The sequence below is a fragment of the Corvus kubaryi genome, unplaced genomic scaffold (genome assembly GCF_017639235.1).
Source record: "Corvus kubaryi isolate FWS band 111438036 unplaced genomic scaffold, C.kubaryi_AGA036_p1.0 37394, whole genome shotgun sequence".
In the NCBI taxonomy this organism is placed as follows: domain Eukaryota; kingdom Metazoa; phylum Chordata; class Aves; order Passeriformes; family Corvidae; genus Corvus; species Corvus kubaryi.
The window spans coordinates 6,462,097-6,606,275 of NW_024581133.1; the positions used below are offsets into that span (position 1 = coordinate 6,462,097).

At 44.2% G+C, this 144,179-nt stretch overlaps 1 protein-coding gene across 3 annotated transcripts; it reads left to right on the forward strand.

Annotated features, from left to right (window-relative positions):
* Nucleotides 1-4,285: 4,285 nt before the first annotated feature.
* SV2B (synaptic vesicle glycoprotein 2B) lies at nt 4,286-69,172 on the forward strand. 3 transcript variants are annotated; one of them, XM_042039352.1, is made up of 13 exons: nt 4,286-4,563; nt 38,088-38,937; nt 49,052-49,232; nt 49,851-50,002; nt 51,797-51,930; nt 52,693-52,782; nt 54,870-54,980; nt 56,041-56,129; nt 56,851-57,015; nt 59,567-59,700; nt 60,440-60,640; nt 62,893-63,052; nt 64,079-69,172. In XM_042039352.1, exons 2-13 carry the CDS (start codon nt 38,454-38,456, stop codon nt 64,260-64,262), a joined length of 2,085 nt encoding a protein of 694 aa, XP_041895286.1. In that variant the 5' UTR covers nt 4,286-4,563; nt 38,088-38,453; the 3' UTR covers nt 64,263-69,172. The 3 variants fall into 3 exon arrangements, with proteins under 3 accessions (XP_041895286.1, XP_041895284.1, XP_041895287.1); XM_042039350.1 differs by lacking the exon at nt 4,286-4,563 and adding an exon at nt 9,860-10,127; XM_042039353.1 differs by lacking the exon at nt 4,286-4,563 and adding an exon at nt 21,275-21,390.
* The last annotated feature ends 75,007 nt before the right edge of the window (nt 69,173-144,179 follow it).

Below are 144,179 nucleotides of genomic sequence, written 5' to 3' on the forward strand. Positions count from 1 at the left end.
CCAAAGTGTTTGGCATGATGTTAATTTCCTATTTTTCTAGTGTGGTACAGCCTCTCCAGCTCAGCTTTCCAGCTCAGGTAAGTTGATATCACCATGGTGACTGCACCTTTGTCCTGAAATCTCAGCATCACTGGTGTCATGCGGGTTTTAGGTTGTTTAGGAGCCCTTTTGGCTTGGAGGGCACAAATACAGATTGTGTTTTGCAGCCTGTACAGTCTCTGAGAAGGCAACAAGACCAACATTCAGGAGCTCAGTTGGTGCTGGGATTTCTTGGTCTTCCATGAGCTGTGCAGCCCTTTGGGTTGCCATGATAATCAGGAGCTCATGTCAAGCTGAAAGTAACAGGCTAATTTAAGGAAAAGATGTACTATTGTGCTTTGTGAAAACAGAGCCTTACTCAGAAAAACTCAGAATTTTGGAGGAAAATATGAAATGCATTGAGGTGTTTTCCCCCATTTCTCCTACGTTTGGTAATTCATCTCTCCTTTTATGCAGCACGTTGGTAATGTGGGTGGCAAGGCTGGTGCTGCAGGGGTTACAGCACCCAGCAAGGGTCTGCTGCTCCCGAGCAGCACTGAGCAGCAGGGCCCATCCAGTGGGTGTCTGGGTGTGTATATCCACACACCCCATCCGAACTGTGGGCGTGGAAAGCTTTCACAGACCCAAACCCAGACTTCTGCAGGATTTCACATTGCAGTGTATTCAGTGTAAAACCCTTTTCCCCCCACTTTAAGCTGGCCTTTTCCCCAGACCAGGCAGCAGCCCTGTCCCTTTCTGGCAGGAGGCAATGTGGCATGGTGTGGCTCTGGCCCTTTGCCGTGTGCTCTCCCCTCCTAATTTGTTTTTGGGTCTTGGCAACACAACCCCTTCACAGCAAACCCACAGCACAGAGGACTGACAGCTATTTTATTGATATCCAGATTGATTCCATGTGCATTTTATCTATATCTGCCAGCGATCAGGCAGCAATACCAACAATTAGACTTAATATCTGTATAGCTCTTCACATTGTATTTGTTATCTGCATTACTAGTCCCGCTCATCAGGTGTAATAGCAGGTGCAATCAAATATTGCCTGGGACCTCTCCCTTCTATTAAGGCTAGATTCTGGCTTCTGTAAGCAAATTTCAGTAGCAGAAGTGGTGGAGGAAGGGGGAGGTAAGGGCTGTTTCTGGCTGGACAGCTGTCACCAGTGGAGAGCAGCAGCCACCAGCCTGCTGTCGATGCACACCTTGGAGAGGTGACAATGCCCAGCTCCTGCTGCCATCACCCTGCAGCCCCTAGCCTCAAATCCTGACCCCTCAGACTTGTTCAACCCCTGACAGACATTAAATCTGGTTTCCCCTGGCTCCTGTTTGGACAAGGACACCTCCAGGGACAGGTCTGCTGGGGCTGCTCGTGCAGACTGTGTGGGAGGGCTCAGGGCAGGACAGAGGGACACTCGAGTGTGCGTGTGAGTGGTGTGAGTGTGTGCACCCCCACACGTATGTGAGTGTCTGTGTGCAGAGGGGGGCCCTGAAAACCACCTTAAAAGCCCTGAGCTGAGCATCCCCTGCTCGCTCAGCACCCCGTGGTACCGAGTGCCTCTCACAGCAAGTGCCCGGGCATGTAAGCCACGGCTCTGGCAGAGCCATGAAATATGCATTGTCTGTGTATTTTTAGAGCCGTGCTTTCCCTCTAATTACCTTCCTTTCACTCCAAAGCCTGTGAGCCATCCCAGAGGCTGCTCTTTCACCACTTGACTTCTTATTTTGACTTTGTACACCTTCCCCACAGCATCTGAGCAGTGCTGAAGGAGGGTACCCTGCTCTGCCCAGCTCTGCACCTCAGTACAAGGGTCCCTGGCATCTGGTTCATGCAAGGAAGCAAAAGAGAAACCTCTGAGGTGGGATAAAAGAGGAAAATGGCTTGATTTTGATGGTGGAACTCTGCTCCATTCACATGGATTGGCCAGATCTCCCATACCACCCTGCTTCACAGTAGGTCTGTGAGCTTTCCACTGTGCTCAGTGAGCTTATAGGGTTAGATCAAGCTTATGGGGTTAGATCAAGCCCTCTTTGCCTGTGTAATCATGTTGATAAGTACACCTTCATGATCAGCCTTTACAGAGTCTCCTATTTCCCTGGGATATAAAAGCTTATGTAATTTTATCCATCTCCATGCCAGGTACTTATTCATTGCAGCTCTGCTTTGTTTTCCATTTGCTCCTAGCAGCTCTGAGACAGTTGGATTGTTGCAGATTTCATTAGTGTGCTCTTTTGAACAGAAAGATGTTAGGCCTCCCTGTCCTGCTGCCTTGGATCTCAGGCAGCCCATGAGGTTCCCTGCTGGCACCATATGGCACCACGGAAAATGGCTCTGTCTGGCTGAGGTACCTGGATACGGGCAGCAGTGATTAACAGGGAGAGCACAGGAGGGTGCAGAGGTAATTAGAAGCTCTGATAATCACAATGCACTGGCAAAGAACACCTCCCAGATTTATTGCCTCCCTCTCTGTTCATTCTGCAGTGAGGTTTAATACAGGCTTACCCAAACTCAATCTCTGCTGCATGGGAAACAGTAAGTGGATGCAGGGAATTTTCTGGGAATGGAGACAAGCCCAGCAGGGATTCTGGGGTGCCAGCCTGCCAGGTCTCTCCTCTCTTTCAATCCATCCTGTAAGTGGAAGGCGACATGAGGCAGAGCATCCCCCTTCCAACAGCTGCTGGAGTGGAGCTGGGACTGTCCCAAGCCCTTTCCAGGAGAACACAGCATGAAGGGTGCTGTGCTTCCTGAGCATGACCCACACATGGATGTGACACCTGCAAACAGAGCTCCTGTGATTAGAGGAATTTGAAGTATTAATGAGCTGGAGGACTCAGAGGAGCAGCACCAGGCAAATAAGCAGTGCTCAGTGGCATGGTGATAGACTGGCTCTTTTTAGCTTTGCCAAGGCCTTGATACTTGGCCTGTAATGTGCAGGAGTTCTGGTAATAATTTGACTTCTGAAGTGCTCCCACATCAAAGTGATCAGTGCACTGTACCAAACACAAAATGCAATTAAGCTAATGTACTGTGCAACGGAGAATAAAGCTGAACCTCAGATTCGAGTTCCAATTTTTATGAGTGGGTGTAAAAAAAAAAAGATCTGAATTAATCACCTAGTGCGTTTTCCGTATGGCAGTGATGCCACCAGTGCAGTCACAGGAACTGTATCGGCAAGCCATCGGATAAACAGAGAATTTACAGGCCCAATTTGGAATGCTGTCAATTGTTACCAGCACACCTGAGCTGGAGATTCAAATCAGGTAAGCTGAGGGGGAGCAGTAACATACAGGACAGGGAAGAAAGGCGGAGTATGTGTCTGGAGGAACCCTGGAAACAGCCAAAAAAGTGACATCTCTAGTGCTTATACAGCCTGGAGGGGCCAGCAGTGCCAGTGCTGGCTTACACGTGGGGAAACTGAGGCACAGGATGGGAAAGTGGCTTTCCAGATGTCACCTGCTGACAGAGAAAGGGTGGGTGGCCAGGTTTTCACTTCCACTTCTTTGCTCAAGTACAAGAAATTCACACTGCCCTGTAAATCTGCCCCTGTTTCATTTCTGGGAAGCCTGTGGATCCATGCTGCCCTTCAGTTTTAGGTTAGCAGAAGCAGCAATGAAAATCTGTCAGTGAAAATATTGCTCTCTTATCTGGACTAATCTGGGCACCTCTGCATGGAGGTATGTTGCCGGGTGTGGACATGCCCCCCATGTGCACTGGGAAGGCTTTCCTAGGAGCTGCACGCTTTGTTCCTCAGTAAGACACCTCCTCATGTTACTGCTTATCTCTTTTAATAACACAGAATGATGGGGATGGATTTCCAGGGCAGGCTATGTTCCATGCTGCTGTGTCTGCATGGTCTCTTTCCAGCACCAAATTGCATGGACAGTAGGATATTTCCTGCTACTCTTCTGGCAATGAACTCGCAAATTATAAACACAAGGGATTTTTAAACAGAACAGGCTTTTCCCAGGATTATGTCTGAAACATGCCCCTTCCCTAGCCATCCCAGGGAGAGGGGTCTCAAATGTAGCAGTGGTCTAACATATGAGGGGGAGAGATGAAGGATGTCCAGTCATGGTGGGATTCCCCTCTGCTTCCAGCTAGAAACATTTCTGTATGTCAGCAATTACAAAAAAAAAAAAAAAAAAAAAAAATCCCCCATGTAATGAAGAACTCTTCTAGAGAGCTGCAACACTTAGACTCTGGGTTGGATTTTATTACCGTGATGAAATTACACAAGCATTGCCTCTCTCCCCCTGCCTACTGTGCAGCTTCCCGCTCTCTCCCCTGCTCCTCGGCTGCCTCCGCACGCTCCCTCCCCGCTGGCTCCGCAGCCGGGCTGGGGGCGGCAGGGAAGCAGGTAGGACACTCTGGGCTCCCTCCCAGCGCTGGGGTTCCTGGGCTGGGATCCCCGGGGCTGCATCATTGGCATGCGGCGCCTGGCAGGACTGCATCAGTGCTAGAGGAGATGCGAGCGCAGAGCCGCGCTGCGCCGCACCGCCCCGGCCGCCGCACCGCCCGCGCCGCGGGCTGCACAAGGTAAGAGCCAGGCTCCCTCTGCTCCACGGAACGGGGGGGACAGCTGGCAGCCCGGGGGGCTCCGTGCCGGGGAGGGAAAAGAAACTAAAGCAAAAGATGCCGCTGAAAAAGAAGATGCTCGAGGGTGCAGAGTTGGGATGGATCGGTGGGAACTGTAGGGACGGGGTCGGTGTCATGAGGCTGGAGGGGTCAGGGCAGTTGTGAATAATTTAAACCAGCCCCGTTATGCTGCCTTCGCTCCCTGCTGCGAGCCCGGGAGATGCTGCGCTGTAGAGTTTTAACTTGGGCTGGAGCAATTTGGAGCAGAGTGCTCCTGGTGGGTGTTCCGTCCGCGGTGGACCGGCAGGGAGAAGGAGAAGGTGCTCGCTTAGGGGGCAGGGGCTGTTGTGTCCGCATGGAGCTGTGTGGGACTGCGGGGGTGGTGGCACCCCAGGGCTGTGTGTGGGTGTGCCGGTGCCTGTGCGCACCGCCCCGATCTGTCCTGCACAGCCAGCACTCACGGCCATCGTCCTCCCTTCCCCATCCTCTCCACGGGAGCTTAACTGCACCTAAAGATAAAGCTGCAGTTAGTCTCCTCTCTTAGGTAGGGTTAAAGGAAGCCACAGAGGAAAGCAGTGATGTGGGAGCTGGCGGAGCTGGCAGATCTGGCTCTCTGAGCAGCGGCCGTGGCGGGTGCAGGTGCTGTGGTGACAGGTTCCCGTGCGTGTGTGCATGCCCACAGCACATCCTGTAGCACAGCCAGGCACACATCGCTGCAGGGACTATTTTTCTTTTAGAGGACAAGTGTTGTTCAAGGGAAAATTTTATTACATGTGTCAAACTGCAGCATTATGATCCATGACACCAAGATCCCATTAAAAATAATGGGTAAAAAGTGGCTCTGCAAGGATATTACTTGTTAGGGATGACCTCGTCTCTAGAAAAAAAGGAAAAGAGTAACAGCCTGATGGTGATAATGTGCAGGGGAGAAGCATGCAGGGCTCCAAGTGTGCCGAGGGGGATCCCTGACTGTTTAGGTCGGACACTTGTAAGCACACACTAGAGCTTACGGGGAACTACTGCCATGAGAGTAGAAATTTCTGGTAGGATGGGAGGAAGTTACGTGTCTGAAATGTCATGAAAATTGCTGTTTCATGTCTCCTCTGTGTCCCTGGTGCTATCACCTGGGGGAAGGGAGAGGAAAAGGCTTAATTCTCTGGTTTACTTAGCCAGATATTGAACATACAACAGTGCCCACTGATCATCCCAGGCACTGAGCCCAATGTCTGCTGCTCTTTTGGGAATACACTTCAGTGCTTCTGCCCTAAATAACACGGGGCCCTAACACTTCATGCAGTGGGATGTCCGTGGTCAGACTCCTGCAGGACAACCTGGAGGAAGGAGTGGGAGCAGAGCCAGCATCCATGGCTTCTTCTGGTTCTTCTTCCCAATAGAAAAGCCCTCTTCCACCCTCCAGCAGAAAGAGGAGGGGAGCATCTCCCTTCACTGAAAGAAAGCTACCACAGGGGCCCTGGGTCTCAAGAGTTCCAAGAGGTCCCACTTAGTTCCTGATGCTTCTCCTCCTCATGGCACTGCTGTGAAAGGCATGTCCTCCACTGTTAGATGAACTCAGCTGGAGATCAGATCTGCGAGGACACCTTAGGTTTTCCTAACACAATTTTGCAGTTGCGTAATGTGGGTGCTGGGGAACCCTTTGGGAGCATCAAAGCCAGAACCAGAAAGCAGCTGACAGGAGACAGCCTTCCACTTCAGCTTGCCAAATTCTGTCCCATGAAGCAGCTTTTTGTACCTATTTATGTTCTGGAACATCTTTATGTGAAAGTCTCTGGTACCTGACAACTTCTGGTTGAAGGAGCTGAGCTGGAGGTGGAAGCCCACTCAGGTTCTGAGGCAGCCCCCAACCTGGAAGCACAGAGCTGGGTGCTTCCCAAAAGTCAGCCTTGCACCTGCAGATGATTTCTGCCAATCTGGCCGTGTGCCTGTAGGCAGGGCGAGGGCCCCAGCTTCTGACAGCACAAAGTGTGAAAAATTCCATGAGGAGAGGAAGAGCACATGGGCTGGTGCTTGGTACAGGGGGTGCAAGAGTTTAGTTTAGCCTGTACCTGCAGGGAAAAGGCAGGATGCTTAAGATGCATCCCTTCATGCTCACCATAATCTCTGAGCTGGGAGCACTGCCTTGGTGAAATGAAGTATGAGAGATGAAAAAGGCAGGAAAATTCCCCGTGGTCCATGGTGATGCTGTCCCGCCTGTTCAGCACACTGTTGGGCAAAACCTGGTGAGACAGGTCTGGTTTTGAGGCTCATCCTGCAACTGCCACAGCTCACTTTGTTGCCTGAGCCAAATGGGAGCTCCCAAGGTCCTGCCTTGTCCCCCCAGAGCTGTTGTGGGTGGCCTCTTCCTGGCCACCAGGTCCCAGGGTTGATAACAGTCCTGATGGGGAAGCCAAAGCCAGCCTTGAAAATCCTCTCCCTGCATCGTCAAGCCAGAAAATTGATTTTCCAGATCATGAGCTGAACCTCTGAAATTGTTCTCTTCTGAAGAGATTATGGAATTACTCCTGTGCTAATGAATGCTTTAGTGTTACGGTGACTAAAGTCCCATAAGGACTTTAACTGCCAAAAAAAAAAGGCGCTGTAGGAAAGGGGAGCCTGTGGTGGCTGTGTCAGACCTCATTTCACCATCTGGGGAAGAGGAGAGGAGGAAAACAAGAGGAGGGTGAGGAGAGAGGCTCAGGAAAACGAGGAGAGAGAAAATGAGGAGAGAGGTGAGGTTTGTCATGGTCTCCCAGAAAGCTGCTGAATCCATCAGGAATCCCTCCTGCAGCTCCCCACTTTATCCATCCATCTCTGAGTGCAAGCAGGGAAGGTAACATTAACTATTATTAGTTAGCTATTCCCTTTTCACCATCTCTCTGGCTGTACCCTCTGGCAGCAGGGATAACCCAGCTCCTAGTGACCCAGGGCCCAGGGTGGACAGCAGAGACAGGTCTTGGGGCAGGCTGCTGTAACTCCCATGGGATTATCCAAGTTTTGCACTTCCCTCTGCCCTCCTGATGTGTTGCTGTCAGGCTCTGATGGCACCATGACACTGGTTTCCAAACATACAGTAAGAAAGTATATTCCCTGACACCCTCCACAAAGGAGTTTGCCATCTATTAGGGAGGAAATGTGCTTCTGGGGATGAGTCTGCATTCTGCTGCTGGTGTTCACAGAATACAGTCTCACCTCTGCTTTACAAACCCTGGTTTTATTGCACTGTAGCTCCATGGCTTAGAACCAGGTTGTCCCAGACTTGAGCAAGAGTGGAGTTAACCCCTAAGATGGGATGCGGAAGCAGTGCCAGGAAAATGCCTCTGTGCCACAGGAGCTGCAATGCAAGGGGAAGGCTGGTCTATATTTAGGTTAAGGGCTCTGCACAGAATGGGTAATCCTCTTTTCATGAATTATCCAGGGGATTAGACAGCTTTAAACTCCCCCAGGCCTCCCTGGCTGCAGCCAGGCTTGGTGGGAGTCAGGGGGGAAATGGCTGGAGGAAGGGAGGTGCCAGCAGGTTGCTGATGACTCATTTGGCTGCTGCCAGCCTTGCCAAGCGCTCCAAGAGGTCACCAGGGGCCCAGACGCAGAGTGACACATGAGTGACGTGCAAGGCGAAAGGGAACATCCCAATTAGGAAAGAACATGGAGCTTTATAAATAATTGCAGAAATGAGGAGCGTGGCAGCAGGTAGGAGGAGGGACAAGAGACCCAAGGCAGCAGTTTTCCAAAGTGTAATATCCTTGCTAGACTTTTCCAAGCTGCTTCTCTAACCAGAAAAAGAGATGCTTTAGGAACTGCAGCTGATACACGCAAGGAGATGCTCCAAACCCACCTGCTTGGGCTGGCTCTGCAAATGCGATTTTGGGGATGTGAGTCAGGTTCATCTATTTGGAGTGCGAATGGATCACTGTCAATACTCCATTCAAATGTTGAAGGGAGGCCAACAGCACAGCTCAGGGTCAGTGAGGGGGTGGGGAAGGATGGGATGCAAGCAGGGAGGCAGGCTAGATTGCACCAAAACCTGAATATTTCACTCCGTTATGGAGCAAATGCCCATAGCAGATTTCTGCTCTTTATCTAATGCACAGCTGCTAGAAACAAAAGGAGTCCTGTCACTAATCTCACCTTGGGAGCCTGTACATGCCACAGAAGAGACATTCTTGTCACCTCTACGTGTGGGTCTTGGGACAAAGCTTTGGTGGGGAGATGAATGAGAAAGGCTCACCTGTGCCCGCTGGGCTGTGACTGACATCCAGCTCCGCAAGGGTGACCAGGGGGCTTTTCCTCCTTTTGCCAAAGGCAGCGGAAAAAGCCAGCAGGGAGGACCAGTTTGTGAAACAGAAGCAGAGTCCCTGTGTCCCAGCTGATTTTCTCTCCATGGGTTTGTGGTGGGGCCACTCTCTTCCTCCCCTAATCTCTAGAAGCTGGGGTCTATCTCTAAGCTGGTATGGTTTGCCTTCACTCGGTTTTCAAGGCTGTAACTAAGAAATCAGTGCAGGGCTTTGATTTCCCCAATTTTCTTCACATTTTAATGCTGCCTAGACATCTAGCCACCTTGCCCTGGAGTTACATCCCCCCGAACCTGTGGACCCTCACAGTACAGCTCTTATCCCCCAGAGTCACCTTGGCCACCCTTATCTGGACTGTGGAAAAACCAGGTTTATTCATGGGAAAGTTGAGTGCACCAAGGCACTTTATTTTCCCTGCATTTAAATCAATTTATACCATTCTCTGCTGCTTATCCCACATAACCTAAATCAGGATTCGACCCTGCTGTGCTTTCCCCTGCCCAGAACTGGGACAAATTGAAAGCCTTGTTCTACTGTTCAGCACTCCTTCTTTTACTCACATCATCTAGAGGATGCTGTTTAAATAATGTCAGGGGAGTCTGAGTTGAAGAGGGAATAAAAGAACAGTCTCCCAACTCACTGCTAGGATGGGGAAATCTGTGGCTGGCCCTGCAGCTCCTGCCTTGCCCAGGCACACAAGCAGAGTCAGTATCAACCCTGGCTTGTTTCTGCCTGTGAAGGCAGAGCTAGAAATCACTGGAGAAAGCCTGGGTGGAAGAGGGAAAGCAAAGAAGGAAAAGACCAGGGAAAGTCTTTGCCTTTAATGTGAGCTAATGTCTTTCCTCCCTGCGTCGAACATCCTCAATTTCCTGTTTAACTTAAAGTCAACACATCTGTCATGTTAGCATCGCCCGCTGCCTGGTTTCCCCAAGCCACCCCCCTCCCATCTGCTCTCCTTCCTGCCTCCAGCCTCCCTCCACTCCCATTGCTCCGTGGCTGGGGGGTGTGTGCATGCGATGGTGTTTTCTGCTGGCTGATGGACTTTTCCATAGCTCGTGCTTCAGTACCTGGATGTGGTCGCAGTGGGATGATCGGCTTGGCTTGCAGAGCATTTACTTCTAATCTCCGGCTTGTGACATCCTAGCAGAAAGGGGCAAGCCTTTCAGGAGCAGCTCCACGGGCTAGAAAAAGGGGGAAAATGGCTGGTGAATGGCTGTGATGAGATATTTCCTAGTTCTGGTAAGCAATGATGCTTTTCTCTTTGGTCCCTTTCTGGGCAATCAGTCCAGATACAAAAGTAATAGGGCTTAACGGGGTAGAAAAGCAAAAGGAAGGAGCTGAAAAAGAGACAGAAAAAAAACAGTGAAGCTAATTTGGTTTGTACTGAAGCTTTTCCAGGGATCAGTGCTTATCAAAGCAATTTAATTACTGTTATGTGAGAGGCTGGGAATCAAGCAGATCAATGTGTGTGCCTGGGCAGTCGGACCAGCTCTCACTCACAGGCAGATCCATTGCCCACCCTGCATCTTTTTTTCCTTTGTGTTGTCCAGCTTGGTCTGATGTTTTCCATGTCCTATGTGAGCTCCTACCTGAATGCTGCTTTTTCTGCCCTGTGCTTGTTACTGCAGGAGTTGTGGGAAGTAATTCATAAATTCCTGCCCCTAAGTTGATGCATAAAGCCTCTCAGCTTTCCTAACTGATAAACTATCTCCGTCCTGAAGTCTAACTGCATTTTTCACTGAAACCAGTCCCCTCAGTTCTGCCAGTGGCTGATATAGAGAGAGGTGCAGATAAAGATGTTTGGAGGGAAGAGGGTGTCACAGGACACTATTAGGACCATGAGCTGTCTGGTGTCCTGGACATTGGATTACTCCAAATGAGAGGTTTGCAAGTCAGTGTCTCACAGGATTCTCAAAATAGGTGTCCTGCATCTTAGCTGAGTGACAGCAGAGCTCTTATACCAGAGATGAATTTAGGGCCCTTGTTTAAAGAGGATCAGGGAATAATGAACCTAAGAGCAGCCTTTGCAATCTGGCTGTGTTGAATCTGTAAAGGTCTGTACATAACAGAAAAAACAAAGGAGAAATGTAGTGATGAAGCTCTGGCAATTTTTCTAACAGGTTCAAAGATATGGCCTTCTTGACAGACCTGAGTTTCACCTAAAAACTGGTGCAGAATTTGGTTTGGGGATACCAAACCAATTATTTTTCCTAGATTTATTTATGACAAGCAGAATTAAAACTAGCTCTGGAGAACATTTCAGAGATGTCTTGTTTATAAAAATATTCCTCTCATGATGTATTCATGTAGAAACCTCCACTTGCTAAAAACTCACACATTTCCTACTCTTTGATGTTAGATACTGTAACACTGAGAGTAGGGCACTTCGGGGTTTGTGATTATTCTAGAGAAACCTAGAAGCACCAGCTATACTAAATTCTAAAGAAAAAGATCCTCCTCTCTTCAGCAGCAGGTTTTGACTTGGAGTTTTGTTTCAAATGCATTTCAGGGGGACAATCTTTTGTACCAAATCTGTGTGGTAAAGAGGGGGTGAAGAGAATATGGGGAACTGGAAGGGGCTTTGCGTGGCTTAATCCCAGCACTGGGCAAGAAGGAGAGAGTGCAAGTGCAGGAACTGCCCAATTTGTTGTCTTTGGGGGGTTGATAATATGAGGAAATCATCTTAGAGAGGACAGCTTTTGCATCCTTTAACCAAAACACCATGGTTTGTTTCAAAAGGTTGAGAATCCTTCATTCCACATTTCCTGGAATATTGCTTCTGAGCACCAGAAATGTCTATAATTTATTTTTCTTGTTGAATTATCTCCTAAAACCTGCAGTAATGTTGATTGCAGAGTATCTCTGCTGTCAGTTTGATGTGTGCGCTTCTCCCACATTCAGTCTGAGATGCTGGCCAGTGGTGACTGTGCTTTCCTGTCCCTCTGCAGTGCTGAGACAGGCAGTTAATTTTCCCTGTTTAATTAATGGCTCTGTAATATTTATAAAGAGAAAAATCTCATACCCATCTGTGATAACTTTGGTGCTTCTGCCAAGATGAAATTCTAGGGCCAAATGAATATTACAATATGCTGGATGTAGGGATGTTCATAATGTCCCAAATTTCCTGAGCCACCCTGATTTGATAATGGGGAATTGAAGGACTGATCCTAAACTCTTTGTTTCTGGATAGAAACAGAATCGAATGTGCTAGAGAATTAATGAATGTTATTACTTTAATTGAATTTTAGTCTTTTCTTATGGATATTTGGGTTATAAAGGATGGATTTCCCTTGTGAAAACAAAATCCATTTGGTGAGGGCAGGGAGTCATATGGGATCTTGAATGAAGAATAGTCCAGATCATTCCTGTGAAGGCACTTCGCATCAATCATCTCTTCAAGACAAGGTAATCAAGAAGATGGAAGATGAAACCTTTCCTTGCCAGGGAGACTTCCACATTATTTGATTGAAATTGGAATCCTGTCACCTCACGCTTGTCTCTCCAGATTTTTCTTACCACATCTGCTAAATTACCACCAGCTATTTGCGTTTTAAATGAGGGTTTCCTCCCGCACACCCCATCTGCTCAGCCTGTTTGTTCTTCCCGTGCAGTCACGACTTGGTGATCACGGTTACAGCAGAGGAAACTCACTGGTGTTGGGGGGAGAAGGAAGTGATGTGGCCTGGCAGATTCCCTTGGCTTTGTTGGATCAAAAGAGGAGCTGGGTTAAAACTGAGGGGAGAACCTCTTATGAATGAGATTTAAGTCAGGGCAAGGGAGCTGGGTAGCTCAGGCCACTTTGAGGACAATTCTTCTCTTTTTCTAGTACCACCCCAGGGAATCTTTACAAACAGATGTCAGAGAGTCTCCAATATCTAAGCTCTCCTGGGCATGTTCTCAGCTGCCCTAATGCCAGGGTGGCAGAAGAAATTACAGCTTCTCTTACTCAGAGGTGGTTGAAATGTGAGAGTATTTTAAGTATTCTAATCTCCCTCATTAAAGTTGGAGGGGCTGCAGGTTTTCAGAGGTGTTTTCTGCTCACCTTAATGTCAAACCTGGAGATATGGCTACAGATAGAGAGGGATGTGGTAGAGACTTGCCAAGTTGTGATGTGGAGGAGATAGTCAGTAGGGCTGCTGACTTATCTTTTCAAATCCAAGACCCAGGCAACATCAGAACTGACCAAGAGAAGCCAGGTACAGCTCCAAGACGCCTCTTGGCATGAGGACTGTGTCAAGCCTGGTGCTGGGCAGGCTCCTCCAGGAGATGCTGCAGGACTGTGAGGGCTCAGTTCTCACAGATTCAGTGTTTCCAGTCAAACTTGGTGTTTCTCTCTGCTTCACAGCAGCTCTTGTGGAAGGTGAGTTTGCAGAGAGCTGGAATTCAGCAGCTCCCCACTGGGTGATGGATGGATTTGTTCAAGCCCGTGTTCCCACCGTGCTGCCAGCACAGCAGCTGCCTCCTTGGCCTCCCACCCTCCCAGGCTGGGAGTAAGAAGTGTGGTGTCCTCTGAGCACCACTGCAGTGTGGAGGCTTTCCCAGTCCTGGCCTGGAGATAATCCCTGCGGGGTGCTCTGTAAAATGTGAGAGGCTGAATAGATCCCTTTTGACCGTGGGGAAAGTGCTATGGGTGACAATCTGCTCCTGCACATGACATGCTCCACACCCCTCCTACTGTTGAGGTACTGCAGTGGTAAACTGAAGACAGGTCCTCTGTCAGGACACAAGTGGTGTCTCAGGGATTGCTCCCACCATATCCCTCTAGGCATCAGGGAAAAACCTGCCTCCTCCAGGGGACATTTCTCTTGCCCTTTGTGGCAGATGGTCAGGCTGCTGCAGATTAACTGCTGTAGTTATTGCATCTTACAGTTTCCTGGCCTCCTGAAGTTATATCCAAGCCCTTCTCAGGCACGCAGGACTCTCCTGGTGCCCCCCTCTGCCTTGATATTTGGAGGAGACTGCCATGGAGGAGGTGGTGGTGACCTCTTTGAGGAACCTCATTTATGTTGCAGTCCTACAAGTAGTGATGGCCCTCCATCAAGCCCAGTTACACCTTGTTCTGCAGCTCCTGTGAGTCACACTCCCTGGGAGAGGAGCACATCTAGGGTATCAGGTTAGAGGCAGATTAAATTGGATGCCTCCCTGAGGATGACGGAGGGTTTGGGGGACAAGAATGGTAGTATGCAAAATTCTTCTCCAGCTGTACTTGGCACAGAGGCTGTGTTGCACTGGACACTCCTACTGATGGATAAAAGTTCTTTTAGATTTACAAACTGTCCTGGGTGGGTGGATCCTGATGTTATTCTCAGGGCTGTAAATCCAGTAAAATAAGTAAAATTTCTCTGGATTTATACCAGAATAAGTGATGGATGGGCTGTTATGAGAGATATGGTACCTCATAATGTAATAAATGCAAAAAGTGGTAATTCTGCTCTGTACACAAAGTCCTGGGCTCTCTCTGCCCTGATAGATGGGAAGTAGGAGAAGAGGAGATTATTTGGGCTCATGCTGCTTGGGGCCACAAGAAGTGTGGGCTTTTTACAAAATGGCAACGGATTCTCAAATGCTTTCAGCCCACTTCAAAGGAGGAAACCTGACCCAAATTCCTCTCATCTGCTTCCACTGAAAGTGAGAGTACTGGTGGGATCAGCCATTTCTTGGGGGGTTCATTTGTCCTTCTGCACCCCTAAACCAATGCACTTGCAGCCCAGTGCATTTCAGATGTTTTGTCAGGACTGTTTCATTGCAGCAATCTAGTGTGCGTTAATTATAAGCACGCGTAAATGAGGTGTTAAATGATTTATAGGCAGACCCAGATCGAGAAATCCCAGTGGTTTCTTCTCCTGATATGTAGCTGCTGTTGAAAAAGTCAGACTTCCTGGCACTGAGGAGGAGATGAGGAGTCTTTTCACTTGCAATTCAGACCCGAGATTGCTGGGCTTGGTGCAGGCTGAGCCTCCCTGGTGAGCCCAGGCAGGCTGTGACCAGCATGAAAGGAGCAGGGAGCCCATCTCCAGTGGGGCCAGCACATGCATGACAAATCCTGCTGCCACCACTGCCAGTCACTGGCCCTCTGGGCACTGTGGTGGGACACCCTTGGGAAGATGGGGAATGCCTTTTGCATTCTCAGAGCCAGAGGATGGGAATTAGGAACAGAGTAATTTTAATTAATCTTGTACTTATTATTTATCACTAATTGGATATGCTTTTGGTGCTTTTTTCCCCCTTCTTTTAGATAAGGGTGTTTAGGGTTGGTTATTAGTATCCATTTAAAATTCTAGCAGGGGAGGATCCTTTGTTCTTAGGAGCTCAGACACTGCAAAACTGTCAGGTTGCAGGGCTCGGGGGCTCTGGTAGGAAACATTCATAGACCATTTTTGACCAGAAAGCATTTGGTGCTTTGACATGATTTTAGAAAGTCAAGCATGACTAAAGCGGGTCACTTTGGGGTCTCTCCTTAAGGCTCTATTTCCAAGCAACCCTCCTTAAGTGTGCTGGCTACCAACAGAGTCTGTGCTGAATGCTGCAGAGCCACCAGATGATGTCCTTTAAACTCCTGCAGTCCCTCTGACACACATGGAACAGGCACTAAGGGAATGAGGAAAGATTAGGAAAAGCCTAATTTTGCCCCAACACACACCCTGCAAGTTCTGCAAAGCCTTGTCTGTAGCCAAAGCTTACACCCTGCCTGCTTTAAAACCAGAAAGAAATGGGAGGGAGCTCAAGTCCTGCTGACTCACAATTACAGGGCACTGAGCACAGCAATTTCCCAGCCATCAGTAGGAAAGGAAGTAAGATTTAAACCTGGAAAGCATCAGGGAATTTGGAAGGGAGGAATGAAAAATAAGTTGCTTCAAAGCCATGATGTTTGAAAGCTGTCACAGCTCAAGCAGAAGGCTGAAACAGGGCTCCCATTTGGCTTTCTCCACAGCAAATCCGGAGAGGAGGCAAGTTCTCAGGACGGAGAGAGGCTTGGTGAGGACGAGAGCCCCCATCCCCCCTCGCCCGCTCTGTGCCAGGCAGCTGCTGCTGGTCCCTGCAGTTCCAGGCCACGCAGCTGATTAAATATTGAAAGGGTTTCATTGCTGTTGCTTGAAAAGCTTCTGTCTGGATGAAAATGAAGTTATGTGAGGACAAGTTTGTGCTGGTGAAATTAGTCTCTGTTTGAATACATCTGGCCATACCATACAAACAGACCCAAAATAGCTTTGTGGGTTTTAACAAAAAGGCACCATCAGGACGTGGGTTTGGGTTCCTCAGTTTCGGAGCCAAGGTGTGGGAGTGCTCAGGGGGGTGGGGTTTGCAAATGGGGGTCAGGATGAGTTGTCAGAGACCCTGTGGCATTCAGAGGCTGTTGCAGGTGTTCAAAGACTGGTTGTGAGGAGAGCCAACACCTGAGGTCTGTGTGTTCACAGAACAGCTCCAGGCTCACCTCCTACACACCCCCAAAACCCTGGGAGAGACAGTGATGGATGGAGGTGCAGGCAGAGAGAAGAGAGGGGAAAGGGATTTGTGATGAGTTATAGGATAAAGGCAGAGGCAGGAGGAGAGTTGGGGTTAGAGGCAGGGGCCAAAAGCGTGAGAGATTGAGAGGGTTGATCTGTGGGCTGCGACTGTAGGGAGTGTCACAGCAGCACAGCTTGGCCTGAGACATTTAGTCACTTTTTGCTGTCAGAAAAGACATGTTTGAGCAGGAGAAGGAAGTTCCCTTCATTGTCTGAGTGTCCAAAACAGACATGCAAATCTGTCCTGTGATCAAAGCAAAACTTTGGAAAAATGTCTCTCAACTCATTAGTGTAAGTATAAACAGAGAAAAGATATCAACTTGATTAAAATGCTGCTGTAATCTGCAGAGATGCTGGATAATCTGTCCTGAAAGCACCAGGCCACGTAGCAGGCAGGGAGGCCATCCAGCCTGGATGAACAGGACAGGCTGGGTAAAGTGGTGCTGGTCTCTCTGGGTCACACGGAGGTTCAGACAGAGGAAGGAGAGACAGGATTTCCATCCTTCCTGCAAGGGGAATTTAGTCCTTGCATTGGACTGCATTTATTTTAATCATCACTGAGAATTGGTTTCTGGTTGTTTTATCTATAAATTAGGTCCAATTTTGCCATAATTTTATGAAATATTTTTAGAATTTGATGGTAGCATCCTATGAGAGAGAAGTCAGTAGAAATGCCTGTGACTGAATATGCAAGCAAAGCTTTGCTTACTCACAGCCTGAGCGAACTGGCCAACATTTGCTAAACAAAACAAGGCATTTTTTCCCAATGGTAAGGAAAAAATGGATCAGATTTATCTTCCTTGCTCAGGCTAAGGTGATATGTCTGCAGCAGAATTTGTGTTTTCATTATTCTTTGGACCTAATTGAAACTCGATTTCAAAAATGACATGAATCAGTTCAGTTTATGGGAGTCAATAAGCGGTTTGTAAATGGTTTTTTTAGTGTTTCATGACAATTGTTAATTGCATTTGATTAGAAGAACATAGTCACAGCAGGGCCGATGGATGGATTCTCATCTGAGCAAATCTGAATTAATCTATAGCCCTAAGGTTGTGATCCATAACATATTTGAAATCAAATTAAAAATCAAGACTGCTATTAAAATGGGATGTGTGTTCATGGTGAAAGTCATTTGCTATCATTTTGGCATCTTTTTCATTCTTTCAGAGCATCTAGTGTAGCTCTTCAATTTCAATTATTTTTTCATAATTATAAAACAAGTTTTTACACTGGGAAATATTCCATCTGGAAGATTTCCAAAAGAAAATATTTCTTTTGACATTTAAAAATCAAATTCTGAAACGGTTTTTAATTCCTACTAGACTTAGATAAGCCATTTGATTAAAAAACAATCCAGAGTTTCCATCTCCCAGCAGTGTACTGAAAAATGCAGGACCTCATTATAATTATTAAATTAATTATTGTTGAGGATTTTTTTCCCTCATATGTGCTATGAAATAATGCTGTGATTTTGGCAGGCTTCCAGCATCTGAGCCTGTGTGGCTCAGCAGAAATGCACGGCAAGGAAGGAAGCAAATGAAGGCTTCACATCCGTGCTACACAGGTTTTCCCTCAAATGGGAAGGAATGCCCAGCCTGCCAACCCCACAGGTTGGAATTAAATCCCCCAATCAAATAGGTCAGCTTGGAACAGACCCTCCCCAGCGGTCTTGATCTCCTGCACATCTTCCTGAATGAGAGGATTTTCCCCTTTTAATGTTTTGGAAACGCAGCAGCCCGAGGGCTGTGGGATGGAGGCTCAGGGCCCCATTAGAGTCTGTGGCACCTGAATTGTAGGAGACAGCCTTTGTCTTTTCCCAATTAATAAGTGTAGCTCTTGTTCAGCTTCTTCCTTTAATCCCTACTTTCCATCAGAGCAAAGTGTCTGGGAGGAACTCTCTGTGGAGGGATCTCCCCTGGATGGGAAAAGCTGTTTGGCTGCAGGAGTGGTGGTGCAGGGCTTGGGGCCATCCACCCACAGGCAATCATAGGCACCCACAGACACCCACAGACACCCACTTTCCCATGGGGAGCTGGTAGGGGCTTCAGTGGCCTTTCAACAGCAACAAAACCAGCAGCTCCTTGCCCTGCCTGTGCAGCACGTGGGAGGTGGCAGCTGGTGGATCCCTGCCCTGTGGGGATGCTGGGGATAATGAGGCTGCTTCCCTGATTAACTCTGGCAGTGGCTGCTGAGTTAATTAGTGGGCAGATATAGGATACCAGGCATTACTAATTTGTCCACAAATGCAGCTTGGAGCTGAGTGGGTTTGGGGTGAAATTCACCCCTGCTGTTAGCAAAAATAATTTTCAATATCTGTTTCAAAATGTTTCAAATTCCTATTTGAGCAGGAGATGCTTCTGCTGTTTCCACTGTGAGATTCCATCATGAGGTTCAATCTGCATGGGATTTCAGTTCAATTCAGAATCTACATGGCTTCATTTCACATCCATCTGGCCCTGTTTGCCCATGTCTGGACTTGTGCCTTGCCCTTGACAGGTGTGGTCATTCAGGTTTCGTCTTCTCACCAGGAAGGGGAATCTTGCTTGCTCCAAGTGAGGGAGATCCAGTTAAGCATGGGAGGCTCCTGAGAAGTGCGTAGAAATAATTAATTTACTGTGGTTGCAGAAGCAGAGGCTTGTTCTGACCAGTCGTGTGTGGTTAAAGCACATAAAGACAGAGCTCTCCCAGGATCCAGCTCATATAGAAAGGACATGCAGGACCCTCAAAGCCTTCAGCAATTTCACAGGGAGCAACTGTTCAGGTTTGCATGAACTTGGAGCACCCCAGTGAGAATTCCTGTCCTTGCAGCTGGAAAAGAGCTGTTACCAAATGTTCATTATGATAGTAACCACTTTGCCATTGGCTTGTCGCCATGGCATGATCTGTGCATCAGCAACTCCATTTCCTGCCAGATCCAGGTAGGCAGATGTTTTCTTTGGGAGTGTTGTGGAGACTGCAAGTGCTTTGGATTGGGATACTATGCCCGTGCTGCATCTGCTTTCATCAGATGCTCCTTCCATAGGACATCAGAGATAGCATCTGAGTGAGTGATGGAAAATAGGTGGAGTAAAAAGGGTGAAAGGTTGAAAATGGAGTTACCTGTTAGCCACTACTCAGTTACTCATCACACAGGAGGGGTTTTCTTTCTTTTTGTTGCTGAGTCAATTGTGCATATCACACTTTACCAAACGAGCCTGTTCTGCATCCTTATGCAGAGCATTTCTTGCTTGAAGATGGAGTCAATTACAGTGCATGTATCTACCCGGCCCGAGGAGCCTGCCTGGCTCCCATCTATATTTCATCAGCCCAGTGCTCCCCGAGGCTTGCAGCACTTTGCTCTGCCTGCAGTGAAGGGCTCCTCCACTGCAAAAGCAACGACTCAAGAGAAACGCACAGACAGATGAAGTTCTCTGGATTTAACATCTCCTGGCAGCCTTGGCCTTATCCCCTTAATTCTGGGTGGCATTTGGATGCTCTTTTCAGCAGCCAGACACCAGCTGATGTTTAATCTACCTGCCACTGGGCTGATGTAGAGAACAAGCTGCTCCTCACACCCTGTGCAAGTTGGAAACCAACAGCAGCACTGACCCCCTCCTGCCATGCGGTGGTGTCTTTTCCATCTTTAACTCATAGAAGGGTTAAAGCAAGGTCTCCAAAAACTTCTGGCTCGGCGGTACAGTCAGCGCAGGCTAACACAAGTTACTGACAGCAGTTTGTCTTTGATTTTCAGCAACCCCACAGATGAGGTTTCTGTCTATCCCCTCGAGATCCTGTCCTTCAGCCCCAGAAATGCTGTTGTCAGGAAGCTTTGTCTAAATTTCAGCATCAGTTTGAATTTCAGGCTTTTACATCTGCTGCAAATGTCCCAACACCCCTGGACAGCTCTACTGGAGCTGGACAGTCCCTTTACAACATCCAATGAAGCCAATGGGTTCATGGAAAAGAGAAACTCCCCATCTATCTTTGAAGAACATGTTCATTCCCTCTGGTCAAAGAATGTTCATCCAAAAATTTTATTCTCAAAAGAAAAGGCATCTCTTCTGGACAAATTAGAAATGTTTGAGAAGCAAATGTTTCCTTTTGTCCATTTACACTGAAAATTACTAAACCTGCTGCAGAACTTTGAATCCTCAGGGAAAACCAGCCAAATTTTCAAGAAAAATATTACTTATGTGAAGAAAAAACATTTTTAGCACCTCTTTTTTTTCATAGAAAACCTGTCTATTTTTTGATGCTTTTTCTTGCTTTATCAGCCTGATGAGACAGACAAGCAAGGAGTAGAAAACACTTCAGATTGATTTTTTTTAACCTTCAGAGTTATTCCCCTGATTTCTAGTAGATTCCCCATTTTCTGGGCTCTCAGTCAGAATCATGTGGAAGAAACAATGTCTGTTTCTCTCAGCAGGACTGTATTTTTAGAAGGGATGCAGAAAGGAGACGTAAGGTGTTTTTTCTCCACGTAACATATGAGCTTTCCAATAGTAATCCCATTTTTTTATTATTTTGATTTTACTTTAGGATTGAAATACTGTGGGTCTTGATGGTATTTGAACCCATCTTTGCCCATGTGTGATTTCTTCATAGTGTTTTTATCGTGGAAAGAATAAATGACACATTAGAGTTAAATCTTCAGTCACTGATAGTGCACCTTGCTTTTCTTGCAGCTGGGATCAAGCCAAAGGAATAATTGTGTGTATCTATGCAATGCATATCTCTGAAATCTCCGGCTCACATTGCTCTGGGATCCAAACACAGGTGATTTTATGACAGTTAATACCTGCTGTAATTAGGAACCTAATTAAATATTCTCTGATCTTACCCTTCTCAAAGTCGATCAGCTCAGGAGGCTGATTCAGATTTTCCAACTCTTTCTTCACACAGTCTCCTACAGCAAGTAAAGCACGGTGATTTCTAGCACCCTTTGAAGTACAGACACTGCTCCTCAGCATCCCAGAGCTCAGGGGTGAATAGACCAGCAGCATGAGCCAATGTCGCTGGTAAGTTCCTAAAAAGTATGTCAAATATGTTAAAAAAAAGAAATCACACAGAATGACTGAGCTAGAAAGGAGCCAGGGAGGGCAGGAAAGCTGGAAATCTTGGCCACTTTTGAGCAGAGAAAGTCAGCAGTGCCTCAGCCATCTGTAGCAGCACAGCGGGCGATTTGTCAGGTTAGGGTGGAAATGAGTCTGAGAAGGAGCTGGTCTGTGGCTGGGGGCAGGTGCTGAGGGTGCTGTGCCGAAGGATCAGCAGCTTTGCCTTCGCTTGGCAGCCAGGGTTACTCTACCAGAAGAAATCAGCCCTGTCCATGAGCCAAGGGAGCTCTCTGCATGATGTCATGCTGCAGGGGAACCCCTTGCTGCAGGTGCTTCCCTCCTGCAAAGTGCTGGAAATGGGAGAAGTAGACAGAAAAGTCAGGCAAAACTTCCCTGCCTGTACCAGGGGCTCTGTGAGCACAGACTGGCTTTTAGTCTGGCTGGGAGAGGTGGGTGCTCTGAGTGAGAAGGGCAGAAGTGGCTGTTGTTTGTAGGAACAGCACTGAGGCAGCCCTGGGGTTATACAGGCAAATATCAGGGATGAATTTGGGTTCACAAAGCCTTGCTATGCTTGCAATCCACTGTAGTGAGTGGCACAACTGTGCTGGTCACCCAGCTCTGACCACAGGGGAGTTCCCCCAGAATTTGCAACAGTCAAAGACAGCAACAGATTGGGAACCCTCAGGGAGAGAGATTTTCCTTGTTTTCAACAAATTAGGAGAGTAATTTCTAAATGATTAGGGAGAGTTACTTCCCAGAGAAAATCCTGCTCATCTCACAGTGAAATTCCGAGGTACATTGCTTGCAGACAGGAAACCTCTGCAATCTTCTCAACTCTGCATCAAACTCTGCTACCCCAAATTCAGGCACCGTGCAGCTGGTGTTGAACAGAGACCTCCTGCAGAACCTTGGAAGGAGAGTCTAGATGAGGACAGCTGGGCAGGGGGCACTTAGGAAGCAGGTAAAGCTGTTCCCTACACTCTGTAGAGGACGGACACACCTTTTAGACACCAAATTTTATGAGATAAGGTCTTACTAAAAATTAAAAAAACCATGAAGGACCAAACGCCTCACCTGGAGGCTGTTGTGGAGCCTGGCTCAGATTAGTTCAGAGGTATAGTGTAGCTTTTTCTTGCTCTCTAATTGTGTGGAAAAAAGGCTTTACCTGGATCCTACAGGTGTGAGCAGCCCTGCACAGCAGCGCGTGGCCATGGGAAGCAGTGAGCAGGGAATATCCTTGTGTCATGTCCAGGCAGCTGTGTGATGTGGCCCATGACTGCCTCCACTAAAGGCCATAGGCCAGTCCTGGAGCAATCTCTGGGCACCAGCACCTCAAAGCATGGGGCTCTGGCCAGGACCCAGCCCCAGTCATGGGTTATTGGTAACTATGGAAGCTGCCACCGTGTCCAATCCCCAGCTTCCCTACAGGGAATTGAGAAACTTGTTTTATGTGGAAATAACAGACCCTTCCACAGACCAGTTTTAGAACACATCTCGTCCCAATCCCAGCAGTAAACCCATTTACTGTGGAAAAGAGGCAGGCGGTGCTTGGCCCTCTTCCAGCACTGAGCTTAAAACACAGCAGGCACGTCAATGCCTTCAGCTGTCAGCTCTGTGCCCATCTCTAGATCTGTTTGAGGTTTCCATGTGTGCAGGGGCTATAGAGACTCGGCAGTGTCCTCATTCCATATTCATTACCTGGATTCCTCATATCTGCACCTCGCTGGAAAAGCTGATGAGGGAATTCAGTGCTCAGGCAAAGCACCAACTCCACAGGCCTGAAAACCAACCTCTTCTACAGCACAAACACACCAGTTTTACCAAGCAACAGCAGTTTGGATGCCCTTATCCAGCAGAGATGTAACATTGCCTACCTCTGTTCCCAAGTATCTCGCAGCATATTTGGAAGGTAGAAAGCACTCAATCCCATCCCCAAAACAGGAAATAGAGACAGAGATGGCAGTCACACAGAGCCCTATAAAATATCTGTTTCAGAGAAAGAACTTTCTATATAAAATGTCCAAAATTGAGATGTTAATCATGGGTCCATGATGGTCTCCTACCATCACTTCCCTGCAGGGATCTCATACAAGCAAGAGGGGAACTGGTCACCTCTTTCCCCTCCTGCCTGGCTTGCAGTGACGGGATCTGTTCCTGCAGGTTTGGCACTGTGGGTTTCTGTGCTCTGGCTGTTTATTCCTGGGCAACCAGAAAGATTTTGCAGCCACCAGACTTTACATTCATCACTGAAGTGCCATCAGAAAGCAGCTTTTTGCCTATTCAGTCTGTGTTAGCTGAAAGGCTTGATATCCACCCTGTCTGTCGGCTATTCCCTGGCTCCCTGACAAGGGAGTGTGAGGTTACACTTTGATAAATAACTTCTGATCATCACCCTCTTGCCACTTTCTTCACCTGGGATATTCTATCCTTTTTCCCCTGAAGAGGCATTAGTGTGATCTGCCTTGATTTGTTATCCCCTTGAAATTTGCCAGCTAATCCCCCCAGGCTTGTCATCTGGAGGACACCTGCTCTCACACTCCACTTCTTCCTGCCTTCTCCCATACATCATCCAAGATTCCTGCTTCTAGCAAAAGTCTTGAATTTATCTTGTTTTAGCTTTGCTCCAGGTGTGATAGACTGTAATTCTCTCTTCCCCGTGGGGAGCAGAAGCCACTTGCTGAGATATCACTTTATCTTCTGGTGTCATTTCTGTGTCAAAAGTCCCAGTGCAGCAGGTGAAGGGAAAGACATTCCACAGCCTTCCTATTACTGCTACCCAGGATTGACAGCCCAGGGAAACATCTAGCTTGGGATCCCCTCTCTGACAGTTGGCACCAGCAAAATATGTCCAAGAAAACTTCTTGGTGGACAGTTACAGATCAGCCCACACCAGAGAGTTCTCTTGATATTTGCCTCATGTCTTGAAGAACTTATTTCTCCCAGTAGAAAAAACATGTTGTAGAAAAAGAAACTCAAATGAAACTGACTTTTTTTCCTCAAATATATCCAATCCCTTCTTTTTAATGCTGCCAAGACGTTGCCTTTTATTCCCAGGGCCCCCACAGGTTAGTGTGTAAACAGGAATTTCCTTGTGCAAGATTTTAATCTCTTGCCTTTCAAATTTCTTAAATATCCCTTTGTTCCCTATTATGAGACTGCAAGTCCATCTCATTTACATTTTGACGACAAAGAGACTGTTTTGTTTTTTTTTTTTTCCCCCATTGCAAGAGATATTTCCCATGTCCCAACATATGCTTGAAAACAGAGCCTACATTGGGGGTGAGGAAGGCAGATACTGCATGGAGACCTTTTAAAAGCTGCTATCTTGTCATGCCTTCCCTTCCTCCCAACACAGGTCTTTGGTGTGTGCTAATCTGGCAGCCACTTGGCCACCAGAGCCGTCTTCCAGTGGGTGACTCCACTCAGTCCTGACAGCATTGCCAGCTGACTTGGGGCTGAAGGGAGGAGAGAAAACAGAGCTCTGTGCCGGGGCGCAGGACACAACCTCTGCAGCTCAGTGGGGAGGAACAGCATCAGCAGTAGGAGTAAGTGTGACGACACATTTCAGGCTGCACCACCTGCAGATGCTGCCAAATTCAGGGGCTCCCCTGTGAGTCCTGGGAAAGCAGGAGCTAGAGGAAAGCCCATGCTCCCTGATCCCATGCATCTGGTCATCGGAGGCCACCTGGAGGAACACTGCTGTGGGGAGGGTTGGCAATAGGGGGGCACTTGAAACCCAAATCCTGGCAGCCAGTCCCTGACATGCTTTTCAAGAGCAGCTCTTTGGGGCCCGTTGTGCCTGGCTGTGCAGCACACAGAGCATGGCCAGCTCTCCTGGAGCTCTGGACTATCAGAATGACAGTCAAAAGGACGGGCAGCCAAAACGTCCCCGAGGAGCCTGGCGAGGTTTGATCTCAGCGTGTCGGGATGAGGACTGGAACTGGGTAATAACACACTGACAGATGAAACCCTCAGAAGGGGCCACGTGCAGCTGTCCACCTCAGTCCCTCAATTTGCCTGCTGACACAAAGAGCTGGGTTCCAGATGAGGTGTGGAGAGGGCTGAGGCAAAGGGTGCCTGGATACCAAACATGATTTTGCAAACAAGCTCAGGGCAAGTGGAGACCAGCCAATATGTACATGAGGCAAGTCCCAGACTCCTAGCAGGAAGGAAGATGATGAAGTTCCTTGCTGCTTAAATTTTACTGAGAGCCATATTCCTCCACTAAACTCACTGCCAGGGAGCTGGCATTTCTGCTGTAAAACTCCTTGAGCTGGGTCGAAGGGGCTGGGCTTTGGGAGCAGGTAGAGGGATTCCTCTTACTTCAGTATCTGCAGAAAGGAGAACACTTGGACCAGGGACAATGGGGATCGTCAAAAGATACCTGCCCTCCCCCTCTGAAAGTCAGAGCATCTCCTTTGCATGGGAATGCTTGAGTTTCAAGATCTCTCTCACCTGCCTTCTCATTTTCAGGGAGTCTGTGTCCTTACATGTCTTCCTTGGCAAGGGCTGAAATGAGAGGAACAGAAGGAGAGCTATGAAACATGCTGGAAATATTCTTGATTCTGATCAGAAACAGCACATTGGAAGTTATTCACAGTAGACTCTGTCCTTGCAAGCATAATTTCGACATCACAGTAGTCTTGGCAAGGACAATCTGAAGTCCAGAAAGGTGAACTTTGGAGCTCTCCATCAGCGGTTACAAGATTCTCTTTTCAGTTATGCCTGTGTTTTCCCTACACAATCTCTGACAGGTAGAGAAAACAAGTTATTACAGCTATTTTGCAGACAAAGAACCAAACCTAAGAGTAACTAAATGTCTTGCCTTAGGTTAACCGAGCCATCTGTGGAATTAGAGGAAATGTACAGAGTTCTTGATGTTGCCCAAGTCACTAAACCTTCTCTCCTCTAATCAAACCTGCCTGAGTCCTGACAAATGTCTGCACAGGCACGTATTTTTCAAAATGTTTTTTTACTCTGTTCAAATTTATAGAGAAATTCCAGGTAAAACATAAGCAGAAGTTGCCTGAATTCAACTCTCCTGGCATAAATTCCCCCGATGGCAGTCTGATTTTAACTCCCATCTGTACTGTCGCGCCCCTACCCACAGGCATGAGTCACACTGAGCAATAATTAACAGCTAAATCCTTCTTCTGCCTCGACAGGTGATGCTGAGGATTTTCTCTCTGCGTACACATGGGGTAGGTATAGTGCTACAGCCTGATGATGTATTGTGGCTATTAATTTGGGGAGATGAAGCTTTTTCATCATTAATGTCCAACCTGAATGCAGGAATTTATTAGTGTGTTTGGGAAGGAAATGCAGAACCTTCTCACTGCTATGAAGTGCTGAGTCTAATTGGGGTTTTTTTGTTTGTTTGTTTTTCTTCTTTTTACTGGCTCAAGGCAACATTTCTCAACTTTCTGAGACCAGTACTGTTATGCCTTTTTCTCCCCCTACCTTTCTGACCTTCACCATCCCCTGCCTTGTCCTGCCTCCTTTCCTGTATCTCAAGCTCTGCTGTTGCTTTCTTTCATTCTTTGGCTCCTACAGCATCTTCTCTTTGTTTCAGTCTTTTCCTCCTTTCCTTCTCTATTCCACAGAGGCACAAACATCATTTCAGAAGACTGTGAGACAGCAAATGCCCCATGGCACAGCTGAAAGCCACATGACTTTGGGTTGTCAGGATACTGGCCAACTTAAGGCTCTGTGTAAATGAGCTGCTCTTGCAGAGACCTATCCTAAAGTCTCCTGCAGGGACACAAAACGAATGAGGGAGGCTTAGGAAAAACCACTGCCAGGCAACCCAACTTTCCATAATGTTAAGGGGCTGATTACATGTGCTCAAATTATCCATTCCTCTCTGCTGCAGGTGCAAAAATACTGCTGGGTGCTCTTCTGAGTCTAAATCCTTCATGAGTATAAAACAAAAGTGTAAATGTAGAGTTGTTGTCTGTAAGGTTGCTGTTAAGTCGACACCAACATATTCCAGGCCCTATGGCAATTTTTTATGACTTTCCTCAAGATGCTGGTTTCAAAAGTAGGTTGTTCAAAGATCTGAGAATCTGGGATATTTAAGGTACAGCTAAGACAGGCTTTGCAAATTGCCTCCTTACAGAAGAAGACATCACTTTATGGGTAGGTTTGGTGATATATGTGGGGCACATAGTGAATTTGATAGCTGGACAATGGAATCTGTTGAATGATCATGGTTGCTACAAGGTTCAGGTCTCCTCAGTAGAATTTCATATTAAAAAAAAAAAGGTTAAACTAATCAAAATGCTGTGAACATGAATGGAGCAAAAGCAATTGCTCCAGTATTTTCCCTGCCACTTAACCTTGAAAGGAGTCTCTTTAAATCTGCTTCTGCTTGCACTTGTATTTCTCCACAGGCAAGGTGATAATGAACAGTGCATTTGCAATTTTGAAAGCCCTTGAGGCCACAATACAATTGTATTGGAGGTCTTATGCAGAAAGGAAAGAGGCTGGATTTGGTTTGAGAACCAGCCCTTTTATCTGATCTCATAATAACTGTGCCCCTTTAGGCTTATCATTGGGCAGCCCCGAAGGGAAGCACAGGGATCAATCTTATTAAAGGGCATGATGGAAGCATAAGGTTGGCTGTGTCTGTGACAGGCTGTAGGGGATTTCTGGGAACGAGAGAGAATTCTGGCATGGTCAGTGCATTTGTACACTTCCCTGGAGCTGGCGAGCAGCTGTCTCAAGAGACTGATGCCTGAGCATCCTGGGCTGGGAAAGAGCTGTTCCTGATGGCAGGAGTGGTTTCCAGCCTGTGGAAATGTCTCTACTAGAGTTCTTTCTCAACACACTCCAATACCATGGAAAACAGGAGATAACAATCCTGCAAAGGCTGCTGTGAGGTGCAGTAAATTGTTTTGTAAATTAGTGGGGAGGCTGGTTGGTCCCCCAGTGATGGGAAGGTGATCATGGGCAATAATGGATGGGCTTTTATCAGTACCACAGCCACCTTCCATCTGAGATTGGGGATTATGAGACTTCTGGCCACAGCAGCGTGGGAGCACTGGGCAAGGGGTCATTCTGTGGCACAACACTCTGAAGACACTGGCTGCATGGATCCAGAGGGAGCAAGGCAAAAAAGAGGAAAGGACAAGAGCAGGGAGAGCTGGGGGAAAACAGAGCAGACCTTGAGGCTGCTCTGTTAGGTAGAGGCAGGAAAAAGAAGGAAAGAAGTAATTAATAGGATACTTGCTCAAATAAAATCCCTCCTGAAAGAAAGCAGTACTTAGAAATCAGGGGGTTTTTCTGCTTTCATGACTCTGTCACTGGAGCAAATCTATTCATCACAGCCATGTATTAACGAATTAGTTAATTAAGCAGCTCATTATTTAATAACTCAGGTTGCAAGTGTGATGAAATAAAAATCCCCTTTGTAGCCAGAGGCACGTCTTTGCCAATAAGCTAAGCAGTTTATAGTTAATCAGGGATGTTTGCTGTCTGACACAGGCAGAATCTGCTGAATTGCAAGCAGTTTATTTCCAAGGTTATTCCTTACACTCCTCTCTGGGAGCTTGTCAGGGCCTCAAGTAAGGTTAAACCTAATAAGCTGTCCAAGGGCAAACACACGTAGAAATGCTCAAATTCATGAAAGGGCACCAGGGCACTGTTGTTTCTGAATAAACATCCAATTTCCTACTGGTTTATGCTGCCAGGTGCAATGCTGATAGTGAGACTGGCTTATTAATAAGCAGTAAAGCCTCAAAGATTCTAGCTCGTTATGATATTTAAAAAGACAAACAAATAGCAAAAACATGTGCTGGTTGTTTGGCTCTGATATGGCTCCCCCAGGTGATTTTGGGAAAACTCCTTTATTTCCATCTGCACTGGGACACCTCTAAGTATTACTTGATGTCCAGGCCGGGGTTTGTGCCTCAGCTCCACATTAAGGAAAATGTTTGTGGGGCAGCAAAGCTCACCTTTATCTTGGTCATCATGTGGAGGATAGCTGGGTTTGAAGATGGGAATAAATCCTTACCTTGCTGGTCCACAGGGGCCCCTGGAATGTGGGGGACAGCACACAGCATTTCCATTTCAGTGCTCAGATACATTTCTAGCCCCTCTCTGCCTCAAGCCTTGATGTGCAAAACAAACCTGAGAACCTTTCCCAGCCTTTGATGGGACTTGTGATCACTGTATGCTGCTTAGGTACTGTGGTAATGGGAGAGGAGGAGCAGAGGAAACAGATATCTAGAAGATGTTTAGAGACCATGAGTGATTTCTCAGCTAGAAAATTGTTAATCTCAGTAAGATGGCCAAATTCCAGTTCAAGCATATGCATTTCTAAGTTTTCTTTGGGTGAATTATCATTTCCACAAAACTCTGGCACATAAGAGCAGACACTCCTCTCCCACCAGCCCTCCTGCTGTGATTCTCCTCCATCCTCCATGGTTTTGTTCTTTTCCCCTTCACCACCTCCCTTCTGACTAAGCTCGCGGCTGCAACTTCTCCCCGCGTTTGCTCCTTGAAGCAAGTCTGTTCATTATTTATTAGCTACCGTACTCTTACACCATCTGTCTCAATTCATTATCCATATTCAGCTTGTCAAATTGACCTTTTATGGCCTTTCTCTGGAATCCGAATGTGTAGTCTGTCCCTCCTTACATAGATACGTGTTGCTAAGCTGTTGCTTTCCAACTCCTACAGTTAAGCATTCCTCTCTGTATCTATCTCATGAACACCCAACTTGCTAGTCTGTGCCCCTAACTTCAGAAAAGCTGTTTATTCGGCTTGGCTGATGCTTGTTCCCTGTTTCATCTGCTGCATGTTTGCTGTGCCAGCTTGCTTTAGCACTTACTGTCTTAGATATGACCTTTAAAGCGTCTGCACCAACAGAGTATCAGACTTTAAGATATAATCTCTCTCTAACAATCTGGGAGACTTTCTGTCCCTCAGTTCATAACATAACATAGTGGATTACAAGGTGAATTCAGCCCACAGCCACTTTGCTGTGAGGGTCACCACCACCACCACACAAGGCAATGGCATTGGAGTGTACAATGTGCTGGAAACATGAAATCTCCCCCAGTGGGATGGGTGAGAATGAAAAAATGTAAAGGCATTGGAGCAGTGCAGGCAGATTCTTACTCAGCATAAATCAGGACAGTTCAATCAAACAACTGGACTATTTGTGTTCATACCCTGTCCATCTCTGCTTCCAAATCCAAGGGCTGCTGTAAATGCTTCAGCTTCAAGCACAATAGTTTCTCCTCACAGAACGTTGTGTAACACAGGACTGTGGGATCAAATAATGCAGTAAGTATTTTCTCCCAGTGGAACAAACATACACCATGTGCACCTGCCCAGAAATGTGTAAAACCCACCACAGATCAATAGAGATTATCCAGAAACGGTGGGAGGACTTCAGTTCAATTGACTTTGTAGCAGAGAATTTTGAACTAAAATGCTTTCTCTAAATAATTAATCAGGTCTGCTGGTAACACACTAAATTACTCCAGCCCTGGTTTCCCTGCATTTCTTGATATATCAGGACTGCATCAGCACTATCTTTTCCAACCTACAGTGTGGGAACAGTGAATAAATGGGTCCTGTCCCAGAGACCCCGGCAGCATCTCTGAGCAAATCAATGTTTTTCACACTGCACAGAGGACTTTTACCCTATATGTCCTACCTGTGCTGTGGGGGAGCAATCAGTAGGTGCCATCTGTACTGCTGAAATTCAGTTCTTTGAACCAGATGATTTCAAGTCAATGACTTTCAAATAGCTTTCTCTTCTTCCCAGAATCTGTGGCACACATAGCTTGCTTAAAAAGCTCCGTGGAGAGTTTTTGAACTTGTGTTACATATCTATCAAATAATTTCTTAATAATAAAAAAGGTTTCAGGAGAACTTTTTTCTTAGTTTTCACTTAATACAGTGCTCTCCTCTGAAGCTACAACAAAAGACACCTCTTTTTCCATGGTTCAGAGGAAATTCTTTTTAAAGGTAGGCTCTGCTACAGACTTTGATTTTTAAATCCGTTGTTGCCTAGACCCAGTTAGCCTCCTGTGTTTGCAGCCACAGTTGATTGTTGCAGCCATTAACACATAATTTTACACCTGAGAAATATATATTGGCATGCTCTTCCATGTAATCTTGTTGTCTTTGATGGCAGAGTAGCTCCTTTTTGCTTCCAGCTACCATGTCACTGAGTAAGAGAACCAGAAAACTCCTATACTCTCCTTGATTTTTCTGAACAAGAGAAGAAAGGAGACCTCGGAAATTATACTGGATCTAATACTGCTCCAGTTGCAATGGGTTTTCAGCCTGGGACTGTGATATAGTCCTCCTTCAAGATTGCTTGATGACCATGGTTTCTTTTGGACATTAATTGCAAGGACAAATTTTGCATCTAGTCCTGTGACACTGAGAGGAATCAGATGGAAATTTTTTTCCTAATGATATATATAGTGTTCCTTTACCTGTCTAAAATCCTGTAAAAAATTACATCCTGAGGGCTGATCTGTATTTCAAAGAAAAGAGACCAGGTCTTCAGCTGATTAAATCTCACTGATTCTCTGCCAGATCTGAGAACATCCTCCTGGAAACTCCCCAGGGACTCACTGCTCTTCACCACCATTGACTAGGATATTTGATGGAAAGGCACTGTAAGGAAAGGGGCTGCTGAAGACCTGCAAGAGATGCAGTCTATTTTGATAAAATCACCCCCCTAAAATAATGGTCAATCATTGGTTTGGTTTGGGTTTTTTTTGACTGAGTGATGTCCTCCACAGCCAAATTACTCTGCAAGTGTTTCAGAGTCCTATGCTCTGAGACTTTTCTGCTGTTATTTTGGCAGTGAAAGAGAGAAGCAAAAAGTCAAGCAAGAATTAATAAGGCTTAGGGCTGAGCTCTAACAGAGATGGCCCCAGATGCGTTTATAATCCTTGGATATGAAGGCAGGAGCAACTGTTACTACAAAGCATTTTTTTTCCACAGTTTGTGGATCAATAATATGTCAGGACTTCCATCTTTCCCTGGCCATTCCCCCTTTATTCTGACCATAGTTTGAACCATTAATGCCTGTTCTTACTCCCTGACTTATGATTTCACTTGGTTTCTACCTTTTTGCATTTGAAGCCCCCTCATTTCCTTTTTCTACCTTCCCTCACATATAGATTCTCTTCAGATCCTGCTGCTTTTCCCTGTGCAGGATCCTTGCCAAGAGCCCAGCCTCGCCATCTGTCCAGGAGAATGATGATATTGCTCCGCTCTCTTCTGGATGTTGAATTGTGTGGCTGCAGAAGCAATTTCAATGTTACCAAAAAACCCCAAAAGACCCCCCAACAATAATCAGAACCCTGTGGAAGAAAAACCCTTTTCTGCCGCTCAGAGGTCAGATACTTTTAGTCATGTGCATATAAATAGCAGGATTTCTTTTCCTATATTGTATTTCTCTATATTATCTTATTAAAGGTGCACCTGAGACAATTTTACATTCATGAGAGCATAATCAGAATTCCTGTTAAAATTTTTGTTGGTAAAAACATGCCATTTTTCCAAACCTGAGTTATTTAGGGGGAAAAAAATCAGTTTCAATGAATATTTCTAATAAAAAATGGATCAAGCAGCTGACAGGATGGAGTTTCTTAAATGAAATATTTTGTTTCAGTTTGAAACAAATCTCCATGCACCTCCTTTTATTTTTTTTTCTTTAGATGCCAATGAAAAGGGCAACTTTGTACAGTATAAGATGAAGAATTTATAATGGACCTGATCTGAAAGCATTTTTTTTTGTGAAATATGGCATTGCAGTCTAATTTTTTAGATTTAAAAATAAATGTTATTATTATTTATACTAGTTGGAAAGAGGGAAATTTTCGAAGTTCTCCTGAGGTAAAATAGCATTTTTCTTAGTTAAAAAAAAAAAAGCTAGACTTCAAGTCTTTGTTGAAAACCTGAAGACCCAGGAGCACTTTTCCTGGTCCTCAGCTGTGAAGCTGGGAGCACAGAGACCTTTTTTCCCCAAATTCTGGTTTATTTAAGGTTTAAGCTTTTGGGGACACAAGTTGCCATCCATTCATATATTCATATAACCACAGCTTCAAGGGGTCTGCAATTCCCACCAGAAGAAAGCTGTGCTGTCCTAATGTGGAGCCTGGAGGGACACAGAGATGCCAAGAGGCCAAGGGACAGAGCCCAGGATGCTCAGCCTGCAGCACTTCCCTCTAGCAGCACAGTAATCACTCCTTGCCACAGTGCTCAGCCTGTCTGATAACGCTGGTGTCATTGCTGGCTGCCTGAAATCCGGGATGCTGCTCCCCTGGGAGCTGTGATTTGTTAGGCACCTCAAAAATCGGTCCTTTCGTGTGTACAAACAGATCAATTACTTGCAACCTCATTAGGAATCTGAGATTGGAACTTCACAGAACCCTATCTACATAATCATCTTTCTCCTGTCAGTGAGGAAAATTTATTCTCAGGAATTTTTTTACCATCAGCTTTGTGAGTGCAGAATGTCCTTATGGTCACTGTAGGATCTGGGCACCTTCCCATTGCTGTCAGCAGAAAGCAGCTCTGGGGGTGAGGATGTTTTGCAGGAGGAGTTGTCCTTCAGGCAGAATATTAAACTGCTCTGCCATCTGTTTTACAGGGATTATGCTGGTGAATGCTAAAGATCCCTTGAAAGCATTTTTATGGTGTCCCGTCCTTCTCCTTCTCCTTAGTGTTCAAATAACCTCTCCTTCCTGCTGTTGATTTTGAGTGTTGTCCCTTCCTGAGCATGCAGAGAGAAAGGCCCTGGGCAGCAGCTCCCAGCCTTGGCTCTGTCCCTGCTGGATCCACATCACGGATGTGCATTATCCATTTACGTGTGTGCACCCACGGCTCGTGTTCCCACGAAGCAACAACCTCGCTCTCTTTGCTCTTCCAGAAACTCCATCATGCCCCCAGGTGCAATATTTCACAAGAAAACCCTTCTCATAGCTGCCCTGCTCACTAATTCCACATGATTTCTGTTCTCTGCTAGAACTCAGCTCTCTGACAAGCCCTGGCTTCTCTTCATTTAGTACCAGGCACAAGAAACTCACCCTTCTCTGTACCCCCTCCAAGCTCTGCTACCCTCCAGCCCCCAGTTTATGACCTCAGCATGCCAGACTTACCTATACACCCTCTCATAGATGCAAATGCAGGTGTTAATCTGCTTTTTTTAAACATCCCATTTCCTAGAGAAGATACTGTTTCTATTATGAGGATATGTAAGATTTTAAGTTACTATTTTAAATTGCAGAGCTCAAATGACTGAATTCCTGCTAAGTATGCAATCTCTAACTAAAGAGCTAAAGAGTACAAGAGAATAGCAAGGTGTATTTTAAATAAAGGAGGAAAGGAACTGAATTCCAACATATTCCCAGTTTCTGTGTCCAACACTCAGTTTATTGGGCTGGGGAGTTTTGGGGAGACTCAGAATGAGGATTTCCTGCTTCGCCTTCCTGCCCCTGAAGACTCTGCCTTATGGAGCCTGACGTTTGCTATGGGTTTAAACCTCACTTGTTTGTCTCAGAAAGGGAACTGGCAGTTTAAAAGGGTCGAGGGTTGCAATTGGAATAATTTAGATTGGAAAAGGACTCTAAGATCATTAAGTCCAACCACTGATGCAGCAGCGCCAAGCCCACTGCTAAACCATGTCCCCAAGTGTCACATCTAGATGTCTTCTAAATACCTCCAGGGATGGTGACTCCACCACTGCCCTGGGCAGCCTGTTCCAATGCTTGACAACACTTTTGATGATGCAATTTTCCAAATATCCTGTCTGAAACTTCCCTGGCACAACTTGAGGCCGTTTCCTGCTGTGCTGTTGCTTGTTATCTGGGAGAAGAGACTGACACCCACCCTGCTACAATAGGCTTGGTGTGATGTGTATATTTGTCTCAAGCTCTCATGCATCACTGTGAAGGGTAATTATAGCAATCCAAGCCTGCCGTCTTTATTACACATCATGATTTCTCATCTAAATGCTAAATGGGGCTGTTAATGAGTGAGTGCAGCTCAGCTTGAGTGAAAGGGTGTTAAAGAATCAGGTCTGGAGTGAATCAGCCTGTGCATATGTGGCAACGAAAGAAAACAAGTGGTGTGAAATATGAAAAGTGTAGCATTCTGAATATATAGCCTGCCTCTCTGCACTGCCCCTTCTCCTAGGGTGATCCCAGAAAACATCCATCCTACAAACTGAATGGGAACCCAGTCACTGTTTTTTGCCATGACCTTTTCTCTGAATTACGTGTTCTTCCCCACGCAGGTGACGGTCACCACTCTGTGAGACTCATCAGCTCATGTCATTATTTCTTAGGCTGCCCAAGATGTGATTCCATCTTGTAAATGCCAATCTCTGTGTGTCAGTGAAAGAGCACGGATGCTTCAATAGGTCTTTTCTAAGTTTGTGATCTTTGATCCTGTTGTTTTGGGAGGCAAAGAGCCCAGCTTTAAGCCTCAGCAGCTTTCAAATAGAGAACAAAAAGATTTCCAGCACTTGGTCTTCAAGAACATACTTTTACCTTTTGAAAAGAGAGATAGGGTCTGTGGAGACTCAGAGTCTGATCACTTCTGCTATTGATCATTAGTGTTATTGTTACTTCGTTTCCTAAAATGAGTTTTCAATCCAGTTCTGTAGCAACCCGAAAGGGACAAACACAGTGAGGTCACTGCTCTTCCTGCTCCAACATTTGAGGTTGCTTTGAAGCATGACCTGCCAGCAGATGATTCTTAAAGACTTCCAAAGCAAAGCCTAATGTTCTTTTGCACATATTGTTCTTCTGTTTTTTCTCTTTAAAGAAAAGGCTCTTTCCCCTACTTTTCAAAAGAAAATATGTCTCTGTGGAACTACATTTTACTGCCTTGGAGAACATGATGTTCAGTCATGACACAAATCTTTGTGTAATCAAGAAAGTTGCTTCAGGACTGGGAGGTTCTGAGACTCTAAAGTACTTTTGGACTTTTTTTAACCATTAAAGGTATCATTCCAGCATTGAAGCAAGAGCGGTAGAACTCACTTAAGTGCTTCTGATGGCTGTCAGAGGTATTAACTCCCCTGCACATTATCAGCTCTCGTGCCAATGCAAATACTTCTCTTTACTGCTCCCTGCACTGTAGACTCCTGATCATTATAACCTGATCAGAATGCCTTTGGGATTTTTTGGATTTTTTTTGCTATTACTTTATCGATCACTCTTTTTTGAGCCCTGGAACAATGCCCTGTTTCCTTTTTCACTTGATGCAAAATGTATGGTGTGATTCAGCATGAAGAAAGGGAAGAGGAAAACACGTTGAATGTAGTGACAAATAGCAGAGGGACAGAGAAAAGGAAGAAGTTCTGGCAGGCTCTGCAGAGGCTGTGTTGCAATTGTGGGCCACAAATATACAGGTAGATAAGCAGAAATGCAGAGGAAGCTTGTATAAAGTTCCTTGGAGCAGCTCCATGAACAGAACAGGCAAGGCATGGCCAATAATCTGTGCAGAGAAGTCAAAGCCTCTACTCCTTCCTTACCCTGAGCACTTGGGCTGCCAGAAAAATCACAGTGTTTGCAGCAGGAGTGAAGCCCTTCTGAGCATTTTATTACAGAGTGCTACTGAATGTCTTCTCTGAAGTCATTTTAGCTGCATATAGCACTGTTATTTACAGTGTGTGCTTTTGCGTGTGCTTCTATAGGTCAACTGACTGTGTAGGTAACAACGCCCACGTAGCCACAGGCTTGTGCCTGCCCATGTCAATCCATAGCTCATTTACACTTTATTTAGGCAAGTAGCTCAAAGCTTAAAGCAAAATCCACGTTCTGTGCATGCCTACGCTGTGCTGGCTGCTCTGGCGTGACTCCACTCCCTTTCCCATGTGCTTCTCCTTCCAAACTCTGTGTCTGCAGCTGTGTGAGGCAGGGGAACGCTGGAGAGCCAGCTGGCTGGAAACTGCCTGGAAAATAATGGAAATCAGGTGTCCAGAAGGAGTATATGTTTAAATGTGTCTTGACTTTCCTTGGTTTTCCCTACAGACAGCAGTGATTCTGTATTAGCTTTGTTTTTTTGCTCTCTGTAAAAATTATCCCCTTTTGACGTTTAGATATGGGGAGAACAGAGCTTGGTGTGACTTTTGGTGACTTTATCTTGGCAGACGCTGTGTGCCAGTTGTACATCTGGCATACAGATGGAGAGACACTAGGGAAAAAAAGAAGCCAATAAATAAAATTAATTTTGGGATTTGGATGAAAAAGAAAACCAAGGTCATATTTTGTCTCATTATGATGTTAGCCAGTTGTAGGGACCAGGGAGGAGTGTGCTCTGTGGAGATGGATGGAAACATATTTAGCAACCTGAGAGCTCTGTTGGATCAACGCAGCCCAGTGCTGTTCTGCTCTCTGCGGAAAGCAGGACCACATATGGGAGGCAGGACTTCCAGGAATGACAGAAATTAGGACCACATGGTACTTTACATTCTACTTTGGGTTCCCACTGAACTTGGTACATTTTAATGCTCTGTTTTTTTCTGAGGCTTTGGGTTTTGATGATGCAAAAACATTCCTCTGTTGCCATATTTTTTCAGAGGAAAAGCATGTATTCAAAATGCTGGGCATTAAACTCAGCGCATGTGTACTTGCAAGCTTACTGCTGTTTCATTGCTATTGTTTCCTCCTTCTCAGGACATGACCTTCAGCACCACAATGAATCAGGAAAAACCTGTCAAATCGTCCTAGCTCCCCGGCTGTGCAATTTGCTGTTCCCTCGCCGTTCCCCAGACAGCAGCTTTTCTCACCCAAAGCACAGAAGCCAGCAAGTCACAAATGACAGCTGAAAAGTGAAGCATTACCAAAAGCTGCATGAGACTCTGTCAAAGAGAACCTTTATATATAATTCTCCTTCTGAGCCTGGGAAGCTTTGCATCCCATCAGTTCCAGAGAACGGAGAGAAGATATGTTCAAGTAACCAACACCAGAAATTGCGCAAATCCATACACGTTTTAGCATATCTACACAGTGACCTACAGCATTTAGAATTCTCCATTCAGAATGGATGATGGATATAGAAACACAAACCAGGTCTCAGATGACTACAGGTACCAGGATGGCAACTATGATGCACACAATGACGGCTACTACCGGGGCAGGGATGAGCCCGTGCAGGAAGAGGATGCCCAGAGTGATGTTACAGAAGGCCACGATGAGGATGATGAGGTCTATGAGGGGGAGTACCAAGGGATCCCACACCCAGATGACATTAAAGAAAAGCAGAAGAAGCGAGCCCCTGCTGTGGATGATGAGTACAGAGACCGTGCTGACCTTATGGCCGAGAGGATGGAGGACGAGGAGCAACTCGCCCACCAGTATGAGAACATCATTGAGGAGTGTGGCCACGGACGCTTCCAGTGGACTCTCTTCTTTGTTTTAGGGTTGGCACTGATGGCAGATGGGGTGGAGGTGTTTGTGGTTGGATTTGTTCTTCCCAGTGCTGAGAAGGATATGTGCTTGTCCAGTTCCAACAAAGGGATGTTGGGTAAGTGCCGCTGGCAAACAGCTCTTCTAATGCAGTGAGCAGCAGCTGGGACACCTTTTCCTAGTGACCAGCTGATATCAGGATCTTCTGATGACTTTCTTCTTGTGTTGTATGTCATGTATAGTCATGCCTGGGTGGCTCTGACTCAGGAGGTGTTCACATGCTGATGAGAGGCAGCTCCCCAAAAGCAGCAGAATTTTACCAGAATGTGCTGTGGCCCCAGTGCTGGTCACTGTGGGCTGGATCTGGGCAAGGCAGCTCACAATCTTCAGGTCCACAGGGCAAAAATCAAAGGGGTGTTCAAGGATAAATAAGTGAAAATTTAAAGGTGGATCTAGTGACTCAAAATTCAAAGCTGTTAGAAACTCCAGGTTTCAAAGCTGTTAGAAACTCCCTTTTCTTCAGCCCAAAGTCCCAACCGACAAATCAGCTGTGCAGTCAGTTCCTTCTGCCTGCTAACTTCTCAGTTTGCTCGTATGTCCTGGATCAGATGTAGTCAATGGAGGTTTTCTTTCAAGGTCTGTGGAATGCAATTAAAGTGCAGCATGCAGATTTAAGCTGAGGCTACTGGGCAACATCCCTTTTGCATCACTATCTACATGTCCCTGAGGTCAAAATACAAGGCTTAGTTATTGGGAGTGAGACTGGGAAGAAAGGTTTGGATGAACAATTTTTTCCCTTGAACAATAGGCAAGCCAAATTCCATCAGCCAAAGACAGCAAAGCCTCCCAGATCTCCAAGAATCAGGACAGGATCCAGCATGGCCCACAGTGAGAGCCAGCCATGCAATAGGACAGAGCATCTGGAAGGGAAATAAAGCAGCTCTTGGAATAACTGCTAGAGGAGGAAGAGCGTGTGTCTTGATGGACACGTACTGGGATTGCAGGGAGTCATCAGGGGCTGTAGGTCATACCAGTTATGCTGGCCCAGAAGCCCTGCTTGATGCAATGTAAGTGCAGATTTGGGATTAAACCCCAGCCCTTGACTTCATTCTATTTCCATTATTTTCATGTGGCAAACACAAAAGATAGTTATCCCTATATAAACCTCTACTCTTGGTGTACTAAGGTCATATTCATTTTTCTGTTTCTCCCTTTTTTCTTTGAACTTGAGGATTGGGATGTTTCTTTCTACAGTTAGCCAGCTTTGTACTTACTTTTGTGCCTTAAAGAGTTTAGTAACATTTTTGCTTCACAAACCCCTCGAAAATTCTAGCTCGAAATATCTCCAGTCAGATATCTAAAAGCAAACCCCTCACAATGAGATCTTGATTTCAAAGGGACTTTGGAATTCACCAACTCCCTGTGGGACACAAGGCTTGGTGTCTTTTCAGTGATGAGACCTTTTTTGAAAAGCAGGTCATTTATTTTGGTGACTCTATGAAAGCTGAGATTTTCTGAAACTCTGACCCCATAAATATCTGCCTCTGTAGAGCTCAAGCTCTGGCAGGCTCCTGAATGAGAAAACTTCAAATGTCACAAGGAAATCTATCTTTGAAGTATTTCTGACCCAACCACAGGTAAAAATGAACATGAATTCTCCCCAGAGAGCTCGCTCTGCTTTTTCCAGCTCAGTATTTGCAAGGCTGAAAGTTCAGGGTGTTCTGATAAGCTCTGAATAAGCAAGGAGACATTTGGGTCCATATCCAATCCCAGCTCCAGCCTCCTGCGCACTAACAGAACTAATCTGGGACTGCTAATGAGGGGAAGAGAGCTCTTCTTGCTGCCTTTCCTGCCCACTTTCAAACACAGCTTGTGAGAACCTGGCTTTGCAGAACAATTTCTCCTGTCCTTAGCTTGTTTGTTTGGGGGATCTGCTGTCAAATCTTATATTCACACTATTTCATGACTTCATTATGAGGGGAAGAACAGAATTTTCCTAAAAACAATAAAAGCTGGTTCATCTTAGTTTGGGGCAGGGAGGAGAATGTGTATTTATGGTAGCATTCAGTTGTTAGTGACTGGTAGTGTACATGGGGCAGGTCTCTGATTCAGTCTGTCTTACTTGTCAAACACCCTTTCTTGTCTGCTGGGCATTTCTCTGCTGATCTGAGGTTCGGGAGATGACTCTTTGTGAACATGAATGAAGCATGTCTTGGAAAGCCTTACATTGCACAGCAGTGCTCTGATGTGGGTAATGAGTACCCAAGGCATCAAGAAGAGAGAGTGTAACGAGCCTGGAGTGGGTAGGGGACTGCTGGAGGGCATAGGAAGGGAACAGTGGAAGTCTCTGAGGCTGGAGAGGGGAAGGAGACCTTTCTGCCAAATGAAGGGTGGCAGCTGCAGGGACGAGGGTATTGTAGGTTTGCTAGGCAGCAAGGCAGTGCAGGGACATGAGGTGTGCGTGCAGCCCTGCCTCCAGCACAGCAAGAAGATTTCACCTCTTTTCTGAGCAGCTGTGGCATAAGGACAGCAGATATCAGCTTCTCGAGAGGAAAGCTGAAGAAGTGCTGCTGATGGAGACAAGAACATAATCATCAAAATCTCTCTTAGAATAGCTTCACCATCCACCTGCAACTAGGAAGAAAGGTATCTTCCACAAAGCTCAGAGCCTCCAAGACAAGCTCATGTCCCCCTGTGAATCCATTCCCTCAGTGATCTATGGCAGTGCACATTGATCAGGGTTCAGTTACTTTTAGGGGTTGATTTGGTGGCAATCAAAGAGCCTTCACCTCAATTTCTACTGTGCAGTGACAGTCTTGCACGAGTGTGTCTGCACAGGATGAACAGGGGGGTGATTAGAGCAGGCACAGCTTTCCCTCAAGTTATCACAAAGTTTTAGGGAAGTGGGGATATTATCCACACGAGTTACTGCCCCTTGCCTTATCCCCATGTACCAATAAAGATCTACAGATAAGCTCGTGTTTATTCCCAAGGAACCCATTATCTCCCCACGTTTTTGCTAAGGAAACATAACCAGGTTTTCCCAGGTGCAGTTAAGGTCACTTCCAGGCAGCTGCTAACATTTAAACACACAAGGTCTCAGCCATAACAAGAGAGGCCAGGAGGGAAAGACTGGGAAATAAGTCAGGTGAGTAATCAAACTCCAGCAGAAATAGGAAGGGACAAATAAGAGAGATAAAGCAAATGCCTCCTAAAGACCAATTTAATGAAGTTCAGCTTCTGTTAAAAGGACATTTTGCATTAAACACTCTGCATATTGCATATTTTTCCTCCCTTGGAAAGCAGTCATGGTAAAATATCAAGCAAACCATGGCCAAATTATGCAAAAATTGCAAATAAACAGATGCCCACAGTGTTTCATGAAATGTGTGAAATGGATATGACACATCTTAGAAAACGTTTACATTTCGTTCTGAAAATAAACATCTCACCATCAGATACAAATTAACAGCTATTTTAGCCCTAAATATCCCGAGTGGGACAAAATGCGTATTTGGAGTTTTTCAGTTATGAGAAATGCTATTTTAAAGATGATTTCAGTGGTATTACAAAAATAAAACCCAACGAAAAAAAGAAACAACGGTATACATATTTTAGCAGTTTGATTGAATCAACTTATAATACAAGTTGTTAAGAATAAGTTTGGCAACATGAAACAACATTATTTTTACATATTCATTTGATAGATCTGCTCTGCTGAGTTTTCATCGGCAGTAGTCAAAATAATAATTCAGTTCTTAAATTTACTGGAACAGAATATTCCTTGTCAGTATGATACAGCCTATTTGAAACGTTTTTTTTTTTTTTAATTTGCTAAGGATAATCAAAAGAGTAATGAAATTTGTATTTTTATATTTGCTGAAAGGCACACAGTATCATTATTTGGAGAAATATCTTATAAATATATACCTTTACATGCTATAAATCACTTCTTAGAGGACTAAATATTACATTTGCAAGCACAGAGCAGTAAGTACACAACAAGTGTAAAAGATAATGACGTAGTAATGTTTTAAACTTCTTCACATCCTGCATATAAAAAACTCAAGGCATGGTTAAAGCACCAGCCCTCCCAGATCCCAGAGCTGCAGTTGTGTTATTGTCATTTCACAGTTCACTAAACTGAGACTAGGAAATTTTTAAGAGCTTTGCCTGTAACTGTAAAACAGCTACACCAAGGCTGAGAATAAAATTGCTTTTTCAGGCTCCCTTTTCCTTTTTATGATTTAATAATAATTTTTTTAAGGAGAATATCTTAATACAGACTCTTAACCTCACAATGTTGGATTAAAAAACTATAAAAAAAAAGTTCTATAAGTAATTACGCTTTTATGTAGCAATTCAAGCTTGGCTGTGTGAGACAGGTTAAATAGGATGTGTAACATCCCTGCTTTTAGTTGTGTGAAGAGGATATTTTATTATCAGCTGAGATAAAATCTGGTCACAGCTTCTCATTGACCCGAATTCACCTGATATGACAGTAAATCCTAATCCCCTCTGCAGAGCTCAATGGCTTTTCTCCACTTCTTTTTTTTTTCTCTGCCTGAGCATGGACAAGCCCAGCCACGGCTCCCTTGCTCTGCCATGGGTATTTGCTGCCTCTTTTACTCCTCCACAGCCATGGACCCCCAACACAGCAGCCGCTACACGCTGATGAGACCTACCCACGTCAGGCACGGATTCCTGGCTGCAAGTTTGCTCTTGGGCAGAAATGCTCAGCCCAAGTTGCAGCCCAAGGAGCATCAATACCTCGAGCAGTAGGGAAAAAAAAAAGGTGTTTTTGTGATTTGAGAACACCCCACGTTTTGTGCAGGTCTGATATGGGGATGAATGGCTGTGTCTCCATCGGTAAACACCGTGGGAATTTCATCTGGCGCGTTCCAGCACGAGGAGGTTTTCGTTGGACAGCAAAGGATTTGTTTGGCTTCCTCTGTTGAAATCTTTGCTTTAGCAGAGGGGTTGGGTGGGGAGAAACAGATGGTCCCACGAATATTGTGGTGCTGGACAAGTCCCATGGGGAGATGTGAAGCTGGCTGAGCGTAAACACCACCCACGCCCCGCTGGCAGCGCTGAGCCCGGCTGTGCATCACCTCACCCGTGCTGTGCCACAGCCCCATGGGCTCACCCACCCACCCCAGCTCCAGCTGCACACCCCCCTCCATCCCTGCAGCCAGATTTGCCCAATATCCACACACAGATCTCCCAAAATGGAAAGCTGTCTTTCCTGAGACATTCCCTTCTCAGTGCCAGAGCCATTGGCTGTGGAAGAAGTCTCACTGCTTGTATTAATCAACAAGGAGAGTGCAACAGGACGAGCCTTTCCTTTGACTTCCATTTAAAAGGTCGAGTTGATTCATGGGGAAAGCACTGATAAGCCTACAAGGAAGAGCAGATTGAAAATTTCAGGAAGAAAGGAAAAAATGGCCACTGGCCCTCAGCTCATCCTCTGTCAAGACCCTCCCCTGTTCTGGGACATCACTATGGCTCAAGAGAGTCAGGACTATCACTACTTTATTCCTCTCTTTCAATTACTTACAATTGGATCCTGTGCCTTGCCCCATCCATCTCTCAAATTGTCCAGACCTGACTCACGACATTTTGTTTGTGTCCATAAGGTGAACCCCTAACAGTTCCTACATCAGTAATAGTATTTGAATTTTGGTTTTATTACAGCTTGAATGCAAGATATATAAGGTCCTAATAATTTTCTGTTGTCCAAATGCTTTCCCTTTTCAAGAGCCTCTCTTTTTACCATAGGGCTGTGCTGGTAGTGGCCTGGGATTTGAAGGCAGGTAGGTGGTTTCCCATTCCTGTGGTTACTGGCTCCATGCAAACCATAGATAACCCTGGACCCAGGCAGCCTCCTCACCTCCCTGACAGCCCCAAGGACTCTGAGACTAATTCTTCTCAGTGAGATGTTTGGTTTTTATCTGCTCAAATTTTCTATTTATTCCACAAGTCTTTGTCCTGTCTCTAAAGGGATTATTTTTAAATGTGCCTCTTTATAAAGACCTTTAATCCCATTAACTAACAAAGAGAAAAATTCATGCTTGTGATTCAGATTTAGGTAAACCTTGAATTTTCTGGGGTTTTTTTTTTCTGAAACCCTTAGAAGTCTACTTTTAACTATATTGAAGGAGTAAAAATACAGTTTAGCACACACAGAGCCATATGCTGTATCTGCAGTATATTCCTTCCCTTATTCCTAGAACTTCAGCTTTTAACTTCAAATTCCTGTCTAACACAGAGCACACAACTTCAGTAAAGGCTAATAAATTTCTTAGTGTGAAAATGCTAAATATGTTACCTCTTTTCTAGTGGGAATAAGTCCAGTCAGTGGTCACATATTTTCCTTATAACTTCAGCAATGGATGATTCATAACCCAAAATTTATTCATAGAATTTCAGCTCTTTGGTTTTTCCACCACTTTTATGGGAGGCTATTGCAGACTTTCCCACAGGCATTCATTATACTCCAGGACTTGTGGAATAGTCTGCAAATAATGGCTTATTCAGAGTTGCCCTTAGCATTTCATCTGAGCACCTTATGTGTCAATTGGGAAGCTGATCCCTCCTAGCACAGTCTAAGTCTGTGTGGTTTGAAGCCAAGTTTAGAAGTCAAGATTCTGGTGCAGATCATTGTAATGTTGTACTGTAGAATATTTGATGGACAGAACTAACCCAGCAAAAGAAACACCATTTTGTGGTCACTTTTCTTGGTCCAATTCTCCTTAAAATTTGAGTTTCCTTGATATGAGCTGGATCTTTTTCAGAGGTAGCCACCATGACTGTGTTCTCTGGAAGATGGTCTCCCTGCAAAGAGGCTGTTTGAGTAACTATTTCACTCCTCTCTGGGTCCCTGGCACCTTGTTGTCAATCCAGGACACAGCAATATCTGCAACACAGACGTTGTTCTGCACCCTGGGTCCCAAGATCCATCAGCTGACAGAGTGTTCTACAGCAGCTACCCCAAAATTTTAATTACATTGGCCAGAACATGCAGTCTTCACCAAAAAAAGACTTCTCCATGATAATGAAGTGTTCTGTTGATTTTGTTTCAACCCTGAAGCACATATTTTCATAACCAGGATCCTTTCCCTCAGAACCTGGCCAAGTAAACAGCCTCTGGTTGTCCCTGATACTTTCTTTACTACAGATTTTTATTGTTTTATATTTCTGGGGGAACACACATCAATTGATTTATCTGTAAAATGTATTTATCATATACAATAACTAATTAAAGCAACATCCTCTAGGTGAGCTTGTGACATTAGCAGCTCTGCTGTGATTTATGCTGCTCACTGTTTGATGGATCTTGTGTTGCAGAGCTACAATATACCCTTCCATCACAAGTTTGGGCTCCTTAGTCAGAATCTGCAGGGGTTTGCTTACAAAAGCAGCTCCACTTCTTGATGTTGAGTTTCAAGCACTGACACATTCCCTGGTGAGCCCACTCCTCTCCTGGCCAGAGAACAGGCTGCCCCTCATCAGTCACTGCACTAAAATACCAGCTACAAGACAGTGACAATCTCCTCCACCTCCTCCTGACCTGGGATGTTTTCTGTTACTAAGAGGATTTGGATGAACATCTGCCATCCAGGGATTTTCTCTGGGGGGGGGAAAAAAAAAAAAAAAAAGATAAAAAAATTAAGTTTGGCAGATCATTTTTCCTTCCTCATCAGGGTCTGGCATGCTGGCAGGGCTTGCTGTCAGATGGGTGTCTGTGATGCACCAGTGAGTAGATGCACGGCTCATCATCACTTCCTTCCACTGGCTGCCATCAGATTTGCTCCATTACATGTGGCTCAGGAGCCAGGGGAAAAGCATTAAGCCATCCAGCACTGCGTTAAGGTCCTTCCTTCAGAAAGGTTTTGGACTGAAACTGTTTTTGCTTTGGCTCAGCCTTGTAATTTGTACTTCAGTGAACAAGCTGGAGGTCAAAGTTAATAGAAATAGAGACCCCAGACTCTGAGATGTGTTTGTATCTTCTCTTCAGATCAGAACCTGGAACCTTTGCACACCTTCAGATCCCCTCACCAGGACAGCTCAGATCAGGAGGGTAGGGCAGGGAGTGAAAGGATAGGCTGCACAGAGCCACATGCTCATGGTTGAGGTACAATTGGCAAAATCCTACTCCACAGTTCTGGTACAAAGGCTTTTAATAGACAAGAACAGATTTTTTACCTTTGACACAAAAATCCTGCCCATCAGACATCATGTGGATAGAAAAGAATCACTCACAGAGAGGTGACCCTACTGTGGAATAGGGAGATTTAAGAAATCCAAACTTTTCCACATCTGATCAATGTGAGACAGGTGTCCTTCAAATGCTGCAATGGATCTCTGCTGCATAGCTTTTAATTTAGTAATGCATTTTAAATCAAGTGCGGGCATTTGTAATCAAAAGGAAGACGGGATCAGCTGCCAGATAACTCTGCATTAGCCCTTAGCTGGCTTTGCTGGATGGCACAGAGCTGCCTTCAGCCACCAGACTGATTGTTTTGTTTAAACATTAATGAATTACAAAAACATTCATCTCCACCTTGTTTTCCAAGTGATGTGTTTGACAGAACAGATCCTGGGGAAGGCATTGGCTCTCAAGAGAAGACAAGCTTGGTTCAAGGTGAGGAATGAACCTCCAAAGAGTCAACCATGCCTGAAAAATGTTTCTTTTAGCTGTATTTCTTCAGCCAGTGAATAGGAGTGTTTCCTATTAAGAGAGTATATTTACTTGCTCAGCATCCAATGCCTTCACCCGGAGCCAGGGATGCAGGGAGCACTGCTGCTTTCCTTCAACCTCTGCTCAGCTGGGTCTTGAACCTGACATGTCCCCAGACTCCAAACATCCTCAAGCATCATTCTTTTCCTTCGAGAACTCCCTGAACTGCAAGTTCTGCTTTCCAGCAAGCAGATGTTCTCCATCTGGAAATAGCTCAGCTCATCTGGATTGCATCCAGCCATGGTCAGGCCCCATCAGGATCTCCACAGCAGGACCGTGCAGCCTATAGACACAGACTATAACCCTAATAATCAAATGGGGTTTGATACGAGGCAGGAGGTGTTCTTGGGAGCAGCCCTCCTGTGCCTCTGTGCTCCCTAGGAAAAACTGTGGTTGCAACCAATTTCTTCTGAACTACATCTGGAAAGTAGACAAAATAAACGAAAAAATATATTCCTGAACCTTTGAGCATTATCAACTAGTGCTATTTACACTGTTACCTACATAAAGGAAAAGGCAGAAAAATCTGTGGCCCTTCTGCAGCAGTGGCCTAGAAGAGCCAAGGACAGCTGTGTGTTCTCCAGGAGAGTAGCAGGCGCAAACTGAGCAGGGTACAGGGAGACTTCCTGGAGTGGAAACCCATTGTTGCCTATTCAGCCTGGCACTAAATGAGTCACTGAGACTGTCTTTTGAGGATCCCATAGTAGAAGATCTAGTGAAGTCAGGTTAAAAAGAAGAATCCATCTTTCTTAAGAATGTCAGAGAGATAACTCTACAGAGCAAACTGTCCAGACAAGCCTTAGATTCTCCCTTCTCAGATTTTCAGATCAAGACTGCACTCTTGAGTGAGCTGTCCTTTAGTTAGAGGCCAGATCTTGGCTCAGTAATGAAGGAAGTAGCTAAGCTACACGAGGTGAGTCTGGGTAACAGACTGATCCTTTCAGATACGGCCAGGAAAAGCAGGGAGTGAAAGAGATGAAACACTGCAAAGAGCTTTAGCTATGCTCCATCAGTCTCTCTGCTCTCACTGCTTTCCAAGCATAAACAGCAGCCTGACAGAGCCTCTCCCTACACATCCTCCATCCTGCTGCACTCAGGGGGGTAAGAGGAGTTAAGACATCAGACTTCTGTTGTATTGTTGGTGGCACACAGCTGGGACACGTGCATCCTAAGCTGCTTATGCCTGGCCATTGCCTACGTGCAGGGGATATGTGAGCAGCGAGGTTGGGAAGGAAAGATGTGGCTGGTCAAAGGAGGGTATGCCCATATTGTCTGAAGTGATGCAAGCTCTCAGGCACAAGATGGGAAAATCACTATCCTGCCAATGGACAGAGTTTCTGGTGTCTGAGATTTGGGGTGGGTAGGAGTATCTCTACTTTATTGCACGCTATGCCAGGACAACATCAGCTGCCATATGGGCACTTTAAATCTGCTCCTACAGTGCACACTATCTCCACGCTGTTAACAAGCTGACTGTCTCTCTCACTTCCAGGCTTGATAGTCTACTTAGGAATGATGGTGGGGGCTGTCTTGCTGGGCGGCCTTGCTGATAAACTGGGAAGAAAGCAATGCCTCATCATATCACTTGCAATCAATGCTGCCTTTGCGTTCCTCTCCTCCTTCGTCCAGGGATACGGATTCTTCCTCTTCTGCCGCCTTATCTCAGGCCTCGGGTGGGTACCTGCTGAACCTGCCCCCTGGCTTGGAGGAGCCCCAGCACAGCTGGGCAGTTTAGGCATGTGGGGTGGGACAAGGAAGGCTGCTCAGGAGATGCATCCCTGGTACCCAGCCAGGATGGCATTGCCATTTAGGACGTGTGGCTGTGTTACCTCACTCTTGACCCTTAGAGCTGTAGTGGTGGGAGAGTTTGGTCATTGATGTTCTTCTGGTACTGCCCAAATTGTGCAGAAATGTGGCTGAGACTGAAAAATGCCCACCTCCAGGGCCTCCAGCGAGACTGTCAACAGTTTCCATTGCCTGCCTGTATTTTGCCTCCCTAAAATGAGTGATCATGAAATAACAAGAGAAGATGTTTAAGTGAAGAGCAGGGTATTACTCAGGCTTTGTACAAACTGTACAGGAAATTCAGCTTTTAGAGCATGAGAAGGATCTTGTTCATCTTTGATGTCGAAGGCCAGTCCAGCCAAAGAGAGATTTGCATTTTTCCTCTAAGTCTCACCTCTGAGCAGCCCATCTGTGAGTGTGACCTTCCCTCATTAAAAATGCAATCCTAACCATAAAGACATTGAAGAAGACTCTCATTTTTCCTATGTGCTGTTTTTTCTCCTCAGTATTGGAGGCACGCTCCCCATCGTGTTTGCCTATTTCTCTGAATTTCTGTCTCGTGAGAAGAGGGGGGAACACCTGAGCTGGCTTTGCATGTTCTGGATGATTGGTGGCATTTATGCTTCAGCAATGGCTTGGAGCATCATCCCACATTACGGTAATTTGTGCTTTTGACTTTCTGCACCACCACATTCCTGCACCACTATACCGCCCCAAACCCCTGCATAGGTAGTGACATTTCTTACACAGCCCAGCATAAACACCACTGAAAAGAATAGATACCTGAAGTGCTCACAGGTCTCACAAACTGACTGCATGATTGACTGGCTGATGCTGCAGGTAGGACTGGATGGGGCTGCTTTCCATCCAAAGCCTCAAATACATGCCTTGAATTACACTGTTGGAGCCTGAGCTCTTAATCTAAATGTCAGCTCATTTGAGGAAAAATGGACTGAGATCATATTGCAAAAATTGACCCAGTTATCAAAAACAAGCGACTTTAATCAGGGAATTACTGGATGCTGTGAATGATAGCAGTGAGGGCAGCACATGTACTTTCCCTCAGCCAAGTGTCCACACTGTCAGGGCTGTGTACCTGGTGACACATCTGCTCAGCATGGGAAGGGCTGAAGTCCCTTCTGACTTCACCTAAATGGATGCAGGAGTGGAATGGGTTCCCTGCCCTCAGCTGGAAGTGGGAATGAAAACGTAGATGGCCGTAAACTGAAATGTACTCTGCTCTGAGGAGCAGAAGTCTGCATGTCACGTGTTCCTTGTAACTCACGTATATAACCTAGGAAAACACCAAAAGCAAATATCTACTGGAAAAGATTAACTCCCCCAGTATGCAGTGACAGCAGCTGTTTGCAAAATCCTGTTTGAGGAAAGTAGGACAGTCCACAAAACCCATGAAGAAAACCACTAACATTAACCTGTCAATCCATTTTTAGCACATTTAAAGCACATTCACTATGAAGAAATATTCATGCTTTTGATTGATGTGACAGAGATTGTTGGAAGGAAAAGGCAAACTTACTGCAGGGGTGTCAGGTAGAAATAATTCTATTATCTACAACAACATTTGCTTTAAAAAGCCCTTAGATATTTACATTATAATTATTTTTCAGATGACTTTTTGATGTTGTATTTTTGTAGCTTCTTTTTTGGTTTCCAAATTTCCACCTACTATTTTGGAACTTTGTGAAATCATCAGAACACCATGAATGGCTCAGATGAGACCTCTGCAAAACCCATTTCTCAATGATTTCCTTATTATGTGAATAAAAAATGTATAAAGAAAAAAAATGAATTAAACAGTCCTTATGAGATTTGAACCTAGGGAGAGTAAATGGAGCAATGTAAGAGAATGAGGTTGCACTTTCCAGTTCTTAGCAGGGCAATACCAGACTTGGTCAAACACCAGGAAAAAAGCAGGAGAGGGGGGACCTCAAATGCAGCATTAGGATTTTGATATTTCTAAATTTGAACCCCAGCTGAGGTTTTGTAGGTGTGGAAAAAAAATAAACTTGCTTTTCTTGCTCACTTCCGTGAAATACATATGTGATGTAGGAGATGGAAAGAAGCCCTCCCTAATGTTCGTCTCAGATCAGAGATTTAACCTTTCTAAACTTTTGGTAACATCACTGAGAAACAATCAATTATGGCCCTTATTCCTGTACCATTTTCCAGCCTTACTTGCCTACAGCTGCACGGAGCTGTTCCTATCGCTGGGTGATTTCTAAACTCAAAGATAAAAGAAGGTTTTTTTAAAGGCAGAACCTGAGCATGTTCCAATTTCTGTAATGAACATCATGAACTCGCTTGCTATCTACTGAGCATGCTATCGAGCCATCAGTACTAAGAATAGCAAACTTTCAACCTGCCCTTATGAGAGAGGAAAATTCAGAATGCTTGGTCAGTATTTTCACTTGTTGGCTCTTGCTGTTTCCAGGCTGGGGGTTCAGTATGGGAACCAAGTACCACTTCCACAGCTGGAGAGTCTTTGTACTCGTGTGTGCTCTGCCCTGCATCGCCTCCCTGGTGGCACTGAAATTCATGCCTGAAAGCCCACGGTTTTTGCTGGAGGTAAGATGATTCATCTCAAAGGTTGCAGTCTGATATCAGCAGAGGATGGCAGGTCCTCAATGTATCACTGTCTTTCTTTGTCTCATCAAACACACAGAGCACAAGCTCAGAGGCAAAGCCACTCCTACATGTCTACACCAGCTCCACAGACTGCTTAAACCCCAAAGATTACAGACTATGGGGTCAGTCACTGACAATTAGTGTGTCACTGCCAGATGGGGTACAGATGGAAGATAGTGAGAGATGGGAATTTTATATGTCCAACAAAGACACTTTGAAAATTTGTCCCAGAGTTTGGGCATGGAACTACTAAATCCTGGTGGTAGAGCAAAGGTCAAAGTACATTTTACTGAGAAAAATACTTAAACCTTGGAAATCTTAAGCAAGTATTCTGTATTTCTACTTCACAGGTGGGAAACGTAGCAATACCTAGCTCAAGTTAAGCCTGCAAGTCTTTAGCAGAGTTGGGATGAGAGTCCAGTTCTCCTCATCCATCTCCTCTTCTTTCATTTGTTTTTAAATAGCTATCTCTGACCCCTTTTCTGCCTCAGGCAGTTTTAGGACAACTCCTTTCTCCAGCACAGAGATGCTGCACTCTGTGAATACCAACCATGCTTTCAGCTCTTCAGGTCTCATGCAGCCCATGTTGTCTGTGTGCTTCTCCACTATGCTGGACCTCTAGAATTGCTTTCTCTCTGAGCTTTGATAAATTACAGAGCTGGAAGCTTGAACACTTGCTTTCCTTTTCTTTGGTGTTTTCAGATTGGTAAACATGATGAAGCCTGGATGATCCTCAAGCAAGTTCATGACACCAACATGAGGGCCAAGGGTGAGCCAGAGAGGGTTTTTACGGTGAGTTGAGCAAAGCCATCAGTTAAGAAAAGCTGGACTTACCTTCCTTAGTGCAGCACAGCAGCACTTTATTCCTCCTCGGGACTCTTTCAATGTAATCTCTCCGCCAGTAATCAGAAAAAAAGGACTGTGAGAAACATTTTGTGCATTTAAACTTAAGATGCCAGTCTGTTTTTTCAAGAATTAGTCAAGTCTGTCAATTGCAGTGAGTACTCTTCATTCCTGGTGTTACTCTATGTCCTTTAGACCAGTGATTTTAATTATACACATGCTTAATTGGTTTGCTCTAAGAGACTAAAACAAAATAAGAGAGATATTGGCCATGTGGGACACCTGAGTCACCCCTTTCTCCATTCTGCCTTCTAATCAAAGTCTGATTAAACTTCACGTACTTTCTAATGAGCTTTCCAAACTCCACCTGCCTCATACCCAGTCTTTAATCTCTCCAAGGGAAAGTGGGATGAGTGGCTATTACTCATTGATCTGCTACTTGTTGTGAAAAAGGTCACACAGAGCAGAGTCGTTAATAGTAAAATCAGAGAAAAGGTTTATGCTGGGGTTAGCTGCAAATTACTGTAATTCAGTTGTAAAATCCTGGTGAGCCAGCCAGGGAAGGACTCTTGATTTATGCTTTTAAAGATGAGAGCACACATGCTTTTAAAGGATGGAAAAAAAAGGAGATACACTTGTGTGTGAAACATGTATTTGCAATCAAGAAGGAGAGCAAGGCTCCATGTTCAGAAGGGTTGTCAGGAAACTGCGCCCCTTGGGAGTGATCCTTCAAGGAAATTAAAATTTCATATCTGAGCATGACAATTGTGTGCGTGTTCATGTAGGAACTTAATGAGCACGTTATTTTTAGGCTACCAACCATTTGAGTGATGCAAGCCCTGACAGCAAAGGTGAGAGAGATGTTATCTTTAAATCCATCGCTGGCTTTGCTGTAATGCTGAGCTGGAAATGAAGCTCAAATATAAATATATATATACATATATATCTCTCAAAAAAGTAGGGCATTATGAGAGTCTGAGTAGGAGAATGAAGGAGCAGCTGTACAGCCTCCATTAGTGCTCGTTACTCCATCCAACAGAGTCATGACTGCAGTGGAGGAGCTGAGCTCGGTATCGCACCTCAAGGTGCGTCGCGCCGGCTGAGCCGAGATGTACTGACTGATGATCAGTGCTCCTGGTGTGGCACAAACTGTCAGGTTTTGTGTTTTTCTGATAGGCCAGAAGTCAGTTTGTGGTGAGTCAGCTGGTATCAGGACAGTTTCCAGATCTGACATTTAATCGGTGCCAGGAAGAGGAAAGCAGAGACTGCACAGCTGAGCCAAGGCGCTTGCTCACACTCAGAAATTTATTCAGCAAATTTTCGCCTCCTCCATGTGTTTACAAACAGTTCTGTTTTCCTTGAATACGTCCTTTAATTAAAGTTACTAAGCAAATATTTGCTGGGACCCTTTTGTAAGTTTTCCTGAGCAGTGCAGTTCAGGTATTCAGCGCTGAAAATTCAGACTGTTTTGGTGAAGCAAACTGATTGCATGGTGTGGGCTCACTTGATGGCAGGATGCATTTTCAGCTGCAAAGATTCCCATCTACACATTTGAAGTTCTGTCAGTGGTATTTAAAAGATGTGGAATGAGAAATATTCCTGCTAGTGGTCTTTGAAGAAAGAGATCCTGAGGACACAGTTTGGGTACAAGTGGCTGATCTTGGAGGTAATTTTTACTATAATTTCCTAGTCCTAATTTGTAGTGGAATTCTAAAGATAGAGAAAAAAGGTAGTATACAGGCCCCTTAGCCAATAAATGAGAAAATGAAGTGGACATGATGCACTTAAAGTATTTCATGGAAGAAGAGAGAGAGAGAGAGAAGACGAAGGGATGGATGAAAAGAAGAAAGGAAGGCTTATTTCTGTTAATAGCTTCTTGCTGTAATTAAATCACTTATCTTAATTGCTAATACTAACTATCAAGGAAAAAATAATAAGGGTTATTAGGTGGAAACGTTGCCCAGAAGACAGTGGAATTTAAAACCATCCAGGAAATTTCAGTCCAATTTTTTTTCTACTTTTTTTCCTTCCTTCAGGTTTCCTATATCAAAACTCCAAAGCAAGTAGATGAATTTATTGAAATCCAGAGCTCAACAGGGACCTGGTACCAGCGGTGGCTGGTCAGAATCACGACTACTTTAAAACAGGTAAAGAGAAGAAAAAACTTCACACAGGGGTTTTTGGGCTTTGGGCTCCAGTGCCTCATTGCTCCAGGTCATTGTACCTTGAAACCCTGATTCTCTCCTCAGAAAATCTGCTGCTTTTTGCAAAGGGCTGTAACCTGACTGCACTTTCTGTGCAGATGTGTGCACCTGCAAGCTGCCACGTTACCAGCCAGGCCCCAAAATGCCCCTGTGAGCATCACTGTCATCCAGCAGTGCAGAACTTCTGGGACCAGCCACAGCCCCAAGCGCTTGGCCCTCCTCCTGAGCAGATAAATACTGATTCTCTCTCCCCAAGCCTAAGTGAAATTACCACCTGTAGTGGGGGCAGAAAGGGTTTGTTCTTTGTTCCTGCTGAGACCGAGTTTCTAAGAATGTTATACTGTCTCCTAGGCTCATTTAACCTTTCACACCTGCTGTGCTGCTCACCTAATGCCCATGTAGGACTGTGGAAAACCTTGCTAGAACTTCTAGTCTTGAAGGATGAGCTGAAAGTTAAGGAAAGTTCTTCTTAACTAATAGCAATGCAGGTGCTATACTATTACTATACTTAAGTGGCGATTAATAGCTTGAGTCAACAGCAGATCTTGGTCTGCCTCCTGCTTGGATTCATCCCTACCTGATTTCATCTTATACCTCCTAAAGTGCCAGCTGTGTTTGGGCTTTTACTCTTCAGAGAGCTTTGGAGCTCGGTTTGAAAGCACTCCTGGCACCATACATAATTTTGAAAAGATAAAGTTGTCAGAGGGTCTGAGAACTGATATAACCTGGGAGAGACACTGCATGATACCCAGCCCTAGTCATGCACTCCAGCTCATTACAGAGGGCTCAGATCAAGTACCCTAGCACAGAGATGAATAAGTGATTTTTTGTAAGCCATTTACTATAGAAATACAATTTTTAAAAAACACTGAATATAAGCCACACATTTGACCTTCCCCTAATGAACCCATTTTTCTGACATGTTTATGATGCACTCAGAAATTAAGCTGTCGAGTGTCTGCTGGGGTGTTCTGGCAGCTAATTCCTTCTTGTGGCTTTGTAGGTCTGGGACAATGTGCTATACTGTTTAACAGCCCAGTACAGGATGAACACACTGATGCTGGCTGTGGTTTGGTTTACAATGGCCTTAAGGTAAGGAAGGGACTTCTTTATATTTTTTGGGAGACTAAAGGGCTATTCAGAGTCTGAATAGTTATTTACACATGTAAATAAACTATTACAAAATTAATCCTGGTCTTATATTAAAGAGTCTTTGTGAACTAAGCCTTGCTCTCCTACAGATATTGATCAATCTGATTGCTTTATATGAGGTAAAAGGTGCTTTGAACAAACCAGGACTTGAAAAGTTGTCGGTAGCACGGTAATGTATTGTCTCTCTCACTTTTAGATCTTTCATTTGAACTTGTCCACACACACACAAAAATAGACACAATCCTACCAGATTCTCAGCTGTTCCTTAGTCTAAATCAAAACCACTTGGGCAAGCCTAAATCTAAACTACAGGTAAATTTTGTCTAATTCTCACCTGAACAGCACACTTGCAGAAATCAGCCAAATTTGTTTCTGTTCTGCTAATCTCTTGGGCAGCAAAGTTAGCACATTTCTTTATTCCCTGGCCAAGCGGAACTGAAATGAGTGGTCCTGCTTCAAGTGAAGGGGAAAGGACCAACATGCTTCTGAGATCAGCAGGGTGCTTAGACTGCAGAAACATTTTGCTCAGTCCTGTGTCAGTAGTGAGCAAGAATTTGTGTCAGACATGCATTCACATTTGGAGTTTAACAAGTTTACAAGTTGTGAAGCAGATCGTGGGAAGAATCTTGTATCCCTGATGTGTCTCCCAATCCTGCTCCAGTTACTATGGCCTTATTGTCTGGTTCCCTGACATGATCCGGTATCTCCAAGACGAGGCATATGAATCACGAGTGAAGATCTTTGATGAGGAAGAAGTGTCCCATTTCACCTTTAATTTCACCCTGGAAAACCAGATCCATAGAAATGGGGAATACAGGAACGACAAGTAAGTGAACAGAATTTGCTTTGATGTATTCAAACAGAAATAAATTCCTAGAAATCCTTTCTTTCTTTTCCATTTTCCACCAACTCGAACCTCTCTGTTGTTCTTTTGGACACTCAATCTAAATTTCTCAAATCCCAAAGGCAGTTTTTGACAGACAAAATATCATTTTAATCCCATTTTTCCGCATACTCTGCCTCAGTCACTGACTTCTTCAGAACCCAAGGGGTGCCTGTGAGGAGTCCTGCTTCCAGCAACCCTGTGTTGGGATCACCTGGCTGTGCTGGATGCAGAAGTGACTTCTTTTTCCTTTGCCCACACTGACATCTACTGGGCTTGGGTCGCCACTGGTAATGAAATTGTTCTGCTGCTGTATTTCCAACATAAAGAGCTCTTTCTCTTGAAGTCCTCAGTATGAATTACCCCAGTCTCCATCCTGCAGCCCATGCTGTGCCATTAAAGCCTTGAGAGGCCATATGATGGCCATACTGAGGTGCTTCTCCCACTGCAGTCACTATCTCCCCAGTGATGAGTGTGTCACTTTCTCTTTTAGTATTTCACTCAGTGAATTTGCTCCAGCAGAACATCATTGCTTTCCTTCCTTTCTTTCTCCTATTTGTTCTGAACTTGGTGTTTTTTCTTCTGTATTCATCCTGGATCCCAATCACTCTGTGTTCCGCAGCAATGTAAACCCTAAGCATTCCATTACTACTTTTCAAAATTCCAATAAAAAGGAAAAATACCCCCATGTAATTTCTGTGGAGATCTCATTGCCCCAGGTAGACCTAACAGGATGATGCTCCAGCTGCCTTGCACCATGTGGGGAGGTCCCAGTGGATATTCAGTGTTACACAAAACACTCACAGTTTTACTCTTCACAGCTGAAACCACATCTCATTGCCCAGCCAGGTTGTTCCAGTCCCCTCAGAAACTATTTGTCTCCATTTCCTTTTTATATATCTGATAGACTTTGGTGGGAGACCCCAACGTGTGTCCTCATGTCCTTCCATAGACCTTCCCTGCAGCAGGGAGCTGTGCTTGATGATGCAAACCTAGCCCCACAGTTCCTGTTCCCCAAAAGAAAGTGGTGAGAAGTGGGTGTTGGTCAAATTTAGGGATTGGGGACATTTTTCTCATGCCTAGAGGAGGTGCTGAATTTTCACTAATTTCATTGAGAATTAAGGATCCTCAGCACCTTAAGACATAAAACTCTGATGTAAATCACTATTCTCCTGACTTGGCCCTCTCCATTTCAAATACCCAAAACCTGATCAAGCTAAACTCCAGTAATGCCCAGACCTTATCTCAGTATGGTTTACAGCTGTGTTTTCCTTCCAGCCCTTGGCTGTGAGCTAAAACTCCATGGATCACCAGGCCATTGCTATCTAACTCTTTTAAATTTGGGTGTTAAGAAAGCAACCTGCAGAGGGAAAAAAGGCTTTGAACAGCCTTTGGGACTAAATACATCACAGGCAAATACATCACGGAGCAAATGCAGAACAGCTTAAGTTTTGCTGTAACCTGTGAGACCCTCTACATGGAGCAAGACACTGGAATAGTCTTCTTGTGGTATTTTGTGCATTAATAATTTCTGTTAGTAGGCTCAGTCAAGAAGCCCTGCAGTGCTCATTTAAAGGTGTAAACAACCATCATGTCACACTGTGTTAAAAGGGCTCAAGTCAATTAAGCTGCAGAGTATATGTTAGAAGGTTTTTTTTATCTGGTGACAGTCATGGTCTCTTTAACTAGAGCAATAATGCTTGTTCTTAACAGCTCCTTACATCTTCTAAACATGCCTGTGCATTACCTAATACATCTTCTCCGTGTCCCTGCAAAATCTCACAGGTAAATCAATATTGTGTCATCCTTCAGGCAGCCAGGTCACACATGTCACGCTTCCCATCAGAGGAGAAATCAATCACCTGACACAGTTTATTATTTTTAGTGAAATCTGTTTTCATTACATGATAAGCAATAAACCTCGAACAGAGATGGTTACAAGCAGAACTCAGATAATCTCCCCACTCTCTCCAGAAACCCCACTGCGTTTTCACTTAAAAAATCACTTTGAGTTTAAACAACTGTCAGAAACCTTTCACCAAATGGCTCAATAGGCTCCTGATAATGTCTGGTTTTATTTATGATGGAGGAGGGGGGAGAATAAGGAAGGCAGCAAGGTCAGCTCACGAAGGAAATGCCCTGCATTGAGTGAAATTCTGTCTTCTTCAGACAGACTAGGACTGAACATGAGAGGATTTGTGTTGCCTCAGCTTTAGAAGCTCATTTTCTTAGATATGATTATTTTAAGGAATAGAAAAACTGCCAAAATCCTAAAATATCTATGTCTCTTAAAAAAACCCAAACCTTTTCAAACCCTTTTCTCTACTAAAACACAGAAGGAGTTGGAGGAGAAGCTACCCATTCGAACAACACCTTTTCTGTAAATGACCCTAGAAATTGCCATTAGTACTCTGTGTCTTGAAACAGCCACTGCGCCCTACACAGTGTAGAAAATATCTTAAAGCACAGTGAAGTTCTCTTTCCTGCCCCACAGATTTATTGGCATGAAATTCAAGGAAGTGAGATTTGAGGATTCATTATTTGAGGATTGCTACTTTGAAGATGTGCGATCCAGTGAGACCTTCTTTGAAAACTGCACCGTCATCTCTACTGTCTTTTATAACACTGGTAATGGGATTCCTGCTATGGTTTCATCTCCGTAACTAGGAACTATTTTATCAGAAAACTGTTCTGTTAGAACTATTTTATCTACTTGCTGGGAGAAAGGATGGTAGGGATCTGTGTGTTTGAGCACATGCTGGGTAATGAAAGTGTTGCTGGAGAAAAAAGAGGGTGATGCATTTGGAAGGAGACCTCAGGTTGCTCCATCAGTGGTTTTAACCCCATGGCTTCTGATGTCTCTGGGTGCTGTGTGGGAAATGCAAAATTCTGTGCTCAGGCCCTGACAGGTTAAAGTAATGGCAAAATTCTCAGCACTTTACAGCTCTACCAAGTAAAATTGGCGTAAAATATAATTTCAAGCCACTGGTGGTTGAAGATCATAAGCAGTAAAATAGTCACTAATTTATGCCGAAAAAGCTTTTAATTTCTACTCTAATAAAGAACAAAGTATAATGCTACGAAAATCAAAGCCTGCATTGCCCTGTCCTTGTGGCATGGGGATGATACCAGTCCAGGTGGCTCCACAAATAAAAGAAGTGTGTGAGATTGCACACACCAGGAGCCACGGACTCAGCTAGAGTTGGCCACTCTAATAAATTTCCACTGAAATAAATACTCCCTGGCCATTTCCATTGGATGAGAAACTCCTCTTGGGCCTTTGGTTTGGTTAGATCCTGGCTGCTGTTGCTGCTGTATGAGGGGCATTCAGCCAAGTAGGGTAAACCTTTGCCTCTTTCCCTCACAGATCTCTACGAACACAAATTCATCAACTGCAGGCTCATCAACAGCACATTCATGAAGGAGAAGGAAGGCTGCCACATTGACTTTGAGGAGGACAATGATTTTCTCATCTACCTGGTCAGCTTCCTGGGCAGCCTGTCCGTGCTGCCAGGCAACATCATCTCTGCATTGCTCATGGACAAAATCGGGAGGATAAAGATGATCGGTGAGTGGGGCCACCAGGTGATGGGGCAGGACGTGGTGGGAGTACAGCCCTGCAAAGAGCCCTGGTCGGTGTGAAGGGCTCACTGTGCCTGCACACTGGCATGGCTCTGGTGGGAATGAGTCATCCCCCTAACAAAAGGAGCAGAAGGATAAAGACTAGAGGGTGAGGCAGGTGACCTACTCCATGTCGTGGGCGAGTGACCTACTCCCTGCCTCCTCACGCAGCTTTTCCGTGTGTCTGTAACATCCTTTTTTTTTTTATTATTCTGCCTTTTGTGTCAAATCCTGCATGTTTTTCCGGTGTTCAACACATCAGGGTCAGAGCTAAAAAACGACCTCTTGGTACTGTTGCTGCTGAAGTCCAAGGCCTCTGTATAAATAAATGAACATTTTGCTTGTAGCAATGAATATTCACAGAGGTTATTTGATGTGGCAGCTTGACAGCACAGGAGTTCCCTCTTTTGGTTTTTTATCTGATTTTCAAATGATTGCACAAACAGCTTCGGAGACCATATGGTAAGTTAACTGACCACATCACAGCCAAGGAAAGTGCCACCCTTTAGCACCATGAGAATGAGTTATCACCTTATCAGCTTTATGAATACTTCAGGAATTTCTGGTGTTGGTGCCTCCAGCGTTCAGACCTTGCTCTCCAGGTACTATGGGAATCATGCCCTGAGGGACAGTCAAAGGAAGTTGATAAAATCAGGACCGATGAATCGCTCTCTTGAGCTCACCTCTCTCTCTTCTGAGAATAGAAGGAAGGTTTAGCTCAGCCTCACCTTCAGACTGAATAAAGTAGAGCAAGATGACCCCACTGATGTGTCAGGAATGTAAACTGAGGGAAAATGAGCATTCAGGTGGTGAATTTGGAAAAGACCCAAACAAACCAGAGGGTCTGTGGGAAATAAATTAGGGGAAGATGAATGAGAATCAGATTGTCCATCCTGCAAACATGTCAGCATTTCAGCATTTTCATCTGGAATTGAGATGACAGCTGGAGCCCTGAATGCTTATTTCTCCTGCAAAATGAAGAGTACAGGACAAAAATTACTAACGACATGCTGAAATGTTTCACTATGGAATTTCCAATTGAAAGAGCCTTCTGGCGTCCCACCTGTATCACTCTGTTGAACATATTATTTCTGGTCAGCTTAACAGGAGCACTGAATTTCTCTTTTGTGTTATGTGCCTCGCTGGGGCTTCAGTTCATTTTTATCACATCCTGCCAAACCTTCTCTTGTACAAAACAGCAGATCTCTTGGTGCCCTCACTGTGACCAAAGCTGGGCTGTGCTTTTGCAGCAGGGAGAATATCATCCAGACTACACTGTGGGGATGTAGTTTGGCCTTGTACCATGGAGGAGAAGTGGACATGGAGTCCTGCACAGCAGCTTTTTATACTCAGGCCACTGCAGTGGCAAGATGCAACATCATGTCCAAAGTAAAGCATTTTAGTTCCACTTCAGCATCCAAATTATTTTGGATGGTACCAAATTGACTCCAAAAACACCAGAGTTTGCTTTTCTGGCAATAAATGGAGGTATTTCAGTGATAACAGAACATTCTGGTGAAAAATAGTTTGATTTTTCACAAATTTCAGCTTTCAGATGAAAACTCCCAGTGGGGCAGAAAGCAGTGATGTAGCTATTAATATTTCTGAATCTGAACTGTGCCTAACTGAGCATGAATGCTCTCACTTTCTCCCTCGGTGATGTTCATAAAATAATGGCTCCTGTGCAAATGTGCCATGAAATCTAATGATGTTCTTATAATTAAAAGAGACCTCAAGTGCTTCATACAAGTGACTGTAAATTATCCTAATTGGGACTAGAAATGTGTCGAGTGACTTCAATAAGATATGAAATGCACAAGCTTATGACTTGACACTCAAGTTGAAAAACCTTCACAATGATGCTTCCTCCTCATTGACTTCCATGTTTACTTGCCTCTTCTCTTCTTGGGTCCATCTGGAAGTCTGAGATGCTGGAAATTTGCCTGGAAAAGCCTGTCTTCACAGTCTTTGTAGAGCAGGACTATCAGCAAGATCAGGTGGCTGAGAACATTTTCAGGCTGGTTTCCAGCATCAGAGAATGACAGATAGTCAACATCAAGGTGTTTTCGGATTCTCGCAGATTTAATTCTTATTGGGATGAAATGCCATCACTTGAAAGCCATTTTAACAACAAATGTGTTTGCTCAGCTGTGGACAGGGGAAGCTGATGCCAGGGTTTCTGTTGGTTTCTGCCCACAGGCGGCTCGATGCTGATCTCCGCCGTGTGCTGCTTCTTCTTGTTCTTCGGGAACAGCGAGTCGGCAATGATCGGCTGGCAGTGCCTCTTCTGCGGGGCCAGCATCGCCGCCTGGAACGCCCTGGATGTCATCACCGTGGAGCTCTACCCCACAGACAAAAGGTGCTCAGAATATTTCTCTTCTCAGTCTCACCCTCTGACTTTGTCTTCTTAGCTCCCGATGGAAAAAGCTGCCCTAGAGATGTGTAGGTGGGGGAGCTATATATTTTTATTTATTTTATTTTCACCAGTCCTTCAGGGCTGTGTAATCCTGGATCAGCACAGACATTTGCAAGCATAATTCTGCATGCATGGCAGATTGAACACATGGATCACATGGACATATGGAAATTATGGGCTGATAAATCAAAGAATCATAGAATTGTGATCTCACAGAACGGTTTGGGTTGGAAAGGACATTAAGGATCAGCTAGTTCTAAACCTCATGCCATTTGCAGGGACATCAAATGAGAATGTACTCTCTCATTTCCATGGATGTGCATGGAAGTCAGGCCTTTCACACTGAATCCCCCAGCCTCTCATCATGGCTCATCACTGGGACAGCCTTCCCCTCCAAAACCTGGAGACAACCATGTGCACTGAGTGATTTGGGACATAGGGAAGCACAGGAGACTTTGGGACAATGTCCTGAAGATTAAACCTTTCCTTACAACATCATTTTAAGCCCCTTTTTGCCTTTTTCAGACTGTTGTGGGAAGCCAGAAAGGAAGGAGAGGGACTGTGCATTGAAAGCAGTGTGCTTTTAGCTTCTGGGTGAAACATGATTTAGAGGAGAGCTGTGGTTGTGTCTCTGGTGACAACCCACTCGAGGCAGCCCTTGGAAGGGCTTTGAGGAGATTTTGTCCTGCTGTCTTTGGGGAGGGCAAAGGCAGACAGAGTGGGCCATTCTAGGGCTAGGGAGAAGGTGAGATGAAAAGGAGAAAGGAGTACTCACAGACATTCTCCTCATTCACACAGACACGCAAAACAGTTGCATCTATTTATCTATGTATTTATTCTGCCCAGTTTTACTTGCTAGAAGCATAGCCTGGGTGACATAAGAGCATTCACAAAATTACCCATCCAAACCTTCTGTAGTTGTTCCAGAACCTCCCTCCTAACAATTGCTTTCTGCTTTCCTCTCCACAGGGCAACAGCCTTTGGCATCCTCAATGGGCTTTGCAAGTTTGGTGCCATTCTGGGGAACTCCATCTTTTCCTCCTTTGTAGGGATAACCAAGGTGGTTCCCATCCTTCTGGCCTCCTCCGCTCTGGTTGGAGGTGGCCTGCTCGCTTTGCGCCTGCCAGAGACTCGAGAACAAGTCCTGATGTGAGCAACACAGGCCAGGGGGCTTGGGGTGGGGGGCAGATGTAGAAGAAGAACAAAAAAGAGCCATGTCTGAAACACTCAAATGTTCATTCTATACTGTTCTGTCAACACCTCAAAGAGAGACGGCAGAGGAAAAGAAGAACCCGCAGGGATATAAACAAAACCACCGTGTCTGACCCTTTTACAACCACGACTGGTGCATGCAGCCCCCACACACCTCTTGCAGAGCTTGGGTTCCACTCTGCCTACGCTGGGAGCCCCCATCCCTGTCCATCCCACTGCAAGGACACCAGATGCAGGCAGTGGCTCTGTGCACGTGTGTGCCCACGTGGCTGTGACACGGGGGGACAGACCCTGAGCCCTCCTGCCTTTGCCCAGCTGGGAGACCCTGCCCTTCCTGCCCAGCACTCCTTGGCCATCCACATCAGCTGTGCTCAGACACGCAGAGCACCCAGGGGGAGGCAGGTAACAAACCAGCTGTAAGTGAGCTCCAGCAATAGGGGTGAGAGTTGCAGATGTGGCCAGCGGCCTCAGCTGTCTTTTTCGGATTACCACTCCAACCTCCTGGAAGAGTGAGAGTCCTGATTTCTCGAGGATTTGAGGGTGGGTGCTCAGCTCTCTGAGAAGACTCAGAGCTTCAAACCCTTTACTGTCTTCATTTGGGCACAGGGAATCACTAGGCACCTTCTTGCTGTGGAAGAGAAATATCTAAATAATTATATATATATGTATATGTATTTACTCCTACTTGCAAACGTACATAAACCCATTGAAGTGATCAGCTATTAAAATTTAGGATTTTTAATTACTGCACCCTTAAGAGGATTTTAAGAGTGACACTTAAAACAAATCCCACTAGTTCAAGATTATCAGGAGTAATGACCAACTTAGTGACACTTTACATCAAGATACCAAATATTTAAATGTGTTAGTGGCTGGGAATATATATTTCTATAATGATTAAGAGGGATTTTTTCCTACAACTTTCACAGATGAGAAATTGATATGATATTGGAGCATTCCACAAACCAAATGTGTACATACTATCCAGTGTAAATAGGGGATTTTTCCTAATACCTAGAGTATGGTAGCTGTGAATTTACCAGCATTTTAGCCATATTATTTGAAGAATATGATGCTTGATTTTCTAATATACTTGGGTCTCATTGAAACACTGTAAGCACAGTTACTTAAAGCCATTTAACTTGTTACACAGGGAATGCACACAGCAAGCTTTCACTGTACAGAACATTAAATTCCCCATTAAGTGGCACAGTTTAGTTTGATATCCTGTGGAGAATATTTCTGAAATTTGTGTGCTCTTTTTATCATACGAGTTAAGTCCTGTTGCACCTAGAGGCAAAGTGAGTTGTGTATTTTGGGGTGTGTTTTCTTGGGAAACTAGAATGAAAAGCAACCTGTTCAATAACACACCAGTGCTCACAATGGATGTGATAACACTAATTATATCCTTTCAACAAGCTCAGCAATAGACCAGAATTGATCTGAAACCATCACACAGTACAGGGAATTTGTCAAAACAGGATATTTTGTGACATAAAAGGTTATTTTGTATTTTTGCTGACGATCTTCTCATTTACCTTTTGTTGTATCTTCTTTCTTGGTTTTGATTTTTGCTTTTTCGGTGTTTTTTTGGTTTTTTTGTTTGTTTTTTTAAGAAAACCAAATAAGGCTAGGCTGAAATCCTGCAGGACTGATGTCTCACACCTCTGCCTTGGCTGCACAGGGACAGTCCCTTGTTCTCAGGCTGGCTGGCCCCAGGGCCAGCCCAGGCTGCAGCTGTGGGAGTCAGCGTGGTGCTGCTGCAGGGGCAGCTGAAGGACACACAGCGGGGTTAGATCACAAGCAACAAATCCTTGCCAGTGAGGCAAAAGCCTCTAATGAGCATCACTTTTATCATTGTGTCAATCAGGGATAAACACTCATGGATCAGCTAGGCTACAACGGACTCTTTGGGATTTTTGACCTTTATTCTGAGGTTTATGAAATTGATAAAGTCACAAGCTGCTGTAATAATCGAGCTTATTATATCTCATTTCTTCATTTTATGGGTATCTTAGGGCTTTTTTTCTATTATTAATTTGATTTATTTGTCTTCAAAACAGCAAGGTTCCTTCTCTAAGGTAGGGGTGAATGTAATTATGTCCTTTGGCAGCAGTTCACAGCTTCCGTTCAGAATCACAGCCCAGAATGTGGTTTTTTTTCTCTAAGAATATCTGGTCCTTTTGCATGATGAGGAGCAGTTTAAATATGTATTTTAGCACAAAAGATCACCATGACCTTTAGGTTTCATTCATTCTGTTGGGCTGTTTGCCAATTACCACATTGCCACTGGGCAGGGAGGCGAAATTTTGTTTCATTTTCTGGACTATTCACTTGTGCTGCTCTGAGGAGCCAGAACCTATTTGTTTGAATATTTATTTTGCATAGCATTCTTATTTACATATCACCCAGTGCTCACAGCAAACCTGGCTATTTGTGCTCTCCATTGACATTTTGCAATGACATTAATGACATTTATTTTGCAAAACTTCCCTGTTAATTTTCAGAGAAGGAAGAAACTGAACTCTCGAGGAGATAGAAATGGCAATGTAATATTAGGAAGTATTATCCAATCTTAGAAACCTTTCTTCCTTACAGAACAGCTCGTTCACAGGCTGCTAAACCTCACCTCACAGAATAGCTGGGACAAGGTAAAGAGCAATAGGATCTCATTGTCAATGTCACCTGGAAATTCTTTTCACCCCTAAATCCATGGGTCAGTCACTTGAGAGCTAAGGGATATTGCACATTTTGGGACAAGGATCCTTCCCCTGGCTTGACCAGAGAGTTTGTGACCTAACAGGAGAGAGCAAACATACCACAGCTGGCATATGAGAGCCTGAGATAAAGGGCAGCAATGAGCAGAGAAGGAAGAAAGGAAAAGTTATGGAGAGCTCACATCACCTAGCTGAGATGCCTAGGACTGGATTGAATGGATTCCCATTATTCTCAGCTGAAAGGTAGAGGCAATGCATAGGACCTGTGCTGAGCTGAAGATGACTTGCCCTGGATAGCCCTGCTTCTTCAGGGACAGAGAGATCCAGGGCAACAGCTCCAGCTCAGGCACTGCCTTTGTGACACCTGGGCTGATGTTTCCCACCCGGTTCAGTGGGGACAGGCTTAGTCAATATTCCCAATGTGTTTGTTTGTTGTCCTTGCCATGGTGTAAATCAGCGTAGGTATCACACTGCTGCTCTCCAGAGCAAAACAGCTGCTTGGTGCAGACCCCTCTGCATTGGCTGTGGCTTGATTTGGGCTCAGCTTCAAGCCTTGGCCACCTGTTAGGCTGAGCCTCAGCCACAGATCCTTGAGCCCCAATCAGGGGAAGATTTCTCTGATAGCTCAGCTTAATTTCTGCTGTAAAAGCAGCATTGCCCCCGCTGTGCAAGGCCCAGCATTTCTCCTCCCTCACTTCCCCTGCCCACATCTGCCACAGTGAACTGTCTCTGTCTTGGATACACTGGACCATCCACGGAGAAAACTGCTGACCATAGGTCCCCTGATGATCTCTGCACAGCACTATTTCCACGGATTCATGAACTTCACTGCAACAGGGACACAGACAAGACAGGGGACTTGCCTTAAATCCCAAAGATCTCTTCTAGAGGACAGCTGGATCCCCTCACGCATGTGTGGCACACCAGTGCAGCCACTTAGCCAGAGACATTGTGGCATGGGAAAGGTGGGGCTAGGGAACCCAAACTGGCCTGCTGTGACTTTGTGTCTTTGGCTCTACAGCACTGTAATGGGGGGAGTCCACTGCTGAATTTCTGAGCATGCAGACACAGACATTTATAGGAACACCAAGCACTGTTGATACAATTATTAAAGACCAGTGGTATTACAGTAAGAGTTCTGCCTCCTTATATTCCCTGTTAAATCAACAGGTTGTTGTAAAGTGATTTATTTACTCCAGTTGTGCAGGACAGCTCCTGTTACTGCCTTTGGCTCTGCTATGTCTTAGTGGTGGTGGCTGCAGCTTGTGCTGCGTGGGGTAATCCCCTCCTCGCCCATAGGAACATCGCTCTTTGAAATTCCTTGAAATGCTATGGGACTTACAAATGGTGGGATATGGATCTTTTGGACTATGAACAGGGTCAGTCTTGGAAAACCCACATCCAGTGTCAGAGGTTCTGCACACTGGGCAGTGCTCAGGCATCCTGATGTCCTTCAGTGATACTGGAGAGGCACTGAGGGATGTTCCCTGAGCCTGGGAATGCTCCAGCCCCAAGGCTGGGTCCACACATGGGCATAGAGCAGGACTGCATGGAGCTGAGCTTTCTGCAGATGTCCAGGTCCCTTCCAGGTCCTGCTTTGAGACCTCCAACAGCAGAGTACAAGCTGATGCTCTCAAGGAGGCCCTAGGTCCATTTATACTCCCTGCTTTCGTCCTTTGACTTTCCAAAGGACACACAAAACCTGAGAGAGAATTTTTAGGTTTATGTAGATTTGAACCCTATGCATTTTATTTTGCATTAAGTTTCTCCCTCAGTTTCTCACCATTATATTAGCAAATGCTGCTTTTAGGAAGAATCAAGCCTGGGAACTGTGAAGGAAACAAAATGAAATAAATTTCTTTGCTGTATGTGATGCTAGTGCTGTATAAATGTACACACCCTGCAAGTCCCACTGTAAATAACACCTGGTGTCGTGCTTTAATGGAAAGTTTCATTTAGATGGTCTGTCGACTCTGTGTGTGAAATAGCCAATTCCAGTCCCTTGGTTCCTTTTCTTCATTTAAAACCTTCTTTTTTTTTATTATTTGATCTGTGTCTGGTCGTGACTGGAAATTGCAGCTGTTCCAATGGACTTTGTTCTCTCTGTTACATTAAAAGGCAGGAAGAAAAAGAATGGCTCTTGTAGTGTTTGTGTTTAATGTACATTTTGAGCCTTTTTACAAGGGCTGTACTGGGTAACTTTGTACCCTGACACTGTGGGGGCTTTCTCTGATATTTGCTACTTGTTCATCCTTCCTCTCTCAAAAAATCCCAACTCAATTAAGTCTCCCTTCTATCACAATCCTTTCACACCGTGGACTTCCAAACACAGGACATGAGAAAATCTTTACCCTTAAAAATTTTCTGGTCGTAGGAAGCATGAAAAAATCTTTAAATGCTGTGCAAGACCAAAAAGCTAAACTCTGCTTTGTGACAAGAATACGTCCCCAAAAAAGCACTGATTTTGAGGCTTGGCACACCATTTGACCACAGCATAGTCCCTTCTTGGATATATTTCTAAGGATGTGAGCTCTTTCTTTTTTATTTGCAGCTCTCTGTATGTATCTAACTGTCCAGGCCATGCTTTCAGAGCAATGAAACTGACAGCAGCAACTGCATGGGAGAAGAGCTCATGGCACAAGCAGTGGAGGCTGGCTGCCAGACTGTGGGGTTTAAGCATGAATTTCTTTATGTATAACATAAAATGCAGTGATCCCACTTGTCCTAGATCCACTGAAGGGTTTAGATTTGAGTCAACTCTGGCTTGTTAAGAAATTTAAGTGCTGAAAAGTTGTTGGGTAAGTAAGTGATTAGTCTTCTCACCACATACACTGCAACATGCTAAAGGTAATATTAAAGGGAGAGATAAAGAGCCAGAGAGATTGGAAATGTAGTAAAGAAACCATAAAGGTACTTCCATCATCAGGGGACTAAATCAGCATTTTCCCTCAGCTCAGGTTCAGCTGAGTCCCATAGGAGCTGTCTGAGCTGGGGTCCCCCTGGGTGAACCAGAGGCAGCAGCAGTTTGGGATTGGTAAGGACTGGTCTCAGGTGTGAATCAGTAAGGACTGGTCTCAGATGGGAGCTGGTAAGGATTGGTCTCAGGTGGGAGCTGCCAGCTGGGAATTTTGCAGTGCTCATGTCCAGCTGCAGAGAGCAGAGCTATGGAGCCACCCTTCTGTGAGTTCTGCCTGTAGGAAAACGTGCATCAGCAAACACCATCAGAAAGCATTTTCTACAAAGTTAGTTTTTAGATAAAGGTCAGAGATTTGCACTGAAAGCCTTGGAGGTGCTTTCGAGTTGTCCTCACTCCAGGCTAGTTGACATTCTGCATAAGGCTGAAGTCTCAGTAAGCAGAAAAATCCCATATTTGAATGTTCAAACAGGGTTGCTGATAAAAACAGTGCATAAAAACCCCTGACTAATTTTAAAGTAGGACGCAGGGAATTTAAAAACAGGATTATGTGACACGGCTGCCTGAGATCACATAGGATGGACTGACTGGTAAGAAAACCTTTGAAAATCTGTGTTCCTGTTTTTCCATATTGATGTTTCTGCCATGACCATCTCATTTTCGCTATGTGGATTTTCTGGCACGGCTTCTCGTAGCTACTAATAAATGACCCAGATTCCCTGGATGTGCAGGTTCATCCAAGCTGTCGCAGAAGGTTACCTGGTGGAGGAAGAAGCCTGGAGATGATGGCATACCTAGCAGCCACAAAATCCAGCAATAGGTCTGAGCGATGCTTCTGAATTCTGAATAGGTGACTCCATATAAGGAATATGATTTCAGTCAGATTATGGTAAAACAGAAAATCCTTTTGCCAGTGCTCCTGTGTCTCACATCCTTGTTTGGGGACTTTTAAAGTAGAGACCAAACTTGGCAATTCAAGTTCACATTTGTTGGAAAGACAAGGGAAGAGTAACAACTTGGCCAGGCCCTTGTGGATTGGAAATGGAGCCCTGTTATTCCAGCTTGGGGCAGAAATTGCTGGAGACTGAGCACCCTGCCAATGCACAAACACTGGTATGATTATGGGGCTGATATTAAATGTGTTTGTCCTTTTCAGACAAGTTTTTTGTAAGCAGATGATTATAAATCAGAAAAAACTATCAGAAGATTTTTTCTTACCGTTCTCAGTGAGCAAGGAGAATTAGCTGAAGAACTTTCAGCTACCTTGGCCCATGATAAAGCAAATAGTTGGGATTATATATAATTTTTAACATTTTAAGTGCTCAGAGTTATTACTGCACTGACCCATAAAGTACTATTTGCAAACACTGAAAGTCAGATTTAAATTTATCGTTCAGGACTTCTTTTTTCATCTATAAAAATATATGTTTATGTATGCATTTATGTGTAAAACTACGTGACTGCACTTGACCTTACTGATGCTGCCCCAGCTTTTTTGGGGATTGAAAGACCAGGAGATGGCAGCAGTTGCCCACAACATTGACTGGTCCCTGCTCGCCTGTAAATGCTGGACCCCCATCAGGCAGAGACCAGGTGCTGCAGCAGTGCCATCAGACACAGCTCACAGGCGAAGTCAGGGAAAAGGGGGTAAAAAAAAAAGCAATGATTAGGAAGTTTAGGGAACACACAGCCCTGACTAATGCCAAAGCTTTTGGAATGTGAGTTGTGCAAACCTGAAGCAAAGCAAATGTAATTATGGGGGAGAAAATAAGGATTTCTGCTTCAGTAGGCTAGTGCAATGGTTTTCAAGCTTTCTCAGCCCGCAGATCCTGAGTGTTTTCCAGGGGAGATGTAGATTCCTTGTAATAATATGATGAGACTGCAGTTAGAGGAGAAAAGCTGTGGACTGGGCAATGCCTCACCCGCAGGGCTCTGAGCAGGGCTGCACAGGCGGTGCCTCCTGGGGCAGCCCGAGGAGATGCTGTAGGGAACGGGCTTTGTAGGCAAGGTGCCCAGCCCAGCTAATCACGGCAAAATGTTGCCAACATTGTCTCATGAGTTCCTCCTTCTCCAGCAGGCAGAACCTTCTGCAGTTAAAATCTGGGCTATTAAAAGGAGAAGTCTCACCACAGAGTGGTTTGGTGAACCCCTCCCACACCTCTGTATGAGGAATGCAAGTCGGGGGACAACACAGGTATTTCTAAGTGCTTTGCTTATCACCTCAAAACAACCTGAGGCCACAAACCCTCAATGCTTTCCCTGTATGGGTGATTCAGACCAGAATCCTCATCCTGCTGGGAATTAACCAACATAAACCAACATTGCAGCTGTCCTGCCCAGAACCCACAGAGCCCAGCCTGAGGCTAGTGACCTTCTTAAGCAGAGCTTTACCCCAGCCTAAGGAGCTCGCTCCCACCACGGCTGGATAGAGCTGAGGTCCACCATGGATTTTGTGTTGATGGTTTCTCTCTGAGAACCACGAGTTTAGAATTCCCTGGAAAGCTTTTTCTTCACTATGCACAATAAATAGAAGAGCTATTCAGTAAATACAAACAGAGCTAATTGTGAGGAGACCAAGCCCAGGCCTCAAGTGGTTCATTCCTCACTTTTTTTACCCTGGCAAAGTAAAGACACACTGCAGGGAGGACAGAACTTCCCAGGGCTTCCACCCGTCCAGCAGTGGAGTGCCATGGGCAGGACAGGAGCAGGATCCACCCCAGTCCTGGGTTTCAGAAGAGGTCAGTAAGATTTCTCCAGAGGGAGCCCTTTCTTAGCCTTGAAGTCTTCTGCTTCAGAGTGGGAAAAGAATATTGTACTCAGCCCTTCAAAATACATCTTTGAAAGATAAACACAGCTCTTCTATCCTTTCTTTTTTAGGGTAAGGATAAGAGTTTTGAAATCTTCCCAGCAATCCTGTTCCTCCCCTTAGACCCCTGAACAACAAACTGCTCTGCAGAAACCAGCCTCGTACTGAGCCCTTAGGCCTATAAATATTTCAGAACAACTATTTACAGCCCTCTTTTGACCCCGTCCAAAGAGACCATAAAGAGTTCTGAGCAGCCCTGGCTCGGCACAGCTGTGGGACCCTGCATAGTTACTTTGTCCCCTTTTGCATCCCACCTGGAAGAGGACAGCAACAGTGTCACCTTCGTGTTGGTCTCTGGGGCAGATCTCTTGCTCTGTGTGGGGTCACCTGTACATTAGGGGCTCAAGAGACGTTTTCTGGCAGATTTTCTGAGGTTTTACGGTTTGGGGTGCCAGTTATGATTCGATGTCCTGAAGCTCTGCTGCTTTGCTGACATTTTTCTCCGGTATTGCAGAATTGCCTTTCCTCCAGGTCAGTTAAAGCAGCTTTTCCTTTTAAATGTTACACATTTAACTCCAAATAACAGTTTCCTTGCCTCCTCAGGTCAAGATTCAGTATAAAATTTGTGGGAAGAAATACTGGTTAAAGGGGAAAAAAAGAGGTAACCCTGGGTGAATGCCACATCAACCACAGAAGAGTTCAAGGCTGGAATGTAACCCTAAATCATGAACAGGATTATTGCAACCTTCCCATGTCCACTGGGGATGAAAACTGCCTTGATAGGCTTTAGAGACAGGATTTCATGAAGAAGAGGGAATCCAGATGGGAAAATTAAGCAAGGAAATGTTTAAAACCAACCAACCAAAACTCCCAAACCCTTTTCTGACCATTATCTCATCTTAAACAGGGGTGCCTCCCACTAGAGCAGGTTGCTCAGAGCCCCATCCAGCCCTCTCCCTCTACCACACTGGTCATGGTGCAAAGGTAGAGGCTCAGCCTGGATCTCTGCTGTGTGTGCAAGCCCCAGGCTTGTGGAGGTGTGGGTGGCAGGTTCTCTGAATGAAAATTAGAGTGGTGGTGTGGCTCACTGGAAAGCTGACAGTTTCTTCTCACTTCAGAAGGAGACTTTCTGAACTAGATCTCTGAGGAGTCTCATGGCACAGCAAAATCTGGGAAAATCACCTTCTGTCTCCTTTTCTCTCTGTTTTTTTTTTTTTTCTCTTCATCTTCAGGTGTGACTTCCCCAAGTATCCTCCCCTGCTTGATGCAGTTGGAATCTGGTGACACGATGCAAATGAAAAGCTGACTTTTAAGCAAGATTATGTAAATCAAATATGTTCAGTCACTGTAGTCCTGGGAATTCCCTTATCAGCAACATAATCATTGAGAATGAATTCCCCCAGTCTGTGAGATAATGGCAGGGAAGGAGTGAGGGCTGAGCTAATCACCAGGCATAACTCAGCCAGGGCTTCCTCCTACATGACAAGAAATGAGCTCAAGGTGAAATGTTCGTGCCACAGAGATTTCCAGTGCAATGACCCTACTCTCAATAGGCCTCTTGAATAACTGCACAAAGCATTAAAGCTAATGTGGAGAACAATCTAGATCCTTCTGTTTGCCACATAGGGATCCTGGTCTATTCTGATGTCTGCCCTTGAGCTGATTGAGGGATGAAACACTAAAATTTTCTGTCCTGAGCTGCTCAGTGGTCATAGCCCTGCTATTAGTTCTTGTCTTCCCCTTTCACTCTGTAAGAGAACCTGTTGCTTGGCATTACATTTATGAATAAAGTCCTTGGGTGGTGGCCTGATTAATTTTATTTCAAAATGAGACATGAGGGATAATGCTGCCTACTTATTTTATGTCCTTGCTACCTTCTTACTACCAATCTTTTCAAGCACAACTCACAAGTGACTACTTTGTTTTCCTCTGGGCATGATTTAGCTTTATTTATTGACATCGTTGTTATTACTATTCATAAAAGAAATTATCAAGGTAACCTGGCTGATGGACTTCCAAGCATTTGGTAATGACTTCTGCAAATCATGAAGAAAAATGTACCTTTGAAACTGAAGGCATAAGCAAAAGCAGGGCAAGGGGATGATGAGCTTTAAAGAGCAAGTGTCCTTTCAAGTCAAAGATTAATTCCAGATTGAAATTATCAAGCCGTAAATAATACGCCTGAGTCTTTGTCAATAGGAAGCAAATTTGCCCTGTTGCAAATATACTAATCACTAGCCTAGCAACCCACATTATTAGCTGAGAATAATTATTTTCTCCAAGGAAAGTATAGACCTTCAAAGGAGATAACATCTTAAATCACAGCAAATTTTAATTTAAAGTGTAGGAATGCACACAACACCCCATCTCTCTGTTATCCATCCAGGATGGTGTCATTACAGTGTTTTAAAGACAGCCCCAATCATTGAACTAAATACCTGCAGCCTAACACTTTGCAATTTCCTTTTCTCCTTGTCAGACTGTGTAATTGATATTTGTACTGGAGGTAACAAAACAGAAAATGTGAAGGTGTTGGTAACTGTGCTGTTACTGTCTCTTAAAATGCCTGAGAGGTGGGGAGGACTGGGTGGCAGTGAGGATCTGGTGCCTTTGTAACTGGGCACAAAACCATTCACGTGGCCTAAGCCTGTGGTCAGTGCCTGCTTGGACTGGGAGAGGTGTGAGGTCTGATGCTGGCTTGTCACCTTGTGTGGTCATTTCTGCTGGAAGCCAAGTCCTGCAAAGAACCAAGTCCATTGATTTTAGCAAGATCTCAGCTTGCTGCAGGACATGCCTGGGGATGTGGAGAGTCAGGCCCTGGGAGGTGGCAGGAGATGGGGCTCTCCAGTGCATCTGCAGGGACTGATGGAGGGAACAGGAATGTTCACTGTTGACTTTGCTGTCTGTCTTTTACGATTGATGCTGTCTCGAGGACTGACAGTTCCCAAGTACAGTCACATCCAGAGAAGTGACCAATTCTGTTCTCCTTGTTCCGAACTCAAGGACAGGGTAATGGGATCTGTTTCATGGGCTTTTTGTTCAGAGCAATTCACCAAGTGAATTACAGCAATTTTTCTGCCTGTGTGGGAGTTTGTTTTCTCCTCCAAATGCCTTGGGTTTAGTAAGAGCACTTCTTCTACAGAAGATTGCCCAGAAGTGTCGAGCTATGATGAGGCCCAGGCAATGGCAAAACCTTTTTCTGAAGAAGGCTCACACACTCTTGTCTTTCCAGGTGCCTCAGCAAGCTTTTCCTTGGCCATCACAGCTCTGAAGCAACGTAAATACCCAAGCCTTCTCCATTGTTTTCTAATTCTTTTCATGTTTTGCTTTCAAGTTTGTGCAACACAAAGTGCAACAGGCCTGATGGGTTGGGGAGATGCAAATGCCCTGCAGAAGTGACCCTGAGTCTGAAGCCTTTAAAAAAAAAGGACTCTTGGGTTGAAATTGCTCATCAGGAAAACAAAACAAAAGAAAACACCATCCCAACCCCCTTCAAATGTGAATAATTTGTTGAGACTATCTTCCGGGGTGATAGATAATTGTATCTGTTCCGCCCCCAAAGCAGCTCAAGTCAGCCCAGTGACATTTGTCACAAGTGGAGGCAGTTATTAATAGGCTGCATACTTATAAAACTTCTTTACAATGCAAATTGCTTCTTACTGCCTTTATCCCAGCTTTGTAGATGTTTTATCCCTGTATTCCTGACTTCTGACTCCTGAGTAGTATCTAAATATCCTTAAAGGAAAAGAGAGTGAAAGCCCAGTTGACTCCGTAGCTTGGGGCAGCACCAGGAGTTCTGGAGATGTGTCCAGGGGGGATGTAGGACACTGGTCCAACACGAATAAAAGACTTTGATGCCTCCCTCACTAGCAAAAACCCTACCAGAATAAATCCCAGAATATGGCCAATTTACTTACTCATTGCTGGAGCTGCTTGTACCCATCCACTTGGCAACACTGATTGAATAAGAAGTTTAATTTATTTGGATTTCAGAGATGTTTTGGCAAACGTAGAGCGGGGATCACCCTGTCTTCTTTCCAGCATTACATGAAATGTATATTTTTAGCACTTGAGCTCAGAACTAATTTTTCAGGAATTTCACAGCTTAAGCCTCTCGGTTTGGAAAATAATCAGTGAAACATTGAGAAAGGCTGAAGGTAATGGGGATGGGGCCAGCTGTGAGCCCTTGCTGATGTCCCCTGTTGATTGCTGTTTTTATCTTCAGTGTCAGGAAGAAAAACGGAGAAAGCAAATACAATGCAACCTCCAAGCAGAATATGTAAATGAGCATATAATAGTAGCAGTGACCCAGGGGCAAGAAGTTGCTGGAGAGGAGAGGTTTTCAGACTCCCAGGTGAGATTTAAAATCAAAGTCCTGAGATCTTCTTGTCAGTAATGGATTAATGAAATGAACAGACACAATGTGCATACTATGGGAAGATGTCAGAGAATTAAGGGCTGAAACCCTAGCTGTATTTTTGTGTGCAGCACAGCAGACTGAGGTGCTCTAAGAACTGAATTTTTGCTTCTTTGAAAATGTGCCCCCACACTGAAAAGATGCCCCTATATTTATACACAGATGAAATTAGACTTACTGCAATGTGTATATTATATAAACAGACTCTGGTAGCTCTTGGGGTTGTGATTTAGAAATGCAGATTACTGCTATTATTAATAATTACGGTCATGACCAGCTGGAGTTTATAACTCAGGACATACTAATCATGGCAGTCTATTACTAATGTATGCATCCTGATCATTGTCTTATAAAACAGCCAACCAAAGTGCTATACTGTGTATAGGAAATCATCCCCTCTGCACTGCTAAGTGAGCTAAACACATAGGTACCATTAGTCCTCCATTATATACTCTTCCTAGTACAATTAAGTGCAGACAGGGTCTGAAACTGGGGCCTGTTGTTTTTCCCCTGTGCATCATGTAGGTGGAGTTGGTTTATGATGCCCATTTCAGTTCTTGTTTTTTTAAAAAAAGAAAAAAAGCTAAATGGTCTCATTGAAACCTCACAGAGGAAATTTATTCATCCTATTGAAATATTTTTGGGCTCTTCCAAAACCAGTAATCAGTGTCTGAAGACAGTCATCTGCCTTGCTAATGGACCACAGTTACATGTGTAATTGATTAATTAAGGAACGAAAATCACTGCTGAGACTAAGGGAGACATCCACAGCTTCAGCAGGCTTTGAAGTGAAATAGCAGCTCCTGGGCAAAGCAGATGAGATTGTTCCAGGTATTTTTGTCCATTTTAAACTGCTCTATCTTCTCTATATAGGTTATTGTTTGGTATCCCAGACTTTTCTGTGAGGGTAAGAAACAGAGAAAACAAGAAGCACTCCCGCCCTCCTTTTCCAGCTGGCAGAAGGAACACAGTGTGGTTGGGTTTGAGCATGTGTGTGTTTATCCCTGTGCAGTCGCTCATTGGCTTTGTGAGCGTGAGCAATCATGTGCATGGAAAAAGGCAATGGAGGGAACTAACAAACAAGCTCTTTGGCAAGCTCTGGGTGAGCATGGTGGTGTCTGCTACTCTTTGCAAGCTGCGTTGTCATGATTCCCCTCCTGTGGAGGTTGTGCCTCCTGTCTCACCAGTTTGGGGCTTCACCGATGTCTTGCAGCAAAGCTTTTTACAGGGTCCTGACTGAGGAGAAGCTTCATGCACAGGCAGAGACAAAAACAAACATCTCAGCAGGTATTTTGAACAGGGGAAATGGTGAAGAGTCACCTCTGGTGAGCTTACGGTGAGTGTACTGCGAGGCAGAGGAATTGTGCTCCATTGGAGTTCTTTCAAAGCATAAGGCTTCCTCAAGAGCAGGCAGAACTGGGACACTGAGGGATGCTGCCTGCAGACAGCATGGCTGGTGCTGAGGTCTTGCTCCTTCCATTTAATATCTGACCTGAGAGATTCCTTGCACTTTGAAAGAACTTGCAGATGTTTCCAGTGATATCAGTACTAAGGGCTGCATCTAAGAGAGAATAAAAGATAGGCTTAAATACTTCCCATTACCAAATCTATTGGGTTTTTGTGGTTCTCGTTGTCTTCGTTTGATCTTCACAGAGCTCCAAGCAGATCCAAAGATCAGGCAGATTTTATAGAGGGTTAGAAAGAACCGTAGTGTTGAAATTTGACAAAAAGCCCTAAACCTATTTATAGATACGCATCTTCAGCTCCCTAATAGCTGAACCATTGGCAGTTCAGTCAGGCAGCCCAACCAAAACCAGTTTTTAATAGTCAGAGGCTGAGCTGTTCAGCTTGCTCTCTTCATCTGCCCATTAGACACCTCCCATTAGGCATTGCCACTCCAGTTGTGCACTGGTCAACAAACTCTTGGAGAACAGATGGCTCAGACAGATTTTCTGTAGACCAGAATCAGGCAGTTTAATGCCTTTATGTTCTTGAGGATATGGATGGTGTAGGTACAGCTTTGGACTCCTCACTCCCTGTACTCTGGCACAGACCTTCCCAAAACCAGCCCACTGAACATCCTCCAGGGGCTGTTTCTGCTGCTGTTGACGTGCACATGGACTATTTGTGTTACTGATGAGTTATCACAGTTGGTCATGACAAGTCAGGAGCATAACTGAGATGCTGAATGGTTTCCACTCAAATCATTTTATTAGATGATGAATTTTCAAGTGTTGGAAATTGTAGGTAGGCAGCTACAGGCAAATATCCCTAAGTTACCTTCAGATTTTGTAACATCTAAGTTTAGTTTTTAGGCAGCTAAAATGAAATATATGGAAGTTGTCTGGCTTTTGTGGCAGCTGGGAATGATTGCTGACCTCAAAACTTAAAGCAGCTTTTTTGTGCATTTATTCCTCAGAGCCTATCTGAAATTTGGAGACCAAATTGAATCTTCTCCTCTCATCTTCCTTGAGCTTTTGCTTGTGAGTGGCAAAGATCTGAAGGTGGGTACATTTCCTTAAGTGTACCTTAAGGTATTTGCCCCTAACTGCTATGAACAACTGTAATGAGCAGCTTTTTGGAGGTCACTTAGGCCTGCATTGCTATCCAGTGCTGAATAATGATTTGGCAAAGCACTGCACAACTGGGCTGAATTTTAAGCATGGCATTAACTGTGTTTAACTCTGCTTGAGTTAAGTGAGCTTACAATGAGTTTTGAATGTTTCATTGAATAAGGATGGATTCAAGCAGGTGCTTATTGTTCAGCATACACAAAAGCACCTGACTGATTCAGGATCTAAGAGGGATAAATGGGAGAGAGTTACAGAGCAGCTGGTGTCCCTGCCTTCCCAGCAGTACAATTTCCATTCAGGGACCAGGTGAAAAGGAATGGAAAGAGGAAAAACTATTTTAAATTAAAGAAAGAAGGGAGAAAAACACGTGTTGGGTCACTGTGCATATGTTTAGTGACACATTGACTCTGTCTGACGGACTCCTGGGTATGGATCTGTCCGTTCTTTGTGAGGGGCAGTCTGTCTGATGGTTATGAATGATGGCCAAATGGAACGATCATCAGGACAAGTGCAATCTTATTCATAGTCCATCAAATAGCAGAAGAGAAGCTCCCAGTCTTCTCATTTCCATCAGCTTTGAGACTGAGCCAGGAAACTTGTTATTATGGAACAATTTTGTATGCCGGTGCATGCACATTGTGTGTCTGTGCATGCAAAACCTGTCATTGTCAGACACAATAATGGCTTTTTACTGGACAGAAATTGAACTTTCCTTGTCTTTTTGGGTTTTGATTTTGAGAGGAAAAACAGAGACCTGCTGCCCCCTCAGCTTCACTGACTTATGATTGAAGCTTATTTTATCGTTGATTTTGTTTTCTTACACATCCACATGATAACATGGTTCAAAAGGGAGACCATAAGAGTGACATCCAGAATTCCTCAATTTTATTAAACATTATGTAGTTTGTCTGTTGTTTGATCTCTCTCAAACAATTTAACTTCTGTCATGGATTTCCACTTTATTTATAAAATAGAGACTTCTGTACCTACATAAGAGGCCCCATATAATCACAGGCTGGTTTGGGTTGAAGAAGACATTCAAAGATCATCTAGTCTAAACCCTCTGCCATGGGCAGGGACATCCAGCCTGACTTTTAACAATTCCAATGATAGGGCAGCCACAGCTTCTCTGAGCAACCTGTTCCCATGTTGCATATACGGCAATTTTGTGGTTTTCCTGTGTCTCCAGGATTATAACAGCAGCTCTGTATTGAATTCTGACTTCTCCCTTATCTAGATGGAAATCTATTTTGCACATACACACCACTCAGTTCATGTTTTCATCTCTTGGGAATATTTAGTCTTCTTATGAAACCCAACCCAATACAAAGAAATCAATTAATTCTGACTCGTGAAGACAATGATACTGCAGAAGGAAAACAGATAAGTAGAGGATGTTTAGTCTAATGGATGATGAAAAGCTACAGTGTTTTAAACACTGATTTATTACCACTGAGACCAACAATAGGATTTAGAGAGAAGAAGAACTGCAGCTCCTCATTTTGCTGGCACCTCTATTTCTCAGGTTGGAGCCAAAGTTTTATCCCAGCTGGTTAACGGGGACAGTGTCTGTGAGGCACAGCAGGTATCCTGTGGGGTAGGGTGGCTATTTAAAACTGAGGGCCACACTCTACCACCATCCTAGGACAAGAAAGGTGGCCTGAAAGTGCTCATGACTGAAGACTAAGTCAAGAGAAAACAGAATGGAGGATAAGAAAACAATGAAGTCATAGCAGTGAACAGGACAGGCAGGGACATCTGCAGAGCAACTTCTCAGTCCTGATCTGCAGAGGGTAATCATGGCAAACTCTTAGTTCCTCCTCATGCAATTCAAATCTGCTACAACAGGAGCAGTCTGTAGTATCTTTGGAGCTGTTCCAGCTGTCAGAGACCAGCCTGGTAGCATCTCACATGAGTTTGATCCAACATGGAACTGTCTGAGTTCCAGGAAAAAGAGAAGGTGAATCCTAGGTTGAAGTTGAGGGAAGAGCTCTTTGCTAGCACAGACACAGCTGCTGCAGCTTCCCCTGGTAAACTGCACTTTTAGGAGCATGTCTCCTTCCACTTCCTCTGCAGTGGTAAATGCAGAGGCTTTCTGGCATCACTCTGTCTCCTGTAGAGGGTTATAAAAGCGCAGTTAAGCACTGAACCATTTTACGGCCCCAACCACCCCAGCCACAATGAAATAGATTAGCAATGCTCCTTGTGGATCCCTTCCAACCCAGGACATTCTATGATTCTATTATTCTTCCAGCCTTCATTTAGCTCCTAAAAGAGCAGAGAACAGTCTGCTTTGTGGCCCTGACTCTGCTCAGTGGATTTAGGGAAGAGATCCACACAAACTTGAGCTCCACAAAGGAATTTGACAAAAGAAGCAGGGACACAGATGACGAAGTTGATGGCTCCAATCACCATTTGACTCTTTATTTGCTGCTGCCTGAGAAATTATGCTTTTGCAGAGTATTTGTATGCTGATGATAACCATCAAAGGCAAAGAGTATATGAAATAATTAAATTTGTAATCACTTACTGCAGTAAAATGCAGTAATATGCCCCATTCCCCTCTAAGAACTTCCTCCCTTCCCTGTACCTTGCTCACCATCCTGCAAAGCACAGGAAATTAGCAGCTGAAAGGGCTGGATCATACTAATGTCCCAGTGAAGAAAACCCTAAAGCAGTTGGTCACATTAATGTAGGTACCTTGAGCATGGGCTCTTGCCTACTGCAAATACAATCTTCTTATACATACTTGACACACACAAAATGAAGATCTAGATAACCTGCTTAGCTTCGCTAAATGGATTTCCTTAAAGAATGCCAACTCTTTCCCGCCTCCCTTTCATTATGTCCCTCCCAAAGTCATTCTCTATAGAGACAGATTATTACTTCACAGGTAGGAACCAGCCAAAAAGCATTTTGGAAACGTCTTTGTCAAATTTAGCTGAGTTTTGCTTTTGATAGAGAGGTTTGGGCTAGGAACTACCAGTGAGGACACATATTTGTGTGTTCCTCTCTCCTGTGAAATGTGCAGGCATCGGTGCTGAAGGGCTGACAGAGAGAGCTGGTCCCACTGAGCTGTTCCCCTTGGGATTGTTCCTGTTCCTTCGAGGCACATGGCTCAGTTACTTTGCCAAAACACAGTCCTCAGTGATGGCTCAGGAATAAAATGCTCACATGTCATGAAATGCATTATTAAATTTCACTTGTCAGCTTTAAGTCTGATGCTGGTGTTGCTGCCTTAAAACACATTCCTTCTTCATCCCTTTGCTTTAATTGTTCCACAGTCAACTGGTCTGGAGCATCCAACTTGGATCATCAGGGACCTGCTACACCAAAATCAATTAAATTTGGCTGGTTTACCTCACTGGAGGCTTGGGTCACCTCTTCCATTTGTCCCAAACTGGCGGGTTTCTGGGTTTCTGTATCCATCCCAAATTGACATCTGCCATCTGAAGTGCACTCAGCGCTCCTGAAGAGGTACATTCATCTGACAAACACAATGTTTAGTGTCTGCTGAGACAGAGGCTCACTAGAACAGACCATCCACTTAAGCAGAGAAAATATAAGAGATTGTGTTCAATGTACTGTATACAGGAGTCCCTTTTTCAGCATATATCCTATTAAATTAACCGGAAATGAGTGTTCATCAGTCTCTAAGGGAAAGAGCCTGAAGCCGTTTCTTTTCACATCAGACATTCATCAGGCCTTTGATCTTACTGCTCGTGACTATGTTGGCTTACAGAAAAGGTCAGGAAACAGCTCTGCAAATACAAGTTGGATTTTCAAGGGCTAAATCCCTTAGTCCATAGGTGGGAATTTTTCAATAACATAATGGTCAAATTCAGCAGGTCTGTGGGGTTCTTTTTATTCAGTCAGGGAGTTGAGGTTGTATGGAGATTTCAAATTCCCTATTGCTTCTCTCTAGAAGCAGGATGAATTCAGAGTCAGGGTAAAGTTATATTATTTTTGCATGCTCAAAACCTTCAGGTCTTTCTACTTACTCCAGGCATCCTCTTCAAGAAAATTCATGCTGATGACTGTCAGATATTCTTACAGTTCTTAGCAAACATCCAAGTATTTAATTTAGGGAAAATGGCTGGCCTCAGCTATTCTTTTGAATGCTTGTGGTGGAGCATGAATATCTCCTCTGCTTTGGTAAGGAGGTAGAGATACATCTAAAATCATTTGCTCTCACTCAATTTGCTTATAGGCATGGAGATAAAGTACAGATTTGTTTTCGTTTGAGTGTCTCATTTTAGTGCTTTTTGTTACATAATACTCTACATAACTACTGGGAACAAAACAGATGGTTTTTGTCACAAAATTCTGCTCTGAGACAGATGAGTCAGGTAAATCTCACGCAATTCCTTGCTGAATTGGGTGGCAGAGTCCCTCTGCAGAAAGCAGCCCAACTGTCCTTCTTTTCTTCTCTGATTTTATTTCTAAAATACACTAAAAACAAATTCCTGAACTCAGGCTCTGGAGAGAAGTTTAAAGCCTCACTCGCAATCTACACATCCCCACTTGGGGAGGGAGAGCCATCATGCAGGCTCCCTGACAGATGACATCTCCTGCAGTTATGACTCCATAAAGGGGCCCTTCTTGTGCTTTGTGAAGCTTTTCTGAGTGATAAATGGTGTTTTCCTGTCTCTCCATATCCATCAAAACCTCTTAATGAATTTGATTGTGCTCTGAAAGTGCACCCTTTCCATAGAAATGAATTAGTATCGAGGGGAAAAGTCACTTTTCCGCTAATTCACATCATTTTTTTCATTCGTCACATTATCTCTTCAGCTTTAAAATCCCTAATGCTCTGGGTATAAGCTACTGATTAATGACACAAACTTTCACCACTCATCTCTGCACTTGTACAAAACATGAAAAATGCAGGGAGAAATCAGCCCATCCACAGATCTTCTCTGCCCTGCCCTTGAGTCTCTGCAGTGACCTGCTCCAGCAGATGCATTTGGTGGGATGTCATGGGTAAATTAACAAGTCCGAGCAAATTCAAGTGTAAACCCGTCAGGAAGCTGAAGGAGAAGCACTGCACTGTCAACTCCTTCCTTCAGAGTGAGGACAATCTAGCCCAGTTTCCCTTAGAGAACACAATCCTGGTGGTGCAGCACAGGGAAGGTTGACTCTTGAGCTGAAGGTTTGCTGTAAACCACAGAGCCTTCAAGGCAACCTTGAAATGCTGGAAGCACTTGCTGGAAGAGCAAATCCTCTGGCAAATGCATATTTGCATGAGCTTTTGCAATGGCCTTTTTTTCTCACTAACTTCTTGCATGCAGAAATCTGACCAAGTGTTTGCAGAAATCCAATCCAAGGGAATGCAAGCACCGAAATGAACACTTCTTCTAAGGGAAGGGAGCAGAGTTTCTGATTCAGGAGCAATGTGTATAAGCATCTATAACAGCCCAGGTTTCTGCCTGCTTCCTCCATAGCTAATGTACTCAAAATAACATCCAGATTTTGAGTCACTGCAGGCCACCTTATTGCAGGGCTATACTGCTTTTATGGGAAAGCTGAAAGCAGAGCTACTTGGTCCCCTTATCAGATGCCTTGTTGTTTAACAGCCCTGTCTTGCTTAACTGCTCTAAATTATACTTCTGTTCTGTCACACTGACTAATGGGCACTATGGCTGCTATTTTCTTTTCTAAACTAGAGCCAAACTGGAATCTCCATGGATGAATAAATGAATTAATTTATTTTATTGCAGTACTCAGTCCTCAATAAAATGTCAGAGGTAAAGCGGAGTTATTTTTTTTAATGTTCTTGGATAGGAATATTCTGAGCACATGCTGTACACACGCCTTCCTGGGGAAATTAATTATTGTTATTTTATTATTAGAACCACTGAACACTTGTATGGAGTTTTACATCTTCAAAGCACTTTGCAAACATTTAGCTAATTAATTAAAGTGCATTTCATGCAAATCCACTTCCATCTGGATTTACAATCAGCCCTCCTTTATGGGGAAATTATGTCACACATAGACTAAACTGAACCAAGAAGGCGGCTGTAGCTGGGAGCAGGAGCAGTGGGAGCAGGGCAGTAATGATGCCTCTACAGCTGTCACCCTTGGCTAGGGTCTGGCAGCTGCAGGGCCCCTCACTGCTCCAGACAGCCCCTAATACCCAGAGACCTGCAGCTCACAGCACCACGCACACCCACAGCAAGATTTAGAGACAGCCCAGTGGCCTTATTTCAGAGGAGAGTTCTGGAAGTGTTGACGGCTGCCTGTTGTTAGCAGTGCTCCTCCATCCTGTTTTCATCCTGGGGTTGACAGGAGTTATTCCAGCCTTACCCCAAGCCAGAGTGATGGCAGTGACATCCTCTAAATGTCTCTGTCCTGCAGGTGAAGATCACGTTTGTTGCAGAGACTTTTTTACCCCTGTTGGAGTTCAATGAGGCTTGAAAGACAGTGACTGCGAGTGACTAAATGGGAACATTGCTTTTGACAATGTGGCACTGGGGAACCTGTGGCTTGTTGGTCAGCCTTCTCCAGCACCCCATGACAGGGCTGGCTCTGCCTGCCAGCCCAGCTGCCTCCAACACTGAGCTCTTCAAGGCAGAAATGTGCTCAGCTGCTTGGATGAGGAGGAAAGACAGTCCTTAATGCACTCAGAGGCGCCTTTGCTGCCTCACAAAGGATCAATCCTGGTATGTCCAGAAGATATTTTGCCAATGACTTTGAAATTATCTACAGATTTTACTCAATGACCAGCACAATCCCCAGAAGTACCAGACACAGTTCAGTAGAGGTAAATATGGTCCTAAAATTGAGGAGCTCCTGCTGTCTCAGATGAGGCCAGAGCCACCACCCAACAGCCTCAGCTAAGGGCATCTTAGTGGCAGCCAGCTGCCATAAAATAAACATACAGAATATATATATGCATGCTATATATACACACACAGTGTTACATGTGGAAAATAAGAGTTGTGATCAACCATCTCATCAAGAACTATGAAAAACTTCTGTCAGAATGAAAAGCCCAAAGGAAAAAAGCCACAGCTGGCAGAATTCAGACATTTTAAAATATACTAGGACCCAAAGGAAGATTTACAATAAAGACAACCACTAGATTTGTGTGTGGTTCTGGAGAAAATGCTTTAAAAATAAATGTCAAAATACTAAAAAAATTCAATCTGAACAGAAGACATAAACATTTAAACAGGAAAAATGCTTAAGCAGCAAAATAATTTAGTGTCATGGTTGTCCCATCTTCCATGTTCTTTAGAACAGAACTGGATGCTCTATCAGAAGTCTCACATAAGCTGAACAGTTTGCACACCCAGTTCAGCTTAACCAGATGAAGCTTAGAGAAGTCTGAAATGAAAAGTTTGATGAGAATATGAAATCTTTTATGCTTGAGCTCTGTAAATAGCAGAGTGAAGGACACCTTCACCTACAAACTGATGTAAAAGCTGCTTTAGAAAGAGTTCAGCACTGGTGGGAGGATTCTCAGCTGGCAGCACGACAGAGTTGCTGCCCCAAATCAGCAGCCTCTGGGGCTTTCCCAGGCTCCTGCTGCATCAAGGGACTGAGGAGTTAAAATTGCAGAGGTGAGAAATTCCAGGGAAAGAGCAGAATTGGGAAAGGTTGTCCTGGAGCAGTCAAGGAAGAGAAGAAAAGGAATGTAGTTTGTAGCAGGGACCTGGTAAAGATGACCCAGATGAAGAGGAAAAGACTTCACCAAACATTTTGATTTCTTTTTCGTATTCTGTATGAAGCTGAGATTTTGGCAGTTTGGCCAGTATTTTCCAGCTGAAAATTAAAATATTTTCCTTTAGGACTCCAATTTTTTTTACAATTTGCCCAGATTTTAAGGAAAACAGATATGTCTTTAACATATTTCCCTCAAGTGAAAATGAATGGTCTCTTAAAAATGGGCTTTAATGAAAAACCTTGATTGCTGTAAGAATCTGTACAGTCACGGTAACATAAGAAGCGTGGTGGATTGTGTCTATAATAGTTTAAAGCTATTCCTCTTCTCTGCTTGTGTCACTGCTATTGGACCATGTGGCCATACACAGTAGATCTGTGGCCCAAGTCCATGAAAATCCTGGCCTTTCATTTAAGCAAGAGCAGAAAACATTTTTGACCCCTGGTGCAGTGAAGAGAGCTGTGTTCTCCTTTACAAGCTGTTAAAGATGTATAAGACGTAAGAGAAGTAGGGTGCACGAGATCTCAAAACAAGCAGAAGCTCAGAGCTGTGTTTGCTTTTTGAATTCTAACATAGAAATCGCAACATTAAATTCTAATGCACATTTTTCTCGACGGGAAGAAGGATCAGGTGAAAGTTAGCTCTCAATAGGCGTTTTCTGCATCATGGCTGCATTCCAAACGGAATCCTCCCCCTCCTTCTAATGATGCCCTTTGGCTCTTTATGTTATATCTATCTTGGTTTTCCACTTTGATGATCATTTCTAAATTGTTGCTTAATATTGTAATATTGGTTCTTTGCAGACCGCTTCAAGCAAAATGTTTTAAAATACAATGCATAAATACTGTTGTAACTACTACTGATAATCTCTACCATGCCTGCAAGAGCTTTCCCAGGCTGGGAAGGGAGGAAATCCCAAATCTCCTGCAGAAGGGTGAGTTCAGACTTTCTCTTGTTTGAATATTTTTCAGTGTAGAAAAGACAAAACTTTTGTATCTTCATAGGACAGAACAGAACTCCTCATACTGAGACATGAACTGGCTCCAAGGACCACGCAGAGCCACGGTCTTTGCTCCTGGAGAGCCACAACTGTTCCAAGACAGGTGGCGGCCCTGGGAATTAAAGCAGCCTGTAGAGATCTCCACTTTGGCTGGGCTCTCTGCTAACACATTGAGAGCTGTTTATTTTCTACCCATTCCCTCTTCAGCCTCAGTGATAAGTGAGCACCTGCTCCTGGTAAGTGAACGAATCCATGGCATCAAACTGCCATGCACTGACCATTGCCCTCGGGATCTCTGATGTGTGCAAATCATGGCCCAGACTGAGTTTGCTTTCCCCCAAGGAGGAAAGGGCTCCCCCTCCTACTAGAACAGCCAGCAGGATTAGTCATGAAAGAAATTCCTCAGCAATAGAGTTCATACTTGGCTGCTGGATGCTGGGGTTTCCAAGTGTGGCCTCCAGTTACTCCGTTTCCAAAGCACTGGAGGCAAAGCTATAGATTATCTCTTGGCAAACACTGGCTTTAGCTAGAGGAATCAAAAAGGAAGTTATTTAAGAAATTATTTTCTTTTCCCTTTATGCTTTGCTGATTTCTTGCTTTCCTGAGACTCAATTTCTGTAGCTGAGCTTCAATTTTCAGCTCTGTGTCACCTCTCTGAACTGAAGATTGAATTTAGTGCAATCAAATCACTGAAGAGATTGACCCATCAAATTCAGATCTTCCTTTACTTTCATGCTCAAACACATTTCATTCAAAACACATACTGCTCATGTGTTTTGGGGTAGTTTGATAGTTGAAATGCCTGGTCAATTTTCAGATTGTCAGAGTGCAGTCCAAGAATTCTTGCTCCTTCCCCTCAGTTTCCTGCTTTTCAAGTCAGTGTCCAGCTAAGGAATTTCTTATACATGTTGTTCCATGGTCAAATGATCCTAATGAAGAGGTCTTTTTTCCCAACAACATCATATTTTCCCAATCTGATGGAATCAGCTTGCTCACCTGGAAAGATCAGCTCTTTGGAGGGATAGATCTAAGCAGGGCATCAACATGATCTTCTGGTTTGTCCCCATACCCTTGGTTTTTGCTTTGCTCTTTAATGCTGAATTGAGCAGTCCATGTACCTTGTTCACATTTGTCCCCTGTCTAAACTGCTGAGAGAGGCAGTAAATGAAGATTGTAGTGGCCCACACTCTGCTGTTATGTAATGAACAGACATCATGTGGAACAGTCTTCAGAGACTGATGCCATGGCTGGCTGGGATCAGCTATACAGATGTAGGTACATCAAGGCATCCTTTGAAAAAGGGACTTCATATATCATTCAGTCATCACCATCTTGAAAGTGCTCACACCCCCTGACCACAGGGCAGGAGCAGAGCAGCTCAGGGGATGCAGAATGTCTTTATTCATGGAGTTATTTTCATTTCTTTAGGCTGCCAATATCCTGTAACATTTCAACAGCCAAAGAACTATTTGTTCTTGGGCACCATTTTCTGAGCAGGGAATCTGTCAAGTACATTTGCATGGTTTAATTTCAGCGACTCTGTTTGTTTAAGCCCTGATCCCCTCCAGGTTTTGAAAAGTCAGTTTTTCCCTGCATTTGGTAAAGGCTGATTTCTTCCATCCCTCAGAAAATGCTATGAAGCTTAAAATGAGCCTTCCTTTTCAATCCAAAACAAACAAAGTTTGTGTCCTTCCACACTCAGCTGCCTCCCGTGTTCTTGGAAGCAGGTCTGTTGGTTTGCTTGCGCTCCCGGACTGGCTGCCTCTCTTTCTCTAGCACACGCCGAGTGCAGGCACAGGATCTTCAGGGCTGGCATGAACAGGCTTCCTGGCAGAACTTCTTGGTGAGAGATGAGGGGAAAAAAAACCCACGTGGATTTATGGAACCTCCTTCCTGCCATTTTGTGTCTGGTATTTGGATTATCCCGGGTTTAATCATCTGGATTGCAGCTGAATGTGAGCTGGCAGTGTGTCCAGGTGGCCAAAAGGGCTGACAGCATCCTGGCTTGTGTCGGCCACAGCGTGGCCAGCACGACAAGAGTAGTGGTTGTCCTCTATACTTGGTACTGGTGAGGCTGCACGTCAAATCCTGGGGTTGGTTCTGGGCCCCTCATTACAACAAGGACATTGAGGGCCTGGAGTGTCTCCAGAGAAATGGAGCTGGTGAAGGAACTGGAGCATGTGTCTGATGAGGAGCAGCTGAGGGAGCTGTGGGGGGGATTCAACCTGAAGAAAAGGAGTCTCTGGAGTGACCTGATTGCTCTCTGGAACTCCCTGAATGGAGGGTGTAGCCAGGTGGGGGCCAGGCTCTCCTCCCAAGTAACAAGGGACAACACAAGAAGAAATAGCTTCGTGTTGTGCCAGGGGAAGTTTAGATTGAATATGGGGAAAAAATGTCTTCGCTGAAGGTTGTTAAGCACTGGAACAGGCTGCCCAGGGAAGTGGTGAGGTCACTAGCCCTGCAGGTATTGAGAAGATGTGTAGATGTGGCACTTGAGGACATGGGTTAGTGGTGGGCTTGGCAGTGCTGGGATGTTAACGATACCTCTGTCTAATGCTGATTCTCTAAGTTCTCACAAGGAATTTGAGTTCAGTCCTAGTATCAACCTGAACCTAGATACAGACACTTTTCTACCTGGTGGCCTATTTCCTTCTGGGAACCTTATGTCTTTCAGAGTATTCAGGTATCTCATTCAAATCAGCCAGTGGACATTATGATTTTTACAGAGGCAGAGATAGACAGTTGCATACACAGTGTGGATCACATAAACCTCATTTTCTCAGGTACACTATCAACGCAATAATCCATCAGTCATTGCCTTTTTCCACCAGAGCTGTGATGAGGAAGGGCTTTGCTTAAACCACCTCACTTCTGTCCATCCACACTTAGATCTACCAACCCGCTGTAGTCTTAAAGAGTGAGAACCCCTGGCTCCCTTTTCCTTTGGTCTGTGTTTCTAATTCATTCTTGGAGCAGCAGCAAATCCCACCCTCCTCAACCCCCTGGGTCCCAGAGGAGCAGAATGCTGTTAATTAATTCTAATGAACATCACACATCCACTCTCTCTCTCTACATTTGGACAGGGGTTACTTTTATCTTCATCTTTTGCCTTCCTTGATCTGATTTCCCCCCAGCTAAATTAAATCTGTCTTCTGTTTCAATTGATTTTTTCTTTTCCTGCTCTCTTATTAACTGAAGTAAGTTTACATAAATGTAAAAGTAACATGGCAATGTCTCCGAACAGACACATGAGCTGTTTAATATGGCACAGGCTGTTGTAAAGAAATGGTAGTGTAGTTTAATTTGTATTTTCATAACTCATTCAGTTTCTCTTCCCCTCTTCCCCCGTAACCCTGAAAGCTAAATTATATTTAAATGTCATGAGGTGCTTGGAGATTGGCTGAAGCCACCTGACCCATTGGACCGTTCATTTGATGCAAGAGCCATGAAAGACTCAGATTTATGTCACAGAAGTAATATTTCTTGTATTAGCTATTTATAGATTTACACATATTTTCATTTCTCAACAGTAAATAAAGTAAGTAACAGGCACCAAAATGCTGGCAGCATAACAGGGACCTTTATAGGATGCGGAACAAGGACAAAATTAAAAGCAGAGAGAGAGTAAATTATTCTCTGGACCTGGTTTGTGACACATGCATGGGTAATTGCTGCACTCTGTGATTTAAAGTCATCATTAGATCTGTGTGGGGTCAGAGAAGTTGGTGTCCTCCACAGAGAAGGAGGCTCTTTCTGTAAAATGAGACCACCCTTGCATGGGAATCTGGCATGGGCAACAACCTGGGGATAAGACAGGAAATAGCTGGAGAACTAATGGGCACCTCTGGTTATGAAAGCTATTTCTTGGAAATAATAAATCTAATAAACTTGGAAAGACTTGGCCTCGTGTAGGCAAATGTGATGGCTGCCAACAGAAAACAGGCTTAATTATTTGAAGAAAAAAAAATCAAAACCCACAAAACTTCAGGGGTTGTGGATAATGAGGGGTAATATTTGTATCTATTTGGACAAAAACATAATGCAACAAACCTTCTGGATTGTGGGCAAAATTTAAAAGTATTTACACTGTCCATTGGGTATTACTTGGAGATGGCCAAGGAACACCCTGACTTGGGAGACTCCTTGGAGAACACAGCAGCTCCAAGGATTTGGCCCTGTTGGCCTGGGAAGCTGTGACAGAGGGTGACACCTTGCACTCATTTTCCCTGGTTGATCTGACTGCTCCTGGCTTTCTGACTGTCCTTTTCCCCCAGTTTTACTTGGATAAGAAAGTTCCCATCAAGAAGAAAGTTTAAGCACGTGCTTAACTTTCACCACATTCAGCCTAACTCCGTGGTCTTAAATCACTGCACAGCTTCTGACATTTACTTGTGGGATTTAGGCTAAAGCCAGGACAGATGTGTGCACAAATATGTATATAAAAACTATATAACATTTTCTGTCATGGCAGCAGCAGGATGTCTGTGTACTGCTGCTGCCTTGGTAACAGCATCTGTGTATGTCTGTCCTTGTATCCTGAGCTGCCATGGGATGGGGTGTGGGATATATTTAAAGGGAATAAGTTTTTAAAAAGCACAGGAATAAGAAAACCTATCAAAACATCTGTCTGCCAAATCATGGTCCCTTTTACACGTCTCCTTACAGCTCCTCCGTGCAGTTCTGCTCTTTGCTATAACTATGGAAGACTGAAGAGTCTCCAGAGTATCCTTTTTTTATTGTTGTACTTATCCTCAAAGTCCCACAAGTACTAGACAATGGATGAATCAAATTTAGGGGGGAAATAACAGCATTACAACACAATGAAATGTGGACGGGTGAAAACCGTTTTATTTGGTGAATCCTTTTTTCTCTGAAGAATGAGTGCAACAGAGCACCATCAATAACACACCAGGGAGAAGGAAAGCAGTGTGAAGTCAAACACATCTACATTTTTACATCTCGGTAAAAATCATGGTCTAGTCCATTGTTCACAGCAACCACTAACAATTAGAGAGATTTCTGAATCCCCAATTTTCTAATATAATAGTAAACAACTCAAAGCATTGATACCTCGCTGTTGCAGTAAGATTAATAAATTTGTTGGGTGCCTGCAGAAGAGAAATAAGTCAACCTGCTCACATTCATAGCCAAAATTCAAGGCAGCCATTACCACATTGGCCCTTTACAGAAAGCTGTCTTGAATCATTTGACTTATGTGTAGCCATAAGTCATCTTGAAATTAATAGTTCTCCAGATTTCAGGATAAAAATCCCAAATCCTAGGCAATAAACATCAATCCATTATAAAGAAGGAAAGTAGGACCACTGTTACTGTGTGAGGGTCATGAGAACACTGCTCATATCAGAAGAAATCAAAGCTATTACTTCCATCTTATGCAATCATGCCCATGAACTCAGAGATCCTTGAAATTCTTCTCCTGCATTTTTCTTGCGTTGATTTAACAAATCATTCTCACTGGTTTTATTAAACTGGAAGTATAAATCCTGGCCTGACTGCTGTTGCACCCCAGTCAGTAGGAAATTTTACTTATCAGTGGTGAAATTAATGCTTGAAAGGACACAATAAACCACAAAGAAAGAGTGACAGAAAGAGAAAATACCAGGGAAGGAAAAAACCCAACAAAAACCCCAAGAGTCAGGGTTGCATTAGGCTGTGTTTGATTGCGAATACCTCTCTGATGGCAGCGCTCTGCATATTGTTCTTCAAGTACTCATGCAACCAAAATGTGGGATCTCCCTTTTGGAATGGGGATGAACTCCTCTAGGGCTGTCTTCAGCTGCATATGAAATGGATTTTTTCCATATTTCAAAAATTAATTAATTGTGCCTGCCTTCACATCCCTGCTCGTACCAGTGACAGTGATTTATAGGTGGACTTGTTTGCTGGTGAACTTGGCCAAGAAGTGCTGCAGACTCACCCCACATGGGCTGAATCCTGGGTGAATCCCCAGTCCCCAAAGTACCACTTCTTTTACCATTCCAGTTCTTGTCAAACGCCAGATTTCTGTAGAGAACCGTGTGATACCAGCCCCTGGATGCCTCTTCCTGCAGCTCGTACCAGTAACACAACAGAGCTGTGTTTCACCAAAGCCTGCTAATGAAGGGCTCTGTAACGTATCCATTGAGCCTCACAAGGCCTCATCTGTAATACAGTTGTATATTTACAAGGATTCTGATTTTAAATGCAATGTACAAATATATGAGCATGAAGAAATTCTCTTAAGAATGACTGATTTCTGCAAACTTCTTCAGCTCTTATGGAAAAAGTATATAGAAATCCAGGGGGAAAAAAATGAGCATCTCTGAAGAAGTTTGGGGTGACAAGGTTAATAGAAAAATCATATCTCTGGTGTGGAATTTATTTTTTTTCATTGCACCTTGGTATAGCATTCTGTAGGCAGCTAAAAGGGGAAAAAAAAATCTATCAGGAAGTAACATTTTCTCATCTAGTTGACTATAGTTCAGCCCTGCGAAGAAATAAAGACTCTCTCATCCCAGGAATCTAGCAAGTGTGAAAAGCAGATAGGAAATAATTTGTCAATGGATTTGCAGATATCAAATGGATGTGTGAGGTTAGAGCAGGCACAAACCTCTGCACAGAGCTACAACTTGTCTAACATTTTCTTCAGCAGCTATGGGAAAACAAATAGTTTTCCATGAACCTTTTCAGTGGAGGGCATAAAGAAGCAGTCCCTCAGCAGCTGCTGCCCTTAATTGCTTTTCAGGTGTTCTCCACACTGGCACCTCTCCCCTGCTGCACGGAGCAAAAGCCAAAGGAAGATTTCAAGTAAGGGCCCAAGGAAAAAAATCTCCCTGGTTTAGAAGTCTGTTCAGTAGGTTTCTTGTTGAAAACAGGGTGTACTTTTTCAAAGTTTGCATTTGTAAGGCAAATGTGGGCATCCTGAGGACCAAAATAAGTCAGTGTGGGCACTTACTTCCTTTGGCCCCTTGCAAATTCACGCTTGGATCGCCGATCCAACAACAAAGGGAATGCTGGGAGCTGGTCCAAGCAAAGCTCTGGTTTAAGCTGTTATACACCAAATCACAGCAAACACTCCAGTGATTTCATCTGCTGTGAAAAGAATGCCCTAAACATCAGTAAATGCAACAGGAATTAGCTTTCCCTGGCAGTAAGGTTTTGTGGGTTTATTTATAGCCTATTAGTGCCCATGGAAGGCAAGGAACAATAACCTAAACCAGAGTCAGCAGTTCTGCTGCTAGCTAGAAAAGATGCCATTTTAACAGCCCAGTTTGCTCCTGGTCCAAAACCCCCGTGCCTTGTCCTGCTCTCCTGCCTGTCCACCCTCACACACTTCTCACCATTTTCATCTGGGCTAAGGGGTCCAGGCTCCAGGAATTTGCATCACTGCTGAGCAATTTTAACCAAAACATGGAGAGGACAGAACTGCTGAGAAGGCCCAGAAGATGATTGTTCTCTCCCAGAAATACTCTGGTAGAAGTAACATTCTTTTTCTTTCCCTTTTGGATCCAAATTTGCCTTGCAAAACCCTCAACATTTTAGGTGAAAAGTGTTCTGTTTCCATAAAAAGGCCTACTCTGTCAAAAAAGCATCTTGAGAGAGAAAAGACAGAATCTAAGAGATATTCTCTGGGTAGTGACACCGTATTATCAAAACCCCACATCCCAGCCCTTTCTCCAGGCAGCAGCCTCCAGCTTGTTCCTCGGTTTGCCTGTGAGAGAGAGCAGGGGTGTAGGGAAGCTATAAATAGACCTGCAACAGGCAGCACCAGCCTTCTTTACCATGGGATGAAAGATGAATGCAGTTGTTCTTGGTTACTAATTGAATAACTGAATTAGAGGGGCACCAGAATCCCCAGGGCTGGGTTAAATGATGCCCAGGTGCTCCAGAGGAGCTCTCCTCCTCTCCCTCCTCACCTCCAGAAAAGAAAGCACCCCAGTTTTCAGCAGTTCTGTGCATGAGCATTGGCAGTGAGAACTCAAGGGAGAAAGAAGTTAATTTTTGCAGTCAAGGCTCTGGAAGTGATGCCACCGTGTATTTAGAGTCAGCTTCTCTGGGCAGACATTTTCCCTCCTGCAGCAGAGGCTGGATGCAGTTTGCAAACCATATTGGCCTGGTCATGAACTCCTGTCAGTGCACCAAGGAATTTTCCTAGGGATGGCAATGAGGATGACTGAAACCAGCTGGAGAGCTTGAAGGAGACAGGAGCAGGGGGAAGAGCAGGCACAGAACTGCATTACAACAGGTTGGTTAGAGCAGCAGCAGAAAAAGGCAGGAGGATATGTTCTGTGTTTCTGGAGTAAAGCTGAGTGCCTGGAGTCTGTGTGCTTTTGGCTTAGAAAGGGGACAGAGCAGCTGTAGAAAGCAGAGTGTGGAGGGCTCCCTGTTGCTGTTTGAAGAAGCTGCTGGATGAGAGGAGTGTCAAGGGCTGCAGGGCATGTAAAGAGAGGAGGCCATTGGTGGAAGGTGGGTTTTAGGATCTCATCCATGAGTGTGGCAGAAAAGGATAGACAGGAATTGGCTGACTTATAAGGCCAATTCAGTGTAAACAGGAGTAGTCAAAATGGAGTGATTCTTTCCTTCGACCCTACTTTAGTAAACTGTAAGTGGAAAAACTCCTCCAAGACATAAAAAAATGTTTTAAATTCCTGCCAAGCAAACCTGCTTTGAGCATGTGAAGCTCCAGGCTCCTAAGACAAAGGCTGACACCAATTACCTGCTCTACAGAAAACAAAGCTGCTGTAGTCACCCTGTGTTGCCAACAGCTTTGCAGAACCATATTCCCCGAAAAGAGTGGAGTAGGTAAGAACTGTCCATGTGTAGAACCATCACTGCTAGTGGATTCCTGGGACAGGACAGACATGAGGAGTTTTATCTGTTCAGAGACGGAAGGAGGCCTGCAGGAGAGCAGACTTGATTATTAAAGAAGAGATCACAAGCCCTGAGGTGCAAACCACTATCAATTTCAACCTCTATAAAATCAACCCTATGCATACCAGGGCTCCAGTGCAATCCCCAGTAAGCAATGTCTCACTCCATGAATCACAGCAGAGGCAGGAGGACACATCACATCCCACTTCGGCTGAGGTACAGCCCGGAGGCTCAGCTGTGTGCCAGAAGACATTTATACCACATGCCAAGGCCTCCGAAGTCTTGTTGTTAACCTCAAACCAACCTCTTCCCTCTCCCGCTGGTGGGAATAACACTGGGTAGTTTCTCTTCTGTACACATGATCTAGAAACCTCAGGTTTAAATTGTTCTGGAACTTCCGAATGTCTGGCAGGTTTAATCATTGGCTATGCCACATGTGAGAGGGTAATTCTGAAAAGGGCACCTGGGACCCAAATTCTGGTGATCAGTGTGGCCCACAGAAGAAAATGGTTTGGCTTCTCCCATTTAAGCAGCAGCAAGCAGCAGAGCACAAGGAAAGGAAATGCAAGGTCTTCAATGAATCCAATTACTCATGCCATTAATTTAGATTTACTCGAGTAGTTAGAGCATGCTAAATAAACAAAATTTGATTAGTTAGATCATGTTCATTTGAAATTTGACCATGAGTGGGTGGATATTTATTTTCCAGCCTAATGGTAAAGGTTTGCTGATATGTTTCTGTGGTATTTAAAAGGAGGTCACTTGATTTTTTTCAAGTTGGATTTGCAATTATTCCCAGGATCATTTTCATCTGCAAGCCTTTTTTCCTAGATAAGTGCTGTGCTGATGACAGGTGTAGGTGATGCTTTTTTGCATGTTTCAATCAAGCTAGACACACTTACAAAAGAACGTGTGTGTGGAATGAACCCTAAGGTTTGCCTCTAGCTCATGTGAAAATCAGCTACTGCCCACAGGAGCCAGCTCTGATTTTTACTCTTGAGGGAAAACAGCAAAATATTACTTGAAACCTGAAATCAGTTACAGAACTATAGCAGAGGGAGAATAGAGTCTGCATGGGCTTTGAAATGAAATCAAGCCAGGAAAGTGTTGTTGTAGCAGACATGCATGCTGAGGCAGCTGAAGAACAATATTTCATATTGACTACATCCCATGCATTAGGAGGTGAGGGGAAAAATGGATGTTTTTCTTTAGAAACAAGGAATTTTTCCCTTGCTCCCATTTCCTCTTGATAAAATCACTGTCGTCCCTGTAGCTCAAATACATCTGGAGGTGGAGAATTTTCTTTCTACTCACCACACAAAAAAATAGATGCAACTTTACCCAAAACTTCCCTGTGAAATGTTCTACCACAACCTTTCTCCCAGGTAAAATACAGCAAATATTATCTCCCCTCTGAATTGTTCTAGGTACTCAATCTCTGGCAAGTAAAGAGTGAGAAATAATTTCTTCGGTGACTTAAAAATCTGAATCTGAACCCAGGTACAATGATTGCAAAGTAATGTGCTTCTTAACCATATTACTATCGGCCAACATTTCCTGTCCACTAATAAGTTTCTGAGATTGCCTCATGGACAAAAATGGAATTTAAAAAATCATTTATTTTTTCCTTCACTGGAAACAGAGTTAGGAAGCAGGTATAAGTAAAAATAGAACATTGATTTATGATTGGGGGGGTGGTCTACATAATCTTCTTTCTAGAGAGTATATCTTGATTTTCATCAGACATTGGTAAAATTTTGTGGGTATTTGTTCTCTCCGTGAATTCTTCATTCAGTTCCAGTCAGTCTGGTTTTTGTACACTGTTTTTAAGATGGAAAGACCCTGACGATATTGAGATAAAGCTCAGTTCTCCCAACCGTGGAATATGTGTAGACAGAACAGAATATTAAAATAAGCTCTGTATTGTGAATTGCAGTAGCATTCTACCCATGGCTTCTAGAAAAATAACAAAGGTTTAGGTGGCAAAACTGGGCTGTTCCTTTGCAGCTTTTATTTGCTTATTTCATTTGATGGTCATAAGTGTTTTTCAATTCAGCTGGTTTTAACTTTTTCATTTTCCATGTCTTGGAGTGCCTGAATCAGTCATCCTCAAAGAATGACCTTGCAAATGAAATGTTATCCTCTCCAATGTACTTTTAAAGAAATTAATGTACTCTTAACTTCCTACTTGGAAAACAAAATCAGATCTGGCAGCTTAGGAATATTGCAGTTGCGTCAGGTTGTATTTCAAGAAGACGGCTCTATGTGCAGTCTTCTAATTAAAATGAAAAGATATTATCAACTTATTAAATTAGCTTCCTATCTGTAATTTTACTGTTTAAAATAATTTTTTTTTGTGTTTATAAAAAACCTGAAACCAGCATGACAAGTCCTAAACTGATCTTGGTACTATCACTGCAACAAAAGTCTTCCAAAAGATGAGGGTGACGATGGTGCAGTGAAAAGTTGATAATCCTCACACAAAGTCTAGAAATAGAAGATGAGGCCCACTTGGTGGGAAAGGGGTGACAATGATGAATGTTTTACTGACTCTAGATCAGGTTTTATCATAAGAATTTTCCCTGAAACTCTCAGAATCCTCCTTCCATCGCCCTGTGTATAACATGAATGACTCCTGCCCCTATTCTAAATAGCATGAAGTGGATTTAGAAATAGATGTATCTTTTTAGTGTATATCACATGTGAACATTTGATATGCCAAAAGGAGGGAAACTTCAGCTGATTATTCAATGTATTTCATGCAAAGCCATTCTCACATCCCTCAGTTTGCTCTTGGTACCCTCCAGCAAAGGCAGCAGTGGCCCTTTGGTAGGGGAGGTGCGGGGTCAGGTTGTCAGGCCTGAGCTCAGCTGCACGGCCATGTGTCCCCTCCAGACCGGGATGTCAGGAATGTGGCTTCCTTGCAAGCTGTGACACTCCCAGCTGCCAGCACTCAGCCTGGGCTCACATTTGCCCCTGCCAGGGTCAGCACCAACATGTGCTCCAGACCATCCACGTAGTTCTCCTCTCCTTCATCCCAGCACTAAGAGATGTGCTGAGAGCCACATCCTGAGAGCTGAAATGTCTCCAGCTGCTTTGGGACCAGCATCCGCCCTGGAGTGCTGCTCCCCAGGGAGAACAGCAAGAGGAATTACTTCTCGACAATTATTTCAGAGTGTTCTGATCCTTTTAACTGAGGGATTGTCTTACTTGGGAAAAAGAAATACGAAGAAAAAGAATCCAAGGAAATTCCAATGCAGTGTAGCTTGCATGAGTTATCACTTAAAAAATCCTAAAACAAGGCTTATGCTTGAATGCTCTTTAATTGAATTCATTCTTCTCCATTTTGTTTGTTTGCATCCATGGGAATTTCTGTGTATAGCTCAGAACAGCTTTTTGCTTAATTCTTTCTACTTCTCCTGTGGAAAATCACTTCCTGATGCCTTGAAGTCTCCCCAGGACTATCTGTGGGTTATCCGAAAATGTTCTGGCCAACCAAGGTATTAATAAAGAAGACCAGTTCTGTAGTCATTCATATACATTTCCACGGCCAAAAGCTACACAGCAGGAAAGAAGAGTTGACAAAATAAGGGTCCACAATGTTTTGTGAATGTTTTATGTATCAGAAGAACTTCTGGGAAAGTAAAATCTAACAGATAGCATCTGCTGTACCTGGCAGCAGCAGCCTATAATAGATTCAAGTCTTTCCAGGCTTATTGCTTATGACCCAAAGCCACACTCCTGAAGGTGCAGAGGCTGTAGAGTCCCAGGGAGGAAGGATTGGAACCCAGTGCACCATTTCTGGGAAGCAGGGTGCTGGCCAGGTGATGAAGACAGGTCCGTGATCTCAATGTTCTCCCTTTTCTTGGCTTTCCACTGCCTGGAGCCAGTAAATAAGGAGAAAAATTACAAAGCAACAGCTACAGACAACCATCTGCTGGAAGAGAAAGGAATACAACAGGAAGAGTTACTCAGCTGGCTGCGAGAATAGCTTTTGTTCAGAGGTCCTCCCAAACTGCTGTGCTCACGTCTGAGGATGGAGTTGCTGAGACAGGGCAGAGGGACAGAGCGTGATGGGCAAGAGCAAACCCCCCAGCAGCCCAGCCAGGAGCACCACACTGCTCTCCGCAGGCATTTTCCTGTGCTAAGCTGTCAGCAAGGGGCAGGAGCACAAGCTGCAGCCTTATGGTTTACACCAGTAATAATTTTCAGCCATTTTTCCCATGAGGAAAACCCACTGAGATGTGTATGGCAACTTAATGGCCCTTAGCTTAGCTGAGTGGCCCTTAGCAAAGCCTTCACTGTGGCAGAAGAGCTGTTGTGCTGTGTTAAGGGAGGGATGATTTTACTTCAGCTTTCTGCTACGCCTAGAACAAACTTTTTTCCCTGTCAGTGAGTGCCCCCATCCAGTCATGAAGTGCAGATTCAGAGGAATGTGTTTCCATGCAGTAATGGGTCTGGGATAAAGACCTCATCAGTTTGATATCCAGTTGGGATTCTGGCTCAGTAGTGATGAGGCAGTAACATTAATGCTGGATACTAAAGCAAGAAAGAGATTTTTAGCCCTTAAATTATTGTGTTCGGCTCCCTCCCCAACAACCCTGTCTCTACAGGAATGGAAAAATAAAATCAGAGAGAAGAATTCTGTTAGCAGACAAGGCAAGAAATTCAATACAGATGACATTTGCTTTGCAAAGCAATAAAATAAGCTCCATCTGTTTAACAGTTAGGTACTTTCAGATAGGATTTAGCACAGAACATTTAGAACATTTTCAAAACATTGCAATGTCAAACACTCAACCCTCAGGACAGATGTGGGGTGGAGATGAGGAATTGGAGGCAGAGAAGTGGAACTGTGGCAGAATTCCAATTAGATCTCTTGGCTTTTGGGGTTTTATCCCAGGAGCAGATTGTCTAATTTGGTTTTGCTGGGTGAAGCACCCAGCATAGCAAAGGGTAATCAGCATTTCAGCAGTGAGCTGGGCATCTTTTAACTTGTGTTCTCCAGCACAAGAGGAGTGGGAGGTCAGGGTGATCCTACATGAGCCATGGTGGCTGACGCCTACCCAGCTGTCAGGATTCCTTGGGTCCCAGGGCTATGGACCATCTCCTGCTCCTGTCTCTGCTGTGCTGTGTTCATGACAGCCGATGTTTGCAGCTCTAGCCAAGACCCTCTGCACATGACACTGATGTTCCTGTCTCTGTTGCTCGTTCTTCCAAGTCACAAACACCAGAAATCTGGTTTTAAACAGGGAGCTCTTTTCTTACTGCAAGGGAGTGTGCCAGCGTTTAGCATATCGGGGCGAGTCATCCCCACAGAACTGCACATCTGCTTTCTCTTGAGATAACACGAGATCCCCAGCTCAGCCTTGTGCAGGAAATAATTCAATTGTTTGTAATTAGATTCAAAGGGAAGCAGCTCCCACTCTTCAGTGTGGGTCAGAGAGGGCCTAGGAAGGGCTACCAAGGAACCAGAGCAATTAGCATGTGGGCACCTAACCAGCTACTGCAAAATGGCCTGAAATACAAAGGAGAATAAAGCCTCTGCACACGCTATTTCCAACACAAACAAAAGCTTCAATTAATATTGGAGCAATATGCAAAATACCTATCACAGTTTCATGGATATTCAGAAACAACAGCAGCTCTTTTTGTGGCTGTTTGTGGTTGAGACCTAACAGAGGTTAAAAGTTCATTGTTTCCATTATCCTCAATCTATATGTATATATACGTAGCAATTCATGGAGGTATGGTGAGGCTGGGTGCATCTATAGGCATTCTCTTCCTAGGAGGGGGGCCTGCCTGTGTGTATCTGCACGATGGAAAGATCTTGTTCATTAGCTCAGGATGCTCATATTATGTATATTCTATTAAGCACATATTGAATATGCATCTCATTTTCATTTCAATTAGGATCTGAGGGCTGATTTCATTCATGACTATTGATTCCTTCCAGGCCATTTGCATTTTATTCTGTTCATTATTATTTATAAGCTCTGTGCTCTCTGAGGAATTTAAACATCTCTCTCGTGATTGCCCGCAAGTGATGAATTGTACACCGTCCTTCAAAACCAACACAACAAACCCTGCGTTAATCCTCTGCTCTTTCTGTGCATTTATGGGGCTTTCTGTGCTTGGCTCTAGTGCCTTCTGTTGGGCTGGCAGCAGGTGATGCTCTGCACAGTGAACTCGATTTACTGCATGACAAGCTGTGGTACCACCTGGAGTTTTCCAGTAGAAAGACATATTTCACCCCCAGCTCTGGTGGGAAGTGTTTCCCTGCCCTGTCAGGGCACTGGGTCTCCAGGAGCAGTTGACAACGTGACAGCTGAATCACAGATACCTCCTCTCTTCAGAAAATCACTCCTGACTTTTGTCCCTGACTCATGAACCAGGACAAGAAACACTTCACTCCCGAATCCTCTCCCTCCCCAAGGACACCCTCTTGCCTGACATTTCATAGTGTCATAGGATTAATTAAATGTTCTTCCCCTGTTTTTATAGGAAGGCTGTGTCCTTTTAGGCAAGATACTGTGTTTTAAGTGTTTTAGAGAGAGGTTTTAGTTCAGTGGTTTGCACACACTGATGTGTGTGACTGAATTTGCTGGTCTCTGAACTCCACAGGGGTGAGTGAAGAACTGGAGATGCTTCCTGACACGTGGAGGCTCCCCAATGCCTTTTGATGATTTGACAGGTACTGCCTGAGTTCAAATTTGCACAATCCCTAGCTTGGAATAAATAGGCAAGAAACTTCAAAAGAGCCAGAATTGCAGTTTAAATTGAAAATAAGTTGTGCTTTCATTGGAAGAGCTATGCAATAATTAATTGCTTACTTAAATGTAGGTTTAGATCTGAAAGGTCTTTTGAGAGATTTAAGAAAGTCTACACATTAAATCTGATAGGAACATATGCTCCTAGATTGTTTTGATCTATGCTAACAGAGCTGAAAGGACACAAAAGTGCAATAGAAATAAAATACAAACTGAATTTTTCCAGATGTAGAGGAGAGTAGTTTTCTTGATAGAGTTTTGATGTAAATGGATAAAAGGAGAAGAGGAAAAAGACATTAGGGCATTAATTTTTTTTTTAACAAATTAACCCCTCCGTCCACAGTTCAGGCTTTTACACACCCATCAGCTAAAGCAATGGCATCACACCATGTGTGCAGTCAGACAGGAAGAAATTAAACCCTGGCTATCAGGTCTGCCAGTGTTTTTCTCCACTCCCATGAGGAATCCTGTGTGATCATATCAAGGTGTAACAGAAGACACAAAGTCCCAAGACATTTCTCCAACACTCATGTTAAGGGCAGGCTTAAGTAGGATGGATGTTATCTAGAGATTACATTCCTGACTCTCCAGTGACTGATTAATAATTACATCCTGGCTGCTCCTAAGGGGGATTAAGGAAGGGATGGAAGGAAAGAACTCTCAGTGCAATTGCAATTGAAGTGCTGAGGATTCCCATATCGAAGCAGCTTCTCAGCCCACAGGCATGTAGGGTAGATGGATAGGAAAGAAGGGAGTAGGAACGTTACAAAGGGAGGAAATTAGTAAAGCTTTCACGACTACACCAGGTGTGATTTAACAGAACAGAAAGGATGACATGTTGGCCAAACATTTAATTTCTTACAGCAAAAGGTACATAAGAATATATATACTAGCAAGGCGGGAGAAAGGGCTCCATAAAATGCCTCTGGAGTTTGCCCTTGCTGCGTCAAGTCAAGGAGAGTTAGCTTCTAGAATTCTCTTTGCCTGTGGTCAGACACATCCTGCTCTGAAATCCAGCCAGTTTCTGGGTCATACTTGTGAAGAAATCCGTCATATTATTTGGATTTTCAGGATCTTGTAAGCTGAAGCAGCCAGCCTTAATTAAAAATTCCTATTATAAAAGATGCTTATTCCCAAAACTGTGGGTGGGGAGGATTTATTTCCAAATAAATTATCAATTTTGTCTGTACAGATCTGCATCTGAGAAGCTCACCTCTTTACTGACAGCTTCTGGGATATGCCTTAAGCGTCTCTGGGTAGATACATTTCCCTATTTCACTACAAAAATAAAAGCCCATTTATGTCAAGATACAAAAGGCCTTATTGACACCAGAGACTACTCTTGGTACAAGTCAATTACGTTATACATACCCCTTAAAAAAAAAAAAAGCTTTTTGATTCTTTCATATGTAAACTGGGTATTCCCTAATTTGTCTTGAAATAAATGCCGTTAAGCACCCTCTAATGCAGGAGGGCTGATCAAAGGGTCTTTGCCTCTCCACTAAAGATGCCAAAGTGGTTCATGCTTCCCAAAACCCTCTCAGCGTGGGTATTTCACCCCTTGAGTCTAAGTTAGCAGCACCCTGCACAAAGGCAGAGCTGGGGGCTGTACGATGGAGATAAGACCCAGAATGAAGCACTCGCAGATGGCAGTCGCCACAGAAGTGCACAAAGGATTCTTTAATTAAGTCTTCCCTTCCCCTTATTAAAATTCAGGAAAGATTACCAAGGAATTTGTACTGTATCTGGAAAACAAATCATAACAATTACAGCAGACTGCCCCAGGCTGGCTAGATTGTAGCTTATTATTCCACAAAGGCTTGATAAATGTGTAAATTTATATAGAAGGCTTCTGCATGTCATCATCGCTGTGCAAAGACTCCCGGCTTGCCGCATCCAGTTTTAGAAGGAAGACCAGCTGGCTTCAGTCCCTTGAATTATTTGCTGTTGTTGTTGAATTTTTAAAATACATATAAATTATGTCTCACATTTACAGTTTATCTCCAAGCTGTCAAACGGGGACTCATTCCTGCTCTTTTTGATGCCGACTGAAAAGCCATCTAACTCAGTTAACCCTCTGGCCCCACATCCCTTAAACATCACCAAAAACAAAGGCTTTAAGATTCTAAATGTGCATCTTTAAATGCCACAGGCTTCCCCTTAAGGAAAAAGGAAACTTTAAAGCATAATTGGTTTATACCTCTGAGCTTAATTGCCTTACAGGCATAAAACAGGAGATCTGCATATGTGCACATCCGTAAGGACAGTCTGTATTTCCCCAGTAATTGATTAAATGGTGGGTCAAGTGGGGTGGGTGAATCCCTCATTACATGCATGTCCTCTCAAAAAGGGAGCTTTGAACAAAGATCAGGGCTAGATTTGATCCTCTTCATCATGTCCTTTGCGTGTGTGGTTCCATGGAGAAGACTGGAGCAGTGGTGTGATTTATTGGCAAGGCTTATTGATTATAGTGCCACAAGGGACTGTCAAGGTGATCTTAACCAACTCCCCTGCATAAATCAGACCAGAATATTTCTCTGAATTAACATCTGGATGAAGATCAGATGTTGGAAAACATGTCCACTCTTAATGAAAACATATCCATCAGTAGATAATCCACTAAAAGCCCCAAGGAAACAGAGCAGGAACATCATTCTGGGACATGCACCCACCCAAGCCAATGTCTATGCCTGCCCCATCTCTCTACATTTACTATTCTCCTGATTTTATACCTGAGACTTCAGGCTCCAGCATTGCAATAGCGAACTCCTTCACCATTCTCCTGGATATATTATTGTTTTTTCAAGTTTAAAGTAATTTATATGAAACTGGTTCAGTGTATGTTTGCTCTAGAACAGAGGAAAATGTAGATTTTTGAAAGATAGTGCTTATGTGCTCTGTTTCCCAAATGCAGTGAAATAAATGCGAGGTTCTTAGTCTGTCTCCTGCCTGGCTGTGGTGACTTCACCTTTTCTTGCAAGATTTTAAATGTTCAGATACATGCAAATTCCATTTGCAAAGAAAATACCAGACACTTCCACAGTGCCCAAGAGCTCACAGCATTATGAGAGCACTTTGCAAATATTTTAAATTCTGCTCATTTCGCCAAAGGCGCCTTGAAGCTGGGACTCCAGAGTCTCAACCCATCATGTTGGCAGCCAAGTTTAGCTAAATCAAACAGATCCAAGGTACAGAACTCCACAATCTGCAGGTCAAGACGTGGGCTGGAATGTGATGTGACCAAGGCCATGATGAGAGACTTGGCAAATAAAAAGGAAGAGCCCTTCAAACTTCCCACAGAAGGGAAAAAGACACAAGGGATTCTGGGTTTGTAGTGTTTTGTTGTGTATTTAGTTTTGATTTTAAACTACATTTCTCATTGCATCTCTGTGTAAATAATCATAAGAAGATATTCAGCAACCTTCTCCAGGGGTAGTCTTTATTCTTGCTTTTATTCAAAAACACTCTGGCTGGTCTTGTCCAATAAATCAAAGTCTTCAGCTGATCATGAAATTAATAAATAAGGTTATACATTTGCTCTCCACTGCAGATGAGATTTCCCATTTCATGCTTCAGTTGCCTGAAGTAAGAATGCAAGAGAGGGAGGCTTTTTCCTGTGGTGGTAAGGAAAGCTGATGAAAGATTACCTTAAAATCCCTCATAAGGGACAAACAAGCAAGAGACGGGTTTTTTTAACTTCCCTTAAAAAAGATAAAAGCAAATAAATAAATAAAATAGAAGGGGGAATACTTTATATTGATTTTCCAGCACTGCCTGCATGAAGGCTTCATTCTCCCAGGGGCTGCAGGGAGAGAGGAGCTGAAATGAAGAGATGAACAGATGCCACGGGCGTGTGGGCTGGGCACCAACACCCAGCGCGGCTGCAGTGACACTCCCAGTGCTGCCCACGCCTTGCAGGGCTCCTGCTGCCAACTCCTGTCCCCTCAGGTCTCTCCATTGAGCACTCACAGCCCTGTCCCTAAAGTGTTAATTTAAAAAACAGGAGGCCTCCCGTATTTAAAGAAGGAAAAAAAAGATTGTTGCCGGTTTGGAGGGGTTTTTGATACTTTTGCAGTACCTGGAGGGTTTGAAGCACATTTTGAATTTCAGCTGAACAAAGGAGACCCTAGTTCCTGGGCTAAAATTGTTCTGCAAAGCTGCAGGGTGGCGTTAAGAGACTGGTGCACTTCAAGGATTCGAGAAAGAAATTCCAGCCCCGACTCATGTTCATGAATACACATGCACATGACCCAGCCATGTATTCTATACTAAAATGATCTCATTGATAAACACTAAGATACAGAAATAAATAAATAAATAAATCTCATCAAAGCAGCCATGGCATTTTTTTAAACTTCATTTTAATAAAGGGAGACAGGAGGAGGTCTGTGAATTCTGAAATACATTCTTTGCGGGGATTAAAGCATCTGGGAAAATACAAGACATCATTACTTTTACTTAGAAGATGGCTTAATTGTATTTTTGACAGAATGTTTGAAGTTAGATGGTGTGGTGCATTCTTCAGCAGCTAATGAAAGATTGAAGCTTCCCCTTCAGCTTGATAGATTTGGAATGTCTGTCCTATCAGTGCAAGGAGGGAAATATTCTCTTAAGTGTTCTTAAGGCAATGGGGAACTTCAAAAAAGAAAATATCTCTTTCACCTACAGGATAAAAAAAATTGCATGTGGTCAGTGTTTCCTTGTTCAGAATACCACACTGTTCATTGAGACACTGATCTGTATCTCTCCAACATAACTAATTTTTAAATTATTATTAAGAAATAGTGTTTTCCTTTCAGAATAAATGGAAAAGAAGGGGAAGATCATAAAGATCAGTAAATCTCTCTTTAAAACATAGATTTGCATTTTGTTTGAAAAATAAGACAGGAAGAAAGGTGTGATTTTGGAGGATCTTGGTCACTAGTGGTCAAAACAGCAAGAAATGATGCTGCTGAGAGGCTGCTTTTCTGGGCAGCTCTCTCTGCCCTCTTCTTTCCACCATACAAAGCAAGTTACTTTGACACACAAACCTCCACTCTCCCATTTTATTTGTTATTTGTACAAAAGACCTTGAAAGCTTGTTAAATGTTAATTTGTAGATTAGAATATGCACTGAGTGCAAAAGTTTTGGCAAGTCATGACTGAGACAACCAAAGTGATTTTGAAAAATATTTCCAAGATCACTGTGACGTGAATCATTACAAGAATAAAGAAGAGATGTTACTACAAATGAATTAACTAAGTAGTGAAATAAGATATCCCAAAAGTACTGCGAAATAATGGCAAATAAATATGCAATTATATCTGTGATTAATAGTAATTAAGTTTCTCTTAAAAATACTTCTACCTTTCAAATTTAATATGGTTCATTATAGACACAGCAAAAAATGACAAGGGTTAATTTATTTTTTCCATTCTCTGTCTAACCTTAACATCAGGAAAAGCCTGGTTTCCTAGTCCCTCCTTCACCAGGGGTACAGGGATGCTGTAGGATTTGCATCCTACAGCAAGAGGCTCATTATCACTCACTGTGGTGATGAATTCGTGAGCTGAACAGAAATTTCTCAGCTGTTGAAGAATGTATTAAATGCTCCCAATATACATTCTAGCAAGTTAATGAATATATATATATGCATGTGTGTATATAAAAATGTTAACTTATAAATAAATCTTCCTCTCCTCTATGAGTCTTTATGCCATAGTAAGTTAACCCCATAAGCCCTGGTTAATATAATTTTATAGAGTTTCTCTTTATGCCAAGGGAATTTTACAAGCTGGTTGATGCCATGCGCAAATCCTGGACTGGGTGAAATCAGGGATTATGGAATCTACAATTTACGGGAGCTTCTCAGAAGCTGAATGCAAAAGACAAAACTGATGTTAACAAGATGCAGAATTAAAAAGAGGCAGGAGTCTTCAGACATGGAAAACCCCTGAGCTAGACCTGGCCTCCCTGATTCATAGCCACCACTTGTATTAATTCTGCTCCTCTGCATGAAAACAGTGACACTCCCTGTTCCCTTGGATGTCCAGCTTGTACCAACAGCTACAGCAGGATCCTTCCATCTGCAGTCAGGCAGGAGATAAGAACTCTCAGCTCCAGATAGAGCTGCTACCACTCCATCTATCTGCATCTGGAATTTCAATATTACTGACTGAGCATTACTCACTGTATCATCTTTTTAGTCTCCTTACAGAGGAGGAGATCGACAGCACATTCAGGCTATTCCCAAATGACGAAACCCAGACATGGTCCCTGCACCCTGCTCTTACTCCTGGCTCCATCTGAACCTCTGTTTAAGGACAAGGCCATCTCTACAGAGCTGATGCACTCTCATTCCAGATTTCAGCTACTCAGCCTGGGGTGAGATCCTAGTAAAAATAATCCAGTCTATACTTTAGAAGTAAAGCTCCTTCTTCAGACTTAACTCTGTCTTGGAGCTTAACTTGACTCTCAGACACCTGAAGCCAGCTCTACCCTCTCTAAAAACAGATAAAGTAGAACAGATGTCTTAGTTAATTACTTTTTCCTTTCCCTAGTTCTATTGAAACCTCAATTTTTCAGAAAGTTGAGTGTAAATCAATGAGCCTTTTCCCTATAATTGTCATCAATAGCTGTACACTGCAATTTCCAGCGCAGAAAGCAGGCTCTGCCTTTCCTGTAGTTTGATCCCCTCTCCTCTGCATGCTGTTGCCTGCAGGAGATTCAGAGGGCAGCAAGGCTGTGAAAACTGTGTGGGATGAAACCCTAAACAGGAAAGAATCTGTTGTGCAAGAAGCCTTTTGTCAGCTGAAAATTGCACTTGTAAAAAAACACAGAAACCCCAAAGCTTGTGGTTAAAAAAAACCCATCTTTAGCCCTAATTTATACTGACAGCACAATAGAGCTATTGCTCAGGCTCTGCCTGCTCTCACCCCATCACAGCAAGGGTGTTATTAAGTGATAAATCAATTTCTACAAGGCAAACTAGAGATTAAGTCCTTATACAATGTTCATTTGCAATTGAAAGCAAACAGAAATACCCTGGGACAGGGGCTTGGTGACCCTTTTCAAGGGCCAAGCTTGAATAAACACCCTACACGCCAGCACAAGGATGAGATCAGTATTGCAAGTCATGAGTAAATGCTATTTCTCAGAATCTGATCCACTAACAATTTCTTCTTTAAATTTATAAATTCCCTGCATAAATAATTTGGGTTTAAATGGTCACTGCTGAAAGAAATGTCATTCTTTGGTTCTGATGGCAGGCCTCAGCTGTTGGAAACCAGTGCCCAAATAGCCAGATCAGCTTAGACCAGGACCTGTCTCATCTCAGATCCCCTGCCAGGTGAGGGGCAGAGCCTGATAATTCAGAAGAAGACGCAGGGAAGCCTGTCAAGGAGCAGATCTGTAAGTAACCTATTCATGAACTCTCACTCCAGGTACAGTACCAGCTCTTTGCCATGTGAGGTAAGATCATCTCCCTTTGGGCAGTCGCTGTGCTGGTTAAATCCCCTCCTGCATCCAGGGAAAGCTGGAGTGGAAAACTCCCCACATCCATCTGCAGTGCCAATAAAAAAAACCAAATGGGAAGAGCCCCCTTTCTTCCCAGCTATTTAACTGGTGGTGCCATGCATGGAATGGAGGCAGGGAGAAAAGACGGGAAAAATGAGAATTTTTGCACTCAGCCTGGCAACAGCTCAATGAAAGGACCTCCACAACCACCTCCTCTGAGGTGGTATCGAGTGCTCAGGCAGCAAACACAGATGGGAGCACCTGTGAGCCAGCAGGAAGTGACACTTCATGGAAAGGCAATTACTCAGAAGATCAAGGTGAGCTTGTGAGGCAAGGCCTGCTTTCTTCTCCCTGCCAATACCCCTTCAGCAGTGCTGCAGGAAGTGGTGACAGCCTAACATCTCTTTTTCCCTTGGCGTGAAGCCAGCTGCTCGAAAGATGTGATTACCCTTCTCCTTTGGCTCCTCTTTCCTTTGAGGAAGAATTTTGGCACCATTTGTCACCTCACCAGTTGTGCTTTCCCCTGGTTCAGTGACCTCTGTAGCATCTCACCCAGCTTAGAAGTGAATGATGCACATCTGCAGCCATTGCAGAGTTCAGAGATGACTTCTGGTTTGGCTTTAGCTCCAGGTTTAATCTTAGAATCTTCGACTAAGTCAAGTGAATTTTTCATTTTGTTTGGGGTTTTATGTTTTGCGAGGGAGTCTATAACTGATCCATCCTTGACTGTGGTAGCTGTATGAGAAAAGCAGGAGGGAAAACCATCGCAGTATGGGAGAGTGAAACTGTTCAGTAGCAAAGGGATTTATGGTTTGCAGGCAAACTCATTTCAGAAGCCATCAGAGGAGGGAGGAAATCCTGCCTTTCCACTTCTTCCTCAGTGTGCCCCTTGCAGAAGGACCAGGCTTTCAGTAATCCCAGTCTTTGCACACTGGAATGGGTTAGGGAGGCTCTCAGGGTCTCCTCAGCTGGGAGGCATGAGGGGCTGGCAAAACCTGCGTGTCAGGGGCTGACTGGAAATTTCCACAGCTGGCACAGAGGATGGGAGCTGAGGGCCTCCTGGAGCTGCGGGTGCCCAGCTCCCTGCAGGCTTTTCCCTGTCATTAATGGGCTCTGTGTGCTTCTGTGGTCTCATTTACAATGCAGCAGCCATAGCAGGGCCATTGCTGCAAATGGCACCACTTCAGATCATTACTATAGATTGCCGTAGCATTATTTCTCTCCCAGCAATAGTTTCATTTGAGTTCAAGCAGATTCCATCAAATATTCAAATGCAAACAGATATTTAACTGCAGTGGAAGGTGGTTTGCTGGCAGTGAGTCAAGGCTTTCAAATGTTTTCCTGTTTTTTCAATCATTCCCTCCATCCCTGAGGTGTTTATTGTGAATTACCAGGAGGGAAGACATAACTTAGCAATGAATGGGGGAAGGAAAAGGGAGCAAACTCCTAAACCACAGCTGAGCAATAAGCAATGCACTTTGTCCCCAGAAAACTGTTTTCAGTGTTTCTGTTTTCTTTAGAGCTGGTTACATTGGGATTTGAAGAACAAAAATGCCATAACCTAGAGTCCTGTGGTTGGTGCATTCAACCTCTTTTTGTCTCACCCCATACAGGTTAAATATAGTTTAAAATAAAAATTTTACTGGTGTTCAGCACTTCATAAAAGCACACAAACCTTGAGAAAAATCTTACTGTCTTCAAATCTTTGGTGTTTACATGTTTTCCCATTCATCTAGGAGCTGCCCTTGCTGGACTTACCATCAACACAATCAGGACTTATTCTCAGGGACAAAAAAGAGTTACAAAGCTCTAAAAGAGACCAAAATGACACTGAGGTCAGGTCCCTCCTGAGGAACAGGGAGATGGGGCTGCTGCTGCCCTGGAAGCCCATGGCCCCATTGGGCAGCAGAAGGAGCAGCAGCATCTCCACTGCTCACCCAGGAACAGCAGCACAGCAAAACTGAGGGTCAGATTCAGGTAAACTCCTTCAACAGCCAGACTGCACACAAAGTGTGTCCAAGTCAGACACCACAGCTTCTTCTTCATGAGAACAGGGGTGGGTGGAAAGTAGGTCACCTGAAACCACTGAGATCCTGCTCCTGCATTCAGGGCATGGTTCTTACACCTCCAGTTCAGCAGCAAAACCAGGCTGAGGAATTGTACCACTGCAGTCAATCCCTGACCTCTCACCACCACCCACCGCCCTCTCAGCTGTGCCAGCAGGGCAGAGTCAAGACAGTCTTCATCTTCCAACCTCATCTCCCTAACCTGGGCACCGTGCACAGCAATATCTAAGACTCAAAAGAAGGATGTTAACCTGAGGCTGCTCCTGCTGTGGCGTAAATTGCTTCGGAAGCACCTTGTAGAACTAGCCACCAGCACTACCTCTGCTCGTAGAAGTCCTTTATCAGAGATCCAGTCTTTCCCATTCATGTAGCGCAGGAATTTGTTAACTAATAGGTAGAAGACCATAAATAAAGAGGCCACAAAGATGGGAAGAGAGATATGGAGAACAAAGACATCTGAGCACAGTCCACTGCTGGAAACAGCAGTGCGAGAGCATTCCAGCATGCGGGAGATTTAAGTTTTACATCTTTGTGTCAGAGAATTTGTTGCACAAAAGACAACAAAAAGAATTCAAAGCAGTTTTTCCCCCATTCTCTTCATGATAGAAATCTGTTTCTTTTGCAAATAAACCATGTTTTCCCCAGCTCATCCCTCTCTGAATGGAGGAGCGGGCAGAAACAAATTAATCATGCTTACACTGCCTATTTGGTTTTTGCTCATTGCTCTAAGCTTCTTTGTGATCTCTCTCAAAATATTTTCATCTATTTGTTTAGAGAGAAACTTTCCTCCAGGCACTAATGCATAATACAGTAATACAGGACATTGCAGCAAATTTCATCTTGTAAAATAAAAAAAACCAAACCAAAACTAGGTAGCTTTGGTCTCCCATTTGAATTCCCATTCACTTACCTAAACAATAATGCTCTTATCCCCACTGTGAAAGGAAAGTCAATACGTTGCACTTAATGATGTTTTTCTGTGGTCTGTCTATTCTCTGCATTCTAATTTTCAGTGTTAACTTCCAGACACATCTAATGTTTCATAAAAGGCAATGATCCATTTAAAATTCCTTGGGACATGTCTCATTTTCTGAAAGATGTGTGTTGTTTACTGCTGGCTGGAAAAAAAAAAAAGTCTTATTTCTTGCTGCTGGCCTTTATATTCCTGATTTTATGTCTTTTTAAATCCTGATGGAGAAAACAGAAAAGGTGTTGACCCCCATTTTATGGACTTTCTACCCAATCAGTTTTTCTCTGGCTGATTTCTTAGGGTTAATTGTACATCCTGCAAGTGACGTTTTCAAATTGCTGAGGGCAATATTTTCGTAACTGTAGCATTTAGATTGATGCTGGGGGTCTTGGCTGTGTTTAGTGACTGTGTATATGTGGTTTGCCATTGCTGTCTCAGCCCTGCACAAGGGCTGCCTGTCTTTTGCTGTTCCTCTGCTGCTCCACAACTGCTCTGATCCATTGATTAATGGAAGGCATCATCTCTCCCTCTGCATCTTCACTGACTCCTTTTCTGGGAAACATTTCCAAGTACTGGTAAGTGCAGGAGGGATGCCCTTGGGCTTTCTGGGCATCTTTTCCCAGTTAAAGTCATGCATGGATATAAAAGCACCCCTTTTCCAGGGACAGATCTTGGCCTTTGCTGAGGGAAGTGGAAGCAGAGTTTACAGCAAATATCTTCCCTGTGTTTTCATGTAATTGTCTTGACCCACCTCACTTGTCCCAGTTGAGCCTGCATAGCCTTTCCCACTTATTTCCAGGCCCTAGGGAATACAGCAGAGGAGAAAACAGCATTCTACAAAATCCTGCTGATATTCCAGGAAATGCTGATGTCAGGAGGGCTGAAGCTCTTCTGTTTCACTTCTGAGTGCAATGACCAGGGCAGCATGGAGGGGCAGGGAGGGTAGACAAAGAATATCCCTGTGGGATTCCCATCAGGAGCAGTGCTCAGCACACCTCCACAGCCCATGACCCCATGGGGCCTCTTGGCTTGTGCTGGCACAAGGACACACGTGGGAAACCAGAAATCCAGCACAGCAGGGCAGCTTTGCCTCTCTGTGACATTACACAGCAGAGAGAACAACCCTTGACACCCTCAGTAATGCTCAGGCATCAAAGTCTAATAAGTACCAGCTTCATGGAGGGTTTTATGTATTGATTTGTAAATAGACAAACCCATTTTGCCTGACTCCCTTAAGACATTATTGATATTTTCTGCTGTAAAATCTTCCCTTCTTTTGTGTGTATTTATCAAGGACAAGGCAAATAAATGCCAGGATTCATGTTTCATAAGGGTAACTCTGGAATGAACTGTCAAAGATTTTGTTTCCTATTTCAATTGCTCCAGTTAGCTTTTAAACTGATATTATATAGAAAAGAGTAGAATTATTTTACCCATTCTTTATGGGTTTGGTTACTTTTTTAATTGATCCAAAGCTTTGGGAGTCACTCAGCCTCTTATATGAGTCTCTTGCATTTGCAGATTTTTGATTATTCACACAGAACTTCTTCTGAGAAAATAGAAATAAGATTTAGTGAATCTCTTTTGATCTTTAACTACCACTCTCAACAACAGCTGGACAACCCTTTGGTGAGGAGGGACATTCTGGTGCAGGACACCCAAGAACCAATGGTCCAGTGCTCAGCACTTGTGTGATTTCTCTATAGGCAGGAACCACAGTTAACCAAATGCAATAGCAGTGAGTATTGAGGGTACTCACTTGCTCAAAAATAAGTAAAAAACAAAAAAAGACACTTAATATATCAACAAAATGTATTGAAATCTGTTGTGCCTTCCACAGGTACTGATTAATCAAGTTTAGAGGCAAGTAAATCACCTTGTGCTTCATAGGTGCAAGGCTATGGAGGTATCCAAACACACCCAAGCAATGGCTCACTGGATATTGAAATGCAGCAGGGAGCATGATTCCCACTGCTGCTGTGTATTAGATTAAACCCTAGCCCTTTGTGATCCTCGCACAGAAGATTTTCTAGCTGAAAATATCCCAAGTGTTTTTACTAATTAACCATTTCCAGAATCTACCATCCCTAACGCATGAGTCAGATTCCAAGGAAGTGTGATATTTTAACTTTTTTTTAGTGCACCTTCTGCTTCCTAAACCATAGCATTGAATTCAAGCTTTTCTGTGGAATTCTGTAGCTGAGATTTCTGTCTAATCATGCATCTGCAGGAGATTCAGTCCTGAGAAAAACAGGACATATCATAAGAGTCAGTGAGTTTCATCCTGGCAGTGAAGAAAAGTCTCTATTTCCATCATTATCCCTCAGGATGCAGGTTTTGCAATACTATTCTATGGTATTTCAATGTATAAAAATATGGGAGACTTCTGTTGTAAGGGATCCAGACAGGTTATTTCAAGTGGTTTGGAATCATGTGGTAGAGATCATCCCACTGACTGAACAGGAGAGCACCAAGCCCTGGGTGGGCAGGGTCCCCATGAAAAGCTCTGGGCAGGGTCCCAGCCTGTTTGATTAGCTCCCAGTCACCTGAAACAGAAAGATGAGTCCTTTTCCCTTGCTCTTGCCACTTCTGGGGCAAAAGCAAATGCAGTTACAAGAGCCCAAAGCAGCCAAACTCCTCACATCAGAGAGAACATCAGTTTGCAAGATACAGGCTCTCCTCACTGCCAAAAACTCACAGACATAATAAAAGAAGGCATAATTTTTTATCTCCCTTTGGACAACACTGAAACAGGATTCTAAAGGGATGGAGAATTAAAATCCAAATGCAGATGTTCAGCATGTTGTGGTCTGTGCTTTTCTATTTCATTATCAGCTGCTTTCTGGTGGGGACAAAATATCATTTCATCACTTGAAGAGCTCCAGTCCTTTACACACCACCTCTTCAGCTAGGAAGGAATTAAGGACTATTGTGGATGTTTTGGTAGTGATGAAAGCTTCAGTATTCATCATGACAGCTCTCCTCTTCATGGAGAAGCTGATCTGTGCTGCTGGAAAAAGATCTACAGCTACACCTCTCTTTGGTGATTGTGAAGTGTCTGTGGAGAAAATCAGTCCAGATCCATCTCCCCGCCCTGATTGTGGGAGCCAATTTCTCCTGAAATTTAAAGTGAATGCAAAAGACAGGAAACCAAATTTATTGCTGGGGGAGGTCCACAAACTGAAAAACTTTAAATGAGGCAATTTTCATCCACAAAGAGCAGCACTCAGGGTCATCCTGTGCCATCTCTCCACATTAAACATTTTGTTGATTTTATCTTTCTCAAGTTTGAAGGGTCTTTTGGATCATTAAAATTCAGGCGAAAGCAATCTGAGTGAGGGGAAGGTGTGGTGGAGCCAAACTTCCTCCCACAGGGCAGCCACAACAAAATGCCTACACAATTGTCAGTTGGAAGTAGTTTCTTTGGAATCCTCGAAGCAGCTTAAAAAAATAATGATGACCCTCTGTCCTTCTGCTCCATTACCCTCAACATACTTTTTCTTTCACATGGATACATGCCATAACATGGACAAATACCAGGGAAAGTGAGTCTGCAGAAGAAGTGCTGCTTAAATCCAGGGCTAAGCCGTTTCCACATGAACAGGCTAAGAGGTGCAGAGGAATCCGAGATGAGGAGGATGTTAGTTATCCTGAAACATTCATCAGCACTGCCAGCACAGCTGTTTGATGAGAAAGAATCCACCATCACTCTTGGCTGCCAGTTTGGAGCTCATCAGGTGGAGAAAAAGTAAAGGTGTTGTGTGCAAAACTGCACAGACACACAGTGCCTCCCTCAAACACTGCCAGGTCGGGATTAAGGGTATTTTGCTTCACTGTCCTGATCCAACCCCACGCAGGAAGGAGATAGCTGTGGGACTGCAATTCTCCCGACTGCAGGAGAATTCAGCTGCTTCAGCTGCCACAGGGCGGCTCCTGCTGCTGCGGGAGGGCTCCACACCAGGGTGGTCATGGTGTTTTTGCCAAGGAGCAAATTGTCTCTTTGGGGTGCCAGTGGGTTTGTTGTGAACTCAGAATCTGGGCACAAACCTGTATTTATGGGAAAAAGCTTCTAACAGAACCTGTTGTGAGAGGACAAGGGGAAATGGTTTTACACTGAGAAGGGGTCAATTTAGATTAAATGCAAGGAAGAAGTTTTTTTCAGTGAGGGTAGTGAAACGCTGGCATGGGCTGCCCAGTGCCCCATCCCTGGGGACATTCAAGGCAAGGTTGGATGGGGCTCTGAGCAACTTGATCAAGTTGAAAATGTCCCTGCTCACTGCAGAGGGGCTGGACTACATAGGCTTGAAGGGTCCCTTCATTCCCTCTGTTGATGTTCACAGAGAGACAGAAGCAGGTTTGGAGTTTATTTAATTTTTTTTTTTTTAATTTCCATGAAAGATGCGGGTGTCCTGCTAATTGCTGGATCTGTTTCCAGGGGGAAATGGAGACTAAGATGCATAGCAGCTGTTAGCAATGCCTGCTTCATTTTCAAAGACAGCTTTTTGCTGTTGTTTTCTCTTGGTTGCCTGTCTAATAAGTGCAGAGCAAGTACTAAAGTCATTACACTCAACAGGAAATGGCTTTGGGCCACAGCAAGCTGGGGTTGTTTTTGAGCTGGCAACTGAAAATGAGATTTCTGTGTGCTGTTTACCAGCCCTCTGCACCTCCCATTCCCCCCCTCCTTCCTCCCTGCCTTGCCCTCCATCACACGGTGGTGTGGATCTGTCATTGATGGATGATATCCAAAACCAGGTCCTGTCCCCACTGTCAGATGTGAATGTTGGGCAGATTGTGACCGCTGCACAGAGAATGGCCTCAATTTTAAAATGTTGAGCAGAAGCAAATTCTCATCCTAGGAAATAATTACTGAAAAGAGAAGAAAAATAATATTCTACTGCTGCATGTTTGGCTCCTTCCTGCTTTCGTGGTTCCCAACACTGGCTCAGTCACCATCATCCTGATGGTTTTTGACAGCCTGGGGGTGCTGGTACAGCCAGTCTTCCCACACTCCTCCACTGGGCTCTCCATTTCCCCCATACAGATCATTCCATCAGTCAGCATGAATGGAAGAAATGCTATCTCCTGGAATGCAGAGGGTCTTCTCTGCAGCCAGAGGCTTTCCTGACCCCAGCCTGGGGGTGTGGCTGAATGCTGACAGGGTTCCAGGAGCTCTGTGCAAAAGGGTAAAAGCCCATGTTCCTGGATCATAAGGGGGTACTGGATTTCTGATAGTCAAAATCAGGTGGTGGAGGAGGAGAGGATCCAAAAATCGGTAGGAAGAAGGTGAGGAGGGAGCAGTGTCTGCAGACAACAGAAAGGAGTAATGGGGCAGTAACGGCTGGAGGGAGAACAGTGACATAAACCATGGAAGAGGACAGGGAAACAATGCCCAGAGCAGGCAGGAAGCAAATGGACTGTTCAGAGCACACTTGTTCTTTTTGGCTCATAATGCAGCTGATAATCTTTTCCTAAATGCATTTTCTTCTCTTTTCATCATTTGCCCACACTAACAGCCCTGCTTCTAATCCTCAGAAAGGTAACATTTGTGAATAGTTTGCTAGCCAAAATACTTTGGATGAGAAATTTAACAGGTTTCAGGATGGAGCTTGCTAAATTTATCAAAGATATTAAGTGGTGGATGTGCCTAAGAGATTTGGTACCCTTGGAGTCCCCTTTGGGCCTGTTTCCTAGGTTCCTATCTCAAAGCACTCTGCACATATTTAGCCTGTAAGCCTCAACAACTGGCAAGATGATATTATCACTTCTATTTTTTATCTAGGGAACATTAGACACAGAAAAGAGTTGGTCAAAAATATTGTTGCCAATGAATTTAGTGGAATTACTAACTGCTTAAAGAGAAGTACGTGCTTCAGTGCTCAGGGTCAGAGCCTCCCTTGTGCTCACTTAGACCCATTTGTGCCTTACAAATGACACCCTCTTAAGATACCAGCTGGCCCCTCGGTTTCTGAGTTGCTTAATGTGTCCTGTCTTTCCACCACTGCCTTTTGCATTCCCAGTCAGATGGCACTGGGCATTTTAATACCTTTGACAGCCAGAGGGGTAGAGGAATGCGTCACATGTTGTTCCTGATAGTTAATGGAGAACTAATGAGACAACAGCTGCCAAACGCCAGCAGTGCCCCTCGCTTCCTCCCGCTCTCCGTGCCGGCAGCAGGAGCACGGCAGCAGAGCTGGGGATGGTGGTGGTGCTGAGGGTCAGGATGCAAAGCAGCCCCCTGGCCTTGGGAGCAGAACAGACCTTCACCCCAATGGCTCCACTCTGCAGCTGTGTTACTTCACACAAATGGGTTTTTCCAGCCGCCTCACAGGGCTTGTGCAGCAGGGACAGAGTCAGCTAAAGCAGGGAGGGAAAGGGAGAATCCCATGGAGCTCACTGCCAGTTCTACACTAGTCAGGAGCAGACAATATCTGAACAGTGGTTAGTGAGACCCCAACACTATTTTTTTTCCTTTCCTGCTTGCTCAATTAATCTTTTTTTGGTTGTCATTCCTAGCATCCAGTTTGGAAAACACAGTCTGCAGCTCCATAAACATTCAAAGCTCTTCACCTTCAAAGAGAGTTACTGCATGCTGTGAGGGAATGAGCAGTCACAGCCCTCCATTTCTACCTTGTAAAGAAAGAATGTCTGATCAATAAATTTTACTGCTGTAGCAGTAACTGTGGTAGTAACTAAACTAAAGCACGGGAGCTGACAGAATGGCTGGATTGATATTCTGTCAGGAGGAGAAAGAATTGCCAGATAGGAAACTCTTTAAATGTTCATGAACAATCAACCATATGATATTTTTTCCCATAGGACATTTTTTAAGGAGAATAAATTAGCTGCACGAAAATATTCATTGCTCAGAGCACCTGACTGAAGTGATATTACGTAGATGCGTTTCAGGTTCTCACAAGTCCTGTACTTCTTTTTCAAAGTGGCATCATGCAAACCCAGAGTCACCTTTGCACAGGTAGCTGGGCTTGGACCACCTGCCTATTCCACATGACTGTTATGTTCAGGTCTACTGCTAAAACCTGCAAGGGGATGGTGGAGAATTATTTCTGACAAATTTAAAAGCCAGCTGAACTCAGAAAGCCTGAAGGTAAAGTTCCTTTGTAATTGTTGCAAATATTGATTCAGTCTCCTGGCTGTTACCAAACCTCTCTGGCACCAGAGCAGGGAAGAATTACACTGAAACAGACTACTGTTTGTATCACAAGAGTTCTGTTCTGGGCAAAAACTGGAGACTTTTGGAGGTGAGAAGTCAGGAGACAAAGTTTCACTGAAGCACATGCTTCTCAGAATCACATTTTGGCAAGTTCTTATAAAGAAAAAACACTCCTTATGTGTAGCTGCTTAATGTCTCTTGAACAATTTTCTGCAAACTCATCATCATTTGTCAACAGCACTTCAGCTGAAATAATGCATGACCCTCGTGCATCGATCCGCTGGCTTGGCCAGGGTAAGCCAGAAGCAGCAAGTTAAATTTCCATCATTAAAGTCTTAAACACAATTTACTTCTTGATCACATGTAGGCAGCCTTTTAGAGCCTCTATCCATGAAAACTGTCTGCTTGCACTCGGAACAAGGAAAGGGTAACAACTTATTTAACACCCTCTCAATCTGTCTTCTCAAAGGCCTTTTCTTTTTGTATTTACTGCAGATAAAAGGCTCTGGGATAACCAAACAAACTGCTGGTACTTATCCAAATTGAATGAAATCTTAGGAACTTTCCCTTCTTTTCTTGCAAGTAAATCCTGGCCACACTGAAATGAAAGGCAGAATTCCTGTCACTTAAATGGGGCTTTAGTCATTCAATCCCCATGTTCCCAGCAATTACTCCTGGGAGTGGGCTTCATGCCTTCCTATTTCACATGATGAATTGATTCTTGTTCAGGACACAGAGGGGTCCCATTGCAAGTGTGTGGAGTGAGCACAGGAAAGGGTGAGTGGAGCTGAAACGATGCTCTGCCAAGAGAGACAGTTTCTGTCCAGCTGCCGTGCACTGTGCCTGAGAAAGCAATCAGGGTTGGTTTTCCCTTTTTTATTTTTCAGAAACTACTGGGTCTGGACAAAGTTATTTGCAGGCTGGGTTGGCAAAATGCTGGTCTGCATATCAGTACTTTGGGCTGGCATCCTGCCTCTCCTAACGATGCTACAGTGCATCGCTCTCTGTGTAGGGTACCAGAAACAAACTCACAATGGGCTGGGGAGAAGCACCTTCCTCTCCCAGATAAAATCCAGTGTTTGTCACCAAATTAAGCAAAACAACCTAAAATAACTATCTAATAAATAGTGGTGTGCCCTACCTTCATAACATTTTATGAGCAGTAATTATTGGTTCATTAAAATAACACGTGCATCTCTTGTTTTTCTGCACAGTGCAACGTGTGAAAGCAGCACCCACCTTGAATATTAATGGATGAATCATTTAAACAGTTTACAGCTTCAGATAAACAATTAAGTGCAATCCATGTCTTGTTAGAGTTAATGGAATATTTGGGGAAGAAAGGAAGGCAGCATTTTCAGCCATGACTAAGATGCAATCAGGGGTATGGGAATAAGAAGGTGGAAAAAGTGTTTTGGGAGCTTTCTGAGCCAATCTAGGTCCTCAGCATCCAGATCAACTGGGTGAGAAAGAGTCACCAGCCTGTTCCCCCCTCACAGCACTTTCCTGGGTCCCTCAGTATTTCCCAGTTACAGATCAGAGTCTGACCATCAGCATCCTCAGCACGGTTATTCCAGTTGCACCAGTACAAGGTGGCCAGAGGACATCTACCCTGAGGCAGCTCCCATGCGTGACAAACAGAGGAGATATCCAGAAGGCACAGGAGTCAGGGAGATTCCAAGACAACAGTGAGCCAGAGAAGTCCCAGGGGAGTGAACCTGGAAGAGAAAGGACCATCCCTAAATATCTGAGACTATGTTGATGTCAGCAGCAGAAAGGCCACTGCATAGATCAAGCTGTGATGATAAAATCTAGGGCATCCTATTCTGGAAAGTTTTTGCTCTCACAGGTTACAGGCAATTTGAGCACATGCCAGAAGGAAAACCACTCTGACTGGGGACACAAATCCTTCATTTTCAGGAAGTCCAGCCCCAGTCCTTTATCTGGACAGAGCAGCTTGAAACATCACTATATTCAACAGCCCTACAAAAATTCAGCCAAAAGATAAAGTGCTCTGCTATAACATAAAGGCACATGCAGCAATGAGCTGTGCTGGGAAAGCTTGGGAACAGACTCACAGCTCAGTGGATGGGATTAGTTAGGGCTGGAATTGCTTTTACAGCCGGGCTTCTGGTTAACCCCCTAGTGCACATGGGTCTGCAACTCCTCTGCAGCTCTGTGTGAGCAGTGCAAGGCTGGAGGCAGCTTTGGAGATGGAGAACCAGCCTGGGAAAACTTCCTGCTTATTGGCAGCGAGGAGGCAGGAAATGCCAGCTGGGGTTTTCCCAAGGTAAGGTATTTGCCCAGCTGTCTGGTCACAATATTACAGGGTTGTAAAGTGTCTCCCGCTAAAAGCAGCCTAAAGAACTAAATAAGGAATAGACCTTTATGCACACACAGAGATTTGTACAACAAACCCTTTTCCAGAGACAATAAAACTTGTAAAAATTTGTGTTTCCTCACACTATCCCTAGCATACAAGCTGGGTGTAGCATTTCAGAATTCCTTTGAGTGAAAGCCTCTACCCTAGTTAATAAAAATATTTCATTAATTTCATACTGTTACAATGTCTAGGTCTTCATCAGTCTGTGAAATGTCTCCGCACCTGTTGGGAGGAATATGGGGACATCTGTGTTCTCATGTGTGGTGCCAGTTCCCAACAACTCTCACTGCATCCACACGAGGAGATGAAAACTGATTCAGTGAGGGTTCTGGGTTATTCACTAATGGGAGAGATGTTTTTCTGACAGTGAGCAGCTTGCAATAGCCATAGACCATGAGTTAGGACTTAGCAAACATTTTTATAGCCAGGAAACCTTCCAAATGAGAGCAGTTCCATTAAACTCAGAGCAAACACTTCAGGAAGATAATTTCTTTATAATATTTTTATTTGCTGTGGCAATTTCTAAGAGAAGTGTAAGACAAAACATTGAAATCATTTGATTCAGGTGTCACTGGGTCAAAATTTCTACTCTGCCATGATTTCCCAAAACCTTTAAGATCTAGCTTGTGCACTTTAATGGGTCCATGTGATTTGCTGTGTCAGCAACATGTCTGGGATTTCCATGTTCTCTGGACAGGTATTGGACAAACAGAGATTTCAACTCTTTATCTCCAGCTCACTGATCATAAAGCATTTTGTATTTAAAAAACAACAACAAAAAAAGTCATATCTAAAAATTCAATGGTGGGGGTGGGCAATTGTATAAAAGAAAATAACTTCTTGTCTCTGCCATTCTCAGGGATATCACCCACAACCCCTCTGGAAAACTCACACTCCTGATTGGCTTTGTTAGGACCAGTGATGCCATCTGCTCTGTGAAGCAGCTACAGACTCGTCTCAGGTGCTGCCCCAGCTTTCTTCAATTAAGGAGGGAGGAAACCAGCTCACACCACAGTGCTTTTAAAAGAACCTGTAACCACTTAAGAGCTGTGATCTCTGGAGCATCAGTAGACGGGAGAGTGCTAGGGAGAGCAGAGGACTGCTGTATTATACCTTTGGTGAGTAGCTCCTGTTTAGTTTGGGAAGCTTTTCCAAAAAAGTGGTGCTTTCTTGGTGCTTTTCTTCCTCTTGGTATCGATGGGGGAACTACCTGTTCCCTATCTGGCTCTGTGCCTTCCTCTGCACTGAGGGAAGGCTAAAAGAGTAAATGAAGGATTATTCTCAGCTCAGGGTAATGCCCATGCTGGGTTAATTTGGGAACAGCAGCAGTCACCATGCAGCTGAGCATTTATGTGCTGTTACTGTGTGAGCACTGCTGCTGCTGGAGGGCCTTGCCTCCCTGGGATTTGTGTGTGCTCCTGAGTGAGGGTCTGTAGGAAGAGTATTAACAGGGGCTGAACTGAGTAGCAAGGGGCTTTTGGTCAGTGTGCTGATGTGGAAATTGTATCTGACTCCTATCAGCCCTCAACTGCAACAGCAGTGAGAACCTCATGATGCTAAAGGCTTCAGTGGGGTTAGAATCCTGTGCTCAGCCCTGGGCTGCTCTAGGGGCTGGGCACACTCTGCCAGGTAGGCTGCTGCTGTGAGGGAGGGTGACACGTGGGTGACTTCAACCTTGAACTGAAACCCTCTGGGGTAGCAAAGGGGGAAAAGACTGCCCAGCTGTGGCACCAATTTAATGCAAGTACAGGGGCTACAGCAACAGCATGGAAAATGGGCTGGCTAACAACCCTTGCTTTCCACTGAAGCTGCAAAGTTAGAGGGTTGGACAGCTTACTACTTCTCCCCACAGCTCAAAAGGGGCAGGAAAGAGGGACATGGATTGGTACTCTTTGGTAACAGTTCCAAAGTGTTTTAACAGTCCTGGTTTAGGATCCTTTTCCCTATTTCCAGGTTACTTTATTTCTTGAACTCATATTGCTGTGATTTGACATTTTCATTGGACAGCATCCCTCCTGCAGAGAACAAAATCAGTGTTTAATGTGTGCCCTAATGAAATAACTCAGTCCCTCACTCTGGACATTCTTTCCCTATAATCCCTTGGTCATGGCTGGGATGAAAACTGTGTTTTCCCTCTACTTCTGTTGTCCCCAGTAATAAACCATAGAAGATGTATTACCAGATCAAATGATGACCTGCTGTGAAACTTCAGACACTGCCTATTGATTTGTGTGTGCTGCCTGCCTGTGTTAACAAGCTCAGGACAGAGAGAGTGATGTGCTCAGTCCCCCCCTGCCCCAATGCTGCTGGGTGCAGTTTGCCCCTGGCAAATTAGACCAAAGTAGCTCCAGAGAATGGATATTTTTAGACTGGAGAGCCAGGGATTGGGATTTCTGTGCCACTCTGGGCTGTCATGCTATCAGGGCAGATGTTTGGTGAAGCCAGTTTGACTGTCACTACCTTCTTGTCCTTCTTGTGGGTAGGAGTGAGCCATGACCTGGTGCCAGGGCCTTGTTTTTACTATCTCCCCACATGTCATAATGCTCTAAAGAACTGGGATCAGGTCTCATGTTCACAGTGTGTGCCTGGTGCTACAAGGCAATGCAGGAATTCCTCCATCCCCTCCCTGCCTTCCTAGCAGCAAAGCCTGCAGGCCTGCTGAACTTAACCTGTTTTCTTCAGTATGAGAAAGTTCTTTTAGATTTCTTTATGGAAGCCCTCATAGCTCTTTTGACTTGTCAGGAATAATTAAGAAAAATGAGAATGTGAGACTTGGCAAAAGGGATAAATCAGTGTAATGGGAAGTACCTAATTTGAGGGAAAAGCAGAGACCTTTGCCCAAGTTATTTTTATGCTATAGCTCTTGAGTATCAATATTTCTTTCCTCTTAAGAAGTTCCTCTTCCTTGAGGACAGAGACAGGAAGGCAGGATCTTCCTGGGGCTGGTTGGTAATGGATATGGTGTCTGCTTTCTGGGCACTTGAGATGGAGGAGATAGGAAATATATTTCTATGTTAAATCTAGGCCTGAACAACTTCTCTACTGGGTGGTTCCTTCCTATTATTCCCAGGGAGATCTGCTTGCTCCTGAAGACTGAGTCTTCAGCCCTTCAAGAGGTGATCCTGACAGAGCAGAGAGCAGATCCTGTGCTTGCTTGCCCTACATGTGGAGTTGACACTATCAGTGCCAACAGAATCGGCTGTGTTTCACATCAGGAAAAGTGACCCCATGTTCCATCCTGAGTAATGAAGTCTAGAGGAAGAATGGTGTAACACAGGTTTACTTCTGTTCTGCAGAGCATCCTGTTAGCCTGCTCTACAGTGACCCTGCTGCCCCTGGACCAGGAAAATCCTGGATCTGTTCCTCTGAGGACACGCTGCCCTCAGAGTTATCACTTGGTGTGGTTGGCCTCCTGACATGAGAGCCAAGGTTTCTGCTCCACGTGTGCAATTTCCACTGGCGTCAGGGGCTCTTGAGAGGGCACTGAGGAGGTGTAAAGCATCAGATTTTTTTTGCTTAGCTTTTTTTCTCTCCCTCTCTCAGAGAATTTAGGTTTTGGGAGTGTAAGTTTGTTGCAGTAGACTCTTTTAAAGCACGTGGTGCTCTATCCTTACAGCAGGTATAATAGCAAAGGGAAAGGTGGGCCAGTGAGAGAGGACTTATTTCTGCATGCAAGGTGGCTGTGACAACAGAGAGTATTGACAAAGATTTTATCTGAGCAATTGCCCAAGTCCTGTACAAACAGATTTATGCATCTCTGCAGCACCAGGCAGCTCACTTTGTGTTGTCTGGGGAGGGGCTTAAATCAAACACAGAGCAAAATCAGACTGAGGCCATCTTGAGTTACACATCTCTGAAGAGGATTTTGCTTTTTGCTGCTCAGATTCCTAAAGACTCAGTATTTAAAAACTGTGTGTGCCTTGAGCACATAAGGATACGCAGTAAAAGGTGAAAAGAAGGTAGGATTACTGCTTCTGGGGGAAAATAAAAAGTTATTTTAAGGCTTTCTTGGAGAGCATCTCAGCTGGGTGAGTAACTGCAAACCAAGAAAAAGACAACATGAATTTAGATACAAGTTCAGACCTTGCTGCTGGATGGACTCAAGAAGGTCCCAGTTGCATGCACCACTGCATTGAGGTACCATTTCTGACTGGAGTGGCGTTTATGGAGCTCTGGCTACTTGCAGGGCCCTGGTCCAGATGTCCCCTTAGGTGCAAAGAGTACTAGGGAGCAAAAAGCTGTCTTGAGTCATGCAACATCACCTTTTTATCATCATCACAAAGTTTTTCCTCTCTCTATCCCTTTATTTTGGGAAAGCCTTAATATTTTTCAAAGGGAGTTGGGCATTAATTCCCTATTCCAGTGGCTGCTAGTGCCTAAATGCTTTACCTGGTCCTTAGTGCCTAAATCCAACATAGATGTCTCTATGCCTTAGCTCTGCCTACATCTTTTTCTCAGATTGGCCTGACTGCTTATTTTGTTCTCCTTCCTTTAACAATTGCCCACCCATCTGAGCTATAATCTTTTGTCTTGCTGCAAAGGTGTGGAGAGAGATAAAACAAAAGCACTCTAGTGAGACACAGAAAAACCTGGCTGTGAGCAAGGGTCTGTTCTGTGTTTGCAGTGTATCTATCAGCCATGCTTGGCAGACCAAGAAAATCAGTCTCTGGCCTGTATAAATATGAATGAGGCAAAAGGAGGATTAGATGCAATAAAACACCCTGGGTTTTTTTCTCCTGCCTTGCTTACTTGGTTTTGTTGCTATTAATAAGTATCTTGTGCAGAGGATTGAAGTGTTGGTATTGCTCTACAAAAGTACATAAACAGATTTAAATAAAAATAAGGGCTGTTTATCCTAAATTCTAATTTGCTTTGGCTAAAGGCACGTATTTATGATGTGTGGGTATGCATTGGTTGTGCTATCCAGACATGAAAACACACATTGGCAGAGGTTTAGCATGTGAATTGATGCTGCCTCTAACCAGGACCCTGCTACAGAAAAGTGCAGCCACCACCTTTTCCTACCTGCTCTCAGCATCACCCTCCCACTGCTTCTCTTTCATCCACTCAGGGCAAATTAGATCAAGAAACTGATTTCCTGGATGACAACTTTCATTTTTTTCTTCCTCCTCCTGTCAGATCAGCTCACTGAACTGACTCTGACTCAGGGGCTGCACATCCTGCAATACTGAAGAGCCTTTAGAGGAGCAGATCTGCCTCACACAGCCTAATGCCCTGCTGCAGGGTGGAATGTGTGCTGGCAGTCATGGAATATCCTGACCTGGAGCAGGTTGCTCACAAGCACCAGCCAAGGCAGGAGCAGCTTGGCTTCTCTGGAGCTGGCAGGGGCGGTGTGGTGAGGCTTGGCTCAGGGTGCAGTGATGTGCTTGAAGGAAAGCACAGATTCCCCTTGCTCCCAGCATTTACCACTCACCTTCCCCCAGGGAATCTGATGTCCCAAGCACGGGCATTATTAATATACAATCCCTTGCTGGAATTGATGCATCTCCTCGGGAGCCTCATTTTGCAGCGGGGTGGGATCCATGAAGGAACCCAAAGCATGAGTTCAGTAACTCCCCTTGCTGGAGGAGTGGGAGCCATTAGAGTGACGGAGAGGGAAAAGCAGGACAAGGTTGCTGCAAAATTATGCCTGGCCACAAGAGGGTGGCCTAAGGTGGCACTTATTCTGACAGGTATCATATTTTGAGGTTAGAGGAGGCTCTGCTGATACGCATTTTTCTAATTCCAGCCAGAAGCACAAATGCTGGAATATAAGAAAAACTGATTTCACTATGATTTTCCTGCTGTGGCTTGCAGATCAAAGGAGTTTTAGATAATTTACTTGGGCAAGTTTTGAATAAACCTTCAAACTTTCTTGGTGCTTATCAGCATGATGTTAACTCCAGCAGGACTGAAGGATGTTCAAAATCCTAAACAGTTGTTGAGTTGTTCTTAACTGCTAGCTGAGTAACAGTGCCTAAGCAGCTGCATTTGTGATATGCAGAGCTCCAGAAAGTGGGATGGTTTTTTACTTCCACATCTGGAAAAGAGGAAGCATAACAGAGTAGTTTACTTTCTCTTCTTTGTCTCCAATGAATTAAACTTCTTCAAAACACTTCTGTCTTCTCCTCTGCCTGCATTTGGCTATTATCTTTGTCACCTTACTTTTCAGGCCTCATGAGATAAATCATCTTCACATGGTAAAGCAGTGAGATTTTTGTACACTTCTCCCAGCTGGTAAGGCATAACTGCAATTAGAGATGACTTGTTTTTGTGCCAGGGCTGAAAAAAAACCCTTTTAATGGGTATTCTCTCCAAGATAACTGACGTCAATCACATCATTACAGTGAGCTTTGCTACCTGATCCACAGCATCAAGCTGCAAAGAACATCCTATTGTCCCAAGGGTTTTTGTGATGGATGGGTTGAGGAGAAATGAGGGGTAGGAGGTGCTGCATTTTGTATTGAAGTGCTACTTTTTAGCTTATATTTATGCTGGGTTCCTTTCTTATGATGAACAGATATTATAGCTGATGGGAAAGTCTGCAGGCAGCCTGGAGGGGAGGTGGCTTTGCAGGGAAGGGAGCTTTAGGGGCCTGGAATCCTTGCTTCAAAGGGGCTACAACAGGCAGCCAAGGTGTGGTGTGGGATGTCTAAGAGTGCCTCAGGTGGGAGGCAACAGTCCTGGGGGGAAAATGGGGTTAGGTGGGCACTGAACTGAGCCCTTGGTAAAAGACAAATGGGAAGTGCTGGTGGTTGGGAAGGAAGATGTGAAGAGACAGTAACAGGTTCAAATGTGAGTTTTGAGGGCTTCATGGGAGGATTCAAGTTCAAGTCAAGCAGCTTCACCCTACAAAGCTTCTGTGGCTGATTATGCTCATAATAGTACTTGGCTGCTTCACAGAGCATTTAAAAGGCAGATGTTCAGGCCCAGGAACACAGATTTTTCCTGCAGGGGGTTAATTTACCTTCTTATTGCTTTATTTTTTCCTTTGCTAGAAAGGTGTTTTGGTTTGCAAAGCAGAAAAGCCATCACCTGCTATTGAAGGGGACAGTCCTAGGGAGTGGAGACTTCACAAAACTGCTCCCCACAAGCAGCTGCAGCCTGCCTGGGATTTCCATGCCTGTCTGGAGATCAGTGGAATACTGATGAAAAGAAGCTAAAGAGAACCTGGGTAGCTATTGTATCAGGGAGCTGAGCATCGATGACTAAAGCAGGGTGGGTTCTTTCTCTAATTTCCCCCTTCAGTGCTAAATGATTACTAATGGAGAGGTATTCCCTTGGAGCCTGGGCTGGGAGCACCTTCCCTGCGGCTTGCTGGGTTTTTTGTTTGAGTCGAGCTCTGTGTTACATCAGCTGCAGCCAAGCTTTGCAAGCTAAACACTCTCATTAGTACGGGTAATGCTGATGAGGAAGATGCCTCAGCTTTTCTTTGCTGGTGGGTTTTGCCTCTGGAAAGCTGAAAGAGGGGTGGGATGGTACTGAACTTGCATCCACATCTTGCCAGCCCTGTCTCCCACCTTGTGCTGGGATGCAGAAGCCATGGGAAAGGTGCTCATCTTCACCCTCCTTACTGCCCACCCCATGCAGGCTGCAGGACTGACCTCAAGGGAAGTCAGAGGAGGGGTGAGGAGCTGATCCTTCCCTTGCAAATGGACACACCACTCCTGTCCTCCATTGCAGGGACAACTATGTACAGGTAAATGGACTGCTAAGACCCTTGGAATGATGCTTTAGGTTCACTATTGTAGGCTCTTTGTAGCCTCTGTTATAGGGGCAGGTTCCATTTTTAGGAGGAAAGTGAGACAATGTCATAAGGAAGAACAAAAGAAAAGGAAAGCATTATCAAAATAAAACACCTTGCCCATTTTGCTTTTTTGTCTGGGTGTCATCCATCACTGCTGCTGTTCTTGTATTCAAATGTGTGTTCATGCCCTACCCTTCTTTTTCAAAGAAACATTCAAACCAGATGTAAGTGTGGTGATTGCTCTGAATTTCATTTGTTTCCATGTGCTTGTCCCAACATGAATTCACAGTTGATACAAGCTGAGTTTTTACTCAAATGATTATTAAATACCTCTGTGCTGCAAAAGCTGGAGTTTTTTTCAGGAATCTTTTAAAAAGTATTGCTATTATCTCATTAATTTTATTCAAATTCCACATAATTACTTTTCCTATCCTATTAGTGAATATATAACAGCAAGGAAAAAATCATGAGATGACAAAAATATGCCAGTGCCCAGCTGTCTCTACTTCTCCAGCACAAAAGATCCTGCCTCTTTTAAGTAAAGCTTCTCTTTGTCTGTAAATGGACCTGCTACAGGACTACAATAATGGCCTCTTTCAAAAGAAAACAATAAACATGGTATCAGCTGACAGGTGCTGTCCTCCCTGACTGCAGTGTTATATCCATTATTTAATAATATGGACGTGATGTTCAGGAGAGCAGGAGTGATGAGGTGTAACTGTATCTTTCTGCACCAGAGGAACCTCCAGAGAGATTAATGGAGGAGGAAGGAGGGGAAGATTTTTCCTTTGGGTTTCTGGTGTCTTATGACTGCAGCTTTTGGTCTGCAGGCAGGACTCTGGAGGAGTCCTACTGGATGAACACCGAGATGCACAAAGCTGCTAGTAAGTTGGGGGTTTTTTCACCACTTCAGGAACAAATGTGTTCTCTTTCTTAGTACTATTTTTTTCAAAATTTTTCTGTCAAAGTGAGGTCAAGACATGTCCAGCTCAGGTGTTCTTGGTACTATTCCTGAGCAAGAGGCACATGGATTAATGTGTTGGTACTTAGAGTTGAAGAAATAGCGTTAGAGCAGCTCCATGCTGGAGGTACAGACTGAGGAGATGGATCAGCAAGTGTGACTCACACAAACATCAGCTGTTTGGTACAGTGGTGTTTCCTTAGTACTGACTGGAAAGTTTGGAGAAAATGAATTTTGGAAGCTAGCATGCATATGAAATGAGAATGTGTGTTCTGAAGTTGGTCTTAATAGTTAATGAGTGGTGCAGGGACAATTAGAACAACAGACAGAGTCTTTTTGACTAAAGAATGTGCAGACCTTGGCTGTGCTGCTTTCAGCTAGCTGAAATTTGGGATGTTTCTAGGTTCTGGGGAAAGTAGATCTAAGTCTCATCTCTAGGAATTGATCTGATACCAGTGGTTTTTTTCTAAGCAGTCTTCCAAAGTAGCTGCTAATAAATTTTGTGAACAGGTGTAAAGTAGCTCTTAGATGTGAAAGACGAGGATGCCCACATGAGAAACCAAACATAGCAGGTAGTCCGTATGTCTAGACTGGAACAAGAAATATATATACCAAACCCCCAGGTTCATGCAGGTCAGATCTATTTCAGAAGCAGGCTTTGTGCCTGGCTACTGGGATATAAAGCTGATCTGGCTCCCTGCCAGCAGAAAACAATCCCCAACCACCCCTGGCTTCCTTATCACAAGGCAACATACTCCAGGCGTGCTGACTTCCTCTGATCTGGCCGTAGGTGCTCCACTGTCAGCAATTAGTCTGCCTGAATCTCATTTCTTGGGTATTACAGTTCTGAGGAAAGGGCCAGTGCCTGATTCTTAAGAGGGCAAGGGGTTAACATGCTTAATAAAAATACTCTGTCACTATAAAAAGCTGTATCCTTATCTCTGAAAGCAACATATTCTATTACCCTGGAAATGACTGATTGGCCCTAATGAAGCTCCATGGGGAGAACATACAGCAATATGGCTGGCTCTGGTTACCTTAGCAACTCTCTCCTTGAGAATTCAGAGGCTAAATTTATATAAAATTGGAGATCTAAAAACACCTGACAATATTCCAACAGAGAAAAATATTACCCACTGAAATTAACCTTGATTAAGAAGGATGATGTTGCTGTAATTGACACTGTGTGTTCCTCCAGCAGAGGGGCTTTGAATGCTTATTGTTGTTGTGAGCCAGGGAAAGCAACAGGCAGCTCTGAATCCAGGGCAAATCGGTGGGGAAATTGTGGAGTGAAAATCAGTGAGCTGGGGAGTGACTGGCTCCTAGTTATGTGGAAGTGTCCAGCTGTGAGTGTTTTTAGTGCTTGCAGTCCTCTATCACTGTTTGTATACAATAATTTAAGTTGGAAAAGAACCTTAAGATCAAGCCCAGCTGTGAACTTCCTATGACTTCTAGGATTGTTCTTTAGGTTAGAAACTCTCCAGCTCTCAGGTGAAGTCTACTGTTCTGCCTTGTGGAGCACCTGCTTGGGTCTCCACCTAGAGCAGAGCTGAAGTTTGTCAGTAGTGAATTCATTATTGTATACCAGTTAAGTCAACACACATGTGACTGCTCACATTACCAGGGTGCCTGGTCTTATTTGTATTTCCTTGGATGTCAGTGCAGATGAAATCTTTTACATCAGCCCCAGTAATGCTGGATAACCCTTGAGAGAGGGTTCAGAGAATAATGCTTTTAATTCTTCCGTGTTTACCTTCCAAGAATGTGCAGTTTGTGATCATTGTAATGGTGCTGCCTATTGTCTTTAATAATTTTAATGACAGTCTGGACTGACTTAGCTTTTAAGGACTGAAATGGAGACTGTTTGGGGACTCAGTGGGGAAAGGTAAAGTGGCAGGAGAAACCCTGTGCTCCCACAGGTGAAGCTCAAAGAGATGCTCCTGGCTGGCATCAGGGACTGAGACACTCTGGGCTGTGAAAGCTGTGCTTAATTTTACTTGTGGAATTTGTTGCTGGGGGAGGTCAGCAGGCCAAATACTCCAGTTGGGTTTTAAATAGGGCTGGATAACTTCATGATGTCTAACAACATTTGCAGCTCTGCAAGGCACGCTAACGAGGTTAATCAGATCTTATGCTTCAGGGAACTGCCTTGCCATGCAGGCCTGCTTCTGTGTAAACACTGCAAGATGGTGCATCATGGGTGTTTGACCAAAAATATCGAGAGTCTGCATCAGTGAGCCAGTTTTGTCCCAAGCTAGAATGATCAAAGGTTTGATCTGAGATGGAAAAATGGAATAACCCTCATTACTTCTCTGCTTATTGCTCTCTGAAATGCAGCTGTGCTGGCCTGGTATAAGAAATCAGAGCACATGTGCAGCCACAAAACCTTGAGGAATTCGCAGTTACACTCCATTGCTGATGAGTGAGGATCTGGGTGATTGTAGTGCCTGTAGTACTTAATGCTAATGCTCTTAGGGCAGTGCTTTCCTGCTCTAGTGCAGCTTCTGGTGGGTCAGGAGCTCAATAACAAATCAGGAAATGGTGCTAAAACTCAAAGGCTTGCACAGGTGAGGCAGGGCATGGCTGCACAGTCTGTCCATTTCCTCCTCCTTCACTTAGTGAGACCAGAATAATTTCATTTAAATGGTTTCTCTGTGAGTCTTGCCAGTGATCCTGTCAGGCTCAGCTGGTGGGGACTTTGGGGGTGTCACAGAGCTTGGGACACAAAGTGGAGCAGATCCTCTGCTGTGTTAATGTGGAGCATCATTGTGATGAGCACCCAAGTTGTTTCTGATTTAGTGATGAAATGGATGGAAGATTTCAGCCTTTTATTCCTATTTTGATCATTCACAAAGGGACTATACTGGTATAAATTTGTTGACTCGTTCAGGATTTATACTCTGAAAACTGGTGGCAGGGTTTGGCTGGCTGCTTTTGTTTTTCCTGCTACTTGGCTCTTGGATGGGCTGCTTGTAATTGAGAGCTGAAAGCAAATGGAGTTAGCTTGGCCACCAAACAACTTCACTTCTGGTCTCTTCATTTGCACAATGTTTTCACTGTCTTGAAAGGAATCTGGAGGGGAAATGTTCCTGGCTTGATTGTGGCATTAATCCAGGCTGAGCCAGGTGGGCTCCAGCTAAGTTTGGCTCTTCATCTGTGTCTAACAGGTCCAGAGCCATGGGAGAGAGCAGAGCTGGAAGGCAGAACACATTTCTACATATTTACTGGATGGTGTCCTTCCTTTGCCCTTGCTGCTTAAAGTCTCTTCGGTTACACTGAGTGTCAGGCTGGAGTGTGTTAGTGAAGGCTGAAAAAAGCTCAGGGCTTTCATGGGCTTTCCAATATTCTGACTGAAATATTTAAAGGCCTGAAAATTTGAAGCAAAATCTTCTGGACTTTGCTAAATTGTTATTTCCTTAAAACTCACAGCAAGCCAATATGTTTATAATTACAACATGTTTAAAGGGGGAACCAAAAGGAATTTAAAAAACACTTCCCACATATAGGGGAAGTCCAAGTTTCTCTGTACACAAACAAAAGATTTCAGTTTTTGGGCTGCAGATGTTTTCAGTATCACAATGATTAGTTCTTTACATATTCAATTATTGTTTAAACATAAACTAATAGATACATTGCATCTTCAATTCATGGAAATATAATTTGATTGTAGCTTCCTTTTTTGTTTTACAAATAATTGCATGATTATCAGGCAACAAAAATTTTTTTGAGAATTAATTATGGAAAGAACATTCAATAAGAACTCCCCTCTGCATACTTATGCCATGCCTGTGAGCTTCTGGAGACAGCACATGATGCTGACCTCTGCTTGACTCAAGTCAACAGAGAAATACAATAACCCCTGTAAAATTACACTTTCATTGTGTGTGTATGTATATAAATGTACATACATTTATATGTAGTCCATAATTGTTGTGCAGGATTGGACTACAGTGTCCTTTTAAATTAACACTGTCTCCAATGCTGGTTCTCAAGTGGTTCTATCTCAGAACTTGCATCTCAGCACAGTATTGTCTGACAGGCAAGAGTTTCTAATACTCTGTTTTTCCCCCTTCAAAATACTCCTGAGACTACTACTCTTGAATGAAATAAATTATGGAGGTCTCTGATATATTAAAGGGAGAAAAAAGACCAGTCTCTCACTAGAGGTTAACTGATAATTAACCCACCTGCTAAGAGGAGGTGTTGCCAATCAGGACTGAGAGAGGAAGGTGATGGCTTGTATGTGTGACATCCTATGGCATTGCAGTGGGCAATGGTCTTCTGTCAACACTTCAGCTCAGAGCCAGAAGTCTGTCGCAGGAATTTTTAGAGGGAAACTTCTTGATTGTCTTGGAGCCACACTATCCTCAGGCTTGGCCTGCCTGGCCAATAATGGATTTAAGGATAAGGCACACTGAATGGCATTAAGTTATGGTTGTTTTCCTTTTATTAAAATTGTGATGCTGCTTCCTACAGAAAGGAAGGAAGCTGGTCCCTGCTGGGAAGGGATTCTGCAGCCTCCTGTTGTGAGGCTCTGAAGTGCCTCAGTCAGGCTGCACCAGGAGCTAATGTATACTTTGCAAAGATGGGTAGTTTGAAAAGGAAAATTCTCTGGAGAAGCAGATATGCAAGGATCAAAATCCTATATCCCTATGACATAATTCCCTTGCCCTGTCCTATCTAACCAGGTGATGGAAGTGGGGGGGGGGGGGGGGGGGACCAAAAAGTCCCAGGATGATCACAGATGCCTTTTCCTGGTCTTAAGAGTCAAACACGGATAGAAGGGAAAAGGGGATTTTACCTTGGTATTTATTTTAAGGATCCTCAGGTGCACCATGTCCAGGTTGAATGCACCTCAATGCCCACTGTAATGCCTATCCCACAAAAGATCTGGTATAACATTATAGGTCTTATTAATTAGCAGATCTATCAAAAATTCCCCAATGAGAGGCTTGAGTGAGCCCCCATCCCGAAAGGAACCTTCCCCTGAATGGTTCTATCTTGGTTTACAGAATGTGTTCTGGAGAGGACCTTGGGGTCTGGGGCACACTGATCCCTAGCTAGGAAGCTTCTAAAATGTTTAATCTCTCAGTTTGACAAACAAGTCCAAGAATGTAGGCAAAAAGCACTAAGAATACGGAAGTTGTAAAAAGGTATAAAAGGGGTATAAAAGAAAAGGCAAAAAATCATCATGGCATCACCATCAGCAATGTAACTATCAGCTCTGTTTTCTGTTTAATAAAAACTGGTTACAGGATGTTGATAACCCCCCACCTGACTTCTTGCTACCCTTGGTGCTTTTGAGTGATATTTTTAACCACATTTGACAGTGAGATGCCCAGCTGTATGGCTCAAAAAACACAAACCTTATCAGACAAACCAGAAACTCATCAATATCTTTCTGTTTGCAAAGCAGGTTTTGAGATATTTCATTCTGCCACTGGCCACAGATGTGGTGTCTGTCTGTCACCTTCCAGCACATGCTTGTCACTCAGTAAAGGGTGTGGAGGAGCAATCTGAACATAATAAGAAACCCTGGATAAAGGGAAACTGAAAATGCAAGTCTCTGGCCTTTGGAATTAAAGGATGAAGCAATCACTGGTTAGCTCATTCCCCCTAGGGAAGTCCACAAGCCTCTTGCAGCCTTCACTGTAAAGAAGCTTACAGTAAAATATGCATTTCATTTTATTTTGTTGAGAGGGAGAAGGGCAAATGAAATGAGCAGGGGAGAGGTGGACAGAGAGTGGAGCAGAGTTGGCACTTTCCATTATGTTTCATTTGTCAAGCCAGTTAGTCTTGCTGCAGGAATAATCTCAGGTTCTCTGCCTCTTTTTCTCTGGACATCTGCTGCCCTATTCCTTGCCCCATTCCTCCTTTCTGGGAGGGCAGAAAAGATGGTTTGGGCTGTCTTCCTGTGTTTGGAGGCAAGCTCAGTGCTGCCTCTGGACTTGCCTGAGCTCAGAGGCAAACCCTGCCCCTGTTTGAGATTGTGGTTTGAGATCCTTGCTGCTTCTGTGGTGAAGCTAAAGATTTCTCTTTTAGGGGGCTCTTGGCCAGCATCTAGGAAATACCTCTCCAGTTCTGTTTGGAATTGGATTTGTCACAGCACATCTCCAAAGTACTGGGTACATATCCCAGAAACTGGATTAAGCATGCTCCTCCTTATTTAAATAACTGTATGATGTTTCTATACAATGGAGTTTGAGACATAATTGAGCTAAACCTCTTCCTTTCTCACTAATAACAGCCTTTTCCCCTCACATGCTGCCCTCTGCTCACAGCATGCAGGCTGTGGTTGGATTCTGTACCAGTGAATTCCTGCACATCCCATCTGAAGCTACAGGCTCTGCAATCCATTCCTTGGCTAAACTTCACGCAGGCTCAATCCTCAGCAGTGCTGAGCTGCTGGGAGAACTTAGAAGCTGTTGCTTGCACAAAAGCTGGCAATTAGCAAATTTTGGTGGGGATGTGAATACTTGTACCTGTGCTCAACTCCCCACAGAGGCCAGTTTACAGTCCAATTAAACAATTACAAGTCATTAAACTGAATCTTCAGAATCCTCTGGGCTCTCTATATTGCTATTTACATAATTCTACCGCTAAAAATAATGATGATAAAGTAATCAGGTGGCAGTGGAACATCTTTCCAAGTGTATGAAAAGTTAATTGCCTTCACTTTATTCCCAAGTGTGCAAACACTGTCTTGTTTGGTAGTGACAAATATAATTTGGGGGTATTTTACCCACCTGACATTTTGAAGAGGATATATAGGCTGTGCTCAGCTGTGGAGTTACCACCTCAGAGAAAATATTATTACTCTATACAGGTCCATCACCCTGTGGTGCTTATTAAGGAAATACGAGATTGCTGAAAGATGTAACTTCCAAATTAGACTCTGCTAGCCTTGACAGGATAAGGAAAAGCTGGAGTGAACTTTCCAGGTTTAAAGCCTGGTAAAAGGGAGTTTTGCTTTTCATTTTTTCTTTCCTGTTTTGAGGCTGTCCTGTGCAGGGGCAGGAGTTGTACTTTGATCCTTGTGGGTCTCTTCCAACTCAGGATATTCTACGATTCTCGGTTCACGTCACTGTTCAGATCAGAAAAAGCCCTTTGTGCTTATGTGGATAGCAGACTTTCTACACCTTCATTTGAGACTCTCTTGGTGGTGTTCTTCCCTGCCCTCAAACTTTGGGTACACCCTGCCAGGCTTAGCATGCCTTCACTTATTCACTTCACTACAGTGGAAATACAAGGCTGGAAATAAAAAGATGACATTTATCTTAAAGGCCACACTTGACTTCAATTGGAGCTTCCCAAGTGCTCAGTGCTTTGGAAAATACATTCTTCAACCGACAATTTGATGGCTTATCCCATACAGGACATCTTAAATGCTTTATGAAACAGAATAGCTTAAGCATCTCATTAAATGCCTTGCTGCATACAGAGTCAAATAGCAATTATGTTACATGACTCAGTTTTTCTACCCACCCAGAAGGAAGTTTTTGAGCCCTCTGTACAGCATTACAAGGAGATATGGTCTAAGTGAGCTGTTGTATAGATACAAATCCTACACTCAGCATTAGATTTGCCTTGCTATGGAAAGCTCAGATAATTCTTCTTTGCAATCAATGTTCATGTTTCTTCAGCGTGGCACCAGTACAACTGAAAAACACAAGTGAGTGTTCGGAAAAGAAATTGCTGTAAATAGGAAAATAAGTGCTTTTTTTCCAATTTGTCCAAAGCTCCAACTACCTTTCATAAAATTTTATGTAAATGAAACAAAATTAGTTCTAAATAACAGAGCTGAGGACTGGCACCTCAGCTGTGAGAATGGTATGTTTGTTCTCTTTTGCAATGTGTTTCTAGGAAGGGGGAAAAAAAAAGGCATTAGAAAAGTGATGTGAAAAGGAAAAATCCCACTGTTTGCTTGTTCAGTACCTCAGCAATATTATGATGACTTATCTTTGTACTAAAGCTTTTTTGACCCTCTGGAGTTGTCCTTGGAGCCCCTGAGATGTTCTGGCTCTACACTTCAGGTCCACAGCAAGGAGAAGGGATCTACTGCAGGGAGCAAAGCCAAAAGCCCCAGTTTTGAGGAAGAAGGAATGCTCTTCTCCTGATACAGGTCTAGGGAAGGACTGAGAGATGCATTGCTGTGTTATGTCCATATTTCACAGTAAGCTATACCCTTGATGCTAAAAATTAATTTCAGCTGATTGCAGCTCTGGTCTTAAAGGTTTTTATTCCTTTAATCTGTCTGTTAACTGATTGTTCACAGCATCCAAACTCCCCAGGGCGGTAGGAAAAAGGGCTGAAGACCCTTCCTAAGTTGTTATCTTAAACAGGTATCCAGTCTGGGATGTGAAGGAAAGGCATCTGGTACAGGACTGCATCTGACTCTTAATTTCCAACTCGCTTTGTGCCAAGGGACACAAAAAGAGGCAGAGGATGTTATGTTAAAGAAAAGTGAGAGTGGCAGAGGTGGCCTCTGGAGGTTTAGCACTGTACAATGTCTGTTCCCATCAAAGTCACACCCCGTGCAGGTGTCCCTGGAGCATCCCAGGAGCTGCACAGCAGCAGGGGGACCTGTGGGCATCTGTCAAATGCCCACACCTCGATGCTGGTAGAAAGGGATGCCTGCAGGGGAAGAGCAGTGGCTGCACACAGCTCTGCTGACAGACAGATGGCACCTTCAAGAGGCACAAACACCAGAATTTGGTGATGTTTTGCTATCCTGAGCTAACCTCTGCTCCTCCTCAAGTGACAAACTGCTGCAATTAGAAGCATGTTATCACTCCAAAGTGACCTTGACCTGTCACAGCCTGTGAGATACCTTATAAATCAAAAGGAACGGTAATTACCAGCATTAGGCAAGTGATTTGGGATTGTTTTGGATAATAGCATCACTGCAGATTCTCCTAGGGATTTCTCAACTTCAGGAAAGTTAAGACTTAAGGTTCTCTCTGGTGTCCTTTGCTAAGCCTGTTATTGCATCCTTTGGGCACATTTTATGATGATCCAGCTTTTCTCAGAGCTTGTAATGACCATTGTTGGCTGGGAATAGCATTTTTAGCTTGAACAGTGTGATATTTTGTTTACAGAATCCTTATGCTTGCCTATGATCTCGAGTAGAGGGGGACATAACCTAGCAAGCTGGAGTAAGCTATGACTTGAAAAACATGAAGTTTTCTTGATTTTTGTACATTTTCAGGAAGTTTTGGTCATCTGACTTTAATTTTGCTATTCCTACGAATACTGGATTCTGCCAACTGGATTTTACTCTTTAAAGGATAAAATGTTGCCTTTTAGTGGGGTTGTGGAGCTGTGGTAGAGTTGTGAAGCCCACGAGAACAGAGATAAAATGAGAAAAGGACCAGAGCTGCTGGGCGAAAATGGAAACAGCACTTTGTGTTTGACTGGTGTAATCCTGCTTGGTCTCACACTTCCAGGTGAATTAGAGCCCTTGAGACAGTATATTACTTGTCTTTTTAACTTATGGGGAATTTAACCTGCCTGTGGAAATTAACATTTGCTTAGTCTCAGATGTAAATGCTGGGGATTCCCTGTGCAGAGATGAATCAGTCCATGGTTTCCAGCTGCTGCTCCTTCAGAGCAGCTCCAGCTCCCCTGTGATGTGCCTTCTGGCCTGACTAGGAGAATGAATTGACACCAGAAGTAATAAATACAGAAAAGAATGAGTTGTCTGGAAGAGGAATGGGAAACCCCTGTAATCTCTAAAACCCTGCATGCCTGCTGAAATGCTATTCTTGTCTTCATCTGAGCTCCAAGACACTGTTCAAGGGCTTCCAACGTTTCTACATCACTTAAATCTAGGTTTTCAGTGCAAAAATGGAAGATATTTTAGTAATAATTCAGAAATGGCTTAAGCCTTCCCACCAAAAAAGTCCTCACCCCAAACCAGGTCTCTTAGAAGCTCTTGAACTTGTTCAACCTTGAAATCCCAAATTCTGTTTCAAAATCCTGCTTTTGTTTATTTCATTCAGTGGATCTGTCTGAAGCTGTTCAAACACCCCTGGAGGATGCTCACCACCAGCTGGGGATGTCTGCACTGTGGTGTTCCTGCCCTCTCTCATTTCAGGTGGAGCCTGGCTGTGCCTGCTGCTGGGCAGCCTCACTCAGCAAGGCTCAGGCTGCCCTGTCTGGCAGCCCAAATGACACCGGTTGTGCCAGAAGACACTGCCTCTGCTGGGTTTTGCATCTAAACTTACTGCCTCTCTCAGAATATCATCTTGCAGAGTGTCTTGCTTGAGAGAAAAAGGACAGAGTAAATCTCACATCCTGCTTTCTTGGATAAAATAGCATTCCAAAAGAACAAACTCTTGAACTCTGTGCCTGACCTGCCTGACTCAGGATGTCTGCTGTAGAGGCCACAGGCTTTTTGGTGGGGTTTTCCTAACAATAGGAGAGCTTCAAATAAAGCCCTTGCTCAGGGAGACGTGTAGCTGAAATTTCTTCAAACTGTTCAAGGAAGGAAGTTGGGCCTTAAGAGGAAAAGTCTGTCTTTGAGTCGTGTTTCTTCTACTTCCTAGGGCTATTTTGGAATTGTATAGAAAGGAGAAAACAAAAAGAGCAAGGTTTAGGTTGGTTTTTTTTTTTTTTTTTTCAGTCGAGCATCCCTTATGTCACCAGGAGCTTTGCCATTCATTTCAGTGGGAGCCCTTATTACTGTCTTTCATTTCTTCAATTTGCCTCCAGCACTCCAAAGCAAACTGCAGTATGGTTTGGCTTTCCTGGGGGGTGTGTTGAACCCCATATCCTCTTTTGCTGTTGTTCTCCCCAGGAACTGAACAGGGACTTTTCACATACGAGTTATAAGCTGGCTCTGTACTGCATCAGTGAACAGGGCAATTCCCTGCAGTCCCTGGCTTCTGTATCCCCACTCTTGTGTAGTCATGCAGGGACAAAATGTCATTGTCTTAAATGTAGCAGATTCTCTGCATGGATGTAAAGGACCTCAAAATACTGTAGAGTCATTCCTGTGGTGGTGAGACTGTTTTGCAGCAGTAATCCAAAATCTGTAGGAGTGTTACTAGTATGGGAAACCTGCAGTGGGATGCATGAGGTCTGTGTTTGAAAGGAAGGAAATTTGAAGCTGTAAATATCAAGGTGGCTGTTCTTTCCTGCCAAGTGTCTCCTTGTTATTTCCAAAACCAAACCCTGTCTGCTCTGCATTGCTGGGTGTCTCCAGGTCATTCAGTGAGGGATTTCTCTTTGGTTGAGGTTACCAGAACTGGAAATCCACAACAGTTTTATCCTGAGCATTGAAATTTGTAGTGGGATCCAGCTCCTGGAGTTATGATACGTAAAGAA

Bases quoted from the DNA above. Each gene is read 5' to 3' on its own strand.
- SV2B (XM_042039352.1), top strand. From the start codon at position 38,454: ATGGATGATGGATATAGAAACACAAACCAGGTCTCAGATGACTACAGG. The intron at 38,938-49,051 runs GTAAGTGCCGCT...TCTCACTTCCAG, and splicing joins TTCCAACAAAGGGATGTTGG to GCTTGATAGTCTACTTAGGA. The intron at 50,003-51,796 runs GTAATTTGTGCT...TGCTGTTTCCAG, and splicing joins GAGCATCATCCCACATTACG to GCTGGGGGTTCAGTATGGGA.